Here is a 120,061-nt window from a genome sequence, read left to right as displayed (position 1 = left end):
GAAGTTCTAGGCTGTGCCTTTTTTCAGCATTACGATGTGTTAAGGCGGCTCACGTCGCGGCAGGGCAGGGGCCGGCCAGGCCGGCCCAGGCCACCAGGGCTCGCCGGCCACCTGGCCACCAGGGCTCGCCCCGGCCCCGGCCGCGCCGCGCAGTCACACCTGCACCAGCGGCAAGAGCAGCGCCCCGGGCCCGCGCCCTCCGGAGGGGCCGCGCCGCGCAGCCACGCCTGTGCCGCAAGCGAGCGTCTGAGCTGCGCGCCTGGCTGCCCCTGCCCTTTATTCAGGGCCCAGACACTGGCAGCGCGGCCCCGCGGGAGGCGCGCCCCCGCGCCGCAGAGCTGCCTGCCCCGCGGGGGCTCTGCCCCCCGTGCCCTGCGAGGCCCGAGGCGCTCAGGGACGGGGAGAGCCTCACAGCCGGGGAGAGCGCGGAGGCGCGCCCGGCCCGGCCCGGCCCGGCCCGGCCCGGCGGGCCCCGAGGCGCAGGACCCCGCGGCCCCGGGCAGGGCCCCCCCCGCGGGCACCGCGGGGCCGGGGCCGCCGGCGGCGTCGTCGTCGTAGCGGGCCTGCCCCGTCCCCGCTGACGGGGCCGCGGTGAAGACCCGGGGGAGGGATCGGAACCGGCCCGCCGGCGCTGCCCTGCCCGGTCGCCCGCCCGCACCGCTCGTTCCCTGTCGGGGCGGGATTCCCTGGCCGCCTGGGCTCGGCGGGCGCCGGCGGCGGAGCGGGGAACCCCCCCCCCGGGCTGCGGGAGGCCGCGACCTGGCCGGCCCCGGCCCCGGCGCCTGCCCGCGGAGCGCTCGGAGGCAGCGGCAGCCCTCCCCGCCCCCGGCACACTCCAGGGAGCCGTTTCACACGGAATCACACGGGAGCGTCTCCCCCATCTGTGCAAGCCGAGGCACCCCCACCCCCACCTTCTCCTCAGTCCCGGCAGAGCCTCCCTGCCATTATGTTCCACCATCTCTTAGCCAGGCCGCTCCGCAGGCGGCCGAGGCAGCGCGGACCTTAGCCATGCCCGCCTGAGGCCGCCGGCCGGAGCAGCCGCGGCCGGGCCGCGGGGCCGCAGCAGGTGTGTTTGCATGGGGGTGCGGAGTTTGCATGCGGTGGGGGTCGCCTTCCTCCCGGCCCGGCTCCCGCCTCGCCTGCGCGCAGGCCCCGCCGCGCCGCGGGCAGGCTGCGGCGGAGCGGCCTGACGGGCCTGCTCGGCTCGGCGCGGCGCGGCTCGGGCCGCTCCGGGGCCGGGGCGCTGCGAGGGCGGCGGCTGCCGGAGCCCCGCGGCCACCCGAGCACCGGGGCTGCCAGGGCCGGCGGCTTCGGGCCGGCTCGCCGCGGGGGGGTGGGGGGGAGGATGTCGCTCGGACGTGGCCATCCCGCCGCCGCCCCCCTTCCCCCGCTCGGCCTCTCTCCCCGCCGCCGGAGGGGCCGCGGCCTCCCCTCCTCAGGCGTCCCCCGCGCCTAGAGGGGGCCGATCCTCCCGCCCGGGGCTCGGCAGGGCCCGCTCGGGCAGGGCCGACCCCGGGCCGGGGAGCGAGCGGGCCCGGCGGGGGGGCGCGGGCGCCGCGCTGAGGGGAGGGGGCCGCGGTCCGTCAGCGAGGTGCCCGGGGCCGCGGCGGCCCGCAGAGGCGGGAGCAGCCCGCCCGGGCTGAGGGGCTGAGGGAGGGCCGGCTGGAGCCGCCTGTGCAGAGAAGACGGGGCTGAGGCAGCGGAAGAACATGGTCGTTTTCCCCAGAATGGGGTGGGGATGAGGGATGTGGAGAAAGTGCCAGATCTCAGCTCTCTCCGCAGGGGAAGGGGGGGTGAAGGGTTGTGCCCGAGACCTCTGCTAACAGTTACAGGTGCAGCCCGGAGAGCAGAGGGGCTGGTTGGTGTAGTCTAGCGTGGCAGCTGGCTTGGAGGAAAAAGCCTTGCTGAAGAGCCATCTCACGGCAGATCCCGGAGAGGATGGGGCTTGGCGCGTAGGCGGAGGTAGTTACTGGTTTTACCAGTGCAAGGGTGAGTAGCCAAAACAGGAGCGGGGTGAATGATGTCTCGATTTGGGGTGACTGTCGGCCACACAGGAGGAAGGCCCTGGGTGGCAGAGAAAAAAGGGGGAGCGGGCTAGGAGCAAAGCTGCCATGGGCAAAGGTGGGTGCAGAGCCCTCCTCTGGAGGGACTTTGGCACCGTAGGCAGCCGTGACCTTGAGGAGGAGTTGCCCCAGAGAGAGATGTGGGACCGAGCAAACGGCTGTAATCAGCAGCCATCTTTGCGGGGTGGGAACCGAGCAGGCTGCGCAGAGCTGTGTCCTGGCCTCCCCCACAGCTGTGGGTGTGGGAAGGCGGGGGGGCTGGTCAGGCGTGGGTCTGCAGCTTGCTTCTTTTCAGTGCCTCAAGGATAGTTGAATAGCAAAAAAAAAAAAAAATCAGCTCAGCAGCCAACTCGGTGCTGCTAGGAGGGGGCAAAGGAACTATTTTGCAGGCATCTCGCTGCTGCGGAAATGGATTTCTTGAGGGGAGGGAGGTGCGTGTGTGGGTAATCTTTGTAGTAGCGCTGTGCAGGGAAGAGAAAATGCCATTCGAGCGGCCCCAGATGCAGCGAGGAGTCGGGAGGGCGGACGGGAGAAGACCTTGCTCGGCCACCCCACGGCCGTGGGCATGAGGGGGCAGATGTGACGTTGATCAGCAGCCACCCCTTGTGCTGTGGGGAGCAGAGAGGGGGGAGCAGTCCTTGGTTAGCAGTCTGTCTCCCAGTGCTGTGGCCGAGCCTGCCTGGTGCTGCAAGAGAGATCCTATGAGGATTTTTATTGCGGTCTCTTTGTTAGCTACAGACAGGCACGCACACACTCACAGCTTTCAGCCAGGTTGTGGGAGGTAAGTGGGGGAGGAGAGGAAGGGAGCGTGTGGGGCGGCACTGGGGAGCAAGGGGGCTGCGTGGGCCGGGCACGAGGGGAGCAGGGGGACAGGGCTGCAGCCGTCCCCACCACCACAGGAAAAAGAGCCCCTGCGATTTTCAGGGACTTGTTGGCAACCCAGCGAGGGTTGCCATAGCTTTTTATGTAGGGTGACCAGAACCGGCTGGAACTGGTTTGAGGCAGATCAGCTCCTGAACACAATGCAGTCACTGAGCTACTACAGTGGGATAGCTTCCTCCCTTCATGGCAGCCAAAAGCAGAGGAGCTTGCAGAAAGATACCATCCCAAAACAGTATGTGAATGCACACTTTAGACACACAGCACTGGTATGTGGCTAATATAGTCATAAAGGATTCTGTATATAAATGTACATATTTGCAGTAACTGAGATTACTTTGGCTTTTCGTGCCTTTTTATGCTTAAGGAATGGGCAAGAGCTGAGATTTATGACCCTTATTAAAATATTTTTGCTTTGCAAGGGTGGGACACTGGTTATGCAGTCTATTTTAAAACTAAACTAAATAAAATTGATTGAATGATTTGTAATTGTAGTTATGCTTGTGACTGAAGAATGCTGCTTTGCATGCTGTTTTATTTACAGGGTGCTGTCTTGTGGTTTTCTTCTTTAGGAGACGTTAAGGGGGGGTGCTGTGCCTTTCTGTAAGGCCAAAAGGAAACAATATTGTTGTAGAATTGTGCATAAAAGCATTGCAAAGATGCTGTAAGGCATACTCGTTTTCCTTTTTTTTTTTTTTTTTCCCTTGTAGGCCTATTGATTGGGGCTGCCTTTAACCCTTTCATATTTGCAGAGGTAATGCATCTGTGGCAGTAACTGAGCATTGGCTAAAAAAAAATCTTTCAAAGGTCAAGGTTCACAAGGTGAGATGTGGCGTTTTGGGTATGAATGTAACGATAACATGAAGGTACGTGTATGTGAAAAGTAAATCTGGCTCCTGCTTGCACACTTGGCACATTAGTAAGGAGACAATTGTTTAAGTGTTACTGAAGAAATGCTATTAACGTCCTCCAGCTTTAATAGGATTAAAGCTATTATTTGTAAAGACTTACTGATATCTTGGCTAAATACAGCATTTTCATTGAAATATCTTATATTCAGATATACATTTTTTCACAATGTAGTGTTATGGAATAGGCCTCTGAGTGACAATCATAAATTGTGAACCACATGGCAGTGAACTGTTCTGTGTTGTATTACAGCATTACACATTCAGAATTTGCTGTCTGATTATTTAAAGGTTGCTTGTTTGGCCATGTCTGAGTAACCCGGTACTTACTTCTGAATTAAGGTCTTCAGTGTTAAACATGTAGTTAATATAGCCTACATAGAATAAACATATGAAATAAATAGTATGGATGGTGTTTCTTAAACTGTTGTAACCCAGGGAGAATTTTGCAGCAGCCAAGTGGAAAGATGTATTTTTGAGGTTTGATGGAGCTCCAGTGGGTTATTAGTGGCATGAATTATAATATTGTGCAGTAATGAAATAAGACTAGGAAACCGGATGGGCAGTGCATCAGCTCCTGAGGGATGACTACTTTTAACTCAAAGGAATGGATAATGGATAGGATTTTTTTTTTTCTCTCATCTAAAAAATAAATGTGTACTTAGATTTGAGCTGGCATTTGTATCTTGCAGTGAAAGCTGAAGGATTCAGGGAGAGGGAGAGGGGGAGAGAGAAGAAAGCAGTAATGAATATAGCAAAGGGAAGAACAAAGGCTGTTAGAGCTTACACATTGGAACACTAAACATTTTGCCTTGGGGATTCTTTTGCTCGAACCGTTACTTCCTATAACAGGAAATCAGCAACTCTAGAATCCTAAACCAGTGTGGTTTTTAAAAAATCTGACCAGTCCTGGCTGTGTTAGCTGGTTTGGTAATCTACAATCAAGATAAATATGGAGTCAAAACATTGAAAATGCTCTGTTCTAGTGTGAAATGAGGGTCTTTTCCTTCTGTGCTCAGCAGAATAAAGTAGACAGTCTTAAAAGCCTTGAGAGGTTGTGGATATTGGGTAAGTTGTATGGTGGCTGATAGGCAGGGTGCCTGCATCAGAGAGTGACAGTACAAGGGAACCTTTTTATTTCTCACTGCAGTAGATTACGTAAGGTATTTAGATATTAATTGTAGAAAAGTGAAAATAGCGTGCTAATGTTTAGCCCGAAATTACGGTTTTGTGGGTTTTAATGCAGCTACAGTGTCTTGTTTCTCAGATTTGATAGGGCAGTAAATAGCTTGTGTGGTGGCGCAAAATGCCTGACAGATCACTGTACTGATTTCCGTTCATATTTTTCATAATTTGGATGCAGAGGTTCTATATTTGACTGTAGACATCTGTAGCAAAATTATGCTTGCAAACATGAATTCTTGTTGCATGATAGGAGTAGTATCTATTGCTGCTGCTGATGCATGTTCTTTTCCAAGTGTCAGCTAAAATTCATGTGTTACATGAGAGCACCTTTAGTTTTTTTTTTCTTTCTACCAGAATAGTAAGCAGTTTTAAAATGGTAAGTTCTTGAATTGTCACGAAATTCAGTGTGTTTGTTTTGTTTAGATTTGTTGGATGTTTGAACACGATCAGTACTATGAATTTCTATTTTTAGCAAAGGAGGTTTTGAATTTGCAGGGATTTTTGTAGGCTGTAAGATGAGAAACCTGAATAGATGCTGGAGTCTGCAGTGTTCTTGGTGAGTTTTATTTTTTCAGTCTAATAATATTTGTAAATGTTCTTCACCAGGAGATTTTGATTTTGAACATAGGCCAGCTTTCCAGCAGAAAATGCTACTTAATGCTGGAGGGTTGGTTCTCTGTATCAGCAATCATGGTCTCATTTTGCATTGAGGCTTGTCTCAGGTATTTGATCTTGAGAATAAGGGTAATGATTTATCTAGTTCCAAGCCTCTTTTGAATGAATTAACTAACTTTGGTTTTCTTAGAGGTATGAATGTGTGTTAGAATATACATAAGCATACAGATTTCTGGGAATGTATGTTTAAAAAAACCCCAAACTTGACCCTAATCTCTTAGGGCCTGTTTGTTGCTAGAGTTGCACAGGCGGGCCCTGCCTGACTTGGTGTGCTCGGACCGAGATTGTCTGCAGCTGCTTCACGCTGTTTTTGAGGAAGAATTGCCATCCACTTAAAAAAAGTACATTAAAGGAAATAGGCAGGAAGCAAGTGCCATTTAGAATGTGATTCAAATTTGCATTAAATTGGGAATCTCAGAATTCTGTTCATTATTGTTGTACATCCAAATTATTAATGTGTTACTGTCCCAGCCCATTTTACATACAGAAGTACAAAATTAAGCCATTTTTATAATTCATTTTTAAGTAGGGTGCAAAAAGAACGCTGTGGGGATTTACCTGCTTTTTATTAATTCATCTCCATTTTAGGAGGAATTCGGGAAGTTGCTAGGCCCAAAACCTTAACTGGATCTCTTGATAAATATAGGTAGTTTTCATTTGGCCAGCTGTAGATAGAGGTGGTCTGTTCAGCTCCGTTTGGTGTGGGAAAGGAGATACCTTGCTCATGTGTTGAAATAACCCCTGTTCTTTTTGCCAGCCAAAGGCTGATAATAGTGAACTTCGAACCAGTTGCATGTGGCTCTCTTTAAACTGTGCTAGAGGTAGTTCAGTGGTGGTGTGAGAAGAGGAAATGGACAGACTTCAGAAGATGCCCCTTCCCTTTCCCTTCGTGTTTTCTCCTACCCAAAGAGAACTCGAGATGCCCATTTTGCAAAAAAATAAGGAAGTTCAAAAATGGAGGAGTTAGAGTACAAGATGAGGCTTCTAAGGAGTCATAAACTACAAGTAAATCTGTTCTGGCTGTCAAAAAGAAACCGGTGGAAATTTGCTTAAGAAAACAAACAAAAATTCTCAAGAACTGTCTTTACTTAATTATACCTATTGCAGGGGAAAAAGGCTCATCTTTTAACAGGTCAGATAAAAAGGATCCATAATCAGATGCAGGATATAGTAGAACAGAGGACAATTACCCACTCTTTTATAATCAGTTGTAGGGATGGATATGGTTTGAAAACGATGGTAACACGCTTACAGTTGTAAAACAACCCAGGCTCCTTTTGAGGCTATCTTACTTGTTGGTTTGGCGTGGCTTGGTAATTCATAATTGCAAAACTCAGCTAAGCGATATGCACAAATAGAACTTTGCCTTACCCATATTAAAGACTGCATGAGAGACTCCTCTGCAGAGATCTTGTATTCCTGAGGCTCTAAACCTGAATCCATGGGCAAACTGATTGGAAAAAGCTTTGCCTGTATGAATTAACAGCAAACAAGGCAACATAAAGTCTCAAGTTTTAGTCTGGCTGCAACTGCATCTGCATTCTGTGCATGGAGATAAGTATCATCCTTGTGACCTCTGGGGACTCCCAAATTACTTGGTTTACCAGGAAAAGACAGGGTGCATACACATGCACTGTAGGTCTGTCTCTATGCCAGGTTATAGCAATACACCATGAACATCATGTAAGTGCCGTTCAATATCTTTGTGATTTTTTCCATGATTTCCACTTTCTGCTGTCCCAAATGTAATTTACTACCATTGCTTTCATTCCTGGTGTACATGACTTTGAACTTCCCAAATTTGTATGGAAGACACTCCTGAACTGAAAAATTAAAAATATTGTTTACAATTACAACCAAACTGCACTTTCATTCACATCAACAGAATACACTTGGTAATGCATTGACTTTGGTGGTTTTATTGCCTGTTTGTTTTCAGCATTTGCTAGTTTAAAACAACTCTTGCTGCCAGTGTGTGGATTAACAGGCTTCTGTGGTATTCTAGAATTAGATGAATAAAAGTAGAATGAGTGGAGGAATGGGTTAGTTAAATAATTTTTAATCGTTTTGTAAATAGTTTAGCAATTATTCTAAAATAATATTGTCTTTTGTCTATAATACTGAGAAATATTTTGGATTAATAGTTGAGAAAGGTTGGCATTCAAGTTTTTTTGCTTCCTTACGGCATCCAGATTTGTTTATAGCATCTTAATTGTACAGCTCGCATGAAAGTAGATCAAAGTCAAATGTGAACTGGTACCGTCTGTTGTGGAAACAGGCCGCAGAGACAGCCTTGCAAATCGTAACCACAGGCTGAGCTTTGTGTAGCTTCTTACCCTGTCCCAATTCCAAAGTGTTCTACCGGACCATGGCGCGAGCTGGGATCGTGCTCTGGGTCAGCAGCGTATGGGCAGTGATTTGATAAGCTTCCGTAGCTTGCTTCCGTTGGATGGTGCATTCTAAAAATGCATTTAGATACTGTCGTAAGTGGGTGGCAAGGCAAATGAATGTGAGTAGGTCTGAATGCTAATTAATGGTTTAAATCCTCTTTGCTGTGAGGGTAGTGAAACACTGGAACCTGTTGCCTTGAGAGGTTTTGGGGTCTCCATCTTTGGAAATACTCAAAACCTGACTGGACAACGTCCTGAGGGTCCTGCTATAGCTGTCCCTGCTTTGAGCAGAGAAGTTGGAGTTCCAGAGGTCCTTTCAGCCTCAGCTGTCCTGAGATTCTCTGAAATGCCTGTTGAAATCTTTTTTGGGCTGGTAAAGTATAAATCTTGAAATTCTTCTGAAACTGTCAACAGCAAGGTTACTGCATTGAGTGGAAAAAAAAAAAAGCTAGAAATTTTAATACCTGAAATACTGGGCTAATACCCTCCAAAGCTTTTTTGAGGAGGAGGAGGGAGGGAGAAAATTGGTAGAATGTTCTCTTAGAAAACCAGAAGTGCAAATTCAGATTTCTCTTACTCATCGAGACTCGTGCATGGAGACAAATTGGATTTTCTTCCTTTTTTTGTTTTTGTTTTTTGTTAAAGGCCAATAGATACGGTGTATAATGTTGAAATACAAGATCGCTTGGTATAAATTTTAACTGTAAAGCACCCCACACTTCACAAAGATGTTTACATAAGGACTGGCATGACCTTACTGATACTGCAGGTGGCAAATGAGACCTTTATCCTAAGAAATCAAAATGCTGCCTATTATGAAAGTTATATTTCTGGAAGCAGGAACCTGTCTGAGTTTTGCAACAGTAGCAAGTCATGGGATCTTTGATAAGCGAAAAGGAACCTGTATGTTATGTGAATATGATAGGCATTGCTGATTGTGGTTAAAGTGGCCTCTTGCATATCCCATTTGCCTGCTGAGTATTTCAAACCACACCAAGTTGTGATTTGAGATGTGGTTCTCATTTCCTGAAGAAGGTTTAGTGGTTGAATTAGCATATTGCTTTTGTCTTTCTTTCAGGTACTGAGCTTTCAAAGTAAATAAATCAGAAGTGTTAGTCATAATTACTAATATATGTTTAATAACTAATGAACTGCTCATAATCTGTGTATTAGGCTGGTGTTTGCCTAATGTTAGGATATATATGACTGTAGTTCACTTAAGTCTTCTCTACCTGATGAAATTTCTTGGCATAACAATACAGAAATTAAAAAAAAAAAAAAAAAGCTTTTATGCTGGTTAGGCTGGTATTACTCCCTGTGTAGGCATTTTGTTCCAGAATAAGCATTATGTTATTTAGGCATCATTACCCGTGTTCAGAAGCGGAGTAATTATACCAGATTATCAGAATTTTGTTCTGAAATAGTGCATCTAACTGGGAATTTATACCAGTCTAACTATAACAGAATAGTTATTATATATGGTTATACCAGAAGTATTCTTCCAGAATCAAGACATTACCATGTGCGAGGCACTGAAGAGTGGTGTCTCAATGCTCTTGTTTTCACAGTGCTGAAAAGATCGCTGATTTTCTTTGAAGAACACACAAAAGAAAAGGTCTCTGCCCTAAAGAATGAACAGTCCACAACTGTACGTGGTACAAATGGAGGTAAAAACTGTAGGAAGAGTTTAGGGAAGGTAAAGGAATGTAGTCACAAGAACATGAATTCCATAGGTAGATGAAAATTAAAGTTGGGTTTTTTCCTTTTTCCTTAAATAATAAACAGACTTGCTGCTGAGGGAAGCTTGGGTTGACTAGTTATTTGAACAAAAGCATGGAGTTACATATTGTAAGTATAGACAGTTATGTGGGATTTGAAGGTAAAGGGTAGGAATTTAAATTTAATATGGTAGATTTAATTTAAGGCGGGGCTAGTACAGACAGTTAAAGCAATTGCATAGAGTCACCAGACTTGTGGTTGAGCAATGAAGATTTGGATGAGCGGGAGGGTCAGTGTCAAGGAGGAGAAGTTGGTCAGTTCTTTAAAGGCTAATGATGAAATAAAAGAATAAAAATTGAGCATGTAAGACCATGCTTGTGGTCCAGAAACAGTAGTTAGAGACCTTCATGCATAGAGAATATTAATTGGAAAAGTATTAGAAAGGGAGGAGGATTATTTGTCATTGCTAGACCTGGAAAGCTTGAAGTTGTTCTTGTAACTGACAGACAAAAATCAGAGTTTTGAGCGGTTTGGAGATAGGACCTGTCTGGGGAGCTGCCAGATGATTCTGTTTTCTTGTCTTCATTAGGCTGTTGAACTTCCCCAAAACGAGTCTGGTTTGAGAGTTTACAATTGCTTAGCTTTACACCAAAAAGTACCTTTTAATTTCAGCAGCAATTTATAGGCAGCTTGGTCTTTCTTGTGGAGAATACTGTACCCCATCTGCAGCTGTCCTAAAGCCCAAGCTACAAGATAAATCATATTTAGAAAGCGAGAAAAAATGTTTTCTTCTGTGTGTTTCTCTGCTCCCCCCTACCTTGGCAGAGTACATGAAAGGGTAGGGTTGTTTGGTTTTCCTCATATGGCTAGAGTCCCTCTACCTGGAACGGGTATCGATACAGGGCTTGAGGAGGAGCGACAAAAAGTCCATGTAGTAAAACAAAACTGCCTTTATTAATCCTTCAGAAGCAGCTGTTTACTTCTAAGCCCTGATATTTCTTTGGTTGATATTTGTGTTATTGCATATTTGAGCCTTCCTCACATCTACAAAAATAGTTGCTGTAAGAAAGCAGTATTTCAAAATGGTCTCTGGAATCCCTGATAATGGGGCAGAAGCTCCTGGATGCACTACATCTTGCAGACGTTTTCCCCTTTTTCTGGAGATCAGCCTTTTAAACTCTTTGAATCCATCCTTAGGCTTTCCATCTTAACAGCCAGGATATGAAGGCCCCAAAAGGTTTACAAGAATTTAACTATTTGTCATGGGTGTAGCATCAGATTCTTGTCCTGCTTGCTTCTTCCACTGTCAGTAATGGCCCGGTTCTTGTTTTGACATAATTACCCAAGTGAGTGCTTCATTGGAATGTGTTATCAGATGAACTGGAGTAAAAAGGCTAACTGGGAAAGGTAAGACAGTGGAACAGTCAGGGCATCTTCATTTGGCTAAAACCTGGGCAGCTCTCTTCATGCTGTTCCTAGGAAGCACTTATCTCAGGAGATGCATTTCCAAAGAAAGAAGAATGTAGAAAGTCATGCACCCGTGCTTTGAACAAAGCATGAACACAAACAAAGCAATCTTGGTTTATCCTCCAGAACTTAATTTGTACCTTACGTTTCATTAAGATACTGATGCACACATAGGGGTGGACGTTGTCTCCAAAGAGATTAATGGAGATCATGAAGTAAGTATATTCAGAGTCTGCTATCTTAAGTTTTTGAGACTCACTGGTTATCTTCCCAGAAGTCCTATCACCTACGATCAAAAACCAGAACCCACTCTAGCTGCGTAATTCCTATTGGCCATATCCAGAATTTTTTTCCTTTTTACTTACTTTTATCATTGAATAATCAGTAAGCAAAGTAATGCTTGAATTTTTAAAGAAACTGATTTTCTTTAATAACTTTTCTCAAGTAATTCAAGCACCCCGAAGGTTGCAAATCTTACGACAAAAGTGATAGGCTTTTCCTGGCATTCTCCTGGTAAACATCAGCAGACAGCCAGATGGAGAGGGGGGAAATGGGACTAGTCTGCGGGAAGGAAAAGGAATGTTACAAAGGGAGACTGTCATCTGAAAATAAATAGTACTTTGGACAGAGTCAATTAATCTGAGAACTGACTCTTTATGCGAGTACCCACAAAATTAGGGCTGTTTAATTTATTGTATCATCTGTCCATTGTTCTTCATAACATATGCTTCAAGTTAGCATTTCCGTGTTTTGAGGTGAATTTTGTTTCTATTATTTAGAAACTAAAAATGAAAAAAAAAATCTGTTTCAGACAAAGATGTTTGAGGAGGTGGGGGTCTTGCAGGTTGTTTCTTTAAATGTGTTTTTGTTTGTTTAGTCTGAGGAATGTATCCTTGATTACGCACCTTGTGGACTGTTTCTCAGTTCAGTTCTGAAGATCATCTTAATGGCAGCCCTCTGATGCTAGGTTTTTATACCTTTGTGTGTCTCTTTGGAGACACTGAGCTTTGCTGTCAGGATTTAAAAGCAGTTCTCAAAGAAATTCCAGTTCCTGGAAAATCACAATTTCCTAGGGAACCAGGAACTTGCCTCATTTCCTGTTCTGAAGTATTTACAGGCATCATGTTGGCCCAGAGAAGGAGTAGACTAACAGCTTGTCTGGCAGCCAAGGTGTCAGTTGATTTTGATCTTGGGTAAAAGGCGGAGTTTTATCATTAAGGGAAGGAGTTACTGAAAGGTTTTCAGAGGGAAAAAAGGCAGGAATGTGGCTTCAGGGTCCTGACAGTTGTGGTAGAAACATAGTTTATATACTGGATCTTAAAATGGTATATTAGAATAGTGAGGAAGAGATGAATAAAATGTCCAGGTTACAACTTTGCTTGCTTGTTTATCAAGACTGGCCGTGTCTTTTGTCCCTTTTTGTTTAACTTAGATTGCTTTAAAAGTTTGAAGAATGGGAGAGATTCTTCGTAAGAGCAGCAGTAATTCTGGGTCCCCCATGTAGAAGAAACCATTCCATTCTCATGCTCTGGTAGAGCATGGGAGTTGTTCCTTTTGCATAGACTTGAAAGACTGTTGCAACTTTATGCAGTGTGCTCTCTATAGATAAATTTATGATCTTAGCTCTGCAGACCTCTGAATTCTTTTGAGATATTTTCCCATTTTGGAATTAGACTAACCGAGTTTCTCAGTAAAGGACAAATGTATGTCCTCTGCTACACAGTTTTGCTCTTAAACATACTTAGATAAGATACTGTGTAAGTGGGCCTTCACTTAATTCATTGCTATTGCTAAATATTAATTAAACTCCAGCATATGTAATTAGAGGAAGTTTTAGACTAGGAAGACTTTCTAGTTCTTCTTGAGTGTGTATCGTAACTGTAAAAAGACAGCTATGGATAGATGTACAATCAGAGTGCAGATAATTAGTATCTCGAATCATGAAAAACTTTGTCAATTAAGGCTTTGTTTTGTGTCTTTTTACATGGATTTGATACGCTTCAGTCTCTGGAATCTTTTCCATTTAATTCTTGTAAGAACTTTCTTTGTAATTTTGATAGTATGTGCGTATGTATTTTTGTATTTATTAGATAACTGCCTTTGTAATTGTGGCCCTTTCACAGGATCTTGAAATCCTTCAGGCAGAGGGCAGACTAAAATCCAGGCCTGCAGAACTGTGCACAAGTATGATAATCATCTTGCTTTGGTATAGGAAGGTGTCTACTGCCACGTGTGCTGAACACGATAGGTTAGCTTCTGATTATACTGCAAGAGAGTTGAGCTGTACTCATTACATGTCTAGTCTCTTTTCTTAAATCTTTATGTTCATTTTATCCCAATTACTAGTTTTAAATGCATGAGGGCTAGAAACTTGCTTTTGAATAAATGGATTTTAAAATTTTATAATTAAACAAATACACAATAAAACCAGAATTACCAGCATTATGAAACAATGTCTGATAAGTATGGATTATAACCATATGCTTTACAAAAGTAGTGAAGTCTTGATAATGAGCATTTACCATCATAGGCTACTATATATTGTCCATTAAGTAAAGGAATTATGAGTTAATTAAGAGAGTAAATTCATCAGTTGCAATGGTATACTCATATTTTCTAGAGAATCACATGCTGAGTTCAGCTCTGCAGAAGGACTTGGTGTAAAGCAAAGGAGTTAATAAGTTAGACAAAGCAACAAAATCATTAAGTAGACCATGTAAGCAATTTTCAAAACTATTACATATTTATTTGAAGGTATTATATGAAATGTCTGTGTGTATTCCAGTATCCTTGAGAAATTTTCCTCAGTTGCCTTTCTTAGAGTCCATAATGACTTCCAGGTAGCCACTGTTGATGAATACGTAAGTCTTAGAGATTTTTGTCAAGCAAAGGGATTATGCCATTTCAATAAACTGCGTCTGAGGAACAGTTGGAGTGCTGCCCATGTTGATAACTATATGCATAAAAATATGTATTTAAACATATATGCATTTTGATTAGTTTTTCTTAGCACTGTTACAGGTGAATTCAGCAGTCAGCAAGTAGTTCCTCTCCACAGCTCAAGATAATGAGCTAAGAGGAGGAGGAAGTGAGCTACTGAAGTTGTAGGATGCATCTCCATTGGCAAGTGGCTTCCAACAGATCTTCTGCCATGGGGCATGTACCTTCTTGCTTATCTGAGCTAATATGAGGAGCTTGGAGAGCGCTGTTGCAGTTAGTCACACCGTGGTTCTCTGATGGCCTGTGTTAATTGATGCTGGAGACAGAATATTGATCTATATAATAAGAATGTTTTCGAGTCCTTTAGTGCCGATACAAAGGCAGGAGGACAGACGGGATGCTTCCTAAATGGGCACTTCATAACAATAACACTTATTTGGTTAAGTATCTTTTCACATTGAATACTGACTTTGGCCTGGTAATTACTGAACAATTAAAGTACGTTAAAAACAGCTCTGTCACAACAACACAAATTGTACCTGTGCATGGTTATGAAAGAGAATGAAAAAGTGTCTGTCTGTGCTTCCTGTAACTGATTTTTTTAGCTCTCTACAAGTGATTCCCCCACACACCCCTCTGCATGTTATTGAAATGTCTGTGGAAAAAGGCCAATGTCATAGTGGGATTTAAAAGCATACTCTAAGTTAGTTTTTCTTTTTACACAGCATTTGTAAAGTTTCAGTTTTGAGTTACCTGTTTGGTTTGGGAATTGGAAGAAAAAAACCCAACAGTAGAGGCCAGTGGCAAACAAAAAGAACAGGATCTGGAAAATGTTATCTGTGAGGGGAAAGAAAACCCTAAAGATCCTGGTGTTGGTTAGGCTAAAAAGATTGAAGGGAGATAGCGGTCTCAGAGTAAAGAGCTGTTGTAAAGAGGATGGGTGAATAGAACCACATGTAGTTCATTCAGATTGCATCAAGAAAGATTCAGATTATGCAGTAGGAAACATGTAACAGTGAAAATTGTGAATGACTGGCAGAAATTACATTGGAGGTTGTAGAATCTCTGTTATGAGAGGTCTTTAAAGTAGGCAAGATACCTGTCAGGAGTAGTGTAGATACGGCAGGTCCTTCATTAGAGTTGCTGAAAAAAAGCATTGTGAACACTGGGAGACACTTATTCCGTATTTCTTATAAAAGCAATTTAATCTATATAAAACAGTGCAGCAGTCTTAAACTGTTACTAGAAACATTTGTTACCATCTTCAAGAAGGCTCATCAGGTTGGCAATGCAAATGTCCAGGAAAATCTAGGCTTAGGAGGAATTGCAAGTGCCTCACATTATTTTCATGAAAGTCTAGGTATCTTGCTGTAATCGTAGTGTATGTGGGAGAGGGCAGGAGGGAGCATAGGAAAGGGGACAGGAAGAAAGTCACTGAAGAGAAATTTGTGCCTAGAATGAAATTACTAGGTTACAGCCTGTGAAGTTGATGGATTACTATAGCTCTTGGTGTACTAATTTGACTGTACGCTTGCACTGGAACACTGTTCTCTAACGTACAATTTCTGAAAATATTACTCCGGAAGTGAAATAACACCTTTTTGCATGGCATATGTGAACATACGCTTATTTTGTGTACGACTGTGGTATTAGAGCTTAAAATACTGAGATGATGACTTTCTGCTTATTTTACAGATTTGCTTGCAATCAAATACATGACCATGGGGGATATGAAGACCCCAGATTTCGATGACCTTCTTGCAGCCTTTGACATACCAGACATGGTTGATCCAAAAGCAGCTATTGAATCTGGACATGATGACCATGAAAGCCACATAAAACAAAATGCTCACACAGATGAAGATTCTCACGCCCCATCATCATCTGATGTTGGTGTGAGTGTCATTGTGAAAAATGTGCGTACTATTGATTCTTCCGAAGGAGTGGACAAGGATGGCCACCATTCCACAGGCAATGGCTTGCATAATGGCTTTCTAACGTCATCAGCTCTTGATAGTTACAGTAAAGATGAAGGGAAGTCACTTAAAGATGATGGGTCAGCTTCTGAGACTACACTGAAGGATTCAGCTTTCAACCAGTTTAGCCCAATATCAAGTGCTGAAGAATTTGATGATGATGAAAAAATTGAGGTGGATGACCCTCCGGATAAAGAGGAGATGCGTTCAAATTTCAGAGCAAATGTCTTGGCAGGATCTGTATCTCAGCAGGAATACGACAAACTAAAGGCACTTGGAGGGGAGAACTTGATTAAATCTGGAATCCCAGTTTCAAGTAGTATAGATAAAAGTAAAGTTGCTAAACGAGAGACAGAGACAAACTCCATGAATTTAAGTGTCTATGAGCCTTTTAAAGCTCGAAAAACAGAGGACAAATTGCTAAAAGACAATTCTGAGAAGCTTCTTGAAAACAGGGTACTTGATGGAAAACTAGGTACTGAAAAAAGTGAAACGAATCTTGCCAGCATTTCACAGTCCAAAGCAAAGTCATCAGCAAAGCTTTCTTCATGCATTGCTGCAATTGCAGCACTGAGTGCTAAAAAGGCAGCTACAGATACCAGTAAAGATTTACAGTCCAATTCAGGAGAATCTTCTCCATTACCAAAAGACATGAGTGAAAGTCCCCGGGCTATTGAAAAATCACCTGAATCTCAGAGTCTCATTGATGGTGCTAAAAAGCCATCTATCAAACCACCTGATAGTCCCAGAAGTGTATCAAGTGAAAACAGTAGCAAAGGGTCTCCGTCTTCTCCTGCAGGGTCAACACCAGCAATTCCTAAAGTTCGCATAAAAACCATCAAGACTTCTTCTGGGGAGATCAAGAGAACTGTTACTAGAGTGTTGCCAGAAGTTGACTTGGACTCTGGTAAAAAGCCAGAGCAGACTGCTTCTATGGTAACTTCCATGACATCTCTCCTGTCCTCACCAACTTCTGCTGCTGTTCTTTCCTCTCCTCCTAGAGCTCCTCTCCAGTCCACGGTTGTCACCAATGCAGTTGCATCTGCAGAACTTGCACCGAAACAGGTCACTATCAAACCTGTGGCAACTGCCTTTCTCCCTGTTTCAGCAGTTAAAACAGCAGGTTCACAAGTTATTAATTTGAAGCTTGCTAACAATACTACAGTGAAAGCCACTGTAATATCTGCTGCTTCAGTGCAGAGTGCCAGTAGCGCCATTATAAAAGCTGCCAATGCTATACAACAGCAGACTGTTGTGGTGCCAGCATCAAGCCTTGCCAGTGCTAAACTTGTGCCAAAGACAGTCCATCTTGCCAACCTTAATCTTCTGCCTCAAGGTGCTCAAACCACCTCTGAACTCCGCCAAGTGCTAACAAAACCTCAGCAACAAATAAAGCAGGCAATAATTTCTGCAGCAGCCTCACAGCCTTCTAAAAAAGTGTCTCGAGTCCAGGTGGTGTCATCTCTACAAAGTTCTGTAGTGGAAGCATTCAATAAGGTGCTGAGTAGCGTCAATCCTGTACCAGTTTACATCCCAAACCTTAGTCCCCCTGCCAATGCCGGAATAACGTTACCAACACGAGGTTACAAGTGTTTGGAGTGTGGCGACTCATTTGCTCTTGAGAAGAGCCTGACCCAGCATTATGACAGGAGGAGTGTGCGAATTGAAGTGACGTGTAACCATTGTACAAAGAATTTAGTTTTCTACAATAAATGCAGTCTTCTTTCCCATGCTCGTGGACACAAGGAAAAAGGAGTTGTAATGCAGTGTTCACACCTGATTCTAAAACCAGTCCCAGCAGATCAAATGATAGCATCTCCTTCAAGCAATACTGCTACATCTATGCTTCAAAGCCCTGTGGGAGTTGGCACGCATACTGTAACAAAGATACAGTCTGGCATAACTGGGACAGTAATATCAGCCCCAGCAAGTACACCTGTCATTCCAGCTATGCCACTAGACGAAGATCCATCGAAACTCTGTAGACATAGTCTAAAGTGTTTGGAGTGTAATGAAGTTTTCCAAGATGAGACATCTCTTGCAACTCATTTCCAGCAGGCTGCAGACACAAGTGGACAAGTAGGGTATCATATGTTTAAATTCCAATGTTTCATCTATAAGCCTAGGAGACTTTGGATATGTTTTTACTTTCATTTAGCTGTTAATTATCTGAACCTCCGTGATTAAAAGTATAAACGAAAACCACAAAGAGTCTTGCAAGCGCTTACATAGTGAATGTCAACATTTTTTAAATAAGAGTTTTCTTAGAATTTTTTTAGGCCCTGTAGTCTGAAATTTACGCTGTGTATTTTTACTAAAATTTAGCATTAGCTTTCTTACAGCTGAACACTATGATACTGAAATTAATAATGGTCTTTACTAAGAATTTTTAATGATTCTTTCTGTGCTTTGGAATTTGAGTATCCTGTCGAATCCACTTAATTGGCACCCTCATTAACAGCCCGCCTATTCAATCTGAATGATACGTTTAAAGTGATGCATTCTTGATTTGTCTTCAGTTTTTATTATTTTCGTGTAGCACCGTAAGTGAGCTAGGCATTCCTCTTATCTACAGGGACGCTAGGCAATGAATAAAAGGCACACTGATTCTATTGAAAGGATATGCATGCTGTTTTCTTCAGGTCTTTCTTAAACAGAAGTGGAGAGTGGTGTTCACTAGCATGCATTTCTTGCTGGGTGACCATTTGATTGATTTGTCTTGGTTTTCCTTTCCTCTTACGATTGCTATTGAGTTAAACTTACAAAGCATTTTAAAATTCTTTACTAATGTATGTGGCCTAAACTGAAAGAAACACGTCGTTCAATAAAAGTTAATATTAATCAGTGTGCGATGTATTTTATAATCCTATAAGAGTTAAGATCGTTAATTAAATGATACAGTTGGATTTCAGTTGGAGCGTGCCAATTAAAAGGGATTCTGGTGTGTTTCAAAGCATTCAGTTGAGCTTGGTGTTGCAGCTTCTTGCTTTGTGGGAAGCTGAAAACCTGCAGACATGCTCAGACTGATCAAGACGGGGCTGCCCCAGGAATCTTCCTGGGAACCGCACAGCAATGTGCAAGATAAAGGTTTTTAAGTCCTGCAGTTAGGAAAAAAATCCACTAGTCATCGAAGCGCAGACAGGTTCCTGTCAGAATCTATTTATTAAGCCTAAGACCTGTTCTGTGGCCACGAAGCAGTTAAGCTGCACCCACCACTACAGACAGTAATGTAAAGAGATTTGAATGTGGAAATAATCTTGACTATGTGGATTATGTGGCTCTGCCTCAGCTCCTACTTTACTAACTGGCTAGTGGACTTAGGCTGAAATTGCCTGGATTCACAGTGAAATGCCATGTGAGTGAATTTCCGTCTATAAGATACTACGGATGTGCCTACCTAAAGCAAGTTTGTTCAAGCTTTTTGTCAGAAAGAAGTTAGAAGAATGTATTGTGTCCTTAGATCTTGCTGCAGTTTTGAACAGTATCTAACGGCTGACCACGAGTGAATTCTGCACCAGCTCTTGAGTTACTTAGTACTCAGTAATTGTTTTTTTAGCTAACTCCTTTACTGGTGCTTATTGGTGTTAGATTTATCTTTTTTTCCATAATAGATCCATTAGTTATCATTTGGTATGATAAGATCCAGTAGCCCTTGTGAAAACCCTGTTGTTCTTGATACTATAAAATGAAGCAATTAAGAAGGCACCAAGATAAAGCAAGTGGCTGAGAGACCAACAAATATACTGAGGATAGGTTGGGAGGATGAGATAAGGATAAAATGAAAAAAATAGAGAAGAGCAAAGATAAAGTAATGTACTGGCTTTCTGTGGGGGCCTTTTTTTTGTATGGACAGGTAAACTAAACAGATTTGTAGAAACACCTTTTGCCCTTTCCTGCTACCTCTGTCTGGTGCTTTTGCCCTGTTGCTGCTGAGTTTGCTCTCTATGCATGTCCTGTTAGATACTGTTTACCCTGGTGATTTGCTACAGGAAAGCAACTGAGATCTTCATAGAATGTCAAAATATAGCTGCAGTTAGGTGGAAAGAAAAGTATGGGTACACGGGTACTGCCGTCCAGGGAGGAAAGGTCATGAAGATACAGAAAACAGTCAGCATTGCCTACTACCGATCAATGTGTTTGTGTCTCTGGTTGGAAACTGGCTCTCTTAAGGGCTGATGTATGAACAAGGTCTTAATACCTGTTTACTAGGCCATGGATTTCCAGGGTTAAAAAACAAAACAAAACAAAACAAAAACCAGCCTTGTAGCTGCAAAGCACTGGAGGAAAAGAAGCTATTTTCCTGTTGTTCCGTTTTAAAAGAACACTCTTAATAAACGTAGTTTTAAATGTTCTTTGTTGAAATAGCCTCTTAAAAATTAATTATATATTTTTCTTAGTCCTTGTCGTATATCAAGCAGCAGTTTTCAGTTCTGTGCTGGTTTTTTTTACGTTGCATTTTATTACATACTGTAGTGTTGTAGCTATACTGAAATGCCCAGCGTGGAAACCGTTTAACTGAACAGCTGCTTTAGTGAGAGCAATACATCTTGCTTTTTGTTATGTTTTTGTCCATTTTTTGTCCCAAACATTGCTGCAAGGGTAGTGTTTGCTGAAGAAAGACTCTATGTAGGCATTTATTAATAAACATTTTAGTACTTTTTCATTATGTGTTAGCCCTTGAAAAGCTTGGGCAAGAAATACTCTGACTTCTGTTTTCCTTCTTAGTGTTTGGCACTGGCTTTTTGTTGTAAAACTACCATTATTTTGGGAGGAAGGAGACAGGAAAGTTAGATGAAATCGATATTTTAACTTGGAAGGAAGAAAGGAAGAAAGAATAAAAATAAACATTTGGATTTTGCAAACAAATAATAGGAAAAAAAGTTATTTGCAGCTTATCATTCCTTCTAGTGCCCACCTAATTGCTCTTGAAATGGAAATTGTATCTTGTTTTATGTTTTCAGTGAGTCTAAGCAATAAGTAGCTGTTACTTCTTCTTAAACGGCTGTTATGAAGATAGAATGTTTCTTTTAAAATAAACAATAGTAAACCAGCCCTAGCAGTTAAAAGATGTTCCCTATAAAGCTGTTACCTTTCTAATATTTTACTTCCACTAATACTCTTGTTAAAGGGAATGGGACCACTCACTGACAGGTTTCCTGGCTGAGTGAAACCCTCATCTACTTACTGGGGAAGAAAAAAAGTAGCAAACCTGGGCTGATAAATGTTAATGTTCATCTTATTTACAGATATAAGTGTATAGCTCCCATGGAAACTACATAGCTCATTTCCCTTCATACTCATAGTTCTTGTGTATCTTTATTTTCCACCTCCACCATTTTTTCTTCTAACCCTTTTTTTTCTGAAACTTTGACTTTAAATGCAGGCAGGTGATGATTTTCAGAAACTGTGTTTTATTTTGGTATGGGTTGGAATGAGAGAACTGGAAGTTAATGCCACCTTAAGCCCAAAATAAAATGGTAAGCAAACATGCTGAATTTCAGAATTTCACAGGAGATTCTTCTTGTTCTACTGTAATCAGTTACAATTAAGCATTTTACTGTACTCATCAAAATAGCAAACCAGTGGCCTTAACAAATAGCATTATTGGCATTTTGTGTCATTTTTTGAGTTACTAGCGTTACAGGTGAATCTTGCAGGCTGCTTGTGGCAAAATCAGAGAGATATGCTTAGTTGGGGTTGGAATGTTGTATGGCTCTTCTGTGGTGTAGCGTCCTGGTTTCCTTTTGTAGTGCTGCAGACAAAATGCTTTGGAAGGACTATGAAAACACCGTATGTTTCTGTTACTGAATAAAAGTTCTGTTTTGCTCTTTTCTTATGTAATCAAGTAATACTCCATATTCTCCAGTATTATATTGCTGCTTATTAATACATAAATGGCAAAAGATAGATTTTAGGAATGGTACTGAAGCCAAGTAAATGTGGCAAGCACATTTGAAGCAGAGTTGTGGTTAGTCAGGATTTTGCCTTTCAGCCTGTGCTGAAGACAAAGTTAACATCCCAAACCAGTTCTGTTCAGTGTCGGAGGGCATGAGTCAGTGGTTCCGGCCATAGCTGTTTGGTCAATTGAGGACAAATATTTGGCATTTCAAAGTGAATATTTATATGTGCCTGAACACTATTTCAGACTTACTGTGTCACAAAGGCTCTAATCAGGCTGAGAGTTCCAAATCCCCGCGGATAGTTAACCTCAGGCAAAGCCTTCCGCAAGGGTAGTAAATGTATCTGTGCTATCTACTAATCTTTGAGGCTGGCGGTAGTGCTAATATTGAACCTGAATTTGAGTAATGGTAGATTTTCTTTGCTTAACTTCCTCTCTTTTAATGTTTTGCATTTTGCCATCTTGCTGTCATCAGGACATTTGAGAACTACATTTGGATAGAGACTGTGTTCAAACATATCAGGCCACCATGTTCACAAAGTGAACATTAAAAGTGAACCATATGAAAATATACTTCTTGCTTCTGTGTGTGTGACCACAAGATGTTTCATGTTAACGTTTCTACTTGAAACTACTGTTTTTAAAAAAAGGGTCAAAGTACTTGCATGCACCCTCAAGAGAAGCACTTAGATTAAGCTATTTTGAAAAAGAATAAAAATGGAGTGTACAGATTGTAATACAAAAATATACTTGTTCTTCGAATATCAGTAATATTGTGAAAATGCTAAGACAATTAAGAAGTTACTTTAGACCTTGATATTAAACAGTGTTCTGTTTGAAAAAAGAATCATTTTTTGCAGTGACTATAAAGGCTTTTTCCTTCTGTCTTTGGAGTTAGTGTCTGTCTCCTGTTGATTACATGAGAACAGGTTATTTTTTTTACTGGTGTAGTTGCCACTACTAGTAAGTCAGACTCCTATGAAAGTTATTTGTAACACTGTACTATTTCTTCTATAGTGGTAGCTTTGATTCTGCTGTTATATGATCTGCATATTACTGTTTTTTAAAAGAGATTTAAAGGAGAGTTGCCTAAATTGGAAAAAGGGGGTGAGTTTTTGTGAAGCACCTTTTAGTAAGAAACTATTATTTCTTAATTATTTATTTCAGGATTTCTTCATACATAGGTTAGTAAATAATTTATAAGGCAGCTCTGGAGGTCTTGTTTTGTTCTGTATTCTTGCAAAATGTACACATCACTACATCTGCAAGACTCTTATGGATAACGTTTCTAAAAGTACGCAAATCTCATGTTAAGAAAATACCCATGTCATGAAGGAGTCTTGGTTTTGTTTTTAAGTCTTCGTAAGTCACTGGTGAGATTCATAAGTCCCACGTCATAAGAAATAATAGTAATAATAATTTGAGAAGCCTTACAAAGCAAAGTCTCATGAAACGAAGTTGAGTTAAAGTCCTGTTCTGCAAAGACTTGTGTTTGTGCTTGACTTTGAGACCGTGAGTGTTTCTGTTGAAGTCAGTGAAGCACCTTCCATCATCAAAGTTAAACAGAAGCATAGCTCCATACAGGATGTCAGCTATCTGCTTAGAGATTGGAGAGATGTATTATTGTAAATGAAACATTTTCTGGAATGCTTTTACTGGCTTGGCTCTTTGTGCCCTCCAGTGATGGAAAGCAACTGTGAGCAAAAGTGAAGCCTGTTTACAGCTGGGTTGCATCATTTGCGTTTCATCCCAAAAATGGCACAAAGCACCCAAAGAATTTCAGTGTTTCTGATTTGGCGTATGGTCAACATGTAGTTGAAGATTTTTTTAAAAATTATTTCTGAGTAACAACAGACAAGAAAATAATTAGTTTAGTAAGTTACTCCTGCATGTAGAAAGATTGCCCTGCAAAGAAAAGCTTTGTAAATATTTATCTCTAGTTTTTACTCAGATGCACAATATGTTGATATAATGCAGATGTTGTATTCTAGCCCGAGAAATATATTTTGAAATTACCTGTGCACTTTCTGCCTGATAATATTCCATTTTATTGGTATTATGGATATTACCATAAGAATTCATCAGGAATAAGGATCAAAGAAAGTGAAAATAGTATATTTGGTGGGTTTGGTTTTTTTTTACTTTATGTGGTGCACTGAGTTAAAACCATAAGGTTTGATTCTCAAGTTGTACTTGGGCCCCTTGCACTATTAAAGTAGTCGTGTGAGGCACCTAAGTAAAATATATGTAAACCAACATGCATCTCCCATGGTCAGTGGTATATGAAAGAGCTTTGTTTTGTCAGAATGGCCCAGAATGCCAATATGTCTGGTTGCCAATATCTGCCAGCCCTGTCCTACAAGATTTGTCAGTAGGGCCTGCATTTAGTACTTGCCTACTTCTTTTGGTTCACATCACAGTCATAACATTTAACCTTTTATTTGATATATTAACAGTGTTTGACACAAGACGTTATGTATAGCTGAACCAAACCTTTTGTTTCATCTATTTTGGTTTATCGTTTAGAAGACATGCAATATCTGCCAGATGCTGCTTCCTAACCAGTGCAGTTTTGCATCACACCAGAGAATTCATCAGCATAAATCTCCATACACGTGTCCTGAATGTGGAGCAATCTGCAGATCTGTCCACTTCCAGACTCATGTCACTAAGAACTGCCTGCATTATACCCGAAGAGTTGGTTTTCGGTCAGTATAATGATTACTTTTGTTGTCAATTTATGTATAATTTATGCTTTTAAAAGTAATTTTCCATTTTCATAAGCCTTGTTTGTAGAATACAGCTTCATGGGTTTAAGGTTGTCATGGCAACAATGCTATTAGTACTACAAATTTTGGAATAAATACCACATTAGGATTCTGCTTTGTTTCAGGCATCCACTTTTGTATGTTATGAAATCAGAATATTAGCTAATCTCATCCAGCCATAAAATGTCAGATTCAGGACTTCACAGTTTATAAGGTCTAGAGAATTCAGATGTATTTCCTTAATTTCAGGTTCTAAAAAAAACGTTTTGAGGTTTTTCAAAACATTGAATTTTAGATTGTTCTCTCTGGTAGAACAGTAATTTTCAGTACTGTTGGGCATGCTGCACCTATCTGGTTGCTCTCTTTTCTGTGGGAAGTCAAGATTCCTCAGCATTATATCACTTGAAAATTACCTTTCTCATTCAAACAGCTTGGTCTTTTGGTTCTTCTTTGTTGCTCTTCAGTTTCCCTTTTATTGTTCTGTTTCCCTGTAATTGCAACTCACTGAGCAAATGGGGATCAGATGCATTTCATGGAAATGTTAAGTTTTGAAAGGCTTGAAAAATGGTTTTATCTTAGAATTTTACTCGCACTGAATGGCAGGCAGCACAGCAAGAGATCAGAAGAGCAACCCGTACAGCCGAGCTTTGCTCAGCACTCCGAAAACATTTCCGCTTCACCCTGTCTGACTGGAGAAGGATGATTTAAAATCTTACCAGTAGGCAGCTTCTTCCCCCTTAAGGTGCGACAAGCTCATTTACTAGGATGGCTGTGAAATCTTCCACTAATGGAAGAAAGCATTTTCACTGCATCAGAGCAGCCGCTGTGGCAATCTGTCTTCAGATTGAATCCATTGCATGACACAGCTCTCCCCTCTTTGCATTTCTTTGGGTTCTTCTCTTTTATTCTTTTCTCCCAAGCAGTAGTCTGTCTTGTCCTACATTTCTTACATCTGCTCCCTCCACTCAACTTTCCTCGCCCCTAGTCTGTGTCTCTTCGGTTTGTACATGGAATCATCTTCAGGGACTCCTGGCCTACACCAGTAACACCAGAAGACTCATAAATCCTTCGCTGTGAATGTAAACTAAAGTTACTAAACTTTTCAAGATGTATCATAAACATCTCAAGTCACACTAAGTCAGAATTTCTGTATATGGTAAGACTAAACCAAAAATACCTAGACGAAGAAAAGCAACATCTGGGAAAGTTAATGTCTTCCTCCTTAGACTCCTCAGCATCTCCTTATCACCATGGTGCATTCGCTTGAGGAACAGCATAACCTGTCTTGCCTTTCCAAAGGACCTCTGTGAGGGAGTTCAGGTTGATTTGAGCGATTTAGGCTAGTTGTCTGAACTAAATCAGCTGAAAATTTCAACCTTAAGTTTAATTGCATCCATCCAAGATGAAAACAAGAAAGCTGTTAATAGCAGTCCAAGAAAGGAAGTCTTGGTCCTTAAGAACTGTTTTAACATACAATGGTGGATGCTGAGGATCATTTATTATGTTGCAACACTAGAGAATAAAGTCCAGACAGGATGGGATGGGGACGTGAGAGATGCGACCCAGCTCTCTTGAGGTGACGCCTTAGGAGTCGATCTGTTAATGAGAGGATCATGCTTCGTACCTCTATGAAGAAATGTTCCTTTCTGTATAAGCAGAGAAGATCTTAACAGACTCAAAAACACAAAGACCATTTGCTTTAGAAAATGCATTGGTAAGTGGAGACTAGATAGATATAAACTTGATTAGTAGTATTAAGAATGTGAATTAAGTGCTCAGAAAAGAAAGGATGACATTTCATAAAATTCAAAGGTGATATATTTTAAAAGGAAAATGGGATTCTTGAATGCAACGTATAACTATTTCCTGCTTTATTGCTATCATCAGGGCAAACAGTAAAACACTATCAAAAAAAGATTTGATGTTTATATGACAACAATCATACTACTGTGGTAGATGCCAAAATTAAAATTTTGGAAGGGTAGAGGCCTTCTGTGTTTAAATTGTAAAACTTACTGCAAAATACTAGTCAATAAGAAATTTGTTCATTTGACAGGATATTTTGTAATTGCTTATTGCAGTATGTTCTTGGACTTACTTGGTAGCATTTAGTACTGGAGATGTGTGACACTGAAAGGGACCATTGTGTGTAGACATTCTTGTGTACTAATATTAATTCAATTTTTTAATCATTTCATTTTAGAATAGATGCGGAAAGGTCACAAATTTTCGACACAGCAGAAGTATGTTTTTGAAAAATATTTTCAGAATTCCAATCATCAGATTGATCTTATTGTAGAGATTTGGTTTAGTTGTCCTGAGTTTAAATTACACTTTTTTTTGTTTGTTTTTAAATCCAAGTGCTGATTTGGTTACATGTACAGAAAATCATTACCAGTATGTCTTCATTAAATCTAAGCAAGGGAAATGGTGGAAATGTTTTCCTTACTGGTTTTCCATTTTGGTGGTAGTTTCTAAATTGCTGTGGCGTACCTTGTACAATCCACTGCATGTGATAAAAATGCATTTTGTAAAATCTCTTCACAAATTTGTAGAGGTTTTAAGCATTCTTTTACAATCAATAGAGCATTCCTCTGTAGACCCTTCTATCTGTTCTGTTGTAATGCCATAAAACCATGTTCTGACTTCATATCTCTTAGGTATTAAAATTAAATTTGGGAAATTTCTTTTCTCTTACTCTCTGATATGCAAATCTCTGTTTATGTTGATTCTTACTGGGTTGTTTAAATTGACAAAATAACGTCGTTTTATCCGGTTGTATATATAAGCATATCTCTTCCACTTGCTTGAAAAATCAGTGTTGATTCCATTTCTTTCAGTACTGCTTTGGGCTAGGCTGAACTGACTCTTTTCCACTCTTTTTGCAGCTGCGTGCATTGCAATGTTGTATACTCTGATGTGGCGGCACTCAAGTCTCATATTCAAGGTTCTCACTGTGAAGTCTTTTACAAGTGTCCTATCTGTCCCATGGCATTTAAATCTGCTCCCAGCACACACTCCCATGCCTATACACAACACCCGGGTATCAAGATAGGCGAACCAAAGTAAGCAAAATTCATCTTCTACTGCACTTGCCTGCATTTGAATAACTTGTGAAATTGCATTCTGTCCTGTGCTTTTAATCTTAAAAGTCACGTACTGTACAACCAACGGTTTCTCATCCTGTTGGTAACGTATGGAGTTCGTGTAATGTTTTCATGAGTTTTTAGCTGGCAATTTATTTGGCAAAGGTTTAATTTTCCATGAACGTAGCAATAGCGGTTCTTTAAACACTGAGTGCTACAAGAGAGTAATACAGTAATTACAAAAATTATTTGGACAGGCAGCTAGTGTGTTGCTCGTTCTGATTTTTTAATCTGCTTAGCTCATCTGCATTTTTACTGTGAATGGAGATAATGTGATTCCAAAAAGAACTGCTAAGACTCATCAGGGCTTATGCAGTGATTTTCATAACATCTGGTTGAAAAGTGGGGAAAAGTGATTTTTTTTTTTTTTTCTGTTACATGCTTGCAGATAGTCATCTGGGTAAATTCGGAAAATTGGTTCTTTTCAGTGCCATCAGTTCACAGGGGTCAGGGTGTGTACTTGTGAGAGATGGTTTTAGAAGTGGCAGTTGTCGTCTCTGGGCTGACCTCGGGCGGTTCTCACGGGCTACAGCCGCCTGCTGTACCCTGTTCTTTTGGTCAGGCAGCCGCTTGCTTGTCGGGCAGTGTTTTTCCTGCAGGATCTGTTCTCTGCTTTCTCTCTACTAGATATTTCTTTATGAAAGCTGTACGTTTTGGGAGTGGTGAGCTAGGTTTTTGCTTCCCTAAGGTGGTCATGTCTCAAGGAGAGCAATTCCAGTGTGTTATTAAAGTGAGAGGTGCCAGCCTTAACCATTTCCAGCCTTGCCCCTCCAAATCAAAATAGATGCATTTATAGAGCTGTTTATATAAGCTTTTTTCCAATACGTAATCTCTTTTTTTCTGGATTAAAGCAGAACTGATTCAGTTCTGTAGCTAGGAAAGTTGTGCATAAGCACGGTGGTCTACTGACGATGGTAACACAATTAGGAACTTGGCTTCAGGGTCCTTCTTTTAAAGGCGTTGAACATTCAAGGCCTCCGCTGAAGCCAGTGGGAGCTGCAGGTGCCGATGCATGTGAAAATCAGGCTTCAAATCTCATTGGTCTTAGCCTGATGCCTTCTCATTGCAGGCCTTTTTCTTCTGTCTTCTTTCTCCGTTGTTGGTATGTGTACTCTGAGCGCAGTATTGAGGGTAAATATTCAAGTATTTAACTCCGTGTTGTTTCTCTGGAGTGTGCAGAGCACGCTCATACATTTTAACAGCTTGCAGACTCAAGAAAATAGAAGGCAGATGAGAGAAACAAGGCACCATGTAATACAGATTTCAGAAGAATTTGGTTTATCATTGTTTCATCTAACGTATCAACAGGTTTATTCTTTAGGGTGTTAACCTACATTAAAGCAAAATGGCAACAAACTTACTGTGTCTGATACCAAATTAAGACATTTCCACCCAGTGGTAAATGATACCTTGTTTTAATTCAGCATGGTATCTTCAGTGAGAGGCTTTGAAATACCAGCATTTAATCTAAAACTTGCTTCAGGTTCCCATAATTTTCATTAGAGAAAACCGAAAGATTAAGGCCGCCATTTGTGTAAGATACTTCACATATGAAAAATGCAGAAGATTTCTTGAATTGTGCTTGGATCTGCTGACCTGTTTCTGATCAACTTTGTGAATTAGGTATTTTGCATTAGTTTTCTTTCCATGTAGATGTCCTTATAATTGTATTCTTTCATGAATTTATTTTGATTATTAAAAGACTAAAATAAAATTTTCGGAAGTACTATTGTATTATAATAAGCCATAGAGTTTGTAGTTGAGTGCTCCTCTTAAGAAGTGGTGTTTTCTTTAAATTTGCCAGTTTTAATCAAGATGCTGTCTTAAATGCATGCAGAGTGACTAGTAGGATTTTCCCAGTCTTTGCAGTTCTCTGCTTCCATTTCACAAGCATCTGTAGGTAGTATGGTGTTGCCACCAATGCTCAAGATGCTCGCATTGACTGCTGTTTCACCGTTTAATAAGGTCTATTTCAAGCTATCAGGACCCGTGGCTTTCCTCAGAATTAACTACATGTATTTCTGCTACTCAGTAGCAATTTAAAAAGGAAATGGTTTTGTTGTTTAAATTAGTTGGTTTCTGAGGATATTTCTCACCTATCTTGGTCAAGTTGACATCAAATGTTTGTGACATAGCTCAAATTCTGGTTTATCTGCTGTAGTGTTCTGTATTAAAATCACAGAACAGCCCAGGTTGGAAGGGACCTCAAAAGATAATTGGGTCCAGCCTTTCATGGGAAAGGGAGCCGAGATGAGATTATCTAGCACCCTGTCCAACTGCATCTTGAAAGCCTCCAGTGATGGGAACTCCACCATGTCCCTGGGGAGGTTGTTCCAGGGAATGATTGTTCTCACTGTAAAAAATTTCTTGCTTGGATCAAGATGAAACCTCTCCTAGTGCAACTTGTACCCATTGACCCTTGTCTTCTCCATGTGGCTCTTTGTGAAGAGAGACCCTCTGTCCTCTTTGTAGCCACCCTTCAAGTACTGGAGCACTGTGATGATGTCCCCCTGAGCCTTCTCCAGGGAGAAGAGACCCAACTCCTTCAGTCTTTCCTCGTAGGGCAGGTTCTCCAGCCCTTTCATCATCTTCGTGGCCCTCCTTTAGACCTTCTCCAGTCTGTCCATGTCTTTCTTGAGTTGTGGGGACCAGAAGTGGACACAGTGGTCCAGGTGTGGCCTGACCAGCACTGAGCAGAGCTGACAAGCACTGTTGTATTTGAGGAAATACATTCACATTTGACCAATCTGCTGCCGCTGGTTTATCTGTATCATATTGCCTAGCATCTACGCTGCATATGGCTGGCATACATTTTGAAAGCTTAACAAATTCATTCTTGAAAAGAAGGAATGTAATACAGTCATATAACACTGTAGATATGACTATATAAGCTCAGTTAAATTTTTGTTCTTCTGAAGTAAAAATTTTGAAACAAGTGAAAAGAAGGGTACAGTAGCTTTCTGCGTTTGGAAATGTGAAGCTTTTGAGTTTTCACTGAGTGTATAAAAGGTGTCTGACCCTTGAACGTGAGTTTCAGACCTCACCCGGTAGGCAGATGTTGTTGAACTCTGCATGGCCGTGGAGCCTGGCTTCTAGGTGTGCTCTGGGCATCACAGAGGTGCAGCCCAAAAGAAGGCCCAGCGTGTCAGCCCGTCAGGGCGGCTGGGGAAGGTTTATGACTTCTGTCCTGTAAGTGGGCTGAGGCCAGTCCGGTCCTGGAGAACTGGACAAAAACCACTTTTTTGTTTACAGGAATTGGATAAATGGCTGTGTGCCTCTGGCATTTACTGGAACTGTGTGATTTACAACTACATTAGGAATGGTTGTTTCAGAACAGATACAGTAAACTATTTGGTGTATGAAAAATGAAGTTTATGTGCAGCGATTCTCGGTGGGATGAATTTAGATTATTTTAATATAGGGAAATGGATGGCTGTCTTGTCTTTCAACTTTGTGAAGCTCTCTCCTGTAGCATACCTAAGACGCTACATGGTTTTTACGGGAAATCAAAGCTTATATGTGATTTTCTTTTTTCAGTAAACAGTGTAACTTGATAGGAAAGGCACTAAGACATTTTTCATGGCTGATCTCTTTTTGGATATTGGAGATATCCAGCCAGATTATTGGATAATTGGCATATTGGATAATCAAGCCAGATTACAGATATATAGCGTACTATTGGTACAAAGTGTATTATCCCACAAGTACCATTTTTTTAGAGAAAAAAATTATGGGAAGGAGAAATACCATACTCTGGTGCAGAAGCTTTCAAAACCCTAAACATCTTTTATGTGATATGAAAGTATTTTCCTGTGGGATAACATCTGTATCTATTCTGAGATAATACGTGAATTTGTTAACCCGATTTCTGAAAGGTGACGAAGCGCGTGTACCATGCCTGTTGTGTGTAGTGTGGGGCAGGAGCAGTTCCTGAGTAACCGCCCTGGTGGTGTGATGGCAGGTGGACGGCCTGCCTTACTCAAGCGGCTTGTTGAATTGAGGTGGTTGTAAAGTATGTCCTGACTAATCAAGGTAACTGCCTTTAAGCTTTGGACAGGGTTTTAAGCTGTTACGTGTTCAATACTGGCTGCTTCAATTATAAAGCAAACCAGCATACTCAGTTGCATGTGTTCAGGATTGAAAAGTCATGCTTTTGAATGTGACTGAAAGAAACACTCAAAGTGGGTATAGTCACAACTCGTACTATTAGGCATGTGGGTATGAATTTAACAGAGTACAGCCTTTTCTCAGAGACCCGTCTGAAATTTTTGTGTCTCTACCAGATAGTTCTTGGGCTCCTGTGAAAACAGTAGTCTTTTAGCTTACATAGAAAATATATATATTCAGCTCTTAGTGTTTTTAAAGGGATATAATTTTTATATGTGATGAATTCAGAAATATGTCAGATTTTTTTGTAGCAGATTCACTTTCTCCTGTCAGTGCTTGCGAGTGGTGCATTACCCAGGGATGTGGTCGTTAAGGGCTTGGGAAGAGCATTGCCAGGGGGTCGAGGGAGGCAATCCTTCCCCTCTGCTCAGTGCTGCTGGGGCAGCGCTGCGGTACTGGACCCAGAGCTGGGTCCTCAGTGGGAGACATGGACATACTGGAGCAAGTCCACAAAGAGACACGAAGATGAATAAGGGACTGGAGCGTCTCTTGTGTGAGGAGAGGCTGAGGGAGCTGGGACTGTTCAGCCTGGAGAGGAGGAGGCTCAGGAGGACCTTATCGAGGTGTATGAATCCCATATGGGAAGGCACGAAGAAGAGGGAGCCAGCCTCTTCTCCTGGTGCCCAGAGACAGGACAAGAGGCGCTGGGCACAAACTGAAACACACGAATTTCTACCTGAACACAAGAGTCACTCTTCTAGTGTGAGGGTGGTCAAACACTGGAGCAGGTTGCCCAGGGGCTATGGAGGCTCACTCTGTGGAGACGTTCAAAACCCGACTGGACGTGGTCCTGGGCAGCCTGCTCTGGCTGACCCTGCTTGAGCAGGGGTTGGACTAGATGACCTCAAGGGCTCCCTTCCAACCCCAGCGATTCTGTAGTCTTCTGTTCCTTACTTTAGATACAGTAAGAATCTGAAGCATAAGTAGATCATAGTTTATTTTATTAAATTATGTAACTCTGCGATGGTAAAGTTATATACTACAGACCTGCAGTCATTCCAGCCGAGATCACTGTCTAGTTCCACTGCAGATGATAAAGTGGGTTTTCTAATTTGTCCTGTCTAATTTTATTTGCAAGATATGGTTCTAATAGAAATATACATCATGAAATAATCAGAGAATTATTTTGAATTCTGCCAGTCTTTATTTACATCTTGCTAACCCGTAACAATGTAACCTTACTCATCTCTGTAGCACCTAGCCATGGGATTGGCTACTTGGCGACAGGCACCAAAATGCTGGGGTTCTGGATGTTAGCAGTGGTATGCGAGCACTGAACCCGAAGGGTGGAAATCACCCTGCCAGGGACAAGGCTGTGATACGGTCCTGTGCCTCGGCTAGTTTGCCTCCTTAGTAATCGGGCTTGACGCTTCCCGACTTCTGGACAGAGTTGCTGATGGAGATGAAAGAGAGTGTTAAAGGAGACAGGACGTACAGGACAGAAGAAAAATATTGGGTGCCCCGGGGTTAGGGAATGTGTGTGGTCAGTACCAGCTCTCCAGCTTGTGACATTACAAGCAGATTCACTACAGAACTGCAGCAAGTACTTTTCTGAGGAAACTCTGGGTTTCTTTCTTGGATGGAGCGAAGAGGGCTGGCAGTAAAATCACTGCTTTAAATTATCTCTAGCTGCTCTGCTGAGATGGGACCAAGATGGTGGAGCATGCTTAGATGGTGAAGTAGCCCTGTGTGCTGTGGCCAAGGGAGATGATCCCTTGCATTGTGAATCCTTCCGCTCTTTCTACCCGTAGAGATTAAACAGTGCTTCCCACAGAGTGTGCCTGTAACAGCACTGTGCCTGGAAAAGGTTCATGTTCTCTCTGTTTCTGTCTGTGCTCAATTCAGCTGACCTGCTGGGGTGGTGATCCGTTGACTTTTTTCCCCAGAAGCTGTCTCTTATGATCTCAGTTAAAACTATTAGTAAGATACGTGGGTTTATATTGATGTGAAATACATGAGTTGGAACTGCATTTTAGGAACCTGGGGTTTCTTTCTTAGCAGTTATTATCAAGAAGCGTTTCCTATTTCTGGCAAGCTCTTTAACACCTTTCATATGGGAATTACCCAAGAAGTTAGGATTCTGAAGGGGTATAGATCAGTAATAATGTGACAAACTAAAATACTTGTTTTGAATAATGTTTAAGAAGCTTTTATGGACAGTAAGGGGGGGGGTCAGAGGATGGGGAAGGGGCTCCCCTTTCTGAGTACTCCATGCTCAGTAGGTGAAGCTGGCGGGTGGATGTTCTGCTGTGCCTGTGCAGAGTATGTTGTCCCTTGCAGAGGGTTCACCACAGCAAGTGGTACAATAGTATGTAGGTCAGCAGAGGATGCTGTGTGAATAAATAAATTTACCTTAGCATATGTAAGAAACTGGACCACTTGATATACCACAAAAATAATACTTTTCACAGTTGTTATGATTAAGTGTACTATTTTTCATTCTTTCCAATATTTGGACTCACTGAATGGCTTGGACATTGAAGCAACATCCCTGTACACAGTGCAGAGTGGTCTTTAGAGCTCTTGAACAATGTACTATTGATGATAATTGCTTAGAGAGATATGGAAAGGACTTGGAACATTTATGTGGATAATGAGACAATTCAGCATTCGAGCAAGCAGGGTTTGTTGTGGTTTGTTTTTTTTTTTTACATGAAAAGTCATTCTTTGGGACAGAGATCGACCTCTCATTGATGGGATTAGGCAGACTGCTTTTTCAGAAGAAGCGCCTCTCACTGTACTGAGCACCTGCTGTTGGGTTTCTTTTATTTTAGCTGAACTTTTTCTGAAGTACTACCACTACTAATGGCTAAAGGATTAGATTTCTCTCTCATCTGATGATCTATGGGAAATTTCTATGTTACTTTTCTTTCACATGTCATTTCTTTTCATTCGTTTTCCAAGTTTAAAAAAAGTGTGGTGTTTCTGAAATAATAGAAGTATTTACTGTTTATAAGCAGATACATTAAAGGGTTGCAGTTTGAATGGCTAATCTTGTTACTCACCTTTAGTTGCCAGGGAAATCATTCTTAATACAATCAAACATGCAGATAAGCAAAAACAAGCAGCAAAGTGTCAAGTAAATAATTACATAGAATGCAATTTAAGCTATACTTTTCATTATAAAATCATCAGCAAAATGAAACAAGCTTCAAACTATTGTCATGTAGTAGTTGTTGCAGCATTTAGATCAGAGGATTATGTTTCTGGTTTCCCTTTGTTTCTTGTCTGTTGGACAGACACTTGACAAGGATCTGCTAAAAATACAACTATTTTCAGATTGTTTAATAACTTTCTTAGCCAAAATTCCTTATCAGAAAATCCTATCCTATTCATTTTCAGGAACTATGCTTTTAGTGTCCGGTACTTACCTAGTTCTTTGTTAATTAGTATATCTATTTCTAAAGCACTTTTGAAATTATATTAATAGCTGCATTGCTTCACCAGTTACACAGCTACTAAAACATAAATAGCTTTTGTTACAATTTTGATTAGAATATTGCCTATCAGAATGGGAGATTTAGGTAGCTAATTCAAAAGTCGCATATGCTCTGAGAGAGGAAGTTGTGGTTTTGGTGGTGTCTCTGCATTGCTTCGATAGACAGATTCTTAAAGGCATGTAATTGCAAAACAGGGAAATACCATCCTGTGAAGTTTCAGCTTCAGAGCATTAACAGAGTCTAGGCTTGGCATTCAGGAGGTTCAAAGCCATATACATTGCCAAAAATAAATTTATATTGAACTATATTACCAATTATGATCGAATCAGTCACTCCCTTGAAACATACTGCCTTTACAACCTGAAACAGGTATACTGTCCTTTAGTTATAATGTGAGTTGAGAAACTGAAGGCACTTAACTTTCAGAGTATCCTAACCAGATGTTGGTGTTATATATGTAACTGGCATATGCTGTTGTTTTCTGGCTTCTTGTTTGCACTTTTTAATGATTTTTTTTCTATTTTTCTGTTTTTTTCTACTGCTCCCATATTTTGAAATTGGAGGATGTTTTGAATTAGTTTAATTTTAACTTTTTTCAGGCAGTGTGAAATGATGCTTAAACATGTCAGACCTTATCTGTGCTGAGAAAAAAAGTTAATGTCATGATTCTTGCAAACAGATCATCAACATGACTGACATTGTTTATTGTACTTCTGTTTTTAGAATAATATATAAATGCTCTATGTGTGACACTGTGTTTACTCTACAACCTTTGCTCTATCGCCACTTTGATCAGCACATTGAAAACCAGAAGGTGTCTGTTTTCAAGTGTCCAGACTGTTCTCTTCTATATGCACAGAAACAGCTTATGATGGATCATATCAAGGTGTGTAGGCATCTTCTCTTGTTTCGTTCGTAGATACCATTTGTCATGCAATATATGCTGTGAGAAAATACTGTAAAAAGGCACAGAATACCAAGAAGACTGCTGAAAGCGAGAGGTGTTAATAATTCCAAGAGAGTAATCTGTGAATAATGTTCTCAAATGTTAAAATGTTGTATTTGTATTGTCTTCAGTTTATCTGTGATGTAATCACTAACTCAGTTTTTCTCTATAAATGTTGATTTTGGGATACTAGGAATATCTCAGTGCATTGCATTCAGGAGGTCATTTTATCAAAATAATAATGGGTATAGTGAAGTAAGTTAGTCCAATCCTAGTAAGTATTGAGCCTTATTTACAGTATTCTAAGTATTATTCCAATTGTTAGGAGTTGAGAATGCTGAGTACATTGTAAAATCAAATCTTTGATGTTCAGAACTCACTGGTAGGAACCAGTATGTTTCTTGAATAGATGTAGAGGTTATTTGTGTGTGTGTTTACATACAAACATGAGCACATGCATGCTTTGAAAAAAACTTGAGGTGGATTTTCTCATAAATACCTTTATAACTGAAGAAGATTTACTGTCATCCTTGCAAATCATGTTATTAAGAATCAGCAGTCCTCTGGCTATAATTTATTAACTGTGTATTTTAAATATACTGTGTTACCTTGGTTTATATATATCAAATCTGTTAGCAGTGCTGAAATTTCTTATGCCTTGTTAACATGATCTGGTGCCTGGTAACAGTTGAAGTTATTTACACCATTGCAAAGTATTGCAATCCAGAATGGTAGCACTTAATTCAGTGGGTTTCTCTTGCAGTGACACACAAGCCTTAGTAAAATTTGTATACAGAATAGTGGAAAACCAGGCATCTTTCTTGTCTGCTAAAAACCATCATTTTGCATTTTAGTCTCAACTACAGCACTTGTAACCTCAGAAATCTCTGAAGTTGTGTTGAAAACAAGATCACAAGTCTTGAAAAAACAATTGGTCTTAAAGTCAATCTTAAACTCGAGGAGGAGATAGGAAAGGGCTGACCCAAGACATTCAGAAATACAAAGACTGGATATTTTCTTTGTTTCTGAACTAGTTCATGTTTACTGTAAGAATGGTCTTACATTTATGCGAGGTATCTTAAATGGTCATCTCATGCACAAAGCAAAGTCCTATTTTCTGTTTCCTTTGATCTGCTTGTATTGCTTCTTTTTTTAACTAAATGGGCAAATTCCATATATTGCAGTGTATGTCATTTATGTAAGTAGTTTTTCTTGACTCAGGTATTATTGTAAAAGTATTGTCATATCTGTATGTAACTACTTCTTTAAGACCTGAAAACAACTATTTTAGGAGCATGATCTGACTGTAGTTAGGGCCAGAAGCTATTCTTACAAAAATTAGGGTTGCTCAGCGTCTCTCATTATAAAGTTATTCTCAGTTACTTACTATTTGGGCACTATTTAACTCTTTTGGCTTTGGTGTTCCGTGCCAGTATTCGTACTTTCAACCAGTGGTTTTTTTAGCATGCTTCACTATAAATGATTCAGACATTTTTGAGAATAAAATTAGAGGATTAGAACGTACACGTGCTGTAAGAGTATTACTGCTTTTATTCAGAATTGCTAGTGCTTTTACATTTAGGATGTGTGTATAGTAGTAGGGACAGCAGCAGAAAAGTATAAATTGGACTTCAGTTAAGGGGGAATGAAAAAACCAGTAACAGGGTATGGATAAAAACAAGAAAGGACTTGGGGAGAGGAGGAGTGCCAGACAAGGGCAGAGCTCAGCCCAGCTGCACAAAAAGTAATTGTTTGGTACGGCTAGACATAAACCATCAAGGCAGAGAAGACCTGGATGAAAATAGAACAGAAAGGGATAGAAAGAAGCTCAGAAGGAGGTTGTTTAAAGCTACAAAAAATAACCTAGAATAGTTCCCGCAGATGTGAATTGTTGTTGGCAAAATGTATGTCTCATTTTCCTATAACAGCTAGCTACAAGAAAATTTCTAACAGCCAGTGAGAGCAGGTGGTGAAGGTCTGGACTGGAGGTGTAACACTCCCAGTTCTGCCCGTGGTAGGTGCTGTGATCACTCTGACTCCACGTTATGCTTTAATGCTTTTTGTTTATTTTCAAATAAGAAATTAAATTTCAAGTAGTGTATTTAAAAGACATTTAGGAAGTTGAGCACTAACATTTTACATGCTGACAAGTTAAGCTGGGATGGAATCTCCAGGTCACTCTTCAATTGCCTGAAAGTATAGGAACTTCCTTCCCCCCTACCCTGTGCTGCTTTCTTCTTGTCCTGGTGCAATGGGATACTAAAGGCAACCTCCTCCTTTACTACACAACTTCAGTTTGTTCTTAGAGCCAGTCAGTTGGTCCTGTGTGCTTTGCTTTTTAATAACATTTTATTTTTTTAAATTACTGGCTTTTCTTTTAAAAGTTGTTAAATAGAAGAATATGTTCTACAGATCAGGTTGATATTTGCTGTAGAGCCAGCGGGTAGTCCCAAAAGCCATGGGATTTACCAAAGAACTTCATACTGAAGTATTGTGCTGGAGTATCAGATTTGTATTCATATATTCTCAGAATCAAGAATGGATTGAATGCTTTTTTGTTTCTGAGATTACCCGTAGCAAAAATAATTATGTTTGGGATGGCTAGGCACATCATCCAGGAGAGTTACATTAAAGGTCAGAAGATGAGATGATTAGAACACTGTCAAGGTAAAGGGCAAGTCTTTAGATGTGAAAGAGACCTTGGTAGTGGATCCACGTTCAACAGTATGTTAAGTCTGGGCTGCAGTCATCTTTGTTGGCCCAGAACCCTGCTAACTCATTCCTGTTGTGTCCATGTTCATGTATGAAACTCAGACACACAGCTAAAGCCCAGGTCTTCCTGAACTAGTCGTCTTTTTGGTAGGCTCAGGTATCACACCAGCATATGACACTGGCTCCAGAAATTGGGGAGGAGGAAGTGGAAGAGTTCTTCCCTTCTTACTGATTGTTTACTTAAAGTCTAGAAATAAATCGGTGAGGAAGGGTCACTGTACCTAAGAGCTGCAGGGTGCTTGAGAACAGCTTGATAGACACCTCTTAGCTGTCCCCTGGTCTTGGGGACCCTGTCAGCCCTGCACACCTTTGCTTCTAAGGACTGTTAGCAATGTAGCCCTAAGTTACGGTGCTCATAACCTGAGCATGGAGTAAGGCAGGGCTTAACTCAGCCTCAACATAAAATATTAATATATCCTAAACAATATAGTTGCCTGATCTTTCCAGAGTTGCCTTTTGTCTTATTTACCAATGTGTCAAGTCAAAATTTGTCAGTAAAAACCTTTCCTTCTTGGAAATCTCTAGTCACATAGTTTGAAATGGGGAAGCTCAACTAATATGTTAGGTAAGTAAAGCAAGAAATTAAACTTAACATAAAGTACTTCTTGAGCCTTTTTTTCCTCCCTATTAAAGAGCAATTTAACCTACAAAGTCTCCTTTTTTTTTTTTTTTGTGAAAATACCTAGCCACTGAAGAAAACTTCTCTTTAGCAACGGATGATGTCTGTTAGTGGTGTTGGCTAGTTTCTCTTTATGCTAGGCCTTGCCTTTACTTAATCATGTTTCTTTAAGTTAAGAATGTGATCTGACAATAGTATGACAAAGAAGTAAATGGAGGACTTTTGATTCAGAGGGTCTTTGCATTTTCTCACTAAAACTGTATATGTCTATATTAGTTTTGTACTTTTTTTTTCTCTTTTATTGTAGTCTATGCATGGAACTTTGAAAAGTGTTGAGGGGCCACCAAACCTGGGGATAAATCTGCCTCTCAGTACTAAACCCACAACTCAGAACTCAGCCAGTCACAACAAAGAGGACACAAAATCTGTCAACGGAACAGAAAAGTTGGAGAAGAAATCTCCTTCTCCCATAAAGAAAGCAGAGCCTAAAAAAGTTGCTAATCCTGGCTGGACGTGTTGGGAGTGTGATAGGCTCTTCACGCAGAGAGACGTTTACATCTCTCACATGAGGAAAGAACATGGAAAGGTAAATGTATAATATTCAATTACAAGACAGTGAATTAAACCTGAAATATGAAGTAATTTATTTTCCAAATTCAGTTGTGTTTTTGCAAGTAATTCCTTAAAGTTCCATCGTTATTCTTCTCTGTTCTTATATCTATTTCATCCTTCTCTCTTTGGCTGCTTAGTTTTTATTATTTTCTACGTAGTTCTACTGAGAAAATCCACACGCTCTTACTTAATTGTAGGCTTATTCATCCAGTACCAAAATTTCTTCAAGATGGAAAGAGTGAAAGATGTTCCAGTGTTTCGTCCAAGTCATCTAATCTGATCCAGGTTCTCATTTCTTCCTTTGTGCCTTCTCAGTTCCCTCTCTCTCTTGAAAATTCATTAACTGTGAGACTCGGGGAATGGAGTCTTGTTTATTGGTCCAATGAGTGCCAAAGAGCATTTCATTTTAAAGGTAGACTCACTCTAAGGTCAAGCCATTGCTCTCATCTCACACTTGTAGGTTCAGCCAACAAGTCAGCTGAGTTGAACAAGTTGAGTTTTGTATTTAAAGCAGCTGGATTTGAGATAGCTTACTTAAAATGGATCGAAAGTGAAATATGGGAATGCTGTATTCTCAAGTCAGCAGAAGGACAGCTTGATGTCCTTGCTGCATCCCATAGCTTTTCCAATTAAATGAAATTTAAAAGACTGGCAGGTAGGCAATAGTGAAACTGATCCTCGGATGGACCCTTCTTAGCTGCGTTTGAGACAGACTGTCGCAGGCTCCAGCCCGATGCTGACACACAGCAGTCGTCTGCTGTCCAGTTCTGCCCTTTGCTGTGTGCTAGTGAAAGTGGTCTGGTTCTTCCTCCGTTGGGAAGCAGAGAATGTACTCATATAAAAGCAGAACTGGAAGGGATAACAGACTTACTGTGTCTACGTGGAGAAGAATCATCCTTAGTGAAAACCTGTAGCTTTCAAGATGCTAATATGCTATAACAGATGATAGCACATTTCCAGAGGTTTCTGTGTCCCTTCAAATTACAGTGCATATCTCTAAAGCTGTTGTGCAAATTCTTTTATTCTATTTATAAACATTTTATGGAAAAGCTGAAAATGCCAGACTACTGAGTGTCATCTCTAATTTTCTTATGACAACTTCAAGCAAATAGCACCCAAGCCTGACTGACAGGAGACTATTTCCATGTTTCTCCTTGCTTTCAATAACTCCTACTCCATTCTTTCAGCCTTCCTGCTGTAGAGTCCTGTAGCTACATTGCCAGTCCCCCTTGGAATGAAACAAACAAAAACCAAAGGATAATGATTCACAGAACTACATCTTCTTTTACCTGGTTCTCCTTTTAGAGCTTGAGGGCATGAAAAGTAGACAAACAGCTGAGATCGTGTGGACTCCATTTGATTTCTCCAGTTGCTTTAAAAGACCTTTTCTACATTTCTGTCCGTTGAAGTCACCGAGGAACTGTTAATTGCTTCGGTTTCAAGCCTAGCAGGTATATTCCTGCCACTTCTGCTAGGTAGAGTCTATGAAGAAACTCCAAAAAATGTGTTACAGTCACTGTGGCATGCCTATGCACTGACTACTTGTTTCTGATCCTGTAACGCTAATACAATCATAGTTTAATTTTCTGTCAAAATCAGTCTCTTTAGCAGCATATAAACTGTCAGTCCGCTCTGTTTTGCCTGTTAGTCCAAATATTAGCTTATCAGTGCTTTTACCAGCAAAGAGAAATAAGTTTCAGACCAGATACATTTTACATTGATGCAATTCTTAAAAACAAACAGCATAACCTCCCTATGAAACCATCACTTCAGAGTGAACTAGAGAATGATATCCAGTCTGATGACACCTACAGCAAAGTGGCAGAAGGCGTGTAAAATAAGGTTAGTCACACATTGATAATGCTTCTAAATACTAGCTTTAAATATGGATCTTTCTGTCACTGATGTTTAATAAGAATGTGCAGTGTTACCTCAAGAACAGCCCTTATTATGAAATATTAGATAATTGTTGTGCTCAAATACTGGCCTAAAGGCCTATTTCATTGCTTACATTCATGTGCTTTTTTTAATCCATATTCAGGCAGTTCCTCAAATAGCACAGGAGGCATATATATATATATATTAAAATGAATAGAGATCCAACTCCATGTCTCTCAGAAATGGGTGATAAAGAGAGTTGCTACATTCCTTCCAGACCTCTTGAAATTTTCAGTAATTGTTAGCTTTCAAAATTACTATATTCAAAAACTAAACTTTTATGGATACATTTTATTGTAGAGAGATTAGAAATGAGCATAAGATAACCAAGTATGTGATATGGGTCTAATTAATAATGCAATTAATTTATATTCTGTTTTTCTTAAGAGTGATAGGTGTGGGTTAAATGCTCTGAAATTACCTATGCAGAATGTTCGTTAAAAACTTTAATTAAGCAGTTCATGAGCTATTCACAAAGTCCATTGTCATGTAAGGTACTTGAAGATAATTAGTTTCAAACTTCTGAGTGCTGCTTTTGCACGATCAGAGTGAAAGTCTGGAGCTGTAACTCTTCTTAGCTGATCCCAGGCTGGATCATTCAGAGGTATTCATAGAAGAGGTATTGCCGTGTATATCCTCTTCGGACAGATTCTTGAGTTTCCAAACCTTATTGGGAAATGTCTACACAGACAGATAGACGGATTCACATTTTCTGTATCCTCTTCTGAGCTGGTTGAAGGTAAGCCAGCTGTAGGGTAGGAAAATTTGTAGCCACCTTGGTGTGACTCTCTGCCTGATCTTAAAAGTGCTGTTTTAAAAAAAAATAATAAATGTTATTAGCCCAGACAAAGGGTGGTTCTAACAAGTCTGTACAACTCCTGACTTGAAACTGGATCGTGTAGGTCTGCACTCAGCCAGGTAGACATACGCCGAGCTTCCTAGGACTTGCGTGTAAGTGTGTTTCTATGAAAGGACAGATGTTTTCTAAGCAGGAATTGCTTTACCAATTCCGACTTGCTGTGAATCTAATTGAACATCCTCTTTCTTCCTGTAAAGGCAAGATGCCGTACAACACGTCCTGCTGCACCTAATTACTGAACTAATTTTTTAGCTCTTTTCATTTTGGCTGCCGTTGCAGAAACTAATGCATCCAAAATCCTATTTAGGTCTCTATCCGGAATCTTCCCAACAAATTTAGGAGTGTGGTGTCATGGATGGTTACCCCAGGTAGTGCCCCTGGTGCTCTGGGAGGGACTGGGTCCTACTGAGCACAGTTCTTCTGCTGCTTTTCTGACTAAGCACTTGGTGCGTCTGCACTGTGCAGTGGCCTCGGCAAAGATACAGGGGCTGCCTTGGTTGAGCCTATATGTTTGTACAGCATGGTGCTGGGCTGTTTCTCGATCGAAGCCCTAATAGGACTTCACATTTTATTTTATAAATTCTTCCCAGAGCATTGCAGTCATAAGCATATACAGCAAAACCATACTGCAAAATGTATTGATTAATGCATTAGCATTAATGAGTATGCACTGCATGTAAACACTGTCAGGTTTTCACCTTTAACAATTTAAGAGCAAAATATGTTGATTTCTTTTTATTTTAATTGGCCTGTAAACGTGAAAAGGAAGTATAGATTGAACAGTACTGAGCCTCTAACAGCATTATGTTGACTAGCCCCAATAAAATTACCATATCATGTTTCCTAATGGGCTGCTTCACATTTGTGTGAACGACCTTTCAAAACTGCTTTTTATTTCCTTCCCCCACACTCCATGTGATTTCGGTCTTGATAGCAAAAGGTCTCTCATCTTACTGTAACAGCTCTTAACTCCTTTAGCCATTCCAGATATCACTTTTTCCTGTGCACAAACCTTCCGCTGTTCACTCCACAAACTCTTCAGTAAATGATAATTTTCAGTAATGACATCACTTCTACAGATCTCCACTGGTTTGTCTGTAGCTGTTCCTGAGCAATGTAGCCGTTAGGGAGGATATGAACATCAACATAAAGTTCAGCACTCAGAGCACAAATATAAGATGGATGTTTTTCAGTTCCTTAAGCATTTCTCTATGTCTTGAGCTTGTTAGTATTAAGGATTGAGAATTCTTTATTATTATTATTATTATTGATTAATGTTAGGTGTCGGAGAATGACTCATGTCATATTAAAATGTCCACATGGATTATTGTACATCTCCATTGTTTAGGAATTTGTCACTTCCTCAGAAGGTGAGAATAAGTGAGCCAAACCCTTTACATTATTCCATGAAGAAAATCTTTGCTGTTGAGTGCTTTGGACCATAGGGACAGATCTTGGGTGGATTCTCCAGAAGAGTCAAGAAGGGTCCAGTTTCAAGTGTTGATCCAAGTCTTTTGCTCAGTGGCCTCAGTTGGAATAGTAGAATAAAATTATATTATTTGTGTTTTTCAGTTTCCAAATAAATGCAAGAAAGAGAATGTTATTGAAACTATGAAGGAAAACTATGATCACTGCTAGAGCAGGAAAAAGCAATCCAAGGAATGTGATTTTCCTTCTAGATACTTGACGGATTGTATGAAACGGTCCATTCCTTCACTTGTACCTGACTAGCAGGCATGAGCCCTCCCTCAGACTGGGACACTAGAAATCTCAGTCCACGCGATCTGGATTTCGTTTGGGAGGTTCCAATAAAATCCATGTCTTCTTCAGACCCAGGACACCTTGATTCTGGCAGGAACCATTATACTGAACGATGAGTGTGGGATCCTGGCCCTGACTGGATTTTTGAAAAGTAAACTGGAAAAGTAATCTGGAAAGGTCTTCAATTAGATTTGTTTGGTCAGTGTTTGGATTTAATTTCCAAGATGCTGTTTCAATTTCCTTGTTACTGCCAAAACAGCAAAAATTACAGAGACGAGCTTGAACAATCTAGTTACCCGTGAAAGGAAGCCGGCAGTCTGGTTGGGAATATTTCTATTTCCTTACTGCAGCTACTGGGGTTGGTAAGATGTGCCCTTTGAACGCAGTTTTAAGACTGATGGAATTTAAGGGACAGGACCGTGTCATTCATTCATTCTTGGGGCTTGTATAGTCCGCAGTTTTGGAGATGTTATTTCTTCAGATACTAGAGCTCCTGTGGCCGTGTTCAGCTGGAATGACATAGATGGAGACCACTCTATCCTTTTCAGCTTCCTTCCTTTTCTTTCTCCTTCCACTGTAATATAACTGTAATATAAAACCCACAGAATTCCTCAAACAGATGTCCCTCGGGTTGGCATCAGACCATACCTCTCATTTCTTCCTGACTTTTCTCAGCCCTGTTAGTGTGTCAGTGTCCATGACATTTCGCTTTGGTCCTTATTAGGTGCTCTTCACCCCTCCTTGTAGGTGACTGATAAGCTCTCTCCATCAGCAACTGCAGACACAGTTTGGTGATGGGAAGGGAGAGGTTACTTTATAGTGAAAGCAAATCTCTCACCGTACTGCCTTTACTGATCCAGAAGTAATCCATTGATCTTCCTTGCTTCTTTGGTGGAAGAAACTCGCTTCATCCACAGTCTGTGACACCAGTTTACAGCTGGTGATAGGTGTGTATGTAACTCATGCTGGGCACGCTGCTTAGAAAGAGGTCCAGGTCCTCTGACTTCTGCAGTGTTGCTGTAGGAGTGCTGTGTACTTGAAGATACAGTACCAGACACTGGTAAGTGATGTTTCTTTCCGAATATCAAAAGGTTCAACACATGCACTACTTCTCCTGAGCTTTTTTAATTAATGCATTTTTCTTCTTTTTTTAAAGCAAATGAAGAAACATCCGTGTCGACAATGTGACAAATCTTTCAGTTCATCCCATAGTTTATGTCGTCACAATCGTATCAAGCACAAAGGCATTAGGAAGGTTTATACGTGCTCGTAAGTTCTACTTTTATTTATTTAGAAACAGAGTATAAACCAACAAAAAACATTGTTAGTTGAATTTCTTTTCTTGATTGTATAAAAGCCAGTGTCCCATTAATTGAAATGAATCAGGTATTTAGATACATAGACAGGCCAAACTAGGCTACCCTGCATGCATAAAACATAGCAGGCTGCTGAGAATGCATGTACATGAAGTCTGCTGTCTTTCAGGGGCTTTGGCAAGCAAATCTGAAACTTTACTGAGCTGAGAGTTTGCATGGCTGATAGTTCTGCAGAGGTGAACTTGATTTTCAACAGTCTCTCAAATATACAACCCAGTCTTCTAATCTACAAAAGCCAGTATTTGTAGTATTTTTCTCATACATAAAACAGTGTGTAATGTCTAAAAATCCTTAGTGGTGTTTAAGCGGCTGGAGAGACGATACATAATTTAATAGAAAAATCCCTGTCAATCAGATAAGATACATAAACCAAACTTCCTGTTGTATCTCTTCATTCATAGCTTTGTATGTGGAACTGAGTTTGAAGGTCTGAAAAGGAAGCTGCAAGCAGCAGCCATTCTCTGTGGCTGAGATCCTACCAGTCCCTCTCTGCCATAGTATGATCTCTGCTTTGTGATGGAAAGCACAAGGCCCACAAGGCCCAGTGGTGTGGAAACTTGAAACTGCCGTGCATAGCACAGCGTTCCAACAAAGTCCTGTCTCCCTGCACCGTGGTTGCCTGACACAGCCCATGCATCAGATCGTTTCTAATGTACCCGTAATTTGTACTTCAACCTACATGAGCTGGCTAGCCTAGGCACTATTGCTCTTGGTATATGACAAGTAGGAAATGCCTGGTTTTTGCATATCCTTTGAGCAGAAAGCTTATGGTGGTTCTCTGTTTTCATTTCAGAGTGCCTACGGTAGTCTTTTTTTCTTTTTTTTTTTCTTTTTTTTTTTTAAATAAATGAAACAGCATTTAAAAAGCTAAAACCTTAGGAGAGAGACTTGGAAAGAGAGTATTACAGTTGAACTTCTCCCCTGCAGTTCTTTAGCCATCCCTCCTCTAGACACCTGTACAATATGTTACAACGTTAGAGCTCCGGAGAAAGACGCTTCCCAAAAGCATGTGAGAGGTTTAGAAGTGATGCAGCTGGTTCTGTGGGGGAGAACAAAGCAGAGATTGTGAAAGACAAGTTTGTTCTGCTGCTTAGTTTGAGGTTGGAAAGGGAGCTGAGAAGGAATTACTAGTTCCAAGGAGATAAAGTATTTGGATTTGAATGTAGAATTAAGTGTCATTTGGAGCTAGCACTCATCCTACATGGAAGGTGATAGCTTTCCCTATGAAATTTAAATTAAGGAGAACTTGGGAAAGTGTCTAACAAAAGGTACAGTTTGGTGATGTTAGCAGAGCTCCAAGAAACAAACTCGGATGCTCCCAGGTTTTATTCTGACTCGCACTTTGTACCATTTTGGATATTATCTTCAGAGAACTTCTAATTTGCTCTGAATATAAATTGCTCAAACTTTTCCAGTTTTATTTTGTAATTATGCTAATTTTCTTATAATACTTACTTGTGCAATTGATTGGAAAAACGTTGTCGCCAGCTTTAATAGATTGTACTCTAGTCTGGATTTACTTACTAGTCCTGTTTATATTCTTCAGAATACTACGACTTTTGTTAAGCGTGACATTTCAATCTGTGCCTGTCTGCCTTGTGTTTATGTAGGCACTGCCCAGATTCAAGACGTACTTTTACCAAGCGGTTGATGTTGGAAAAACATATTCAGTTGATGCATGGCATTAAAGACCCTGACGTGAAAGAAATGACTGAATCAACCAATATGGAAGAAAGGGAAGTAAAAGAAGACACAAAGGTAATCACTTAGAAGATTCATTCAGTCACGGAGAGTGAATTTTTTATGGGTATACATTCAGGATCTTTAAATAGATGCAGGTATTTTCATCCCATAAAAGTCTGATCTTCTGTGAAGTAGAGCCCAAAAAATGTCTCAAAGGTTCCTGCAACAAATTCTGTCATGCTTGAACTAGAACATGTTTTTGGAAAGACTTTCTGTTTGGTTTGATCACCGAATGATGGAGAATATAACCTACCCCTCCGTGGTTTGCTGTAAGAGCACCTTTCAAATCTTCTGCAACCAAGTCCTCTCATAGCTGTAGAAAAGCTACAGGTTAGGTAGAAGCAATGCGACCTTCTTCCAGATACCCAGCTTGGAGCTTATTTGATATAAATTTTACAGTGAAACTGCTTTCAATCTGATGATTGAAATACAGCAGGATCTCCTGCTGTACTTGGCGTTGACGTGGCCTCACCTGGAGTGCTGTATGCAGTTCTGGCCCCACCATTTGAGAAGGGTGTGAAGGTCCTCGAATGCATCCAGAGGAGGGCAACAAAGCTGGTGACAGGACGGGAAGGCATGTCCTGTGAGGAGCGGCTGAGGACTCTGGGTTTCTCTAGTTTGGAGAAAAGGAGGCTGAGGGGCAACCTCATTGCTCTCTGCAGCTTCCTGAGGAGGGGATGTGGAGAGGGAGGGGCTGAGCTCTTCTCCCTGGCATCCAGGGACAGGACACGTGGGAATGGTTCAAAGCTGTGCCAGGGGAGGTTCAGACTGGATGTCAGGAGGCATTTCTTTACAGAAAGGGTGCTCAAACACTGGAACAGGCTTCCTGGAGAGGTGGTCCATGCCCTGTGCCTGTCAGTGTTTAAAAGGCATTTGGACAACGCCCTTAATAACAGGCTTTAACTTTTGGTCACCCTGAAGTGGTCAGGCAGTTGGACCAGATGATTGTTGTAGGTCCCTTCCAGCTGAAATATTCTATTCTATTCTTCTATTGATGATGAGTGTTAGGAGGAAAGCAAAAATAAGGTGACAGCGCTGTCCAAAGACCTGTTACATGCAGAGATTAACAACATTTTTTAAGTGTTTTGGGCTCTCTATGTTAAGAATTTCACCTGTGACGGCATGTCCAAAGCTGACAGCAGAGACGCAAACATACCTGTTTTTTAAAATGTACTGTTGTCCTTTACATGACTCTCTCTCAGCCCAACATATTGTCGTCTTATTTAAGTGTTGAAAATACGGCAGCTATAAACATTGTCTTCATACACATCATGGAGCATATCTGGGCTACATAGGATGCAGAGGATTCTTGAGGAATATTCGTGTCAGAAGAATAACAATGAGAATATACAAAATGATCAGTTTAAAAAATTGTGCATGTTGATTCGTCCTTTGGCAATATGTTAGTTTGGTTACTAACAATCAGGAGATAATCCATCAAGTCAAATTTCAGGCATGAAATAATATTAAGTAATTAAAGTGGAGTTCCAGCAGGTAATGCTGAAGAGTTCCTAGACTGATATTCTACATTCTGTACACAATTGAAGTCTCATTGGGGTGTGTACTTGGATGCAGTTACACTGGCAAATATTTATTCAAGTTTATACAGTGTATTAGATACTGTAGCTCTATCAGAGCTGACAAAACAAATTTTATATGCAATTTATAGTAAAGAAAACCCCTAATTTTTCAACATGTACAACATATATTTGCTTGTATTATTTCAAATATTGTATTTATCAACGTTGTACTGGAATGTACCAAGGGAAAGTTTTTGAAGTCTGCAATTCACAAACAGTTATGAAAAGAACTGCGTATTTATGCTTACATGATATACCATTTATGGCTTTTTTTAGGTTCCTAGTCCAAAGCGTAAATTGGAAGAACCTGTACTGGAATTCAGGCCTCCACGAGGTGCAATCACTCAGCCATTGAAGAAGCTAAAGATAAATGTTTTTAAAGTTCACAAGTGTGCTGTTTGTGGCTTTACAACAGAAAATCTTCTCCAGTTTCATGAACATATTCCTCAGCATAAATCTGATGGCTCTTCGTACCAATGCAGGGAATGTGGACTCTGCTACACATCTCACGTGTCCCTCTCCAGACACCTCTTCATTGTACATAAGCTGAAGGAGCCTCAGCCAGTATCAAAACAAAATGGGTCTGGGGAGGATAATCAGCAAGAAAATAAACCCAATCATGAGGATGAATCATCTGACAGTACGGCATCAGACCGAAGATGCAAAGTGTGTGCAAAGACTTTTGAAACTGAAGCGGCCTTAAACACTCACATGAGAACACATGGCATGGCCTTCATTAAGTCAAAAAGAATGAGTTCAGCTGAAAAGTGATCAGATTATTTGGGACGCAGAAATCTCTCTCCACATTGGAATACTAATGACATTTTTGCTACAGAAAGTTCAAGGTATAATAGTGTTAACAGTACTGTTCAGGCTGTTGCAATATATTCTGCATAAAAGTGTCCCCTTCACCTCATTGTCTATACCCTCAAAACCATTGAAGCAGTATTTGAGTTGAAAAGAGTTTGTATATATTTAAACTAATAACTTTTATACTCTTTGTTATGTGTTTGTATTGGTATCTAGTGGAAAATTTGGGTTCTTCTGTTTTGTTTCTGTTTTTTTCTAGTAAGTTTCTTTAAAACAGAGTTCTGAATGCTGGGGCAGTTCCTTCGGTTCTCTTAAACTGTTTCTTGTTTGAATGCTTCTGAAAGAAAGTTTAGCTAATGGAAGTGCATCAGAAGGCAGTGCTTGGAGGGGAGTGGGGAGGGGAAGCAAGCTAAGGGGAGATTTTAAATTCTAAGAACTCGTGCTTCTAAAAGTCTAAGGAAGCTTTTAAACTTTCTCTTAAAATATATATATTTAAAAAAAAAAAAAAAAAAAAGAAGAAGAAAAAGTACCACTGCATCTGTAAAATGCAGTGCTGGTTTTAGGTGGCAACACCAGAACAGGTGCAGACCCCCTAGAATGATAAAGTACTTTTGAAAAGTATAATTGCACAACTCTACGCATCATGAAGTGATTTTTTAGGCCATCAGGTGCTTGTGATCACAGCTCACATTGTTACAAAAGGGCTGGGCTGCTCTGGATTTAACAAATAAGATGTAATTAGAGGAATAGGTTTATACTGATGATGTTTTTTGTCATGTAATTTATTAAACATTATATAGAAGCGAGTACACAGCATTATGTATTTTCCTTTATTTCTGGTTATCGAAAGAAAATAGTTAACCCTTGCTGCAGGGGTTGGTATTTCCCAGCTCTGTATGCTAATGCCAAATGTTCTGGTGCTCAGTGTTATGTACAACCACCACTGTCAAGAAGCTACCACACCAGCCTACGTGAGTGTAACTGGGGCTTTCAGCTTTAGCACAGACCGTATGAAGCTAGTTCAGCCATTTCAGAGACGTATCGAGTATCGCTAGTTACGCTTTCACAAAGTACAAAAAGGTACCATACTGTCCCTTTCATATATAGTTCTCTGTGAGAGTTATATTTTTGGTTTGTTTTTGCATTTTATACCTTGTATGTATCCCTAAAAAAAAAATTTTTGTACTTTTTTTTAAAACAAATTGTGTATATATAGCTAGCTGCATGATATACAGTAGTAACTGTTTGGTTCCTTAAAAGTCTTGCTGCTGTCAGATGTTACTATACACTATGTCCATTACAACTGTATTAAACACATTTCATATGTAAATAAATGTGGAGCATTTTGCCCCTAAAGATTTGTGAGATTCTGTTATTTATCATTAAATTTTAACAGTTTTAAAAATGGAAGTGTTTGAAAAAATATGGATCCTTCTCAGCCACCTCTGTAAAACTTCTTAATCACTCTGGAAATTGTGTATCGGATACGTTAGTTCTGCTTTCTCTCCTCATCCTCATTCTTAATTTGGTTCATTGGTAAATGCTTGTTATCCCGTTTCTATTACTCGCATATTGAGTGGTTATGAGGTACTTCTCCATCCTGAAGCATACAGCTGGCGTCGCAGGATCTTAGTGTGTAATGTACACTGGCCATCACTGCCCTTTCCATTAAGTGTATACCTCTTTAACACTTGTTTGTTGATGTGCACTGTCAACTGTACAACAAATGAGTTATCACTATGCAGAATGGTGTTTTGTATACAGTGAACAGATAATAAAAGTTAAATTTTCACAGCCATTATTAATACTTTTGTTTATTTTCCCTTTTCACTGTCTTGCACCTGCAAGGGATGCTGTGAGCCAGTAACTCCGGCCATTGTTGGTGCTGCCAAGAGGCAAAACGCTAAAAGTTACTGACAAGTCACCTGGAAGCTGTGGGGCACGACGTGCAGTCGCTCCGTGGTCACAGCCCACTTCCCAGCTCCGCTGTGCGCAGCGCAAGGTCCCACGCCGCCTTTGGCCCGTCACTGGCCCCGCGTGTCCGCGCGGGAGGTCGTTCTGCCGCAGCCATTGAGTGGAGCTCAGCTACTTAGCAGGAGCCTCTGTTCAGTTTTAACAGGAAGATCGAGTTAACTCTCCTAGTAATCTCTTGAAAGCTTTAAGGGATAGCAGGTCTTGAGCTGCCCCATCATCTCCAGCCACATTTCCGTGTCAGAGCTTATACACCCTTGGCTTGGCAGGAAAGTGTAGCTCTTCCTCCAGGTAAACGGTTCCTTTTGGCTGGCAGAAATCCGCTCAGCTAGGTGAAGGAGGGAGGAGCTCTTCTGAGCACCATGGCTTTTTCCAAGTGCCAGACCTGGGAAAAAAAGAAGAAAAAAAAGATTCAGTGGGACAATTAATATCATAATGTTTCTCACCTAGTGTTTCTTGCCTAGTCCTCCAGCTCCTCCAGGTGTTGGGGATTTTCCTTCTCCGTCTCCTGCGTAATTCAAGGGTCCTAGATACTCGTAATGAGAAAGGCCTGTTGGGAACCGCTCTCTCTTCCAGGGCAGATTTCCGGTGTCCAAGCATTCCTCCAGGAGCGATGCTTCTGCCTGCTCCCTTTTGAGACTCTTCTGCTTGGTAGTTGGTCTGGTCCAAGCAGACATTTCCTGGTAATGACCAGCCTGTTTGTTTATTGTTATTTTACTTGACCTTGGGCAAAGGTATTTTCCCATTTTATGTGGCTGACCCTTTCAGAAATCACGCCTCCTTTGCTGCTCAAAACCCTCAGTGTCAGTCTGTTGTGGTCCTAAGCCTGCCGGTGTCATCTCCCTGCCTGTCCAGCTCTCGGGACACGCGTGCTTATCAGACGGAAAAGCAAAAGCAGGCAGCGGCCCCAGATACAGCACAGGCACGGTGGAAGTGTAGTGCCTTATTAACGGACTAATTTTTTACTGACTGGGAGGCTGGCTAGTCACCTGCCCTCGCCGTAGCCAGCTGCTGGCTCAGTGAAGGTTTCACCGTCCCTGCTGGAGGAGAGGCTGAGCAGAGCCTCATGGCTGAGCGGGGGGTAAGGCCACCATCCTTGCCGCAAGGCGTGTGTTCCAAACAGAAGGGATTTTAAGGGACGACACGGTGCACTATAGCCAGCAAGGACGGCACAGAGAAGGGAAAGTGGAAGAGAAGTTTTCTGTGCATGTGCGTACCAGTCCACCAGCAGGGAGCAGCTGGGCACAGCTACAGCACGCTGGGAACCGCAGGGGAGCTGCTGGGGAGCCGTGGTAGAGGGGCCGAAGAGAAACGAATGGGGCCTCTCGTCCTTTTCCATCCCGGCTGTTTGGTGGTGCAGGCTGAGAAGCAGGGGCTATAACGTTAGAAGCACAGGTTGGCTGGGGCGCAGCCCGAGCAATGACATTCACAGCTGCTGCTCAAACTCAAGCAACGTCAGCTCGGAGTATGTTTGCTGTGAGTTCAGGGTGTTCCCCTCCAGAGCAGGAAGCAAGCCCTAAATTACAAATTCTCTGGGGAGGCTCCCAAAACGTGGGAATGGGAGGAAGGACAGGAGCGATAGGAAGGCAAATCTCCTTCACAGCATGCAGCGGGACCCCCATCAAGGGCAGCTCCTTATACCTGGTCCTCTACAACAAGCAAAGCCAAACCACCAGTCCCAGCTGCAGCCAGGCTCTGGCCCGGAAACCAGACAGGCCTAAGCAGCGAGCAAACAGGGCCGGGAGACCTGGGGAGGCCGACCCTGATGCAGCGGCCGCCCGCTGTCGGGAGCCTCCCGGTTCCAAGCACGCTCAAGGCACCGAGCCTCCTTTGCCGTTGCAAACACCCCGGGCCCCTGGAAGACAGGGCACCTCCGAGCTGCGCTGCGCGCGTGGAGCTGCTCGTCCGTCAGGCCTTCCCGGCAGGAAGGTGATTGCCTGAGGACCAGGAGGTGAACAGCACGTTGCAAAGCAACGTGAGACACCGGCGAAAAGGCAACAATCTCAGTCTGCACGCCTAGGGGAATTATTTCCTCTTGTAAACTATGAAGAAAATATTTAAACATATTTTTACGTGAGATCTGACATTTGAATTGTTTGCTTTTAATTAATGTTGTGACACTGACAGTCAATTACAACGATGACATTAATACTTCTCTTTTCTACACCTTCTTTCCTCTGAGGATTTAACAATAATGGATTAAACCTCATGAAACCTCTCTGTGAGGTAGGAAAGGGATCATTTAGCCTCCCCTGTTTTGCAGCCACTCTTCTGGTTGAACGCAGAGGTAGTTAACATTGCACGTCAACTCTAGCAGGCGGATTAGATCAGAAATACTGAGTAAGGCTTCAGGGAGCGTTTAGGCAGGCAGGACAAAGCGTTAGCGCCAGGGCTGGGGTCAACATGTGGCTGCTTCCCTCGACTCCCCCTGTACAAAGGCAGGGATTTCTGATCTCCGTGGAGGCAGTGCCTGACAGGTATATACGTGTGTGTATATATCTCCTCCCGTTGCGTGCCTTCCCGTTCAACCCCTTCTGCTCTTCAGCGAGGCAGGGAGTTCACTGAGACCTCTTCCCAAGTACCCAGCTGCAGAGAAACTGCCTGACCCGCACTGCGGCCGCCCGTCCGGGCACGCAGTGACTCTTCGACTGGCGCGGCGCTGCTCAGCACCACAGCCAGCCCCACCTCTCCCGCTCACATTCGGCTGCCCGAAGCGGGGCACCCCCGTGTCCCGACGGTGCCGGGCGGTGCCCGCAGCCGGGCCGAGCGGGCCAGGGCCGGCTGCTGGCAGGGCCGGCCGGGCAGAGGAAGGCGTGCCCGGCTGCAGGGCAACAGCCTGTGCCTGCCCTGGCCCGGAGGCAGCCATCAGCGCAGCCCCTGCGCGGCAAGGCTCGGACCCACCTGCCAGCGCAGCCCAAATAAAACTAATTTTTCACCTGCTCATACCGGTTAACACTGGCAGTGCTAAATGGCCAAACGTGCTGCCCACTCAGACCCCTTTAGCCGGCTGACGCGTGCCTTAGTGTTTAAAAACAAAGCTTTCAAGAGTGGGTGAGCTCTCCTCAGCTGTTGCATCCCGCGGCGTACGGACGTTTTGCTGACCGCTCTGTAAGGGCTGGCCGTGGTGCAGCGGGTGCCAGGTGCCGCGCTGGGGCGGGTGCACGGCGCGGCCCGGAGCAGCGGGGCACGCGTCAGTGCCTGGCTGCCCCGCCACCCGGCTCGGGGTGTCCTCAGGGCCAGGCACACGCGAGGCCTTTGGGAAACAGCACGGAAACAAGTCAGCGATGCTGCAGGACGTGTGGAAAAAAAACCCCACAAACCACTCGGGAAAGTTTCGAATGCGTCTTCGTGGGGACACTCGCTCACTTATCAGCGGGAAAGTAACAGAAAATGACAGCGTGGGAGTTTACAATCGCCCAGCGAGGCAGCATGGAGCCGGCCCTCCGCATTGTGCACAGGGCCGTACTGAGACGCTTTGCAAAATGTTCAATTTGCCAGCAACAAAAATGCCCTTGAGAAAGGCTGTGAGGCCGGTGGGCAGGAACAATGAGCAAGGGGAAGCGGGACACCGGGTAGGCCAGAGCCGCCTCGTTCCGTGCAATCAACCCCACAGGCAGCAAAACGCTCTGCTCTGGAAAAAGCAAGCCGGCGCAGCAGGCCTGGGGCTCGGAGGAGAGGCGAGCGCGGCGCACCCCTCCTGCGGAGCCCGGCTGCTGGGCGTTCAGGCCGACGGAGCCCAGGGGCCGCGGCAGGCCGGCTGCGCGGGGCAGGCGCAGCCGGCTGGCGCTGGGATGGCTGCCCGGTGCCGGGAGACGAGAGCCCGGGCCCCACCGGTGCACCGTGCGGTGCGAGCCCTGGCCACCGCTGGGACTCTGCGCCTCGCGGTGCTGTGCATGTGGCGGCGTGGGGACGGTGCACCGAGGGGACGACGCGTGCGGGCAGGCGGTGGCTTCTCTCTCCGGCTGCCCGGCTTGCCCAGGCCGTCTGCCTGCGCCCGGAGGGACCAGCCCGTGGGCGGCGGTGGGGAAGGCTGCAGCTCAGAGGAAAGGGCGTAAGAAGGAACAGGGTGGAGCACAGCTGTGGCGCGTGGCGCAGAGGACTCGCCACGACGTGACAAGGGGAACCATGCCCCACAAGGAGCAGAACATTCAAAACTAATGAAACCTATTTTTTAACTCTATCATACAGTTAAACAGGGGAACTCAATGCCACAGAAAATGATGACTATCAAGGTTTCAGCAAGGGTAAGAAATGTATTTAGAGGAAATACAAACATTTTGGAAGGATTCCTCCATCTCTTATTTTGACAGAGTAACAGCTGCGCAAGGAACCCGATGACCTCATGTCTGCCCCGTAGGGTTTCTTTGTTCGCTTTGCAAGAACCTGGAATAACGCGATCTTGAGACGGATCGGGTCTGGCAGCGGTTACTGCACGGGGGGTAACTAGTCTATTAATTCAGTCCAACTAGTCTAAGGTCAGAGGCCTTTGACTTCCATGCGGGCGGAAACCTGCTTTTCACCTCACAATTACAAAGTGTAATTTAGCTACAGGGTCTCAAACGAGGTTTGGCTGGGCTGCTGGCACCGCTTCATCATTCGACTGAACTGAGATTTGACTGAGTCATAAGAACACAAGAAGAAGAGAGCGAAGCGCTTCAGTGACAAGGGGTGTGTACGCATACATCTTGAAGTGATGATGCTTTTATTCGGTGGAGGGCAGCCTTAAAGTAATCCCCGGAGGTGGCTGGGCTGAGGGCTGTGCTGTTCATCAAGAGACTGAAAAAGGGAGTCACGAGTCACAAGGCTGCTGATGACACTAAGCGATGCAGGGTAGTAAAAATGAAAAATGATTGCACAGCACTGCAAAAGGACATCACAGTACTGAAAAAGGTGAAAAAATGGCGGAGGAGAGTCAAAGTAGAAAAATGCGACATGATTCAGAAGTGAACAAACAGGTCTGAGTTTACATACCAAATGACAGACCCCAAACCAGCCACTGCTAATCAGGCAAGGAGACTCAGAGTGGCAATTGCTAGTGCTGTGAAGTTGTCAGCCTGGCACATAGCAGCAAGTAAACGAGCAAATGGATTAGTAAGGCAGGAATACAAAAACAAATAGAAAACATCATTACACCACTAAATAAATCCATGAACACCTGCATAGAGAACACCTTATGCAGCTTGAATTCCCCACCAGCACCTCAAGAGACGGAGCAGACCTGGGATAGGCACATGGAAGGGCAGATACTGGAAGGACTTCTGCACGGGGACTGTCAAAACAGGGTATGGCTCACCAGCCTGAGTAAGGCATGGCCCAAGCAGGTACGCCAGAGGTTGCTAAAGCCATGGTGATGATGAACAGGGAATGACCGCCCCCTGCACGAGAAATGGGGGCATCCACATGAGATGGAGAGTTCAGAAGTGCTTCTTCATCAAACACGTAGTTAAGATGGGGAACTCTCTGCAATGGGATGTTACAGATCCTAAAAACTTACATGAATCAAAAAGTGATTAGACAAATTCATGGAAGAAAGATCCACTCAGGGCTCTTTAAAGACAAAACCAGCTTCTCTGGCTGGGAACTCCCTGTTCCTACAGCCCCTTGCAGGCACCCAGTGGTTTTGGCTTCGTCAGAGACAGGGCTTGAGCTAGACACACCTTTGGTCTGACCTGGGCAGGCTGGCTTTAGATTCTTTCTTATCCAAGTTGCACCTTTTTCTTGCAAGCTGAGATCTGCAAGTCATCTTCCCATCGTGACGTCCTCTGCAGCCCCGACGGCCCTGACCCAGCGGCCAGGAGGTGCCTGCCCCTGCCCTCCTGGGCTGTCTGTCCTCTCTCCACCCCATAGCCATGCTCGTGGTGCAATGCCAGACCGTCGCCAGTCCCATTTGCGCCTCTCCCATGCAGTGTGGGTTCTCAGCGTGGCATCCGCTGTTTCAGTCTAGCATGCCACAGGGGTGGCTGCAGCCCCAATCCTCCGTGCTCACCGCCGCCCCAGGATAACAGTACAGATGGGGGCCGCGCACCTTGCTGTACCTCTAAACTCAGCCAGAAACACATCTAATTAAATGAATGCATATGTCTTGTCCAGTGCATGGCCCCTTCAATGACTCCCATGTATACCTGCCTCCTTTGTTTCTGGGGTTGGTGGGCATGAGGCATGTATGCACTGCCCAGCCCTGCACGGCACCCCTTGGCACTTGCCTCCACGGTTCCCCCTGGTATTCACGGGGCTGGGCTTGACTTGCTCAGGGAGGTATTTAGACCTGTCTTGGCCAGCCGGCCTTCTTGCAGAGTTAGGTCCAGCAGAAGTGGAATCTGGCAGACCACAATCGCTGTACTCCTAGACTGGTCTGGGTTTTTTATTTCTGGAGGGCATTTACAGATGCACAACTTGACCTGCCGAAGGCCCAAATGTTCTCAGTTCTTAACCTCTGGGTATCTGTGGGGAATTCAGTACAGCAGGCCTATTTAGTTTCAAAAGGGTTTTTATATAACTCTGACCTTTTCATTCTGTTAATATTACCTTTCTCAGTACATCCAGCATACACACGCAGCTGCCAGGCCAATAATGGGACACAGAAAAACCTCTTTTATTTTAAAACCTTTCTCAAATATTAGGGCAGTTCAGGAGTCAATTCTTTGTATTTGAATTTCAGATTATTACTAAAAGGTTATCTGTCTAGGCTCCCGGAAGGACGAAGGGTGGGTAATGGAGTGAAAAGAGAAGTAAGTACAGAACACGGCAAACACAGCAGGCACAAGCGTGCCCGACCTACATCCCTGGCTTCGCGTACCAGCTGGGTCTGTAGCCAGAGGTGGGTGCAGAAGGAGCACGAAAGAAGGAGCGCTTCTGGTCTCCTCCCTGAGCGCTCCTTCCCTTTGAAAAAAATCGTATTTTCTCCTCAACAGTGACCGTACAAGAACTGGTTTTGATGTTACTTCTTTGATAGCTGGACAAAAGATAGCTTTCCTCCCTGGGGGCCAGATGGTCTGGCCTGCTTGAGGGCATCGCAGTGAGACCCCTGCAGCGCGGTCAGTGGGAACACCCAGGAGAGGACCGTGCGGGCTGCCAACAGGACAGGGCGACCTTGTCCTGGACCAGAAGACGCCAGGCCGTGGCAAGCGCGCCAGCAAGCCGCACGGGGACCGAGCGCAGACCTCGCATTCACTGCTGGGCGAAATGCCACCCTGCAGTCCTAGCCGGCACCCTGCCCGGGCTGCCTGCGCCCGCACGGCTCGGCGGGCGGAGGTCACCGTCCACCAGCCCCCCGGGCAGGCTGCAGAGGGCAAGGCTCTGCCCGGGGGCTCAGGCGATGCCCGCCCCGGCGCGGAGGACCGCCATCGAGCAGGCTGGCCCTGCGCCGCCTCGACGCAGGTGGCTGCAACCTGCCCGTCAGTGCAACCACTGCGGTCGGCAGCGAGACTGAGTCCTGGCAGATCTTGACACACGCGGAGATCCCCATCTCCACTGAAAACACCGTCCAGGATGGTCGGTGCCCGCCAGCGGTGAGAGCGGAGCCGCGTGCTGAAGCACCGTGCTCTCCTGCACTGCTGTAGGGTGTTTTGAAAAGTCCTGGTAAAGCAAGGCATTGGAAATGACCCAAATTCATCTGGAGAATGAACTGGAGGCACTACAGTTTTCTTCTCTGACCCCCCGGTTTCTACTTTGAAGGAAAAAATGTATTTGGAGCAGTAATGTGACTATTAGCAAAATAATCTGAGCATTGTATCCTTCACAGATATGTCCCCTAATGCGATTTGGCAGAAGCCTTTATCCAGTCCGTTTATTTTATATTCTCAAATTCTGCTATTTTGTATTCAATGGTTCTAATATGATGGCGGGTATATGGATGCACTGCATTATAAGTATTGCTCTCTCTGGGTCCATCCACCACTTGGCTACCATCGCCATAGCTCTCTGTGCCAGATTAATATTGAAGGTCAAGTACGACGATATTTCCTGGTTTAAGTGACTGTCACTTTCTCAGTTAAAATGCAGAGCAGTCCCCGATGAATGCAATCAGGCTGTAATTGGAGGAGCTACTGCCTCAAAATATCACTTGGTCATTACATTTACATACCGTTGCTGTTAGCAAAATGAGCAGAGCCCTTTATATGCAGAGAAACGTCTCTTCATCAAGCAGCACCAGCACTGCTCTGGACGGTTTGCCTCACTGAGATGTGTCCCACACATGACGTGCTCCGCTCATGTAATGTCAAGCACTTTCCAAATGCTCATCAAAGTCAAGGCACAAGCATCAACCAGCAGACTCTATGCCCAGAGGCCAAATTCATCTCCATTTAACTCGGTGACCAGGGGCCAGATCATCCTGTGTGGTGCTATGCTTGAGGCCTTCAAGTGCCATCACGTATATAATTTCTTTTTTTTTTCCGAGGCAGTGTTTTAGCCTCAGTTCCGCGGTGCAGGTTAAGCAAATAGCAAATAGTTAACGAATACCATTATCAGCCAGCTGGGCTGCTGGTGCAACACTGCTGCTCTTCCCAGGTAATGCAGCAGCAGAAGAGAGAAGAGATCATGGAGAAGTCCTAAACAGTTCAAGATGCTGAGGTGACAAGAAATTAAGAGCTGCAGATAAACTTTGGGGGGAGAAACAATCAGAACTGTTTAGGAACTAAAATGCATTGGGAAGGCACAGAAGCTACATGCCCTTTCCTCTGTAGAGAAATTGCCGTCAGGCTCTAAGCTTCCCAGCACTTTACAGCTGTGGCTCTCAGAACAGAGCCGTGCTGAAGCAGACAGAGGTTTCTGAGGTGTTCCTGCTCTCCCTCCTCATCTTCACCCCTGCCATCACCTCACCTGAGTGAAGGCTGAGGGAGCTGGCTTTATGAGAGCTCCCAGACCCTTCCAGAGGCAGTTCCACTCAGGCCAGGACATTTCCTACCGACGTTAGATCCGGCTGTGCCAGAAGTGAACCGACGACAGGCCAAGGAGGCAGCAGCAGAGCTCTCGGCTGAGCCACAGATCAAGGCTGTCTCCTTGCATCTGCGCGGAGTTACTCCCAGGGCCGGGGGAGGTGACGGCCAACACCGCGCAGCAGACACACGGACCGCGTCCCTGATAAAAAGAAGACATCAGCCCATCAATGCCTGCGTGCATGGCCAAAAGCACCCAAGAAACATTAACCTTTACTGGTAACGCTTCCTACAAAGCCCCAAGACAATCTGTTTTCCTGCTTCGCAGGAAATTCGTCAGGTATTAATATCACCACTGTGGTTAATAAAAAAGTGGTAATCTGAGCCTGTACTCGAATAAATGGCTGGTGTTTCATTCAGCGTTGCTCCGCAGCGTCCCTCCTCGTGCCAGGCGCTCTCGGGAGCTGTATCTGCGCGAGCGCTTTGGGCAGACGCGGTCACGTCTCGCCGTGAGCCGCAGCCCTGGGGACGGGCAGAGGCAGCCCCAGGCCGGTGGCGGCACAGGCAGAGCTCGGCATTGCCCTCCCGGCGGAGCCGCAGGGCAGGTGAGCTGCCACGGGAAAGGTGGGAGCTGGAGGGGGCACAGAAGAGCGCTGGCACGCCGGCTGCCGCTGCTGGAAGATGGGGGGCACAGAGTACCGCTGCACACCACTACTGCCCCCAAAATGCCTGCCCTCGCCCCCGCCCCCGCTGCAGCCTGCGGGCACCAGGAGGCAAAGCAGAGGCAAGACCGGTGGCAGGGACGTTTGGGTCCCACCTGGCAGTCGCTGTCCTTGGCCCTTCTGGAGCCAGCGCTGACGGGGACACCAAGGGCAGGGGCAAGAGGAGGCAGCGAGGCGGTCCAAACCCCAGACGTCGCCAGCACCAGAGCCCAGGGGTAACCCCAAGCCAGCGGCAGGGAGCGCAGAGGCAGAAGGCGGCAGCGGTGCCTCCTGCTCAGCTCCTGCCCAGCGTGGGGCTGTCCTGAACGTACCCCGGGTGCTGTGGGTCTGCTCAGGCAGCTTAAGGAGGAGCGAATGGGTCGCTCCCCACTTACGAAGGAGAGCAGATCCACAGAAAGATGGCAAATCACGGCCTTGAAAGACACAAATGAGGCAACGTTAGGCAGAGCTGGTCAGCTATTTGCACAGGGTCCGGTTTTGCTGTGGTCGCCAGCCCGCCAGCCACGACGCAGAAGCACTACATCGCACGCAAAGAGCCAGCAGGGCAGCGCCCAAGGGAATGGGCATGCAGCCTCCCTAACTCGCCCGCCACCCTAGAGAGGGCTGTATTAGAGAGCACAGGAGCCCTGAAGCTGATGAAAGACCGGCTCTTGACTTAGCGTCAGGGCCCCTATAAATACCACGCTGACTGCAATTTCCCTGAGAGGGGACGGGACGGCGGAGTTGGATATTCGGCAGTCACGGCTCGGGTACCGTGCCGTGCCTGCTGGAAGTCTCTGTCTCTCCACTGACCTCCGGACCGCGCGACTGTGCAGGGGGCGTGCGGGGCAGCGGGGGGACAGACAGATTCGGCAGCAGCGTTCTGCAGGAGGCCTACCGGTGCAGACAGGGGTGTTGCTGCCAGGGGCATCGCTTCTGTGCTGCCTCTCGACGTAATACGGCATTGCGAGCCCGATTACGCCCATGACACCGTGTCTGTGGGCTGATACAAGGCGTGACAAGGGGAGAGGACCAAATAAGTGACAATTAAGCCTGTCACTAGGGCTGAGAACCTTTGGGAAGGAGACTGGGTGAAACCTTTCTGAGGCTGGTGAACTTTATGGACACTCCCCACTCACGAAGAATGCGGAGAGCATTTCAGAGCATTTCAGATCCAGGCTAAGCTAGTTTTATGCAAAAGCTTTAGCAGTTTTCATAGGAAAAAGAAACAAAAATCCCAGAAGCCATCTCAGTGTCGTCCTCTCCCCCAGCAAAAAGCGAAACCTAACACATTACACACATTTTTAGTTCACCAAGAGATTGCTCTTGAATAAGGATTAAATATTCCCTTTTGTTAGAATTTTTTCAAAACCTTTTTCCCTTCCCCTCATTTACTTTTGGGCAGTTTTAAGAATTAAACTTTTTTTTCACTTGGAAAAGCCTAAACATTTTTTCAAGTTGTTTCTGATTTTTTTTTCTCTTCCTTGGGGGAAGGGGAAGGAAAAGAGAACATTATGTGCTAAATTCAATTGAATGTTCAGATAGTTTGATCCCTCCCTCTCCTTCCCCTTTTCCCCCAGAAAAAGAAATTATTTTCACAAATAAACCATTCTCTGAAACAAATCTACTCAGCTGTAATCAGGTTAGCTAGCCAGACATTGGGTTGCAGAGCAGACTAAAAATGTTGACTCATACATTTAGAAATGCAACCATGCAAAGTGACCTTCTGCTTGAAAACTGTGCCTAGGAATAGATCCTTGCCTGCTACCAAGACAGAAAATCAGATTAGTGAGAGCAGTTACACAAGACAAAAGCCATGCATGCTTTAAAGCAGTGGTCTCCAAAGCGGGGTGTGCGCACCCATTGGGGTGCAGGAAGAAATATTTTTTGTACCATTAAAAAATAAAATAAAAAAATAATAGAATAGAATAGAATAGAATAGAATAGAATAGAATAGAATAGAACAGAATAGAATAGAATAAAATAAAATATTTTTTTAAAAAAATGTTTATTTCACCTTTACCTCGTCCTTTCTTAATTTTTATTTTTGTGTATGTTTTATCATGTGCATAATCTATTAGTACAGTAGTACATTTGCATCATTTATAAATAAATAAATATACAGGTACGGGGGGGTGCACACTCAAAAATTGTATACTGATAGGGGTGTGTGATCAAAAACGTTTGGAGACCACTGCTCTAAAGAAACGTCTCTCTCCTGGCACTGTAGCGTGAAACTCCACCGCTTTACTGCGGGCAACGGCAAGCCTGGCTTTGCAGCAAACCCTGCTAGGTGGGGGGCTGCCGCCGCCATGCAGGGGGCACCCGGAGCCCTCCCTCGGCAGCCCCAGGAGCCACGGCGAGGGGGGACTGCGCCGGGGGCAAAACCCATCGGGCCTGCAGGGCAAGCGCCAGGCCCTCCGCCGGGAAGGGCGCCGGGGGCATCAGACATTTGCACTGCTCTCAGCATATTCTGGGGGAGGAAGCGGCGCTCGTGAGGCCGCCCAGAGACGACGCAGACCCCGTCCTGGGCTGCAGGCAGAGCAGATGTGGCAGCAGCCCCCTCCGCGGCCACCTCGGCAGGGGAAGGTGCCGGCTGCCATAACCTGCTCCGGGGGGAGAGGAGGGGGGTTCTCAAAGGCTGTGCACAAAGGAATCCTTGCTGAGATGGTTTAAATTATAAAACTCTTGCTGTCCGGCCAACACTTACCCTTAAAGCAAAGAAAGGGATTTTATTGAGATAAAGGGCAGCTAAATTTGAATGCAACACAAAACCAAAGTAAGACACAATGGCAAACCAAAAATGCCCCTTGGAGGCATGCACTGAAAACAGCAGACAGATCAGAGCCGTCACGAAGCCCCCGGGAAATGGCTGGACCTGGATTTCCAGTGACCTCTCAGAAGAGTGAGACTTAAGCCGGAAAGACCCATTAACAACCCCAAACGTGGAGGCCTGCGTTTCCACAGGGACAGGTCATTCTGAGAGTCCTGCCTGTTGGGTGCCCAATTTTAAGGAACCTTAATGGGATTTCAAAGGCAAGGCGTGCAGTGTCGCCTGAGACTGCTTGGTGTGTGGTCTTAACAGAAGCACCCGAAATTACTTCAAAAACCTCTTTTAAGAGCAGAGGTGTGTACCTGGGGTCATATTCCACTGTACTGTTTTTCACACAGAGGAAAAACAACCCTTCAGCACATCGGTGGATATTGCGTGCGTGCAAATGAATGAGACTGAAGCGCCGAAGACAGTGGAGCCGCACGAAAACCGCACAAGGAGGAGAGCGGTTCCTAAGAGTCCCTGCCGGCTGCCGCGGGAGAGCCGTTAGCATTCCTGTCTTTGTCAGAAATGTGACTGCATGCAGAAGGAGGCAACTGAGTCAGGGTTCCATTCCCAGCCAGCCGGCTACCCCAGCGCATGCTGTCAGCTCAGCTTTGTGGCTCAGAGAATGGTATGATGTTCAGAGACTGATTTTTCTGAGAAACTGAAGAGAAGTAGACACGGGGTCTAGCGTGGAGTCCCCTGCAGCTTTTCCCAAGTGTGTGATGTTGGGTGAAAACATGGAGTAACAAGATCTGAAGACAGAGACACCGGGTCCTGCATAGTTCCTCTGACAACAAACTAAAGGTAATGGGAGGAAGCATTGGGATCGTGATCCTGGTTATGGACCTGGTAAAAGAAAATCAAACTGAGGCTGGCCAAGAAGGTGACGAACAGTATCGTCTACACGGGCCAGCGTTGCTTCCGAAGGAAGGGGCTCAAAGGAGATGCGTTTAGTGAATACCCAAGCTGCCTGTTGACATCCATACTGCCGTCCCCTTTCTCTGAAGTACACCCCTGCTCTGACCCATCTTTTCCCTTGCAACGCTACTGCTTGGCAGACACAGCAGAAGCTTCTTTCAGAGAAAAGGAGGCTGCTTCCCACTTGCTTGCGCTCAGGTGCAACTACTCATATGCCTTAGTGCTCCAAGTATGGGAGAACCCAGAAGAGAGCGTGGTAGTGGTGGAAGCGGCATCCCGTTGCTTTTGGACAGCACTGTGTGCATTACTGGCTGCTCTAACAGCCTGCTGAGCAACAGGAACGGGAAGCAGGACGGTTCCAAATGTATTTGGAACAAAAGAGGGCTCGCTGGGGAAGGCAGTTACTGCATTTCTTCTGTGCTTTACTCTGAGTGGCTGCAAATGGACTTCTATGGCTTTGCCTATTAACCTGCCTTTTTCAGCTCAGGTGCAAGGTGCTAGTTATTTGCCCATGACCAATTTCTTTGAATACAAAGAGCTGTAATTCAAATATTATATACGCAGGTAGCACTAACGCCTGGATGTTTGCAAAGGTCTGGCAAATCAGCCAGAATGTCAAGAGCTACATTCTTCTGTGTACTAAAAAATTAGCATAATTTTCTAGCTGCAGAGCTCCGAAAGATCTACTGTACAAATACTGAAGTCAAACATCCAGAGTATGGGAAGATTTCAAAATACATGTAACCTTTAATAATCTAAATCATCCAGATGGTAAAATAACAAAGCCACCAACAAAAGTGTGGGTGATTCCTAGCATCTGTGGAAAAGGAAGAAAAGCATGTTCCTAATAGTCTCCCTTGACTCATCATGAACAATGGGTAAATAACAGTGTTTTCCGAGCTCTGGAACTCCAATCAATAGCAAACGGACACACAAAGGTACTAGCAAAGATACTATGGTCTCAGAATTAAGTGTGGGTTTGCGCCTTGGACAAAAGAATGTAGCATCTTTGTGAACAAAAAACTAAGCAGCTTCAATCCTACTGGGTCTCAACACAAAGCTGCCTTCTTGCTTTTCCAAATTCTCCATACACTAGCTCTGCTTTATCCCTCTGCTTGTTACAAAACCAGATTTTATCATCTGAACTTCCACTTTCAATTCTCTCCATCAGGAACGACTGCAAGGAACTGTTTTAACACTGACCGGTCTTGGTCATCTACTTTCTCTAAGGTACTGCCCTTTCCCTGCGAAATGGCTGTCTTTCAACTCCAGAATTAATGTATTCCTACTTCACAACAGGCAAGAATAATTTTCTGCCTGTTTTGAGAATTAAAGCACTACCTACAAATAATACTCAGAGATCATTCTCCTGTCACAGCCATTTGCCTTCATTCTGTGTGTCGCAGCATCGCAACTCTAGTCTAGGATGCAAATTCATCCGTTCATTTCCAGGCATTCAGCTTGTGGCTTCTTAACCACCGCGAGGCTGTACAGAGCGACGTTTGCAGGAAGGTGTAGAAGCACAAGAGCATCCTAAGTCTTCCTGTCTCCTCTGCATCAGGGAAATCCCGCAACAGCCTCAGAAGTCTCGTGATTTATTCTGGGTTGCAGCAGCCACAAGAGAGCACAGCAAGGCACCAGCTAGCCCAAAGGCTTATCAGCCATAGCCTCTTGTGCCGGCCCCGTCCATTTTTCATACCGCAGTAGCAATGCCTGAGGATGGCAGAGCGTGTTCACAGCTGGAGGGCTCGGTCACAATCATGCGTCACAGCACTGCACCGTTCAGTTGTGGAGCCAGGAAAAACAGTCTGAATCAGTTTATTGGAGGAGATACTGTGACCCAGCCTGAACTACTCTGAACACCACAACCAGTATAAAATAACCTTGCAAACAAGGTTATAAACTTGCTCAGAAGAACTGGGCAGTAGACAAGTGTCAAACATTTACTGTTAAATGTAAACGTGTAATTAAATGCAAAGTAAGGTTTAAATCTACTTTAGCAGGAATTTGGGTGTGCTACACAGTATTTTGGAACAAAAGCTGGTTTGTTGTGGGGGGTTTTTTTATATTAAGGCAAATATGATACTCCGCAGTAATATGAATTGTTTTAATAGCTAACGTGAAATGTACATCTATAACCACAAGAAATAACATAAAGATTTCATTCCAATGGCAAAGTAAATTTATCAAAGATTTAATTGTCAGATTGTTTATAATTGCCTATGAGTTACTGGTCTACACTCAGTTCTGCTACCCTAGTGTAAATTAGTGGTATATTCAATGAGGTTTTTAGGTTTACTCCAGGTACAATTATTTCTGGCGTAAATGAGAATTTGGCCTTTTTTCGCTTGAAAGGCACAATTTTCTGGGAGAGAAACGTAACTAGACAATGGGTAGCTTATGCGTTATACCTTTTAATTAGTAGTTTTGTGATCATCGTTTCCCAGTTGTACAGATATCAGACATGTGGGAAATGCATTTATGGGAGCAGCCAGCCATGGAAAAGCAGGATTTAGCTAGCACTGAGAAGGTTTACAGGCTCATAAATAGGCATGGATTCTAAATCATCATCACAGTATGCATCTAACAACAATACAGAAGCAATTGACAGTTTATTCATCATGAAGAGACTCATTTGAAGCAGAAGAACATGTGAGACGCTCTGAGTTCTTCTAAGAGAATCAGCAATGAGCTACTCTTAGAGGGGCAAATGAAAAATCAGAGACCTGAATGACTGCCCTCTTACATCTCGCATTTGTATCATGGGCAGAAGGTAACCAACAGGTAACCGGACTTTTCCTAAAGCTTCACTGAACTATTACCTTTATCATTCCTTTTCTCTGTCTTATATGGACACCTCTGTAAACTCTGCAAAAGGATTCAATATGTCATAGAAGAAGCACGAAAAATATGCGGCTCGAGATTTTTGTGGATAACAGCCACCCACAAGAGGCTGCGATTTGTTGGTCTCCCTTATATTGATTCTACTTCCTGATCATTTTGTCCCAGTCACCATTTTTAATCTTTATTTTGTCATTTAAAAAAAAAACAGCTGGCAAGCAGATTTGTACACAAAGGAGAAAAACCTCTCTTTTTTTTTAAATCTGTCTAAGAAGCATGGTAGGAAAAACGTACTCCAGGGGAATTGCAGAAAACCTTTTGCTGGGCAAGAATCTATCAAACATTTCAGTGGGCAGATCCCACTCTTAAGGAATTTGTTCCATGTCCTTTTAATTAACCTTAATTACACAAAGCAAATTCAGAAATCTCCTAGACACCTTTCAGTTTGCTCTTGTGTGTCTTCCTTCTCCACGTCTGTCTTAGTAATTACTTCTGAATACTACATCTGCTCAAAGAGGGATAGTGGCAAATTGTAGCACGTATTTTGTGGTGGCTCCAGGGACGTCTGTCAGCCACGCTCGGTGGTAATGCTGAAGTTCTTCATTTTAAAGGACAGTTGCGTGACTCGGGCTGCGCGGACAAGGCAGCCAGGTGTCACGCTACCTACAGAACCATCAAAACAAGCGTGCTTTGGCTGCAGCATACTGCCGAAGACCGGACGGACGAAGGTCACCGGGGTCTCTGGACACACGCGTGCAGGGTGCAGCTGCGATGACACGCTCTTCCCAGGGCTGCTGCTGAGAGCTCCTGGTGAGACGGCTGTCCCTGTGACCCACAACCAGGGCCTCGTCCGGGCAGGTTTTGAGTATCTCCAGGGCGACTTCCCAAACTCCTGAGCAACCTGTTCCAATGTCTGACCACCCTCACAGTAAAAAAGGTTTTTCTTTTTCATTTTTTCACAGGAAAAAATGTTTAAATGGAATTTCCTGTGTTCCAGTTCGTGCCCATTGCCTCCTGTCCTGTCACTGGGTACCAGTAAGAAGAGCCTGGCTCTTTGTTTACTCCGTCCCATGAGGTATTTATAGACATTGGTAAGGTCCCACTGGAGCCTTCTCTTCCCCGGGATGACCAAGCTCAGCTCTCTCAGCACCTCCTCTTATGTCAGAATTCCTCACACAATCCTCAGAGGGTGCCCTGGGGATATGGGTAACACAGAAAATCAACTTCAGTATGATTTTCTCTTTTGAGTATTTAAAGGATATCAGAGAAAACTAACCTGAAATAATGTAAACTTAGAGGAACTCCTGTGTGGTAAGTAAAGGAATACTGGTGTCACTGAAAGGATCATCAGGTGAGAAGATCCAGGATCTTGTCAAGATAATGCCTAGCTAGCGTCCTTGGAGCTTTCTTTCCGGTGTCCATTTGCCATTTCTGTCCACTCATTATACCATCAGACGGTCCTCTGGGATCTAATGCCAGTTCTGCCACTGTTAGTCACTCTTTTCCAACCATTTGCTAGCAGAAAGTCTTGAGCAACTTCTGGCAAACTGTGGAAACACCTCTCCAATGCTCCTTCAGACAAACGATTTGCTTCCGTTTATCTCAGTAGTATTTCCCTGTGTTCTCTGTTCTCCTGTTGCCATTCCCCGTCTTCAGGAGCTAATCCTGAACCTAGTGAAAACCTCATTTCGTTTCATTCCCAGGAAATCAACAAGCTCTGGGCAATGTACCTATTTGGCTGCTTGTTGCTTCAGATTTATGCAATCATTCAAATGCAGACCTGGAAGAGCCTTCCAGAGATCATCCGGTCAGCCCTTCTGCCTGGAAAGTTAACTTCCAACAGACGCTGGTCTGTTTGTGGAACCACGCAACGAAGTGAATTTGGGAGAAAATGCAGTTTAAAAATACTCCCTTCTTCATGATCCCCATCTTTTTTATCTGGAAGCATTTTTACACGGGTTAGGTGAAAGCCCAGTTCACTGCATAGTCATAATACGGTTTTAAAAGCAAAGCCACAGCAGTGCTATAGGGACAAGTGGCCTAACGGCGGGCAAAACTCCATCATCGGGCATTCTGACTGAGAGAAACATAGAATCGTAGAATCATTAAGGTTGGAAAAGACCTCTAGGATCATCTAGTCCAACTGTCAACCCAACACCTCCATGCCTACTAAACCATGTCCCGAAGTGCCACATCTACACGTTTTTTGGAACTCCTCCAGGGATGATGACTCCACCACCTCTCTGGGCAGCCTGTTCCAATGCTTGACCACCCTTTCAGTAAAGAAATTGTTCCTAATATCCAGTCTAAACCTCCCCTGGTGCAACTGGAGGCCATTTCCTCTCGTCCCATGGCTTGTTACCTGGGAGAAGAGACCGACCCCCACCTCTCTCCAGCCTCCTTTCTGGGCGTTGTAGAGAGCGAGGAGGTCTCCCCTCAGCCTCCTTTTCTCCAGGCTGAACAACCCCAGGTCCCTCAGCCGCTCCCCATCAGCCTTGTGCTCCAGACCCTTCCCCAGCTCCGTTGCCCTTCTCTGGACACGCTCCAGCCCCTCCATGTCTCTCTTGGAGTGAGGGGCCCAACACTGAACACAGCATTCGAGGTGCGGCCTCACCAGGGCCCAGTACAGGGCACGATCACTGCCCTGCTCCTGCTGGCCACACGACTTCTGACACAAGCCAGGATGCCATTGGCCTTCTTGGCCACCTGGGCACGCTGCTGGCTCACATTGACCCGGCTGTTGACCAACACCCCCAGGTCCTTCTCTGCCTGGCAGCTTTCCAGCCACTCTTCCCCAGCCTGTAGCGTTGCATGGGGTTGTTGTGGCCCAAGTGTAGGACCCAGCACTGAGCCTTGTTGAACCTCACACAATTGGCCTCAGCCCATCGATCCAGCCTGTCCAGGTCCCTCTGCAGAGCCTTCCTCCCCTCCAGCAGATCAACACTCCCGCACAACTTGGTGTCATCTGCAAATTTACTGAGGGTGCACTCAATCCCCTCATCCAGATCATTGATAAAGACATTAAACAGAACTGGCCCCAACACAGAGCCCTGGGGAACACCACTGGGGACCGGCCGCCAACTGGGTTTAACTCCGTTCACCACAAGTCTCTGGGCTCGGCCATCCAGCCAGTTCTTTACCCAGCAAACATCCACGAAACCACCCCCAACCCAAATCCAGCTCCAGCTCCAGCTCCAGCTCCAAATCCAAATCCAAATCCACCACTTTCTGTGAGGTCCCATTTTTTTATAAACATCAGTTCCTGTGTGATGAAGGACGAAGGGAAGGCCGTAATTGAGAGCGGTCTGTGTGAACCGTCCCTGTGCTGCCCTGGAGGACCGGAGCTGCTGCTGGCCATTTTCTGGCTAGCACCAACTCACTCCCGTCGGTAGCCAGGGCTGCGGAAAGGACGGAGCTGCTGCCACACCAGAGGGCAGTTTTTGCTGGGCCTTTGTGGTTTTCTCCTTTCAAGGCCTGTGGAGGGGCCCCGGCCAAACACCGAGGTGACCGTGAGCCGCCGAAACCGGAGGACCCCGCTCCCCCCCCAGCCAGCGCGGCACGCGCGGGCCCCGGCTCCCAGGGCCCCCGGCGGCAGAGCCCGGCCCCGCCCCCGCCGCCCCCGGCCCCGCCCCCCGCCCGCGGCAGCACCGGGCCCGCCCCGCCCCGTTGGCCCCGCCCCGGTCCGGCCCTCCCTCGCTTGCCCCGCCCCACCTGGGCGCTCTTCCCCCCTCCCGCCCCGGCCCGGCCCGCCAATGGGCTGCGCACACGCCGCGGCGGCCGCGGGGAGAGCCCGCCGGCAGCCGCCTGGCCCAAAAGAGCCGGCCCAGGAGGCCGGCGCCGCCGCTTTGTCGCTCCACAGAGGAGCCTGGCTCATTCCGCCGTAGCGGGGCGGGGCTGAGCGCCCAGCGAGAGCCCCCTCGGGCGGCAAATTGGTCGGGCACCTGCCGGGGCAGGAGGCGCGGGGCCTCGCCGTCAGGGCCCTTTGCGGCGGTGCATGCTGGGAATCGTAGTTCAGATGGCCGCCGAGGCCCGCTGAGTATGAGCGGGGCGGAGGGAGGGGGGAGACTACAACTCCCGGGGAGCAGAGGGGCTGCCCGCGCCGCCGTTCCCGCGGTAGTGGCGGCTAGCGGTCAGCGCCGGGGTTCGGGGTGCGAGGGTCTTCCACCGCGCCCCCTTCCGAGGAGCCGCCCGGGAGGGCGCCGGTAGCTTCCCGCCGCCGGCTGGGTGCGGCCCTTCCCTGGGGCCCCGCCATGGATCTCTTCGGGGACCTGCGGCGCATGAACAAGCGGCAGGTAGCGGCCGGGGCTTGCCGGTGCCGGCCAGGCGGGGGGTGCCGGCCAGGCGGGGGGCCCCGGCCAGGCGGGGGGCCCCGGGGCGTGCGAGCCGAGGGCTGGGTCGGGATGCGGAGGCCTCTCGGAGCTTCCGGGGCTTCGGAGTCGCCCGGGGCTGGCGCGCCGCGGCCGGCCGGGGCTCCTGAGGGAGAGCCGGGCTTCCCGCTGTGGCCGCCGCGGCGGGGCCCGGCCGCCGCCGGCCGGGCCGGGGCCGTGAGGAGGGCTTGCGCCCGGCCGCCCCCGCGCTTCCTCCTTCCCTGGCCGGGGGCCGCAGCCCTGTGCCCCGCGGCGCGCCCCGGGCAGCGGGGGCTGCGGCTGCCGGGGGGGCCTCTCGGGTCTTGGCTTTAAAGCTGCGAAGCCCCGCGTTCCCGTTCCTGTCAGTGATCAGCGTCGTTCTGGAGGTGCGGCACGTGGAAGCGAACGGGCGTTTTTGAGCTCTTGTCGTTCAAAATAGGTGTCTTTATCCTTGCTGTGTGACTAGGCAGATAGGTGGTTGGAAGGGAGATATAGCACTGGTGACAAACATGGAGATTTCCAAGTTGTGAAAGTTGCCTTGGTTTGGTTGGTTTTTTTAATATCTATCAATAATGTAAAAAAACCCCAAAGCCTTCAGATTTTGAAGCTTTACCAGTGCTAAGTCAAGTGGGTCGTGTATGCGAAAATCACAGCATATTTTCAAATTAGAATGACGGTCTGGAAACTTCTGGTTCCGTATTCTGCATCATGAGCCACATGACAAATGGAGATGGGCAGGGTCATCTTCCCCCAGAGTATCTTCGCATGTTGCGGAGAAAAAAAAAAAAAAGGAAGTAGAGGGAAGAAAATGAAGAAAATGTATCCACTGCTGTAATGGCTGGTGAAGCAATAGAATTTGGGGGCAGAAAGTTACTCAGATCGATAAAAGATTTTCCACTTAAGAAATTTCTGCCTGACAATAGCAGGAAATGATCCTTTGTCATCTCTCTTCTACTCCCACGGCTCCCCTTTTTAAACAAAAATAACTGCTCAAAGTACAGAGTCTGCTATTACTGATCTTACAGTATTTCTTATGTATGTTTTAAATACTTATGAGCTCAGGTAAGAGTCAGGGACACGTGATCAAAATAGATCTGATCATTTGCCGCATAGCTTCCTATATTTTAGAAGTCTTTGCTAGTGAGTTCCCTAGTTTCTAGTGCTAACAAACGGGAGCGTCGCACAGGCGTAATAAGCCAAGATGGAGGCATTCAGTGGATTAAAACTTGATGCTGCGGTGTGGTTCGTGTGGTTGGGTTGCCGATACAGCCATCTGTTCCATGAGGCTTCTCTTGGAATACAATTTTATCACAGAAGTCCACGTGCCAGGATTATGATTCAGTATTGCATATGGGTTGAAATTCTATGTTGTGCTTCTAAATACAAGACAGTAACTTTTAAAAACCATTTTCTTGTTTCATATAGCTGTATTACCAAGTCTTAAATTTTGCTATGATAGTGTCTTCTGCCCTTATGATATGGAAAGGGCTGATCGTCATTACTGGAAGTGAAAGCCCTATTGTTGTGGTGCTCAGGTAAGTCAATGTAAAGGCTTTTTTGTTAACGTCTAAATATTGTTTTGTCCTTTGTCTCCTCCCCTCCCCCCTTGGATAGATCTGGAATTTGAAATCTCGCCTACTTAAAGAGTATTTTAACACTTATTTTCTTCTGTCTCTCTTTTTGGACACTTAGCAAAGGCTGCTTTCGTAATTGCAGTCTAGTTTTCACTGAAGTTTGTAGAAGCATTAGAGAAGTGGTACATAAAGAGCCAGTCCTGCAGGCCCCTGAGTGCTGATCAAATACATCAAGTCAAACATATGTTCATGGAAGATTCAGCCTTAGAGAAATTGCATGTGTGTCAGCAAGGAACGTACGCAGTAAATGACAGTATTTTAATGGGAATCATCTGTTTGTGTTACTAGTTATGGGATCTGGAATCCTGCCCTAAAGGTTGTTACCAAAAGATACTATGGCTGGCTTTGAAAAAAGGCATGGATTTTCTGATCATTAATAGTAATCACTGGTGTAAGCATAACTGTTGCTCATGTTAATTATATGTATAGAAGTACTTCCTGTTGTACTGTGAAATGGTTTTTTGGCTTTTCACTAATGGATTGGTTTTCTTAATCAGAATGGCTCATTTTGTTCCTTCCTCTTAGCTACAATACTGTTACTTTTCTATGCAGCTTCTGTCTGTCTGTCTTTCTGTCTGTCTCTCTTTCTGTCTGTCTCTCTTTCTGTCTGTCTCTCTTTCTGTCTGTCTCTCTTTCTGTCTGTCTGTCTTTCTGTCTGTCTGTCTTTCTGTCTGTCTGTCTGTCTGTCTGTCTGTCTTTCTGTCTGTCTGTCTTTCTGTCTGTCTGTCTTTCTGTCTGTCTTTGAGGCAGTAAGAAAGTCTTCTATAGCCTGGCTCAGCTTGGGACTAACTGAGGTTTGGGTTGTGTTAAATGTCTGGGTAGTGTTACTGAACGGGTGAAGCTACAGATTTCAGCTAAAATCATGAGTTTATCTGTAAGAATGAAATATTATTTGTTTTCATGGTTCTTCTTTCATTTACCATAATGCTAATAAGCTCTTTTTCTTTTTGTTCGTAGTGGCAGCATGGAACCAGCTTTTCACAGGGGAGACCTGTTGTTCTTAACAAATTTCCATGATGACCCAATCAGAGCTGGTGAAATAGTTGTTTTTAAAGTTGAAGGCAGAGACATTCCAATAGTTCACAGAGTAATCAAAATACATGAAAAGTAATGCAACTTGGCATTTTCCTTGTTTCTAAATATAGTTGCCTTCGCCGTGACTTTCACTTACATTTTAATTTGGTAGTATTTTATGAAAAAGGCAAGTGAGGATGTGCTGTGAGATAAAGCTGATCTCTAGGATGTGACCCGCTTTTGTCCCCAGTTCTGTGGGGCGCTTCTTGAGACCCCGACTCCTGTCCCTCAGCGAAGTTGCTCAGGTTTGAAGTAGATAAACCTGTGCCAGAGGAGTCCAGTAACACAAGCTGTACAGGTTATTTTTGCCAGCAGTAGCAATATGTATGGGAGCAGAGTCCAATTCTGTACTGACGGTAGAATTGGGATTTTGGCTATGAGAAATAGCTACTTCTAAAAGCAAATCTCTGAAAGAAGGTGAAGATTCAGAATCAGAACTATAGATGAAGTCTGACAAGTATGTGATCTTTGCTAACTGAAGTTTTCCAGAAAAGAGATTTGACTCAGAATGAAAGAAGAGATTCTTGTTCTCTTTGTGTTTGTTAGTCACAATGCCAACAACAGTTTATGCTGAAAAGCAACAGGTAGATGACTTGTTTTTACCTTTATTGCATATTGCTGGTATGATAAACAGTTCCTTCTCAAACAAAGAGAGGCAATTCTGTTTCTAATTCTGCACAGCGAAAAGCTAACCTGGAGGTGGCAAGCATTGACATAGTTGCTCCTCAGGAGGTCCTGTCCGTGAACTGAAGGTGTTTATCTTTTGAGTAATATCTGTTCTTCAACGCATTTTTGAAACAAATATGTATATCCAAGAATTACCTTTTTTTTTTTCTTCTTTTATACCTAATTTGTCTTTGTAAAAACTCCTTGTTTCTTGATAGCATTACTTGCCATTAGCGGCTTCTTGAGCAAAATCGTTTTGAAGACTGTAAACATAACTTTATTTAAATGGGAGTGTTGAACCAACTCTTGCATGCGTTATCGGCACGTACGCCTAATGCTTGAAAGGGAGCGAAACATGGCAGGCTTTCTAACAGCAGTGGTTAAATTATGTCACGTTCAAAACGTAGTGTAAGATACTCCGTTCATTTGGAACGGTAGGGAAAGGTGATGATTTGGGCTTGTTCAGAGTTTTAAACCTCTGTTCCTACAAAAAGGAATGAGCCTCCTTGATGGCCAGGAGAGGTCAGGACGTCAGCCCTGGCTCCCAGGAGCAGCCTGGCTCTGGGAGCTCTCCAGGCGTTCATCCGCTGGGGGGAAGCGTGCCGCCTACTGAAGCGTTTCTATGGCTTGCATTTCTCCGTAGGCCCCTGAAAGCCCCACACAACGTTTTGTCTGCATGATGTTATTTAAAGACTGGTTACATGTATTTTTTTGTTTGCCCCATTAATAAATATGAAACATAGGTGAGGTTTTGCCTGGAGCTCGCTGTATTGTTTAACAATTAATAAGTGACCTAAAACTGTATTGCAGTGTTAGTGACAAAATACTGAATTTGATGTAGATTTGCAGCTACTTTAGAGGCTCTTCAATATTTATTTCCGTCAAAAGGAGGATAAAGCTTTATCTTGACATAAATATGATTACTAAGAGTTAAACAAGTGTATAGAACTTAGAAGAAAATTGCCTAAAGCATTGTATTATTATACCACTTCCTTTCCTAAGGGAAGATTTTTAGGGTCTACCTCATCTGAAATTTGTGATTCAAATTCAGTTAAATTCATTCTCAAATGTGTGATGACTTCACAGGATCTTATTCCACAATTTGTAAAAAAACAAAACCAAAAAGAACCCCACCAAAAAACCTCTTAGTAGGGTATTATTCAGTATTTCAGAGTTAAATTTCTGTTCTGTTGAAAATGCAGAGGGTTGGGGTTTTTTTCCCAGATAGGCAGATGCTGCTTTTGTTGAGGAAGTTTAGTGCCTGCTCTGGATGGACAATATCCTTTTCGTGTTCATTGCGTAATTGCTTACTTTAAATGACAATCTAGGAGTGTTTTAAAAAACATATCTTGTTAAAATCTGTTGACTCTGTCAGTGAAGTCTGTAATGTTAATGATTTAATGGTGTTTGTTAAATAAGCAGGACAAGAAGGACTGGAAGTAAACATTGTTATCTAATCTTGTAGCACTTTTCATCTCCATTGTGCTTTGTAGATGTTAATTGAGGTTTTTAAATTAAGTGGTATTTAGTTTATCACCTCGTTGCCTTCTAGAGAAAATGGGAACATCAAATTTCTGACTAAAGGTGATAATAATGAAGTTGATGATAGAGGCTTGTACAAAGAAGGTCAGAACTGGTTGGAGAAGAAAGACGTTGTTGGAAGAGCAAGAGGGTAAGTAATGCAAAATGTCTATGTTCTTTGTAACTAAAACAAAATTTAGAATTTAAATCAGTTCCGCTGTTGGTACAAACTAGATCTGGTATGGTATTGTTTTAATTTCTTAAATAAAATCGTAATTTAAAAAACTACCTGGAAAAGTTGCTTTCTGTAGTCCTCTCACTGATGTGGAGAGTGGAAATTAATTTTTTGAAAAAATGGCACAGTTAACAAATAATTTACCAGTAGATACAAAATTAACCAACTTGTCCTTTTAGTTGCTAGAAATTACTAGGAAGTTATTTCCACGTTCCACAGGAATTTTACGCAAGGTTTGAGCTTGTAACTTTGTCCCCTTCGCCAGTTGAGATGAAATCTCTACGATTTTTCTCAAATAACTTGATTAAACTTTTATCTAAGGAAAAAAATTAATAAATTTTATTTCACATTCAGATATGCATTAGCAACAAGCATAAATGATTGTGTGCACTGTTCTTATTTGGAATGCTTTTGCTTAGAGCCTGTGGCAAAGTATTGTTTGGGCTATGAGGGTCTTAGTGATGCCCTGAGAAGCTTGACGTGAGTTCTGCTGTGTCCAGTAGGCTAAAATTAATGTCACAGGCCAAAGCCAGTGGAAAGTAGGACTTCTTGTATCACATCATATACTTGTGTATTCTCTTGCCTAATTTAAGAGTTCCGTAAGTTGTCATAAATACAGGGTTAACCTGCATAACAGTACAAAATACTTTTCTGCGAGAATATTTATTTGCTTGATTTTTCTTTTTTTTTAGATTCTGTCCCTGCCTTCAGGTTAAATAAAAAGAAACAGAACAAGTGCCCCTCTAAACCTCTAATGCTGGTAGGCTAGGTTATTGCTAATTGTAAATACTTTCTGTATGAGTTTGAAACCCTTTCTGTGTTAGATTATATAGCTTTTATAGCAGCAGAACAACAGGAGACCCTGAAAAGCTGATTCCCCTGTGTTGTAGGATGTTAGGCTTTTGTGGGTACCCCTCATGACAACGATATTTACTTGCCATTTCTGGGATCCATGTGCATTTTTAATGCTGTGAATAATATGCAGCAAAAGGAAGCATAGGAGGAGAGGGAAATCTGAGAGATCTTGCTCCCCAATTTTTATTAAGTACATATTGTCTTTAAAGCTGTTGCTGTCTATCTGAATTTTTTTTTCTCTAAAATATTCAAGACTGAGTAACATTGAAACATTTCCATGTAATATTTGGGGGTTAATTTTACATCACCTGTTTTGTCAATTGCAGATTTTTGCCTTATGTTGGTATGGTAACTATAATAATGAATGACTATCCAAAATTTAAGGTACGTGTACAGACATTTTGCATACTTGAATTTAAAACTGTAAAATAGCAAGTAATGGTAGTAAGAATCTTGCATATAAGAACACAGGTTAATAAATTTGTTTCTGTGGTTTGGTACCTAATGTAAAATGAGCTGTGTTTTCTTGCTTATTTTAGCTTGCCTGTTATCCAGTAGAATTTAGTATTTGTAATCATTTGAAAACATTTAATTTATAGGAATGTCATAAGTTAAGTGTATACAGTTGTGATGCCTATTTTAATGAATATGATCACATTAAAATATTCCTGTAATTCTGTAGGAACACAACTCATCATTGTGTACTCATCTAGAAGATGCAATGTTGGAGAGGGCACACTTTGAACAATTTGTAATTTCAGAGCTTCTTTGAAGATAATAAAGATTGATTATAATTTCTCTATTTTCTTTTGCAGTATGCTCTTCTGGCAGTAATGGGAGCATATGTACTGCTGAAACGTGAATCCTAAAAAAAAAAAAAGGTCACTTTTCCAAGAACAAAGTACAAAGTTACATATACAGGGGCAAAAACCTAATATATTTCAGATGTTTTCATTTCTGTATACAGTTACAAAACTGCAAGCTTTTGTCTTCTCTAAATAAACTGTACAAGTATTGACTAAAGCTCTTGGCTGTTGGTTAATTATGTAATGGCATATTTACTGTCTTAAGTAGATGCTGCTTTCGGTTCGCCTTTTGCTTGTCTGGAAGACACTGTCATGTGCTAAAGCAGCTCGTGGCACTCCTTGACATGCTGTGTTGGTTTTCTTAAGTGGTACTGCATCTGAATCCACTTTCTCCCTCCTGTTTGTTCATTTTTTTTGCTTGATTATTTTTAATCTCTGTCAGCGCCGTCTCTTCTCACGACCATGCAAATTGTTTTTATCACTACTTGCAAGGACACAGCATACGTGTTGGAACAGGTAGTGAGTTGTAGGAGTTTAGTCAGACTTATGCCTGAAGAAAGTTGACTAGATATGGCTGACAAAAATAGACAAGAAAGGGTCTTTCATTCTAATTAAGAACTGAGAAATGGAAACTTGGAGCTTTTTCACAGAATTAGAAACTTGCTCCTTTGTGGTGTAGGGACAAAAAAACTAACAGCCTGATTTTTAGGGACTGTGTATCTGTCTAGAATTCAGGCTGTTAACCATTCTGCCTTTATGTTCCTAGCTATAAAACAAACTTAACAAAAAGATTTTATGGGGCTTTATTAACGCTTGTCAGTTACTGAATGAATATCACAGTAGTGTACTTAAGGAATACTACCAATAAGGGTAAGACATAACCCATATTCCAGTTTTGAGAATGTATTGTTCTATTCTATCATATGATACATGAATAGTGTTAAACAAAAAATTGATCTTAATTTTAAAACTTACCTGATAACTGTCTTATATGAAATTCTGGATTTTTCTCTTCTTGGCTTCAAATGTCAATGTTGTACCTTCAACAAAGCAGAGCTTGTTTTCCTCGCTTGCTTTGTTTTTGTAGCTTTGATAAGGAACAGCATGGTGCTTTTTTCCTATGGAGTTTTGTTTCTTCTGTAATCCCTTACCTCTACAAAAATATACTATTATACAATAATGGCACCTCTTCTGCTGTAACTGCTAGTGCTGAAAGGCAGACAACTGCTGAAGCTTTCCAAGTAATATTACTTCTTTTGTGTCCTACTAAGCAGTTTTCATGACAAACTGTATTATAAAAATTACTTATTTTGTGTTGAATTTTGTAGAAATAAAATTGAGTATAATAAAAATGGCATGTCAGAATAATCTAGGCATCCTTAATGCAGTCGTCCCAGAAGTGTACCATCGCAGTTAAGAGAAAATAATTTAATTTTTGGAGACAATGTATGTATAGCAAGGTTTGGTTTTGTTTTTGTTCCTCCACGCCCAGTATTGCTGAAATCAGAATTTATTCCTATCCACCTACCCCAGTGCAATCACAGTCAGCTCTAACTTTGAGAGTGGGGTTTTGGACATAACCCAAACGACAAATTCAACACATTATTATGGGAATTTACTGTTGTGTTGAGGAAACGTGGATTAGTAAAATGACACAAGGATAACATCTAAGTATGTGCCTTCATGCTCAGAAAAAAAGGTTGTATTTCTTGGCTATGATATCCTGTGTCTTGTTGTAACTCTTCTTGATAAATCTTAACCTGCAGAATTGACTTGCACGATGGAGTAAAATACAGTTGTCGGTGTTGCCATACCTGCTCTTTCAGGGAACCGTTGGATGACAGTGCGAGCCCGGTGTATCTTCCTGGCTTTAGTTGGGTGCCTTGAGATCTGCCAGTTGCATCCACCAAAGCAACTGTGGTCAGCCACATACAATAACTTGTTCAACCGTACAGGTAATCTACTTTCTCTTTTGTGATAAACAATAGCTTTTTTTCAGCTAGTAGGACCAGATGCTGTAATGATAAATCTTATTTAAATATGAAAAGCTCCTGCCTGCGTGGGAAGGGTATAAAGAAGATGGAGCTAGATTCTTCTCAGTGGTGCCTGGTGACGAGGCAAGAGACAATTTCATCTGAGCATTAAAAAAAAAAAATTCTTACCGTGCAGGTGGTTGAACACTAAAACAGGCTAAAAACATGGTAAAAACACTTAAAACATGGTACAGCCGTTCTTATGTAGGATAAGGCTCTTCTTTTTTTTTTTTTTTGAGATACAGGCATCTCATAATTATTTCTGAAAAACTTCTCATGGTATTTCAGCTGATCACTAGCAAGCTTACCCTTTCTATGAAGAAATACATCCGTTTGCTCACTGGTGGCTACTTTGTTGAGGCCTGTTTAATTGGCTGCCTATGAACGCTTAGAGATTACTCGCGACCAACTGGACTGCGTTGCTCTTGATTCTGTTCTTGACTTTCATTCCCATAATTGTCTGAGCTACTTTAAGCCAACCATTTCCATTTCTGATGATCTAGTTGGATAGTGCTGCTTATTGATTTCCTTAGAGTAGAAGTCAGGGAGAGAAGGAGTGCCAAAAGTTTTGCCCAGAATCTAAGTTTCTGGTATAAACCCTTTCCTTCTGCTAGATAACAGTGCAGAATCTTTTAGTCCTTAGGCTGATAAGCGATGATAAATGAGCTTCAATGGTGAAATGCATATTAGGAGAATGTTTTCTTTCTGCTGTGAGTAAATTGCACTGTAAGATGCTTGAATCATTTAATGTCTGCTAAATACTATTAGTGTGTGCAGCGGAGAGAATGCAGTTTGCCGTTTGATATATTTTGTAGCTGAATGTTACCAGCTTTTCCTGCTAGTCTTGCTCAGAGCAAGTTTGAAGGTGACTTTGCAAGTTGCAGCTGAACTTACCTATCAGTTCTGATTGCTGAGATCAGATGATCCTCCTGCTGCAGACAACATGATCATATATCTGGCTTTGTGGAAGCCCTCATGTTCAGTGGAGCCTGTGCAACTTGTGAACCCAGGAAGAAGTTAGTTCTCTGCCGGGTTTGTGAGTTGGGCAGGCTCAGCAAAGCGCACGGGGGGGAAAAAGCCCAGGAGTATGATAGAGCCAAAGGAGGAGGAACAGGTTTAGCCTTTGGGAACAGTGAGCTGTTAGATTTTCCCAACTATAACATGTAACTGTGTTTAAAATTTAAGTAGGATGTTAAGGTCCTCGAATGCATCCAGAGGAGGGCAACAAAGCTGGTGACAGGACAGGAAGGCATGTCCTGTGAGGAGCGGCTGAGGACTCTGGGTTTCTCTAGTTTGGAGAAAAGGAGGCTGAGGGGCAACCTCATTGCTCTCTGCAGCTTCCTGAGGAGGGGATGTGGAGAGGGAGGGGCTGAGCTCTTCTCCCTGGCATCCAGGGACAGGACGCGTGGGAATGGTTCAAAGCTGAGTCAGGGGAGGTTCAGACTGGATGTCAGGAGGCATTTCTTTACAGAAAGGGTGGTCAAACACTGGAACAGCCTTCCTGGAGAGGTGGTCCATGCCCTGTGCCTGTCAGTGTTTAAGAGGCATTTGGACAACGCCCTTAATAACAGGCTTTAACTTTTGGTCACCCTGAAGTGGTCAGGCAGTTGGACCAGATGATTGTTGTAGGTCCCTTCCAGCTGAAATATTCTTCCAGCTGTCCTGTCCTGTCCTGTCCTATCCCATTCATCTGTTTATCACCTCTAAAATAATTTGCAGCAAGGGTACAAGCCAGCCCCAGATTAAATTTATGTATATTGCTGCTGCTCGTGCCTCAAGCAGAATTTGACATATGCTCTTCAGAGGTAAGGGACAAACTGTGCTTGTGCATATGTTTTGGCAGGTTATAGATGGGGCTGACTAATGAAGTGGGTTAGGTCCTACGTATTTGATGCATCAAGGTGCTTTCCCTTTTCACAAATACAACTTCTTTCTTCAATTGCCTGCTCTGCTTCTAGGCTGCAGCTTCCCGTTGAAGTCAGGACAGATCAAGGGTACAATTGGCGGATCTGCTGACTTATTAACTGGAGGCAGAGTGCTCCATTGATCCTTGAAGCTGTGGTAACTGGTTCAGCTCACCTCACATGCTGCTTAGACATCAATACTCCCTGGGAAGAAGCTAGCTAGCTTGGCTATTGGTATGAAATACTGTGCATTGTGTCACTGGAGAAAAGAAAAGAGCATTTTAAATCAAATGCCTCCATCGTAGCAAGGCCTCTGGATGATTTTTGGAGGAAGATCAAGATGCTACAGGCACAGGCGGCGCGTTTTTAACCGAGCAGTTGGGAGTAGGGGAAGCGCAGACTTTGATTGAAGCTGTTTGGTTTTTCTTTCCCGTTAGCTGCCTTTTCACAGCTCGGCTAAAAACTGCCCGGCTGCGCCCAGGGCCGTGCAGGCTGCAGCACGTGCAGAAGGGGGCCGCGGGCATCGTGGGGACCCCGGGCTGGGGCCAGGAGCGAGGGCTGGGCCCAGCGCAGACCCTGGGGTGAGGGCGGGGGCTGGGCCCCGTGGCCGGGAACACCGTGGTGCTCGCAGGAAGGGGCTCTGTTCGGCCTCCGCTTCTCTCTTCTCAGCACTTCGGCGTTTGATGTCGGGGTCGCAGAGGCTGGGGGTGTGGGGGCAGCCCCCGCACCGCTTGCTGGGTGCCCGTCTGCTCTCACAGCCCTTCCGGCAGGGCAGCACGGGAGGGGTCCGAGTCCCCGCTGCAGACATTCAGGTTGAACTGCTGCCTGCTATGGTAGAGATGAAATGAGTACATGGAGTAACTGGAGAGAGAACTCCAGTTTAAGCCTTGTTAGCAAGTCATTTCTCTCTATGTTTAATCAAGATAGTGAGCAACAGTGATGAAAAGGACATTTTCCTCTGCGTGCATGGATTTTATCAGTGTTTCTTTGAACATCTTAGGGGCCAAAAGCAAACAAAACGTAAGCCACCCACATGACAAAACTCAGTATGTTTCTCCGCTACACAGCTTGGCTTAAATGAGTATACTCCATCTCTTCTGTCACCATTTATGCTTTTGTATATAGAACCAAATCTGCTTCTCTATCATTTGTGTGCAAATATGCTATCAGCAGAAACTATATATATGTGCACTATATATAGTCTGTATGTGTACGTAGGTATCTGCAAATCCAACACGGACATGACCACCACCTGAATTTTGAAGCTGTTTGAAACATGAACCTCTATCTGGATTTGAGTTCTACAAATAAAGCAGCTGTGGACAAAGCTTTGTTTCTTTTGTGATCACGTTAGGACATCGGTTTCTAGCGCTGCTGACCGCGTTTGCTGGAACTAAGCTGGAAGGTGTGTGTGAAAAACCGGACTGCAAGAAGCCCTGGGCTTCGGGGAGGAGGGTGCTGGTGCAGTAGCCCTCTGCCAGCGCCCCGGGGCCCAGGGGCCGCGTTTCCACGCGTGCTGGGGTGCAAGCGAGGAGGAGAGGCGGCCGCCTGGGGTCTGTGTGGTTCTCTGGGAAGGATGCGCAGCGTGGCTCTGCCCCGGGGTGCCCGAAGCCTTGGCTCGCCTTCCCGGCCAGCTCGGCGCCCCAGCAGCTGCGGCGCAGCGGGGCCGTGCTGGGCACCTGGCCGTGGCCCCGGGGCTGGGGCTGGCCCCGGCACCTCCCTGCTTCCAAGGGACAGGGCCCTCTCTGCCAGCTGCTTGAGGCGGTGCTGTGTTCCTGCTTCGCTTCTTGACGGGAGCCTGGGGCCACCCGATAGCCTTACGGGTTGCTAGTGCCCGTCCTTTGTCACCTGCACTTGTCCTGCTCTTTGTCTGTTCGCTGTCTGGGCTTGTGCCGTGCAGGTTCCTCAGCTCTATTTTCCCCAACGCATATGGTGTTTATAAATCCAGCATCAGCAGCTATATGTGGAAGAAAGTTGACATTTGGGAAACAAAACTTGTAGTTTTAAATTTCCTCGGTGCTTGTTTTCCGTAGATTTAGTTGCAAACTAACAAATTGGCAGATGAGTCACCTGCTGGTTGCTGCGCTGTCCCAGCCCCAGCTCATGTGGAAATCCTGCTGAAAGGGCTTGGGCCGTCCCGGGAGAATGAGCCCTGGCCCCTCACCATGAAGCCCATGCTTAGCCTGATCCCTTCCCTGCACGGAGGGCTTTTGGCAGAAACTGTGGCTTACCAGAGCTCTTCACATCACTGCCTCATGTTTCCAGATAAACGCATGGCAAAACTTGAAGCCAAGGCAGAGTCTGGAATTGCCCTCCCTGGTCTGACCGCCATGAAATAAACCTATTTCATGACAGCGACCGTTCTGATCCGCCCGAGTGTTCTGACCCTGAGCACGGCCCAAAGTCCGTATCTCGTAGTAGGGACATAAGCGTGAAAGAATAATCATGAAATGCAACTGGAATAACTGCATCTGATCCGGCCGCTTGGGATGTGTCTGTTGTACCTTATTTCTCCAAATGCTGAAATGTGAAAGATACAGATATTCTCCACGATGGTCCTTTTCCAAATGGATTCCGACTGCCTCTGAAAGAGCGATCAGTGCAAGCAGAGTCCTGCATTGCTCTTGCCTTGCAAGCAAGTTACTCGCCGGAGCAGCAGCAGAGTCCAGGTCACCCCTTGGGGTGCACGCGGCTGAAGCGGTGCCTGGCAGCGGGGCTGCTCCAGCCGCCTGCCCCGGCCAGCGCTGCATTTCTACAGGCTCTGGAGCCACGGAATGGTGCTGGGTGTGGGCCGAGACCCGGAGAGGCAGCCCTGCCTGTGTCTCTGCGGCGAGGCAGCCCTGCCTGTGTCTCTGCGGCCTGGCAGCCCTGCCTGTGTCTCTGGGGACCGGCAGCCCTGCCTGTGTCTCTGGGGACCGGCAGCCCTGCCTGTGTCTCTGGGGACCGGCACCCCGGCTGTCGTGCACAGCAGGCTCCCAGGAGGATGGCAGCAGGAGGGGTCCCTGCAGCGGCTGCGGCCGCCAGACCCGGAGGGGCTGTGGGCGATCCTCCCACCCCAGGGCCCCTGCCCTGCTGCGCTCCCGCAAAAGCCTGACACAGCCCGCTTCCAATGAGCACTCAGAACTGGAGGAAAAGAAAGGGAGAAAGTGTAAGTATCGCACGTAGCTGTGTCAACCCTCCTCCAGCCTTCCTGGAAGCCCACAAGAGTTCGCACCCCGGCCCAGGCCTGGGGCACGTTGTCTGATGGGCTGAGCGAGCCCAAGGCATGCTCTGTGCACCAGGGCGCTGAAGATACGGACGTGAGCTGGCAACGTGCACTTGCAGCCCGGAAAGCCAACCGTGTCCTGGGCTGCATCACCAGCAGCGTGGCCAGCAGGGCCAGGGAGGTGATTCTCCCGCTCCGCTCCGCTCTGGTGAGACCCCGCTTGGAGCACTGCGTCCCGCTCTGGGGCCCCCAGCACAAGAAGGACATGGACCTGTGAGAGTGGGTCCAGAGGAGGGACATGAGAACGGTCAGGGGGATGGAACACCTCTGCTGTGGAGAAAGGCTGAGAGAGTTGGGGTTGTTCAGCCTGGAGAAGAGACGGCTCCGGGGAGAGCTTCGGCCTTTCAGTATATAAAGGTTCTTATAAGAAAGACGGAGAGAGACTTCTTACCAGGGCCTGTAGTGACAGGACAAGGGGCAACAGTTTTGAACTGAAAGAGGGCAGGTTTAGAAAGGACATAAGGAAGAAATGTGTCACGATGCGGGTGGTGAGGCACTGGAACAGGTTCCCCAGAGAAGCTGTGGATGCCCCATCCCTGGAAGTGTTCAAGGCCAGGCTGGACGGGGCTCCGAGCAACCCGGTCTAGCAGAAGGTGTCCCTGCCCACGGCAGGGGGGCTGGACAAGATGACCTTTGAAGGTCCCTTCCAACCCGAACTGTTCTGTGAGTCTGCGGCGCTACGAAGACGTCCCCTCCCTGCCCGGAGGTGCCTGCGGCAGGGCACAAGCTCTGTGCCTGCAGCTCGCGTCCCCGTCGCTCTGCGCTCCCCGGGACCACGAGGGCAGCAGTGCTGCTTGCAACATTTTGTCCTCTCCGGGAAGGCTCAGCTGGGACTGCCTCTGTCTGGCCAGCAACAGTTCCCGAGAATTCAGAAACATAAATGCTTCCCGTTTGAATTCTCAAAATATTGAACCCCCCCACCACAAAAATCACAAACCCAAAAAACGTGCTGGCTAATGCAGCACACTGACATACACTAAATGTGCAATAAGCAATCGCTTTCGTTAAGCCCCGACTGTCTCGGTCTAGGACTTCCTAAAATGCAGCACAAACAGTATCAAATATCTTAAACTGTGCCTTATTAAATAAATGTTTATTATTTCATATTGCTCGGCCTCTGTAAAGTTGTGGAGCTCTTTTCTGAAAAATGTCTTCAGTTCTTCAGGGAACTGTTACTGCAGAGTCAATTTTCAGGTTGTTTGCAGAACGCCTGCCCTGACTACAGGTTTGAAGCACTGGAGATTAGTCAATTCAGCATCTTCAACATTTACAAAGTATTCCTTAGTGATCGTGCCCTGTTATTACATTGGTGATATGCTTAAACCATTGTTTGTTCTGGACATATATTATAGCTGTCTCTAACGTCAGGATCACTACAAAGAAAATGATGAAAGGCACACCATTTTTCTTTTATCCCTTTTTATTTCCATAAAATCTGCCTTGCTGATAGAACAATCAACAGTTGTCTAAAATGTAAAGGAAGCAAATTAAAGAGTGTTATTGTGGTAATAGCATTTAAAACCCATTAATGTTTTCCTGCCATGGAGCACAACAGCAGCTCACTTTGCCATGGGAGATACGGAACGTAGAAAGGTATTTTAAAATGAAGAGAGCTGTTTCTTGATGTTCAACCACAAATTTATGTTATCGGATTTCTTCTTTAAGAAAGAAAGGCTGTCTCCAATGCATGAGTCACTCGCAGTTGATAACATGCGCTTATTGTACCGGGATCCTTTTCTGTTGGGGGGGTCCAGTACGTTATTTCTGTATATTACCAAACTATTATTTTTCTGAAAAGGTTACTAAAAATAAGAATTAAAATAAATCCATATTACCTTTTTTATCTTTATGAACAAGTAATTAAATACTAATAATGCACAAATGTATTCAGACAGCGGGCTGTGTCCTCAGCTGGGCTGAGGAAGGGGTGACGAGGCCGAGGAGGAAGGACGGGTCTTTGGGCCCATCCCTGCCACCCCTGCCTGTCCAGACCTGGCTGCCCAGCACCCAAATAACCGGATGAGCACAGACCAGGCGTTCACCAGCCTACGTGGGGTCCAGTCCATGGGAGCCTTGACAGCCTCCTCCGTGCCCGTGCCCACCTTCATACCCCCAGCTCCCTGGCTGCAGGGTGGGACCCCTCCCACGCAGCACGGCCCGGCCGCGTCCTCAGCAGAGGTGTTCCTACGTGAGCCTCTTCATCCAAGAGAGCATTGCCGATGGAGGTGCGTGAGACCTCGTATCGATCCGCTTTATTTGCTCTTTGTGCCCGGGGAAGGGACGGGGTACGTGATAATGCTTCTCGTGCCTTCTCCCCTGCTTGGTGCACGCCACATTCGCAGCCGTACTGTGAGTGAGGCTGGGCTGGGGTCCCGTCCCGGGGCTTGCAGGTGGCATGTCTCTCTGCTCTCTTCTGGCCGGAGGTTTGTTGCAGTTGCTGTTTTGCCTGGTTTCTCACGCTGTGTTGGTGGGGCTCTCGGCCACCACGGTGTCAAATTTGCTGCTCTTGCCACTTCCTACATTTACATATTGGAATATTTCAGCATCCTTGCAGTGGTTTGGCTTAGTTTTAAATAGATGTTTTGGTTTTATTTATTAGGGATCAGGTTCTTCTTCTTCAGCGCCGAGTTCTTTTTCCAGCCAGGTTTCCCTTGGCTGAGCTGTTTGCAGCCCAGTTCCAGCTGCAACCCCATGAAAGACACGCCAGGGTACACAATGCTTTCATTCATGCTCCGTTAGGCCAAAGGTGCTGGCAGGGAGAGGCACGCGATAAAAAGAGCAACCGCCAGCCCGGGCCAAGTAAATCCCTGGAGCTGGAGGGGACATGAGCCATGGCGTGCGATGATAATCCTGCTTACAGCTCCCAGTGATCGTGGCATAACAAAGGTGTCAAGGAGTGGCTTCTTCCTTCACAGCTCAACCTGCTCCCAAGAGCCATCGGCTGCGGCAGCCAGAGGACCCTCGTGGGCAGGCAGTTGGGTCTGCGACGGTGCCAGGCAGCCCCGGGGGTGTCACCGGGGACGCCGTGGGCAGAGACCTGGTCCTGTCACACACCACAGGCCAAGGAGCGCACATGTACTGCCCATTAAAAACAGCAAATTATACATTTTCTCCTGCTCAACAAAAGTCACTAAGGGCCTGAAGGGGTGTGGGGGTGGTGTCAAGCCACAAGAGTATTTATTGAAGAGGTTCAGTTAGCTCATTTAATGAATGTATCTGCCCAATTCCCGAAAGGCCGTAGCAAGCAGCGTTGCTCAAGCACATGCTCCACTGCGACTGAGGCACCCTCATTCAGCAACACAGCTGACAGCGCGCAGCCCCGTGCACAGGACCGAGTGCATACACATTGCGGCCGCAGCTCCCCTCCCTGCTGCCGGCAGCCGGCAGAGCCGGTGATAACTAGGGACAACCGGAGCACCATCCTGGTCCAAGTCCAGGCCTAGGCCCCCGCCTCTCCCTGCCGCTGGCACGCTCCGTGCCCACCACCCCAAGGCTCTCCATCGCACTTCGGGTACAACCACTCCGGCATCACCTTTTCTTCAGCCCACCGCACGCATGCTCTGCTACTACAAGATGTGGAAGAGTGGGTCAGTTTACCGCAACCCCCCGGGCTCTGATGAATTTTGGTTGCAAAACTGATCGGTTTTGCAGCCAGCCATTCTGACAGAGGATGAAGAAGGTCCTAGGATCGTCCTGATAGATGTTTTGATCCCAAAAGCCACGCAAGCATTTCACCAGGCAGAAGAAAGCCCCAGCTATATCTTGCAGATAAGTGAAGCAGAGTTTGTGATGTGTCCAGCACATATTACAAATGATGCAATATATTTTGGGGAAAGCGTAAGTCGTGCAGCCTAGGCCGCTTTGGAAAAATACAAGCCTGCCTCTAACACTCCCTGCAGACACGTCTGGGAGCCTGCTGAGGGCTCAAGATTTCAGGTCCATTATTGTGGGTGTCAATTCTGTGTATGCATGGATCAGGACACACGCGCAAATCATGGGATTAAAGATCCGACTAGGGTCTGTTGCCCTTGAAAACAGTAAGAACAAATTTCCATTGAACATACTCGACGAAGAGAGAAGGCTCTCATGATGGCTGTCAATATAACAGCAAAGGTAAAACTAAAAGAGATAAATAGGCCTGTGGGGTTGCTTTAGTTTGGGAAAATGATTGTTCTTCTTTTCCAGAAAAATAGAAAATCCTCAAACTGAGATTTTGTTGGTGGCTTGCTTCAAATAGCCCAGTTTGATTGTTTGGAGGAGTTGAACAGAATTTTGTATTTGTTTTATGACAAAACCCTGAAAATGTGTTTTTCTTGGCAAAAATATCCCTCCACTCAAAAAGCTAATCCTATTTAAAAAGAAAATTCAAACCCAAATTTGATTAACTCTCTAAATCAGTATTTTTCACTGTAACTTTAATCACCTAAAGGGCAAACTAATTTAAACTTTCATTAAGTCCATAATACAAGGTATAAAAATGGGAGTGTATAAGGAACAATCTCAAATTAAAGTAGCTCAAGGCAGTGCAAAACGACTTTTAATCTGAAGGCATAGCCTTTAACACAACATGTACGAAGACCTGGTCTATATACAAGATATGAGAAAGGTTTACCTGTTTGCATAGTTTGTGGTAAAAGAGACTCAGGACTACTGGGCAACAAGGAGCTGAGTAAGAATTCAGGAACCGAGTAAGAATTCATGGTTTGGCAGTACTAGCCAAAGCTGACTAACAGCCCAGGTGTTACATGCAGCTATATATGACTTACTGACCAGAAGGTTTCAGTATTGCTTTAGGTGGTTAACCCTCAATAAGCCCTACATAAACCAACAGAAGCAAAACCCCCAGAAACAGTTGAAAGTAACGGAAGTACTGTGCCGAACGTAGTACTAGGAAACGAGTGACTTCTTAAGTTAATTTGAGCAAATGTGGTCGTTTCAGGGAGACGACCCGCTGACGGCTTCCCTCGGCTCGGCTGCCTGGCGCGGCACGGTCTGAGGGAACCCGTGTCGGTGGCTTCTGGAGCGACCGGGGCTGAAACAAGGGGCGACGGCAGCCGCGCGGCGCGGAGGCCGTGCTGTGCTGCACCGCGCTGCGCGCCGCCGTCCCAGAGGCCAGCGGGAGGGCTGGTGGCTGCAGCCCAGGCCGGAGGTGCCAGCGCAAAGGTAGGTCCAGCACAACAGCCTGGGGAGGCAAGGACAGCCAGAGGGCTTCCGGAACCGCCGCTGTACCTTAGGAAAGCCAAATATTGTGCTTTGGGGGTTTTTTCTGAAAACGGACACTTTCCTGAATTTTCAATTTCCTGTCTTGAATTGCAATGAACAATTAGAATTTCCCACGGATGGCAATATTGTATTTGGTCAGCTGTCACTCAGCGCAGAGCACGTGTTGCCTGTAGCTGTACTGCAGGCTGCACAGTGAAACTCGTGATTGAGGCATGAGAACACTATTGTAAATTAAACAAGAATGCATAATTAATAACCAAAATAAAAGAATGAATCACATTAACCAGTAAAAGAAGATGCAATAAACTAGGACTAAACAAGGGAACAATTTAGCTCACACAGTAGAATACACAAGTGACTTCAAAAGTGATTGTACGAGATAGTTTGCCCAGTAATTATGTTAATTCACATCCACGGTAGTTTCCATTGGGTACAGTTCAGTTCCAGTCGTGCAGGGTTAGCTGAAGGATCTGGCAAGTCCCTTACAGTCAGTTCTGTTAACTGCGTATCCTACTTCCTGACGGTTCTCTAGACAACAAAATCATCACATAAACTGTACCAATTCCACATGACTTCATCCCTGTCTGTGTTGTTCTCCTCTGGGACAAACAGCACATCAGGACTCTGCATCCCTCTACTGCTCATCCACCTTCACTTCAGTGACACTACTTACATGCCTGAAGTTGCGTATGTATTTAAGCGTTCCACTTCTTCATGGCCTTCACAGTCATATATTGTCTCCTTCAGTGACTCATCCATCCTTTCCTCTGCACTGCCTCTTCAGAACGGAAATCTTTTCGCCCATTAACTATTACAAAGTTGGCCCATTCCAGGTGCCGTAGAGTGCTGGAAAGTTGTCGTGGTTTAGCCCCAGCCGGCAGCTCAGCCCACCCAGCCGCTCGCTCGCTCCCCCCCAGTGGGATGGGGAAGAGAATCGGAAGAGTAAAAGTGAGAAAACTCGCGGATTAAGACAAAGACAGTTTAATAGGGAAAGCAAAAGCAAAGCAAGGAATTCATTCACCACTTCCCATGGGCAGGCAGGTGTTCAGCCATCTCCAGGAAAGCAGGGCTCCATCACGCATAACGGTGCTTGGGAAGACAAATGCCATCACTCCGAATGTCCCCCACCCCTCCTTCCTTCTTCTTCCCCAGCTTTATATGCTGAGCATGACACCCTATGGTATGGAATAGCCCTTTGGGCAGTTGGGGTCAGCTGTCCTGGCCGTGTCCCCTCCCAGCTCCTTGTGCCCCCCCAGCTGCTCGCTGGCGGGGTGGGGTGAGGAGCAGAACAGGCCTTGACTCTGTGTCAGCACTGCTCAGCAGGAACAAAAGCATCCCTGTGTCATCATCACTGTTTCCAGCACAAATCCAAATCCCAGCCCCATACTAGCTGCTATGAAGAAAATGAACTCTACCCCAGCCAAAAGCGGCACACAAGTTTACAGGGTCTCTGTGCAAGGAAAGAAGAAAGTCCTGTAAATCTGCAAGTCACATTACTGTCACCTGTGACAATAAATTTATGTGATATTGGAAATTAAAAGAAACTCTTTGCACAAGATCTTCTATTCAATGAGCTTCAGGTGATGTTTTCCTTTGAGTTTGGTCATTTTACAGCCATTCCTCCCACTTAAAAGATGCTTTTTTTTTTTATAAGCTCTTGTAAAAATTTTTTAACCTGTTTGGTCATTTCAGTCCAGGGCAGCAAACCACTCCTGTGAACATTTTCATGTTTTCTGTAAAGAAGACAGATTTATTTTAACAGAAACTTCTTCTTCAGAAAAATAGTTCCTGTAACAGAAGTGTAACTGAGTCACCCTGGCTCCCTGGTCCAGCAGCCTGGGGCAACAGCGTGAAACCCTCCCCACCAAGGAAAGCTTAACACGCGTCCACAGAGTCCCGCACAGCAGCGGGTAAACCGCACAGCGCCACGGCGTCCCCTCAGCCATCTCCTCTGCACTTGGCAAAGCCTCTCGTGTCCCCTCTCGAACCGCACGCTCCCGCAGCGGGGCCACCCTCTCCATCAGCACCGATGCGGCGCCTGTGGCTGTTGCCAGCCCCGCACAAGGGGCCCAGGTGCGGAGGCCCCGGGCTGGCGGAGGCCCCGGGCTGGCGGGTCACAGCGGGCACCACCAGCACCACCCGCCCCGCACGCTCCGAGGTCCCTCAGAGCCGCCCAGGCCACCCCAGAGCGCCGAACCGCGTAAGACGAAGGGGTGAGGGGAAAACAGCTTCTGAGAAGAAACGTTGGCCGGTCTCTCCAGAAGCAGGAAAGCGCCCAGGGACCGACTCCCTGCGGCCTGGCACGGGAACGGGCAGGGACGGGAGCCAGCCCCAGCGCGCTCAGCGCAGCCGGGGCCGGGGCCGGGGCCGGGGCCGGGGCCGGGGCCGGGGCCAGGGCCGGAGGGGGCCCAGGACGGGACGAGCGGCAGCGGGGCGGCGGCGGCGGCGGCGCGGCGCGCCCCGGGAAAGCCCGTCGAGCGGGCGCCGGCCCCGGGGCTGCCGCGGCGGTGGCTGGGGAGGACAGCCCGGCGCCGCGGAGGGCTGAGCCCCGGGGCCGGCACCCCCTCGCCTCCCCCCGCCGGGAGCCTGCCGGGGCGGGGAGGCGGGCGGGGGGCCGGGGCTGTCGGCTGCGGCCCCCGCCCCCGCCGGAGGCAGGACGGCAGCACGGGGGGCCGGGGGCGGCCGCAGCCCCGGCCCCGTGAGGAGGCGTCAGGCGCGGGAGCTCCGCTCGCGCCCGGTCCCGGCTCCGTATAAATGGGGGGCGGCGGCGGCGGCGGCAGCGCTTCGCCCAGACGGAGCCGGAGCGGGAGCCGGAGCCGGAGCCGGAGCCGGCCTGCAGCAGAGGGCGGCTCGGCGGCGGCAGCAGCGGCACCGGCACCGGCACCGGCACCGGCACCGGCACGGGCACCGACACCGACACCGGCAGCGGCAGCGGCACGATGGGCGGCGGCGGCCCGCGGCGGCCCGGCGCTCTGCCGCTGCTGGCGCTGGCGCTGCTGGCGGCGCAGGGCGGCGCGGCTCCCCTGCAGCCCGGCGGCTCCCCCGCGCTCACCAAGATCTACCCCCGCGGCAGCCACTGGGCTGTGGGTAAGTCTCCGGCCCGCCCGCCGCTGCCCGGCAGCCCGCCCGCCCCCTCCCCAGCCCGGCTGGCCGCGCCGCCGCCGGCCCGGCCCGGCCCGACCCTCTCTCCGCCCGGCCCCCGCCGTCCGCGCCTCGCCCCGACGGCTCTCCGCGCCTCCGGGGCAGCGGCAACGCCGCCGCAGCGGCTCGGCGGCCGCGGCCGGGAGGACAGGGCTGCGACAGCCCGGCGTTCCTCCCGGGCCGGCTGCGCTGTCCCCGCCGTCGGCAAGCGGCCCCGGTGCCGGGACGGGGCGGAGGGCCGCGGCGAGCGCACCGGCGGGAGAGCAGGAGCGGCCGCCGCCGCGCCAGCCCGCCGGCGGTCTCCGGCTCGCACCGGCGCCGGGCTCCTCGGCGCGTTGCGGGGCCGTGCCGCGGCGCCCGGGCAGCGCCCGCGGGAGCGGGGCGGGCGGAGCTGCGCCCGCGCCCGCCGCCTCCCGGTGCTGGGCGCCCGGCCGGTGCCGCTCGGTACCTGCCAGCGCCGGCCGGGCTCTGGCACTGGCACTGCCCGGGGGCGGGCAGGGCAGGGCAGGGAGCGGGGCAGGCAGGGCACTGCCCGGGGGCAGGCAGGGCAGGGCAGGGAGCAGGACAGGGCAGGGAGCGGGGCAGGCAGGGCAGGGCAGGGCAGGGCAGGGAGCAGGGCGCTCCCCGAGGGCCCGCGGCCCTGTGCAGGGGCGGGCCGGCCGCCGCAGCCCGCCCGCCGCCGCCGCCTCCCGCCCCTGAGCGTGGGGTGCGGAGCAGCGCTGCCGCGGAAGCAGCCTGCGTGCCGGACAGCGCTGGGCCTCGGCCCGGCACCCCGCGCTTGTGCGGGGCAGAGGGTGCGGGTAACGCAGCTTTCCCCGCTGGCTCGGACATGTTTATTTGGCCGTTATGTGTCCTGCCGCTACCGTTCTTCATAGATGCGGGAACCCAGACCCGAGCCCGAAGGCAGGCGCCCCCGAGCACCCCAAGGCGCAGCCAGCACCTTGGGCAGCCCTGGTGCCGGCCGGGGCCCTGGGGCGCTCGGCCTGCAGGAGGGTCCTCCGCTGCTGTCTCCCTCCCTCCCATCCCAGCAGCCTCCTTTGCAGCCTAAAGCCAACTAGGATTTCATTCTGATGACAGTAAAGCACGGTACGTCAAAAGTGCATCCCGTTGAGCTCCTAGAAAGGCCCTGGAACATAGGCTTACGCCGCCGTTCCCACATCCGGTGTCAAGGCAGGGAAAGTCTAAAACCTACAGCTTCTCCATCCACTTCTTACTCCAGCAAATCTGCCAGGTGCCTCTCCCTAGCTCCAGGAGAATGCTTGGGTATCTCTGCCCCTTTCTCAGCAACGTTTTCTCTGACGATGTAGCATAAGAGGCAGAGGACATCAATTGTGTGTGAGGCTGTGACAAAATCTCCAGCGCCAGTTTGCTTCAACTAGACATCACCTAAGCCCCTGTCAGGCAATAACATCCCCTAACATCCCCTCCGCACTGCCAGGCAATAACCCCTTCCAGCTGCTGTTTGAACCATCACGTCTATACCTGTACCTGTTTTGGATAATTTCATGCTGCTGTCGTTGTTACAGGACATTTAATGGGGAAAAAGAGCACTGGAGATTTTCCTTATGTTTATGAAGAAGAAAACAAGACCCCGTTTTCAGCATTACCTGAAAATATCAAGCAGCTGGAAGGCTATCTGCAGTGGGAAGAAATCTCAAAATATTTGCTACGGCTGCTGGAAGGGAATGAAAATAAAAGTGCTCACTTTTTAAAAGGTGGGCTTCCCTGGTATACCAGGAACACCTGGGAGACAGATGACAATAGCAGTTGGAAAGATGTAAGTAAGATAAAACCTGTAAAAACACTCCATCTATGCAAATTTCATTTTACAGTAACATATCAGCTTCCTCCAGCTTGTGGATTGTCCAGAAAAGCAGCAGAAACAATTCCAGATTGTCACTCAGAGATTGTATTTTTTGTGCATTAATTTGCTACTGGGCATAAACTCGGCAAGCATTACGGAGATTTTAGTGTCGGGATTCCCTTCAGGTTCTTTTCTTGTCTAGCACCCCGTGCTCAGATGAACACGTCAGCACCAAGCTCCGCATTAACTCAGCACAAACAAGCTGGTGTGAAACGCAGGTGCGAATGCAGAGGGCAGGAAGAAGGCACCGGGTGTTGGGTATGAAGCCACGTCGTGCTGACTGTCTCCCTCGGCTGCCCTTCTGGCTGCCGTTGCCTTGTCCGGTTTGTGCGGTACTGCCGATCAGTGGATAGAGCGACGGGGCTGGAGGGTTTCTTCCCTTCCCAGCTCTGTCGTTGTCTCCTGCAAGTCTTTTCCCCCCGGCTGGCGGTGCCGGCCGCTCCTGTGGTTGGTTGTGGTCTCGCAAAATGAGTCTGTGGCTACTGATAAGCTATAACGTGTGCCCAGGACCCACCTCTTCTTCCCTCAAGTTAATGTACTTATGAGCACCATTTCACAAGATAACAAGACTTTGGAACAGATTCACCCTATTCTTTTGGAAAATCCTGTAAAATATACTTGGAGAGATATCAGTGAGGTTTTACAGAACGTAATCAGGGTCTAAACGACATAAAGTAAATTGCAGAATTTACTAGAAAACTCCTTTCTTTATAATGCATCAGGTACAGTAATGGTGATACAGCTGCAGGATTCCTTTGCGTGACATTGAAATAGAAGAAAAAGATTAATACGCCCCCTTAAAGACATTAACAGGAAGATTTTTTTTCTTCCCATATTCTACTGTAATATGATGTAGTTACTATTCCCGGGATGACTCCAGCCCAGTCTCCCTCCTGAAATCCTGGTGCAGTGAAGTCAGTGAATACTTTGGTTTTGACTTGAATATGGGTAAAAATTTAGTCATTAAATTAAGCCATGATTTAAGTCTTTTACACCACTGATACGAATGCTGTCCATAGATTTCTTTCTGCTATGGCTTCATGACACAGTGATGCTTATAATAACTCGGATTAAGACTATCTAAAAAGGAAACTATTTAGCTCATCTTCAGCTCTGCAGTGTGCAGGTTTGTAATCAAATTAGATGAACAAATTCCATTATGCTATGTAAATAGGGAAATATTTTAACTTCTAAAAGTATCTGGTAGTGAATCGTACTTATGGAGGCTGAAAGTTGCCTCCGGTAAGTTGAATCATATCCATGTGTGTGCACTTTTACCCTAAATTAATATCCACATTTTTGTGGTCAGGCATTGAACATATATGTGGAATAATGAGATTATTGCCTTAAATATCCAGATTTCTCCAATGATTAGTAGAAGAATCATGTCTTTCATGTGACTGAGATACATGACAACTTGCAGAACCTCATTTTGCCATAGAACCTTTGATTTCCAGCATTCAACAGTTACTTTGTCTCCATCTTGAAGTAAAACATAATCATGAAAGTAGTACATAACCTGTGCTTTCCTACTGTTGGACGCAAATACCTGTTTATATGCAGCCTAGATAGGATACGATGTATGGTTATTCCTTTGGCTTCAGAAAGTAAAAACCCAGCACCTGGAAGTTAAGCTATATATCTTTTTGAGATCTGCCTTCCAGATGAAGAAGACCTGAAGACCAGAAGGGAAGTGCTTTACTTTTCTGAGGGTTGTGATAGTTTCCGAAATATTTAAATAATCATTATTTTTAATAAAGGATGCCTTGTTTATTTATAAAGGTGGAATTCTGGTATACATATGAAATTCAGACATACATGTACACAGTGATACAGGAGCATAAATGACCTTTGGATTTTAGTTCTGTAGATTTTTCTGGATGTGGGGGGTTCCATGTTGCACAAACTTGGGTTAGACATCACCTTCGTTTAAGGTGCTGCTGTACCTCAGCTACCGAAGGTGTCCACGTACAGGAATGATGAATGTAGCTACCTGCCTCGGTGGAAGATGGCCAGGTAGAGTAAACCGACAATGACGATGCAGTGCATATGAGAAGTTTGTGCTTGGTATGAAATACTTTTCCAGCCATATTGTGTTTGAGTTTGAAATAGAAACGAATTCTAGGAGAACCAGGCACCATGTTTACAGCGGGTTACTGTTCACTGTGAAATGGCCTGTTGGACTGAGGTACTGAAACGTGACCGAAAAAAGGTCAATCATGAACCCTACTGTCAGCTGATGGAATAGCTGTCCCACGGCCACATCACCGTCGCGGGGGCTATAATTCTCATAGGCAGTATGCACTTGCAGAGATGCTAACCACGAGGAGTCTATCTCTGTGTGGGTGCAACCCGATGTTCCCACCTGCTGAACGTCAGCGAAGACGGGCTGTGTTGGGAAGAAATGTACTATGAGGACTTCGTTTCATGGACTCTTTCAAATTTAGCTGATTTAATTTAAAATTCAAATTTTTAAATTTAAGATCAGAAATCCCCAAAGCTAAAGGCTGCAGAAGTAAATACAAATATGTACTTCAGGTAAGTCAATTCAGGGTCTTGCTCAAATTCATTCGGCGCATTATTCACCACTGATGCTCACACTGTGCTGAACGTTTCTCAAGAATAAAAAAATTCCTCCTAAAAGACTCACCCAGAGCAGGGAAAGTGCTGTAACACATAAATAGTCAAAAAGGCCAAAGAGATGAGCATAATAGTTCTGGGAATTAGGCTTAGGGTGGTGCACCTCAGTTATTTTCTTCTGTTTTCAGTTAATCAAGATCTTGCCTGCTCTTTATTCTGTGAGTAAATTACAGTTAAAGTAGTTGAAGAGCAGAAGGGAAATCTCTCCTGCAAGTTGGCCTAAGTGTAAAAGTAAGTTGGAAAATAAGCTTTAAATTGTTTCTATGACTTGGCGTTTTAACACTAATGAGACACTATATAAATGAGACGGCAGACAGAATTATTTGGGAGAATGACTTTCCTCATACTTTGGCAGTTGGTTATTACGCTAACCAAGACAAATGAGGTCTGTTTTGGAAAGATTATTGTGAATGTGTTTGTTATGTGAATATACAGAGCAGATATATATTAGGCTTATTAACTTAGTGAATTACTTTTTTCAGAACTGGTCTGTAAATGATATTTTTCTCTTTTTATTAGATGATGGACTACCTGCTTCAAGTTGTGAATATGAAAGAGAGCACTCCAAGCTGAAAGAAGGTCTCTAAATCATGAAGAAATGGAATACTTTCCGTAAGAGACTATATTTCACAGGCACTCGATTGTGTCAGATAATCAACAAGGTCTCTTTTCTGTAAACAAGATTTCCTTTGTGTAAAATATCTAAATACACATATTCTTCTATGTTTCAGCAATGACTAAACTCTCTACTTCATTTTCAAGGTTGTGTTTTCTCACTCGAATCGCTTTGATATATATAATTGTCACGGAAGGGTCTTCCAATTAATTACATGACTTACCTATCTAATCAGTTCATCTCTTAGTTCAAAACTACATGATATTTCAACATTCGCAATAAATAGTACTAAGAAAAAGGCTGAGTTTATACTTTTATTTGAGTTAATAAGAAGGAAGTTGGCTGTGCCGCAGCTAGTAACAAAGAAACAACAGAATGATTCGTTTTCCACTGAAGCTCTTCTCCTTGAATTGCTCCCTGCTCTGTAATATTTTTCAGTAGAGGGAAGCTGACACTGCCTTCCCGAGGTACCCCTGGGCCAGGTACAGAGCAGGGCATGCACTTCCACAGGCAGGCAGCAGAGAGGTCTGCTGAAAGAAACTGCCTCCTTGTTTGACTGGGAGGCGATGCGGCAGCTCAGCATGCTCCCACCACACATTCCTAACCGTGTGTTAGCGGGTCCGGTACCATTGTGCGTCCACATGAGACTAAAGGAAGAACATGGCCTCCCAGGAGAACAAGCTCGTGACACCTTTTGTGGGGCCGCAGCACGTTAGAGCCAAGCAATGCACCTCGCTCACCTGGAGTTCTCTGGACGGGACAGTCACACCATCGGAGGCCCAGGCAAGGAGATAATGTGCTGCCACCTCTCCTCAAAGCACAGCGCTGACCGACCGGACTGTAAGGACGACGGGAAGCATCTGTCCGTGCACAGCCCAACACAGAGCAGGGGAAGCAGGTCTGGATAAAGAGGTGACACCGCTCAGCACGGGCGAGGCCACCGCTGCAGTACTGCGTCCCGTTCTGAGCATCCCAGTACAAGAGGGACATGAAGAAAGTGGAGAGAGTCCAATGAAGGGCCACAAAAGATGATTCCTACGAGGAAAGGCTGCGACTGTTCAGCCTGCAGAAGAGAAGGCTCAAGGGGTCCTACCAATAGGTATAAATACCTGAAGGGAGGGTGTAAAGAAGAGCGGGCCAGGCTCTTTCCAGGGATACCCAGTGACAGGACTGGAGGCAATGGGCACTGCCTGAAACACGGGAGGTTCCCTCTGAACGTCAGGAAACACTTTGTCACTGTGAGGGTGACTTTAGCACGGGCACAGGTTGCCCGGGGAGGTGCTGGAGTCTCCCTCCTTGGAGCTATTCAGAAGCCATCTGGACGTGGTCCTGGGCAACTGGTCCTAGGTGTCCTAGGTGACCCTGCCTGAGCAGGGGGTTGGACAAAGTGGCCTCCGGAGGTCCCTTCTGCCCTCAGCCACACCATGAAACGGGGAACAGATGAAGAGCTGAATGAGGCAAATGCGTGGTTTTGCACAAAGTAACTGCAAACGATCTGTCGAACGCACGGGTCATCCCAGCGGCACAAGCCGGAGGTCCCAGAGCAGCCGGAGGTCCCAGAGCAGCTTTAAGCGCCCCGGAGCCGGGCCAGCCCCGCCGGGCAGAGCCGCACGCCCAGCGCAGAGCCCGCGGCCGCGGCAGGGGAGCTGCGCCCGCCTCCAGCAGGCGGCGCCCTCGGCCCACGGAGGGGCGGGAGGGGCGGGGCGGGAGGGCGGGAGGGGCGGGGCCGGGCGGGCGGGGCGGGCCGCGGCGGGGCCGGGCGGGGCGGGGCGGGGCGGGGCGGGGCTGCGGCGGGGCGGGGCGGGGCGGGGCTGCGGCGGGGCGGGGCGGGGCGGGGCCGCGGCGGGGCGGGGCGGGGCCGCGGCGGGGCCGGCGGCCCGCAGAGCTCGGCCTCGTCGCGCTGGCCCCGGCCCGGGGGGGCCGCTCGGGGCCCCGCGCCGCAGCCCGCCCCCTGCCCGGTGCGCCGGGCCGGCAGGCCCTTGCCGCAGCGCTCCGCTGCGAGGGGAGCCCCGGGGCTGCCTCTGTTTGTCACCATGTCCGGTGTGACCCGAGCGGTGCCGGTGACCTCGGCTACGGGGTGCGCTGGGCGTTCGGGCCGTTCACCGCGAGACCCCGGCGCCGGCGGGGCGCTACCGGGCCCGGCGCGCGCCAGCACCGCCGCCGCCTCCCAGCCGCAGCGGGAAGCAGCCGCCGGTCCCGCGGCGGGGCGCGGCGGGCGCCGGGGCGGCGCGGCGCGGTGCTCCCCGCCGCGGTGCTCCCCGCCGCGGGCCGGCGGCCGTCGGGCTGCACCGCGTCTCTTTCCCGCCACACCGGGTAGCGCGGCGTGCGTGCGGGGTGACCGGGTGCCCAGGTGCAGGCAGCACCGGTGCACGGTTCTCGTCCCTTTGTCTCTCGTCCGTGCCCGGTTATGCCATTCCAGTTGCACTTCTCATTTCCTTCTGTAGCGGCTCAGCGCTGACTTAAACCGCGGCGGGGACTAGCTAATGCCCAGATCTGTACTCTGTAGCCCTCTCATTCAAGGCTGCGGGTCTTCTCAGGCAAAACTGTGCAGGAAAAGGCACTGTAGTGCCAACTGGGTGTTACCAGTGACCGCCCGCACGCTTCACCTGAGATAGATACTCTTCAGTTCCAGGGTCAATCCTGTTTATCTCAGCGGACATCCCCACCTGTGGCAGCCTAAGGGAATACCCAGTGTACGTAACTGCTGTCCCAGGATTTTTGTAACTTTAAAATGCTTACCCTTTTCAAGTTTGCCTTTCTCCTTTTGGCCCTGGCTGCCACCTCGCCCAAAGACAATGTGAAGCCTTGCCAGGAGTTAGGATTAGCACTTCAGAAAACTCCCCCGCTCAGGTGGTGTGCCAGTCTTTCCTTCCCTCCCTCCAAGGCCCTCTTGCCTCCTGGAGGAAGGACCTGCGAAAAAGGCCACGAGAGAAAGTTCATGTGCAGTCTGGGTTCTGCCATCAAGTGGTTTCATTCTGGCTCAGCGCGGGGCCAGACTGGGACAGCTAAGTGCTTTGCCAGGACACCCAGAAGGAAAGCTGCTCAGAAGGACGATAGATAGGAGCAATCCCCAGAAGAGCAGGAGAAGCAGGAGACAGCTCTTCCTGGGGCGGAGGGGAGGGCAGGCGCCCAGCTCCCCAGCGAGGTACAGATTACCCAGTTACACAACGCGTGCAGCAGCTCAGCCGGTGCCACATACCCTCAGGGATACTGGGCCATCCCTGGAAAGCTTTGCTCACACATTGGAATCAACCTTCCCCCGCCCAACCTTGGCAGTGATGAAGGCAGAGTGGAGGAAGGAGTTGAGCGAAATAAGAGGGGCACCACAAAAAGGTGCTCGGGAAGCTGGCTCTAATCTTTGTGTGGCCAAAGTCACTGGAGTGAATATGTGCATGTGTTACACACCCAAGAAATAAAAGAGAAGAAGCCTGGCCCAGAAGCCAAAGCCCTCCCTGAAGACCCACGAGGCCTTTGTACAGACTCCAGGTGGGATGCTAGGCGCAGGCATCTACTGCTGTTAGCACCCTTGGCCTCCAGCTATGGAACTGAAAGAGCACGGGGCCTCTTGCAGAGCCTGTGTCCTGTGTGCCAGGCACATGTGGATGGCTCATGCTACCCGAAGGGGTCTCAAATGGCACGAGAGGCGTGAGGTAACTTAGTCATGCCACCCCTGTCTGAGCCCGGGTGAGCCATGTTTCTCCGTGCCTCAGTTTCTCTGCGTGTAAAATGGGACGCCCCTATCCCGCAGAGGCAGCATCAAATAAACCAGAAGGGTACTTGTTAGGATGTTATGGGGAGCAGATGGGGGAGCAGCATGTTTATGACAGGCTCATCGTAAAGGATGAAGCCATGAACAACTGCAGGTTTGCCTGCCATACGAGCCATCCTGGTTTTGCGGCACGCTGCAGCCAGCAGAGGCATTTGAGCAAGAACAAGCTGCTGGTGAGCCAGTCTTCCTGGGGAGCCCTTTGTTTAAAAGCATTGCTTAAAACTAGCATCCCCCGTCGACAGTCTGGATTCGCCCAGAGGCCTGTCTCTTCTCCCTGCACCTGCCTCTTCACTGAGACGGAGTCAAAGGAGGGATACCCGACCTACCTGCACTGGTCAGCAGCTGGAACACCGTCCCCTTAGTTTACCCCAACACTCCCTTCTGTATCAGTGGCCCAAGCTTCAGTTTTATCTCTTCTTGCCTCCATCCAGATTTCTGCTGCCTCCATTTAAACTCTCTCCTGAATGTCTTGCCTAGCTGACTTTAACTGCTTTCCTACACAGAACCAAACATTTCAGAGCTGATTTCACCATTCTTCGTGGGGCCGAAATGTCCTACGACACAGGGATGGCTGCCAAATGTCAGCCAGTTTTCGCATCATGCATTGGCAGAACACAGAGATGCTCACCGAGAGGAGACACAATATTCATTCTGCCAGACAAACTGGTAATGTTGTCAGAATGACCAGTGTCCTGGTCTAACCAGCTTTTCGTTCTGCTCTCTTTTGATTGTTTTGTTTTATTCCACCATTTTCTTCTTGATAGGATTTTGTAAATGGGTACTCTGTGGTTGACCAGCTACTGAAGGAAGTTGATAAAGTCCCAAGGTTTATAACCCATGGCATCAGTGACGGAGGAAGATGCTGACTGCATAGAAGAAAGAACCTGAGTGTCCAGCCCAAAAACAGTGTAGCTGAAGGGAGACCCCTTGAGTTAATGTCTGTTCATCGTATGTCCCAACAGACTGAACCGAAGAAAGACGCAGCCAGGAGCTTTGAACAGATACTTGGGATTTTTCAGTAGTAAGTAACTAAATGTTCTTCCTTGAAATCCCTGTCAGACGTAGCTGAGGCAGCTGGAAAGAAGATCCTTCGCTGTCCGTCTCGCCTGCGGACTTTAACATGTCCTCAACAGACGGAGGGAACGGTATTGCCCCCAACCCCAACAGCTCACAGCAGAAATTTAAACTGTGACTGTGTTTTCATCTCACGGGGTCTGTGACCCACCGTGGCTGTGGAGCAAACGCAACGGCCAGCCCGCTGCGCCAGCGGGGATGACAGCGGGGGTATTCTCGGGTACTAACCCATGTAGCCGCTCCTCCCGACCCCAGGACTGAGGGTCAGTCCTGGACAGACAGACAGACTTGCTCCACTGGAAAGCAACTGAGCTGAACACCACGTCAAAACTCTCCTTGGCTTAAATAGGTGCCTTTGCCAGTTTTCTTGAATACTGACAGGATTTTGAACTGGGGTGGGAAGGAAGAGAGGTGGAATACACTTTCTGCTGAGAAATGGTGCCATTGGGACCAAGTTTCATGATGGCATTTTCCTCATAATTACTAATTCAGAGATCTTCAAAGCTGTTTATGGCAATTGTCTTCTCTCCTGCATAGCTCATGCTACTGACCTGTGCAAAACTTTACACAACACTTCTGTATGTTAAGCTTGGGATTTCTGGGCCAGGCAAAGACAGCCAGGCCTAATGGAAAGACTGCTCATGAAAAACAGTCTACCTCTCTGCATCTCACATCGTAATGAGAAATCGCCCAGGATTAACCTCATTTCCCAGTGGAGACATTGCTACAGATGAAGCAGCTGCAGAGATGGTGATTTGATTTTACTTTTCCAGAACTTTGAAGCAAATGCAAAGAGGACAATTTAACGGGCTGCATAATATAAAGAAATGTATATCCATCCCTCCGCTCCCCGATGAAAAACAGGAAGCTCAGACTGGTCATGTGGGATTTACCTGGGAAGGAACGAGGCTTTCCAAACACAGCGAGGGTCCTAGTTCAGCCTGTTCACCCGGTGAAATACAACAGGGAAGGAAAGGGGAAAGAGCTCCTCGGCTTCTGACACTGGCTGCCCGCCCCAAGGCCCGTTGACTATGGGGGAGTCCAGTGTGAGTGGCAGCAGACGCAACTTGTCTGGCCTCCCATTCCCAGCGAGGGTTGCCCTTCATCACTAGTCCTTTGCCCTGTGTTGAGGAGGGAGGTGTGGTACCCCCAGGAGCAGGGATCTATGCCCGTGCAAGGGTAGCAAGGATTCGTCTCCACGTAGCAACCCCTCCCAGAGGTCTCCTGGGGCAGCCCTTGTCGACTGCCCCGTATTCAGGACACTGAGCCAAGACCAAGTTACACTTGGGAAAACTCTAAGAAGTATTTACAGCTTCACCCGCCAAAGCCTTACACACTTCCATGAGTAGCTGCGACCGCTGACAAGCCCTGTCCTACAAGTCCACCTCTCCCAAAAGGCGGTATGCCATGGTTGGCGTAACAACATTCACTGTCTGCAGTTGTCTCATTGCAAAGGAGTAAATTTCTTAGTATTTTCACTGGCAGGCTTTTATTGATATTACTCTTCCTTAGAACTTCAGATGTTGCAAAGAAGTCAAATATAGACACTAAAAATACTATCTTGCTAATACAGTTTAAGTGAAAGAAGAAATAGATGACTCAGAAAAGGCCAGGCTAATAGCCTTAGCAAAGTTAGAGTAAAGAAGTGGTTAAGGATCTAGATGATTTAATCCAGTTTTAAGAAAAGGTTTTACAGTGAGCAATTAGATGCTGTTTAAGGAATTAATCACTAATGGGTCATTAACTCTGACTGCTATTGTACAGTTAACAAGCCGAGACAGGATTATTAGACTCAGCACCCAATTAAGAAGGAAAAGATATTTACAACAAAATGAACAAATGAGCTTTTAAAATGGAATGGGACAATTTGAAAGAAAGTGTAGGAACACAGAAAACTAGACAGGGTACAAGAAAGATACGAGTTTGCATAGGGCTCTGTCCCTTTATTTGTTTGAAAAATACTTACCTGTCTGTGCCCACTTCTGTTTAGCTGGTTAAAATATTTATTTTTAGCAATAAACTCATAGCTTTCCTTGAAGGACATGACTGCACACAGTTTATCCATTACAGGGTTCGCATGTACAACATGTAACAGAAGACCTGCTTAATATGTCAGTAAAAGAACAATCGCCATAGCTTGACGTAATCTTTCATTTTTTGCTCGCAGGTGTTGGATCAGGAGCTTAATAAAAGCGAGCGGGTGTCTTCAGCTGCTCTTCCTGCTGTCCTGTCATTGTGGCCTTATCTGCTGTTAGTCTTCGACTATCTCAAGTAACCAAGCGTCAGTGCTGGTTACAGCGCTGATCAAAAAGTCGGGGGGGTCTTTCCAACGGCTTCGCAGGATGCAGAAGAACAGGAGGCAACAGGGAGGGAGGGTAGCAGGGGCAAAATGTGGAAGAGCACCACTGAAATCTTGGGGAGTTGCTCGCTAGTCGTGAGCAATAAGCACAGGTAAGGGGTTTTGGGCAGCAGCTCAATGTGCTCACGTGCAGGAGGGTTTTACGCGTCAGAGCTGCAGCTGGACTGCCGCCAAGTACTGACCAGCAGGATTGTTCCTGCACCGAGGAAGAAGCGCCTGTGCAGCCATTTGTCAGTGTGTGCCCCTTACTGACGCAGCCCAGGGTGTGCAAGCACACCAAGAGACACCCTTCCCTCGTAGCCACCAGAGGAGACGTGCCTTCTTGCAAGCCCAGCATCCGTCGTGATGCAAACAAAGCTCACCTGTGACGGGCGCGCTGGAATAAGACCTAAAAACTGAAGTGACACAGTTTTTGTTCTCCTCCCCTCCCTCCAGAAGTTTCTCAGGTCTCCTTACCAGAAGTTAGCACATTATTTCCCTGGTTCCGACAGCGACAGCACTTTCTTTTCCTGACAGCGTGGCGCCTTCTTCGCCAAGGAAGCAAAGAGCTGTGTGCTGGGGAGGCTGGCCGCCGCCACAGACGCGCGCACAGGGGCACCGACAGCTCCGGAGCCCGACAGGAGGGTCTGGCCCAAGCAGGGCTACGTCCCCCCTGAATTCAGCAGGGACCGCTCACTGGACCTCCCTGCACCCCCCTGGGCCAGCACAGCTCAGGGAAGGGAAGCCGGGGGGCCTGGGCACGGCATGTGCTCGAGTTCAGGGAGGCAGGCTGGGTCTGCAGGGAGGCCGGGGAGAGGAAAAGGCGTTTCAAAATAGAGGGATTCCTATTATTATCTGTAAAAGAAGCCCTCCAGACAATAGATGCAGGCTGCTGTGGAGAAGGCTGTGAAGGGATGTTTAGAAACTGCTGTCTAAGGTTAAAAAGCTCTCTGAAGTGAAGCTGAATAAAGCTGACATACTTGTTTCTGACAGGACTCTTAAAAGATACGCACAGATTGTGAAAATATAATTAGACGCCAGTCTTTGTCTGGCCACAACGAGTGGGAAATGGTGAAAGGAGAGGTCTCCCAGTCTGCATTGATTCATCCCCAGGACACAATGAGGGCGCTTGTGCATCCTTCTCTCTTCCCTAATGAGAAACGTTAATTGCCACAACCTCCAGAGTGTGTAGAGCACCCCATGCCCAGCGGAGGAGAAGGGGTGTTTCATTACAGCTTCTCAGCCCCATTACAGGCAGTAACGGAGATAATGGAAAATAAAGATGCCGCAGTTTTAGTTTCGGCAGCTTGGCAAGGGGCACTGGGTGGGCGGGGGAGCGAGCACGGCCCAGCGCCGTGCCAGCCTCCGGGGGCTGCACGGGGAAGCCGCACCGGGCAGGACGCACCCAGCAGGGCCCCCTGACAGCTCCAGCCACCCGGCTGGGCATCCAGTGCCCCGTCAGCTACCGCCCGTCTCCCCCCGCGGGCAGCTGGGCTGCGGGGGCACAGGGCCCTGCAGAACCCGCCAAGCCCCTTCTCTGAGGAGGCAGCTAGGGCCACCCTAGCCGGGTGCGCTCCCCGCCGCGGGGCTGCAGCCCCAGCCCCCAGTGCTCACAGCCAGTTTGGGCAGGGTCCCGCTGCTGGAGGGGGAGGGCCCACGGCCAGGCCGGTCCCACCCTTCTGTGCATCACAGGCAGTGGAGGGTCTGGCCCGAGCAGCCCCCTTGCATGCAGAAACGCAATGCACGGCTTCGTGCAGGTCGTGCCATTTAATGGTGCAAAACCAGAAAACCCTCCCCAGGTAACGCAGGCCTCGGTTCCCAGCCACCTTACACAGCTCTTCGCCCTACTGCAGCTTTTATTGCAACTAAAGCGTCCAGCCAAGGAGGGAGAGCAAAAGAGATTTTTTTTTTTTTCTTTCCTAAGCTATGTCAGGCCCCTAACTCTGCAGGGCATGTGGAAAAGGGAATTAAAAGGACCACAAAATACAAAGCAAGTCGGGGTGTGGGGGAAAGGCTGGTGCAAGGGACAGCTCTCCCTTGCCTGGCCATCCGGGGGAGCCAGAGCAGGGCAAGGCCGTCCCTTGGTGGTCCCAGGACCGGCTTTCCCCCTGGGTTTCTCCCAGGTGCTGAAGAGGGAGTTCAGATTGTCTGCCAGGGTTTGCCGATGGACTGGATGTGCTCCTTGGCCTTCATCCGCAAGGCGGCAATGCTGGTGTTGCGCGGGTCCGCCTCATCCAAAGGGAACTTGTCCACAAAGGTGGCCCCGCACTGGTAAGGCGGCGGTGGCCCCATGGCCCCCAAGGGCTGCAGCGCATGGGTCACTGCCGGAGAGTTCAGGAAGGGCGGTGGCGTGTAGCTGCCGGGCAGGCTCTGCGGCGAGGCCACGAAGCCGGGCAGGGTCTGCAGGGCTGTGCTGCTGGGCACAGGCGGGCTGAGCCACGTCTCCAGGGGCAGGTTGCTGCTGAGAGGACCCATGGGTGTCGCCTGCGGTGAGCGGTTGAAGGTGAGGATGGGCGAGTCCTGCAGCTTCATAGAGGTCACCTCCAGCTTCTCCTGCCGCCGCCACTTGGCCCGTCTGTTCTGAAACCACACCTGCAAGCACAGCCGCGTCAGCCGGGCCCCAGGGCGGCACGGCAGCGCTGCTGCCCCACGGAGGGCAGGGGCTCTCCCCGGGGTGCAGCGGCGCACACGGAACGGAGCCGGCGAAGAACGACGGAGCAGCAGACGGCGCGCCGCGCCGGGCCGGGCCGGGCCGGGCCGGGCCGGGGCGGGAGCGGGCTCAGACGCGCGTCCCCCGCGGGCTCGGCAGCCCCGCAGCCCCACGCTGGGCGGAGAGCGGCGCCCGGGGGAAGCCGCGCAGCGAGAGCCCCGCGGCGGAGCCGGCCCGCCCCGGCGCACAGCGGCTTCGGCCGCCCCGGGCCGGGACACGCCGGTCAACGGGTAGCGGCGCTGACGACGTGGCCAGCGGCCGGGCCGGGCGGCGGGGCCGGCCCGCGGCGCGACCCCGCGGCTGCCGAACGGAACACGGCCCCGGGCTCCGCGGTGCCCCGCCGGCCGGGCCGGGCCGGGCCGGGCCGGGGCCGCGGCGACGGCGCCAGCTGCAGACGCGCCCGGCGCTCCAGCGGCGCCCCGTGGGGCTGCGCAGCCACGCACCGGCCGGGGCTCGCGGTGCCGGTGCCGGGCTGGGTCCGCGGGCCCGCGGGCCGGGGCAGCGGGGCCGCCCGCGCGCCGGGGCGGTGCGGCTCCGGCCGCCGGGAGCGCGGGTCCACGCCGAGGCGGGGGCCCCCGGCGCCGGGAACGCGGGGCCGCGCCGGGCCGGGCCGGGCCGGGCCGTGCTGTGTGGGGCTTCCCGGCGCCGGGGAGGCAGGGCCGCGCCGAGCCGCGCCGCGCCGCGCCGCGCCGGGCCGTGTGGGGGCTTCCCGGCGCCGGGCTGAGCCGGGGGTGCCGGCGCCGGAGCGCGGGCCGGGCCGGCGGGGCGGGCGTTACCTGCACGCGGACCTCGGGGAGGTTGACCTTCATGGCCAGCTCCTCGCGGCTGTACACGTCGGGGTAGTGGGACTTCTCGAAGGCGCGCTCCAGCTCGTGGAGCTGGTACGTGGTGAAGGTGGTGCGGTTCCGCCGGTGCTTCTTCTTGGGCTGCTCCTCGTCCGACGGCTTCCCCTCGCCGCTGCTGCCGGCGGGCAGCTCGGGGCTGGCGCTGCCGGGGCAGTACGGCTCTGGGAGGGGAAGAGAGGCGGGTCACCGGGAGGGCGATCGCCCCGCGGCGCCCGCCCGAGGGCGCGGAGGAGAGGCGCCCGCCCGCGACCCGGCGCCTCTCGCCCGCCGCGCTCACCTTGGAAGCGCTCGGCGCGGCCCTGGGGCTCGGCCGGCGGCGGCTCCCCGGGCATCTTGGGGAGGCAGTGCCGGGGACCCCGCCTGTCCGCCTCCTTGGCGCTGCCGGCGCTGCCGTCGGGCGGGAAGGGGCCCAGCAGGCCGTCCTCCTTGGTGAACCCCAGGATGGCCTCGATGCTGTGCAGCCTCGACGGGTTCCCGCCGGGGCTCCGCGCCGCCTGAGCCGACAGCGAGAAGGCGCCCTCGGCCATGGCGAGCAGGGCGCCGGGCGGGTGCATGGGGCGGCCGGCCCGGGGCCCCGGCGCGGCGCTGCGGTCTCGCCCGGCCCCGGGGCGGCGCGGGCAGCTCTGGCACGGCGCCGCCCGGCGGGCTGGGCTCCTTGGGGCGGGGGAGGAGTGCCGGGGGGCGGCGGGCGAAAGGGAAGGCGAGGCCCCCGCGCCGCTCCGGCGTGGCGGGGGAGGCAGGGCAGCCCCAGGGCCCGGCCGGCAGCGCCCGCCGCCCCCCCGCCCGCCGGCCGCCCCGCCCCGCCCTGCCGGCCCCGGCCCCGGCCCCCGGCCCCAGACGGCGCCGGGCGATGCCATCCGGGGCCCTCGAGGCGGGGCGCGCCGGCCCCGGGGGCTGGCCCAAGCCGAGCGCCCCGCCGAGCCCCGCGGCCGGAGCCCCGGGGCCGCGCTGGCCGGGCCGGGCGCCGTCGGGAACCGTCGCGGGACAAGGCGGCTGCCGGTGCGCCGGGCGCGGGGGGACCGACCCGGCACGGCAGTGCCCGGGATGGCGGGAGCCGCGGGAGCCGCTCGCCGGGAGCGGGGCTCCGTGGAGGGGCTGGGGAGGGGCGGGAGCCCCGGGGCGGCCTGGGCGAGCGGACGGCGGGTGCCCGGCGCCGTGCCGCGGGCCTCGGAGCCTCCCCGGAGCGCTCCCGCTTGGCAGCTCCAGCCTGCGTCCGTCCCAGGCGCTGCTTAACTGCGTCGGTTTCGTGGGGAGCCGCAAAAGGGGGCGTGCGGGAGGACGCCGTGGCACCGTTCTGTGCCAAATGCGCAGGGTAAAAGCCCTGGGGGTGAAAGCCGGCGCTCTGGTGCCCTGGGGGGGTATGTGCCCAGCGTCCGGCCGCCTTCCAAGCCAGGTTTACAGGCCGGGTGAAAGGGCCTGCGGGCCCTTGGGGAGGATGGACTCTGGAGACATCTGAAGGAGCTGGGCTCAGCCTCGCAGCCTCCACGAGTCGGGGGAAAGCGCCAGGCAACGTTTCTGAGGAGGTTTTCTAAGATGCTGGTATAGGACAGACCCTGGGAGAAAAGCTGCTTCTGTGACCCTGTCCTCCACGGCGCGAGCGTGGCTGGGAGGCTAGAGGGCAGGGCACGGCTTCGTGGGAGACCTACAAAATGCTTTTGGAGGTAAGGCAGAGAGCCAAAGCCCACACCGTACTTTGTCCTCGGCTTGGTGGAGGACGTGGACTCAGCACATTCTGACCAGGCAACGGCATCATGTCTCCTGCCTCCGACATACTCCTTCCTGCATCAATATTCTTCCTGCTTTTCTCTTTCCATCACTTTATCACTTTTTAAGCTAGCGCTTGCCGGTTCCTCTGAGGCACCAGCTGTCTTTTGTCCCAGCTGGCTTAAGTGACAAACACAGTAACATCCAGGTGGTTTTCAGCCTGCACTTAGCTTTGAGGATGCTTCCGTTTCAAGCCTGAGGAGGGTGTATGTGAATGAAAAACACCACTGCTGCTCCTTCTCTCAGATATATCAGCTAGTCTAATAAAAGGTATGACCTCTCTCAACAAATCTTCATTTTTGCTTCCCCCCACTGCCCCAACAGGATGCATTTCGTGTAGATTTTTCCACAGGAATCGCTTCAAAACAAAGATGGGCAGTGCTTGCCTCTGCCCGTGCCCACACCTCTTTAAGGTTTGTGGTCTGATGCCCCGAAGTTAGTTCCTTTCAGAAGTGCTCAGCTTTCCCTGCTAGCTCCAGGTGAGGTTTGCCTTGGCTGCCTGCTGCTGGGGGCGGGGGTCAGGGCCGAAAGAACTCAGCCATCCGTTGGCAAAGAGGGAAGAGGCCAACAGAGGAGACAAGAAAAGGTTAGTGTGGCTTTTGTGCACAATATGAAAAGCAAGTCAATACCATTGTGGGGGCATTGGAGGGTACTCAAAGCAATCAGCCAGGGGCCATTGTGTGCCTTTAATCTACATGTGTATTTCCCAAGAACTCTATTAGTGAAGATGAATGAACTGTGCAATGTCCCTAATTTCTTCTAATTTGGAGCTGGGGTTTTATGGCACTCGCAACCAGCACAAAACTCGCCTGTCCCTCCAGAAGCCCTGAGCAAACTTGGGCATCGTTTTTGCTTGTTGTAGCGAAAAAGGATAGCAAGGTGAGACGAAGGAGCAAAGCCCCTGTGGCCAGACTCTGGTCTGGCGGTAAGTGCCAGAAGGGGCATTGGGTCCTGGCACAGATGCTGCTTTTAGGGCACCTGTCAAAATTGTCAAATACAGGAACAAGACTCAAATTTTTTCGCTGCTAATCGCAATGCAAATGTAAAAAAGACTTCCACCCCCAAAGCAGGGTACGCATCCCACACAGCGCCCCAAGAGACCTTACTCCCTAATAGAGAAGGATCTTCCTTCCTCAGCAGTAGATTATTACAGTTGCATTTTCCGTACGGGACTGCATTTGTCACTGTAGCATCCTTCTGGCAGGGGAGTGGAGTTGTCGAAAGAGGAGGCAACTCCCTTGGTCACAATCTGTAAAAATCTGAAAAAAAAAACCCCTGTAGCAGAGCAGAGAGCAGCTCTGACTCTTCCAGCTCCAGATCTGTCTTTTTCTCTCGCCATGCTTAAGGCACAGACTGTCGTGCCCTGCCACGCACATGAGGCATCACACAGGTCTAGGGAGGGAGGAAGTCTAATGGTTCCTCTGATAATTGGAGACTAACACAGAGAGTTTAGGGTGGCAAAGGAAGGTAACTGTCTGAACGTTTCCCTTTGGGTCTAATGTACTGACTGTTGGCTAAATCCCCTGCTGCCACAGAGTCCCCTGGGACGTATGTCATACTAGTATGAAGCCTCAGAAACTGATACTGTGGTACATCACAGCTTCGCAAAGACCATTTGCCTTTGGAAATTTACAGGGGCAATCAGGATCAAATTTGAGAATATTCATTAGGGGATGAAGTAGGTGGGATTTGTTACTTGCCTTTCCAAAACATGGCCCCCATTCCATCACCTTTTTTAGTTTTTTGCAATGTATTATTACAACAATTACTGCTGAAATTATGTTTGGAAGCTAACAAAAATTCTCAAGATGGACCGCCTCTAAAGTGCAGCCGTCTGCTATACCTCCTTCCTGTGCATGCATAGTGAAGACTAAATGGGAATAGTTTTGATCCCGTTGGTGCTGTTGAGACATATGTATGGGACGTGGCTTCACACAATGAAATCGGCACCATAAAATGCCACAGATTCTTGCTTCCTTTCCTCCTGTCTTTTCTTTATGTCAAGCTGAAATAATTACTGCCTTGCAGAGCAGAGCTTCGAAGCCGAAGTCACTCTGCAGGTGGGGCATCGCTCTCCAGACCAGTGATGTGCAGCAGGGAGCGCCTCCCTGAAAGCTGAACAGGACTTTCAAGGTCAGACAGCAAATCGACATGGGGCGGCGGGGATGGGGGGGTAAGGAAAAGGCAGAAATACTCACCCGGTGGGAACCTGTACCCTGCTGCAGTTCGCATACTCTGTATCATCCAACAGATTGTTAAAAACTGGAAAAACTGGCTTTGCCTTTTTTTTTTTTTCCCCCCAGAAGTTCCTAAGTGTGCAGTTTAAGAACCTTCTTGAAAGCACGACATACGAGGAAGCTGCTGCCTCCTCCCGTCACTGCATCATTTGTACCTTGATAGTCACCTCCTGCTTTTTTTCTGGTGAGATTTTTCTTTATCTGCCCCTGGGAGAGCTGGCTGTGTTTTCTCCACCGCTTACAAGGTGCTCTGTGGCACGCAGGAGTCCCACGGAGGCTGCGCGGGCCCCCGTGCGGCACAGTGCCTGAGCCTCCGTGGAGCGTGCTGCCCCGCCGCCCGTCCTGGCTGTGGGCATGGCATCAGCCGTGGCTGCTGGGCAGCGGGGCAGCCCTTTCTGGGTGGTGAGCAGCATGGGTCCGGTGCGAGGGCTCGGACAGTTCGGCTCGCCACGCTCAGCCATCCCTCCGGAGGGAGGGAGTGGAGGTTCGTGCTGTAAGGCCATATTAATGCAATCCTTCTTTACTTGTTTTCCAATTAGCCTAATTGAATTCGGATTGCTTAAAAGTGGGCACTAGAGACATTTATCTTGATGGGATGACGGCCTTGAGCTCCAGCGATCCTATTAACTATAAGAACCCAAATCCCAGGTAGGGTCCGTCCAGCAGTAGCTCCCATGTGACCTAACGCTTTAATCTGCTCCTCTTCCGTGCAGCGCGCAGACACACGCACACACAGAGACACACACACACGTGCAGACACGTACGCATGCATGCACACATGTGCATAGGTGCACGCACATACGTACGCGTGCGTTTGTGCCCACATATGCACACAAGTGCATCCCCACACACACACATGCAGTGGCTGCCTCTCAAGGTTCCAGCAGCCTTAGGAGAAAGGCTGTTTAGTGCAAGGTGTTGGAGAAAGACCTTTCCTTTTTCTTAGGAGTTGGAGCAGAGTCAGTGTGCTGCCTGTCTGCCTGCCCGCTCTGCTCCAGGCTCTCCAGGCTCTCAGAGCTAAGCACCTAGAGGGCTGCATGCCTGGTGACGTGTACCGCGTGCGGCCCTGCCACCTCCTACCTGTGTGCCTCCCCAGGCCTGCAGCTGGTGTCTGAGGACAGGGACAGCCGGCGTTGGAGGGATGAGCCACGCAGGCGCTGGCAGGGAGCAGGGCAGCCACCTCCAGCGCAGCGAGGATCAGGCTCCTTGCCGAGGGCAGGACGGATTTGCAGCTCTGCCCTGGCCATCACGCCGCCCTGCGTGGGGGGTCTCGGGGGGATCTGGGGCAACGGCGCTGGCCCCCCATGCGGCCAGGACCCACTGTGCCCACCACTCCTGTGCACAGCCCGATGCCAGCCCCAGGGCGGGTGCAAGCCCTGGCCCCGGCACCCCAGGGAAACTCTGTGCGTGGGAGCTCAGGGCAGAAACCAGCACCTCCTGCGATGTAGCCCAGCTTTGCCACACTAGACTGAGAGTTTTTAAGTCTCTGGCTCTAGAAATGGTGCCTAAGGCAGCCCACTCCCCTCCCAGCAGCAGAGCAGCGTGGCTGTGGCCAGCGCCAGGGCTGGGGAGCGTCCCACGCTGTGGATGGGGGGGCCCCCGTCCCACGCCAGCCCACAGCCACCTCCCAGCCCCACTCGCCTCTGCCAGCCCTGACGTTTTTTTGGAATCTCATTAATCGCTTGTTTGGTAATTCGGGCTGTACTTTCTTCTCTGACCCTTTAAAGCGGGAAAATGCTGATCCTATATGTGCTGACGAATTTAATTAGCTCCTTTAAACCCCCAGATGCTTTCAGTAAGATTTTCAGGATGTCCCAGGCACATTTTAATTCAAAGGTCAAAAGCCTTAGGCTTGTTTACTTTGGTGTTTTATAGATAAGACAATTCAGGCTGTAAAGTAACAGAACAGTATGGAGACACCTGACAGATTCACAGAAATACAGAGGTAAATGGATTGATCCTCACAATCCACAAGTTGAGCTGAGCTGGCAACTGTTTTAACTACTTTGTGTAAAGACCTCCTAAAAGAGCCCGCTTGTCTTTCCGCATAGATAATTAAATTCTGTGGTGACATCTGAGAGAAGGATCCCAAGAGACAGAAATCGGATCACAAGTCCTGGTGGTTTTAGGCAGAGTGTCTGAGACAGAGTTAGCATTTGCTAGCTCTGATGCTTGATGAACGCGCTGAAGATGGGTCTTCACCGCTGAAGAAATGGCCTGTTACAATACAAGAGCCACTGACATCTCTCTCTGAAGGGACCAGGGCATCCTCTGGAAAAAGCGGGGAAGGTAAACTTGACAACTCCTGTGTTTCTTAAGTAAGAAAGAAGTGAGCAAGAAGAAAAGGCATATTTTCTTGGGACTACAATGGGGAAAATACTTGATAACAGCTTTTCAAACAGTCTGTGCAGCTTATATTTGAATAGCGATTGCCGAAAGAGCTTGTCCAAGATGATCTCTTGCATCCAGCAAGCCCCCTACACAGAGCTGTCCCGCGGCGGACAGGACCAACGCCTGCCACCTCTCCCCGTCCCTAAGCCGGTAACTCCGGCGTCACCCCTGGGGAGCCGCCACCGTGGCTCCCGGAGAGCCGGGGCCGTGCGGTAGGCAGCCGCAGGGCAGGGCTGAGCCCCCCGCTGCCCCAGGGCGGCGGAGGGGAGGAGCGGGGACAGCGGCGGGGTGCACCCGGGGGTCTGGATGGCCAGGCAGGGCTGCGGTGGGGAGGCAGGTCCGAGGCCAAGCTGGGAAGTCCATCCACAGGTCAGGGCCGGGCCCAGCGATCACCAGGCAGGTCCGAGGTCCAGCTGGCGAGTCACTTTGCAGGCCCGGGTCCGCGCCGTGGCCAGGCACAGGTGTGGCAGTGGCCGGGCTGGAGATGGGCACAGCTACAGCGCGGTTCAGGCAGGGGCTGCAGGCCCAATCCCGAGCTTAACTGCGGGCCCAGGGCCCGTGGGCAGGGGGTGTGGGTGAGGTGCCAGTCAGAAAATAAGCAAAAAGTTCTTTGGTCACCAGACTTGGAGGAGGAAGAATTCTTCCTGCTAAAAAGAGTAAAAGCAGCCATCGAGGGCTGACTGCCCTTTGCCAGGGCTGATACAGTGGCTCAGCGTGGCGCAGAGCTCTCGCACACCGGGGCCTGCCAGGCCCTTGCTGGCAGCGGGCATCACGGCAGCCTGGCAGGGAGGAGCTAAACTAAACTAAAAAAAAAATCTGCTTCTGTTAAAAACTAGAGCAAGACAAGTCGGATGTTTTCTGTAGCTTCTGAGGGTCCCATCTAACCTTTCTTGCCATCTAACCTTTCTGGTTTTCTTGCTTTCTTATCTGGAAGATTGTTCTGTTGAAGAGCAAAGCAGGACTAGACCCTGCTTTGGGAAGGGAAGGGAAGGGAAGGGAAGGGAAGGGAAGGGAAGGGAAGGGAAGGGAAGGGAAGGGAAGGGAAGGGAAGGGAAGGGAAGGGAAGGGAAGGGAAGGGAAGGGAGAAAGAGACAAAAGAGTGAAAAGACAGAGAAAAGGAAGTCAGGCAGGGAGGCAGCAAGGAAGGAAGGGAAGGAGGGAGGGAGGGAAAGAGAGAAAGAAAGAAAAGAGACAAACCAGACTTAGTGCATTTATTCATTTAAAATGAATATTTTTACTTGATTGGGTGGAGGCAGAGAGAAAGAGAGACTTACAAACCTGTCGGAAGGTGCTACATGTGTTCATTTGCAAATTTCATTCACAGGCTAGCTCGTGGAGAACTTACAAAGTTCTTCGCTTTATACAGTATCTGAGCCCCTCGGGAGTAGCACTGTCATCCGTGTGCCAGGGCTGTACAGCTTCTGGGGGGGTTGTCACGCATGAGAACTGCTATGGCTATGCAAGTGCGGAGAGAGACGGATGCTCCTACCTGCCTTAACCACGGGACCCTGCTCCGCCGGGCTGCCGGAGATGACCTGTGCTGGCCCCACCGTTGCCTGCCCAGGCTGCGTGGGCTCCTAGGCCGGTGGCCCTGGCAGCACCGCAGGCCGCAGCGAGTAGCCGTCCCTCAGCCGGGCAGCGGCTCTGTGTGGGGCCGCGCTGCCCCAGCTGTTAGCCAGCACCAGCTCCGCTTCTTGGGGAGTGGGGGGCGATCAGGCCAGCACCTGCTTGGGTTTTCCCCAGAAAAAACCTCTGAGCAACAGCAAAGAAAATCTCGCTCGGGCCTGAATCTCAACCCATTGAACCGGATCCTGTGTGTCCCACAGACTCAGTCAGATTTAGCACGAGTGAAAGCCATGCTTTTTCTCGGGGTTTAGGTGCCCTACCCCGGCATAATCTTCCCGGTGGACCGGATACAAAGTTTAGCCTTGTATGGAGCAAACTCCTGGAATAAATGTGGTGAGCTCATTTTAGCCTATCAGGTTATTTGCTGGTACCCCAAGCCCTGGAATTTGGCGCACGTAGCAGCCAAGCAGAGGGCCACTGCTGCCACTCGATGTTTGCACTGCGTTGGAAGACCGAGAGGCTGTAAAATTAAAGCAGGCTGGAGCAGCCTGCGTTGCTCCCTGACCACGCTTCGCTGATAGCTACCAAGCCTTGGAGTCCTACAAGTCCGCACTCAGTTCTATATCTGTGACGTTTTTGTCCCAGGCTGTAGAGTTATATGCTTCACTTTTTGCCCTTTGCTATATTTAGTACAGAGATGGTCAAAACCTTTTTTTTTAAAGTTTTTGCGGAAAATGTCAACATTTGAATACTGGTTTTGTTTCAAAATGCTTGAAACAGA

At 47.1% G+C, this 120,061-nt stretch overlaps 4 protein-coding genes across 20 annotated transcripts; 3 read left to right on the top strand and 1 right to left on the bottom strand.

Annotated features, from left to right (window-relative positions):
* Positions 1-585: 585 nt before the first annotated feature.
* Positions 586-50,737, top strand: ZNF532 (zinc finger protein 532). 14 transcript variants are annotated; one of them, XM_072858685.1, is made up of 13 exons: positions 586-1,066; positions 1,827-1,989; positions 3,007-3,211; positions 3,653-3,764; positions 9,669-9,748; positions 15,922-18,281; positions 24,628-24,809; positions 27,758-27,934; positions 36,346-36,508; positions 40,267-40,545; positions 46,286-46,398; positions 48,116-48,263; positions 50,105-50,737. In XM_072858685.1, the coding sequence occupies exons 6-13, from the start codon at positions 15,942-15,944 to the stop codon at positions 50,597-50,599; spliced, it is 3,897 nt and encodes a 1,298-aa protein (XP_072714786.1). In that variant the 5' UTR covers positions 586-1,066; positions 1,827-1,989; positions 3,007-3,211; positions 3,653-3,764; positions 9,669-9,748; positions 15,922-15,941; the 3' UTR covers positions 50,600-50,737. The 14 variants fall into 14 exon arrangements, with proteins under 14 accessions (XP_072714786.1, XP_072714785.1, XP_072714789.1 ...); XM_072858684.1 differs by having other exon boundaries at positions 9,669-9,767; XM_072858688.1 differs by lacking the exon at positions 3,007-3,211 and having other exon boundaries at positions 9,669-9,767.
* A 21,836-nt stretch (positions 50,738-72,573) lies between these two features.
* SEC11C (SEC11 homolog C, signal peptidase complex subunit) lies at positions 72,574-80,117 on the top strand. 4 transcript variants are annotated; one of them, XR_012042173.1, is made up of 7 exons: positions 72,829-73,055; positions 74,535-74,644; positions 75,701-75,850; positions 78,036-78,155; positions 78,932-78,999; positions 79,421-79,478; positions 79,910-80,117. XR_012042173.1 is itself a non-coding variant. In XM_072859608.1 (6 exons), exons 2-6 carry the CDS (start codon positions 74,562-74,564, stop codon positions 79,961-79,963), a joined length of 465 nt encoding a protein of 154 aa, XP_072715709.1. In that variant the 5' UTR covers positions 72,574-72,799; positions 74,535-74,561; the 3' UTR covers positions 79,964-80,117. The 4 variants fall into 4 exon arrangements, 3 of the variants coding, with proteins under 3 accessions (XP_072715709.1, XP_072715707.1, XP_072715708.1); XM_072859608.1 differs by lacking the exons at positions 72,829-73,055; positions 78,932-78,999 and adding an exon at positions 72,574-72,799; XM_072859606.1 differs by lacking the exon at positions 78,932-78,999 and having other exon boundaries at positions 72,830-73,055.
* Positions 80,118-94,967: 14,850 nt separating this feature from the next.
* On the top strand, positions 94,968-100,791 carry GRP (gastrin releasing peptide). The gene is made up of 3 exons (XM_072859865.1): positions 94,968-95,412; positions 96,993-97,243; positions 100,490-100,791. Exons 1-3 carry the CDS (start codon positions 95,265-95,267, stop codon positions 100,541-100,543), a joined length of 453 nt encoding a protein of 150 aa, XP_072715966.1. The 5' UTR covers positions 94,968-95,264; the 3' UTR covers positions 100,544-100,791.
* Positions 100,792-109,897: 9,106 nt separating this feature from the next.
* On the bottom strand, positions 109,898-111,921 carry RAX (retina and anterior neural fold homeobox). The gene is made up of 3 exons (XM_072859706.1): positions 111,600-111,921; positions 111,254-111,483; positions 109,898-110,359 (listed from the first exon to the last, which is right to left on the bottom strand). Exons 1-3 carry the CDS (start codon positions 111,874-111,876, stop codon positions 109,907-109,909), a joined length of 960 nt encoding a protein of 319 aa, XP_072715807.1. The 5' UTR covers positions 111,877-111,921; the 3' UTR covers positions 109,898-109,906.
* Between the last annotated feature and the right edge of the window lie 8,140 nt (positions 111,922-120,061).

This window comes from Ciconia boyciana, chromosome 4 (genome assembly GCF_034638445.1).
Source record: "Ciconia boyciana chromosome 4, ASM3463844v1, whole genome shotgun sequence".
Taxonomy (NCBI): domain Eukaryota; kingdom Metazoa; phylum Chordata; class Aves; order Ciconiiformes; family Ciconiidae; genus Ciconia; species Ciconia boyciana.
The sequence above is the reverse complement of the archived record's forward strand: the minus strand, read 5'-3'. Positions and strand labels throughout refer to the sequence as shown.

What these genes read in the sequence shown, in the direction of transcription:
- SEC11C (XM_072859606.1), top strand. Translation starts at nt 73,014, where the DNA reads ATGGATCTCTTCGGGGACCTGCGGCGCATGAACAAGCGGCAG. An exon ending in CCTATTGTTGTGGTGCTCAG is followed by an intron (nt 74,645 to 75,700) that starts GTAAGTCAATGT and finishes TTTTGTTCGTAG; the next exon opens with TGGCAGCATGGAACCAGCTT. An exon ending in GTTGTTGGAAGAGCAAGAGG is followed by an intron (nt 78,156 to 79,420) that starts GTAAGTAATGCA and finishes TGTCAATTGCAG; the next exon opens with ATTTTTGCCTTATGTTGGTA.
- GRP (XM_072859865.1), top strand. Translation starts at nt 95,265, where the DNA reads ATGGGCGGCGGCGGCCCGCGGCGGCCCGGCGCTCTGCCGCTGCTGGCG. An exon ending in CGGCAGCCACTGGGCTGTGG is followed by an intron (nt 95,413 to 96,992) that starts GTAAGTCTCCGG and finishes TCGTTGTTACAG; the next exon opens with GACATTTAATGGGGAAAAAG. An exon ending in ACAATAGCAGTTGGAAAGAT is followed by an intron (nt 97,244 to 100,489) that starts GTAAGTAAGATA and finishes TCTTTTTATTAG; the next exon opens with ATGATGGACTACCTGCTTCA.
- RAX (XM_072859706.1), bottom strand. Translation starts at nt 111,876, where the DNA reads ATGCACCCGCCCGGCGCCCTGCTCGCCATGGCCGAGGGCGCCTTCTCG. An exon ending in CCGCGCCGAGCGCTTCCAAG is followed by an intron (nt 111,484 to 111,599) that starts GTGAGCGCGGCG and finishes TTCCCCTCCCAG; the next exon opens with AGCCGTACTGCCCCGGCAGC. An exon ending in TCCCCGAGGTCCGCGTGCAG is followed by an intron (nt 110,360 to 111,253) that starts GTAACGCCCGCC and finishes CTGTGCTTGCAG; the next exon opens with GTGTGGTTTCAGAACAGACG.
- ZNF532 (XM_072858692.1), top strand. Translation starts at nt 15,942, where the DNA reads ATGACCATGGGGGATATGAAGACCCCAGATTTCGATGACCTTCTTGCA. An exon ending in ATCAAGATAGGCGAACCAAA is followed by an intron (nt 27,935 to 36,345) that starts GTAAGCAAAATT and finishes TTCTGTTTTTAG; the next exon opens with AATAATATATAAATGCTCTA. An exon ending in TGAGGAAAGAACATGGAAAG is followed by an intron (nt 40,546 to 46,285) that starts GTAAATGTATAA and finishes CTTTTTTTAAAG; the next exon opens with CAAATGAAGAAACATCCGTG.